General features: G+C 34.7%; 8 protein-coding genes, 3 long non-coding RNA genes and 1 pseudogene across 19 annotated transcripts; 5 read left to right on the forward strand and 7 right to left on the reverse strand.

Annotated features, from left to right (window-relative positions):
* The first annotated feature begins 15,762 nt into the window (after positions 1 to 15,762).
* LOC148783431 (uncharacterized) lies at positions 15,763 to 17,493 on the forward strand. The gene is made up of 2 exons (XR_016050218.1): positions 15,763 to 16,114; positions 16,877 to 17,493. It is a non-coding gene; the product is annotated as an uncharacterized LOC148783431 (long non-coding RNA).
* Positions 16,545 to 22,681, reverse strand: LOC148783432 (uncharacterized). The gene is made up of 2 exons (XR_016050217.1): positions 22,393 to 22,681; positions 16,545 to 18,155 (listed from the first exon to the last, which is right to left on the reverse strand). It is a non-coding gene; the product is annotated as an uncharacterized LOC148783432 (long non-coding RNA).
* Positions 22,682 to 34,961: 12,280 nt separating this feature from the next.
* On the forward strand, positions 34,962 to 36,525 carry LOC148783433 (protein WHAT'S THIS FACTOR 9, mitochondrial-like). Its single transcript, XM_088859550.1, has one exon. It carries the CDS (start codon positions 35,234 to 35,236, stop codon positions 36,467 to 36,469), a length of 1,236 nt encoding a protein of 411 aa, XP_088715676.1. The 5' UTR covers positions 34,962 to 35,233; the 3' UTR covers positions 36,470 to 36,525.
* A 333-nt stretch (positions 36,526 to 36,858) lies between these two features.
* LOC18430274 (uncharacterized) lies at positions 36,859 to 42,098 on the forward strand. Its single transcript, XM_088859879.1, is given in 6 exon segments — positions 36,859 to 37,314; positions 37,552 to 37,836; positions 38,207 to 38,288; positions 38,372 to 38,451; positions 38,564 to 38,635; positions 41,523 to 42,098. Coding segments are annotated over 6 exon segments (1,293 nt in total). The 5' UTR covers positions 36,859 to 37,009; the 3' UTR covers positions 41,992 to 42,098.
* A 6,572-nt stretch (positions 42,099 to 48,670) lies between these two features.
* LOC148783434 (uncharacterized) lies at positions 48,671 to 49,849 on the reverse strand. The gene is made up of 2 exons (XR_016050403.1): positions 49,074 to 49,849; positions 48,671 to 48,953 (listed from the first exon to the last, which is right to left on the reverse strand). It is a non-coding gene; the product is annotated as an uncharacterized LOC148783434 (long non-coding RNA).
* A 2,581-nt stretch (positions 49,850 to 52,430) lies between these two features.
* Positions 52,431 to 58,091, reverse strand: LOC18430272 (Dynein light chain type 1 family protein). Its single transcript, XM_020664947.2, has 3 exons — positions 57,871 to 58,091; positions 57,388 to 57,493; positions 52,431 to 52,723 (listed from the first exon to the last, which is right to left on the reverse strand). The coding sequence occupies exons 1-3, from the start codon at positions 58,072 to 58,074 to the stop codon at positions 52,641 to 52,643; spliced, it is 393 nt and encodes a 130-aa protein (XP_020520606.2). The 5' UTR covers positions 58,075 to 58,091; the 3' UTR covers positions 52,431 to 52,640.
* A 5,974-nt stretch (positions 58,092 to 64,065) lies between these two features.
* Positions 64,066 to 78,997, forward strand: BCE2 (2-oxoacid dehydrogenases acyltransferase family protein). 7 transcript variants are annotated; one of them, XM_011623603.3, is made up of 9 exons: positions 64,066 to 64,403; positions 64,542 to 64,714; positions 70,957 to 71,103; positions 73,310 to 73,435; positions 74,367 to 74,761; positions 75,737 to 75,984; positions 76,871 to 76,959; positions 77,300 to 77,527; positions 78,623 to 78,997. In XM_011623603.3, exons 2-9 carry the CDS (start codon positions 64,550 to 64,552, stop codon positions 78,734 to 78,736), a joined length of 1,512 nt encoding a protein of 503 aa, XP_011621905.1. In that variant the 5' UTR covers positions 64,066 to 64,403; positions 64,542 to 64,549; the 3' UTR covers positions 78,737 to 78,997. The 7 variants fall into 7 exon arrangements, 5 of the variants coding, with proteins under 5 accessions (XP_011621905.1, XP_020520539.1, XP_088715678.1 ...); XR_016050222.1 differs by having other exon boundaries at positions 64,071 to 64,403; positions 75,657 to 75,984; XR_016050220.1 differs by lacking the exon at positions 76,871 to 76,959 and having other exon boundaries at positions 64,071 to 64,403.
* Positions 78,998 to 79,527: 530 nt separating this feature from the next.
* LOC18430270 (putative glutathione S-transferase) lies at positions 79,528 to 81,808 on the reverse strand. Its single transcript, XM_020664929.2, is given in 3 exon segments — positions 79,528 to 80,140; positions 81,461 to 81,607; positions 81,610 to 81,808. Coding segments are annotated over 3 exon segments (690 nt in total). The 5' UTR covers positions 81,781 to 81,808; the 3' UTR covers positions 79,528 to 79,768.
* A 4,884-nt stretch (positions 81,809 to 86,692) lies between these two features.
* LOC148783435 (glucan endo-1,3-beta-glucosidase 6 pseudogene) lies at positions 86,693 to 87,322 on the forward strand (annotated as a pseudogene).
* A 539-nt stretch (positions 87,323 to 87,861) lies between these two features.
* Positions 87,862 to 89,649, reverse strand: LOC18430269 (glutathione transferase GST 23). The gene is given in 3 exon segments (XM_088859880.1): positions 87,862 to 88,357; positions 88,848 to 88,927; positions 89,276 to 89,649. Coding segments are annotated over 3 exon segments (843 nt in total). The 5' UTR covers positions 89,623 to 89,649; the 3' UTR covers positions 87,862 to 87,941.
* Positions 89,650 to 95,073: 5,424 nt separating this feature from the next.
* Positions 95,074 to 102,116, reverse strand: LOC18430268 (B3 domain-containing protein Os11g0197600). Of its 3 annotated transcripts, none has more exons than XR_016050224.1 (5): positions 102,014 to 102,116; positions 97,850 to 98,771; positions 97,545 to 97,720; positions 97,137 to 97,321; positions 95,074 to 95,568 (listed from the first exon to the last, which is right to left on the reverse strand). XR_016050224.1 is itself a non-coding variant. In XM_088859554.1 (5 exons), the coding sequence occupies exons 1-5, from the start codon at positions 102,092 to 102,094 to the stop codon at positions 95,311 to 95,313; spliced, it is 1,590 nt and encodes a 529-aa protein (XP_088715680.1). In that variant the 5' UTR covers positions 102,095 to 102,116; the 3' UTR covers positions 95,074 to 95,310. The 3 variants fall into 3 exon arrangements, 2 of the variants coding, with proteins under 2 accessions (XP_088715680.1, XP_020520526.2); XM_088859554.1 differs by having other exon boundaries at positions 97,574 to 97,720; positions 97,850 to 98,768; XM_020664867.2 differs by having other exon boundaries at positions 97,574 to 97,720.
* A 7,342-nt stretch (positions 102,117 to 109,458) lies between these two features.
* LOC148783436 (B3 domain-containing transcription factor VRN1-like) lies at positions 109,459 to 113,898 on the reverse strand. The gene is made up of 4 exons (XM_088859555.1): positions 113,761 to 113,898; positions 110,824 to 111,394; positions 110,507 to 110,721; positions 109,459 to 109,952 (listed from the first exon to the last, which is right to left on the reverse strand). Exons 1-4 carry the CDS (start codon positions 113,824 to 113,826, stop codon positions 109,713 to 109,715), a joined length of 1,092 nt encoding a protein of 363 aa, XP_088715681.1. The 5' UTR covers positions 113,827 to 113,898; the 3' UTR covers positions 109,459 to 109,712.
* Positions 113,899 to 116,912: the final 3,014 nt, after the last annotated feature.

Raw genomic sequence — 116,912 nt, forward strand, 5'->3', positions numbered from 1 at the left:
AGTATCAGAGCGAAGGTAATGTTGTGTTCTCTCTTCTTCTATCTCTATGTATGCTCTTACGAATTCTAACATGGTATCAGAGCGAAGGTTCACCTTCTAAAAAGACTAATTCCATTGTGCACTCACCTTGATCAAAAAGCTGCTTGAGCTTTTGTAGAACCACCATTTTCTGACACGCGTTTGCTTTTGCAGAGACCGCCATTTTCGACCTAAGTTGATCTCTTCTCTCGATCGCTTCATCTCTCTTACTTTCATTATATTTGGGGTTCAGAATGAGACGCCATATCAATCAAGTCACTTTTTTTGGGCGATTTGGTGAGGTGACGGCATATAACATGCTGTCATGATGGCGTGGCATTTATCGGAACAAAGGACTTGGGTTCGATTCCCCAACCCTCAAAAAAAAAAAATGGACGCATGTTTGATTCTGTTATTTTTATGCACGCACCAATTGATGCAAAATAAAAAAGATTCTCACACTCTGGGATAATTTTGGTATGCTTCAACTGGTGATGAATTGCACTTCTTCGAACACAAGCACATTGTTCGTGCATGTGCCTTCTCTGAGGATACAAAGCTTCTTCTCACTGAAGGGATGGACGGAGAAAGTACTTCGTATTTTTTATTTGAATCGCCCTAGGGCACCCCCAAGAGAAGTTGATAATTCACCTGGTTGGATTCCCCCTCTCAAAGGCAGGAACGCTCTCTCTCTAAACTAAAAGCCGTCAGCCCAGGTTGGAGAGAAGCTTCCTCATCGATGTAATTTTATGAGATTCTTCATATAAGCAATGGGTAGGGGCATGCAGCATCATAAGATGGCTTCAAAAAAAAAAAAAAGAGAAAAAAATAGGCCTATAAAGGAGAAAAAAAAGGGACGGAAGTTTGCACATTTTGTTATTTTGAGATATTATTTTCATGTTGTGAAGATTGTGTTTTTTTTTAATTGGTGGGACAGCATACGGATTTGGGTTGAAATTTAGCAGAGAGATTTACTTTCTCACAATAGAATTGGTTTTTGCCTCCGATGATTTTCGGATTTTCTCTTGGTTTCTGTTGGCTCTTCCATGTGCCTCTTGTTTAATGATCGAATTTCTCGATCCTGGTTGATGATCAAGTTTTTTGTTACTTGATCCCGTTTAATGCTGGAGTTTTTTGTTACTCCATCCTGTATAACGATCGAATTTCTCGATCCTGGTTGATGATCAAGTTTTCTTTTACTTGATTCTGTTTGATGATGAAATTTTTCATTATTCCATCCTATATGAAGATCAAGTTTACTTGATCATGTCTGATTCAGATGTCTATGTTTAATGATTGAGTCTTCAATCATGTTCGATGATGGAGCTTTCCGTTGTTCCATCTTATGAGATGATCGAATTTCTTTCCGTTATTCGATCATGTTTATTGATCGAATTTTTCGTTACTCTATCCCGGATGTTTCTGAAGCTATCTGTTGTTCCTGAAGCCGTTTGTTGCTACTGAGGCCCTCTGTTCCTGAGGCTTATTGATTCGCCATTGCAATATGTACTTGCTGTTCAAGCAATCCGATCAATCTGAAGATCACTACTTACTTTTGGTGTTCAAGCAATCTGAAGATCACTATTCATTTTTAACAACTTATTATTGTTCAAACTCCAGCTGCATTGTGTCATAACATCTTGAGTTTGAAGGGGAGTGTTAGGATATGGATATCTCAAGTTCATATTGATATACATCATTATGGATGTATGTGTATATATCTTGGTCATCAAGATAGTTTGGTGATAAGGCCTACTACTATTTACCTATATCTCCAAGAATCAAACCATATTTATCTCTTCTAATTGTATGATTGTCCTCTATATATAAAGGTACTTATTGATATAAATATTTATCCAAAATAGTGAAGATGTAGCCGGTTGGGGCTTTGGATCCGTCGACGTAAAGTTTCGGCCTGAACCACATAAATGTTGCGTTTTCTCTTCTTTTAAGGTACTTATTGATATAAACATTCATCCAAATAGTAAAGATGTAGCCGGTTTGGGCTTTGGATCCGTGGACGTAAAGCTTCGGCCTGAACCACATAAATATTGTGTTTTGTCTTCTTCTATCTCCTTGTATGCTCCCACGAATTATAACATATGGGTCCCACTTTTGAACCCGACAGGTCGAGTCCGGGTCCAAAACCTAGACCCAAATACATTCGGGTTTGGGTCTAGGTCCGGGTCCAACCATAATTGGAATGACATATTATTCCATCATTTGCACTCCTTAGTCGGTTTTAATACAGCAATAAGCAAATATTGCTTTTTTGTTTTGTCATCAATTTACTTATCATTCTCTTTCTTTTATATATAGATTATGTGAGAAATGGGTTTGGGTAAAAAAGGGGCAAAAATAAGATGAATTCTTTGATGTTTTTCGGTATGCAAGAGTAATTTCTCAAGATAATATTTGCCCTCATTTAATAGTATAAGAAGTGTTCACAAGAAATGTAATTTGTCATGGGGATATAAAAAAACATAAGTTTTTTTTTTCTTAATTTTTTATGCTTCAGCACTCTATGTACATGAACCTAAAGCTTACTATAGAGCACTAGAGTCTTATTCTGTTAATGAGAGAAAAAAAAACGAGTAGAGAGAAAGGGAGGGATGAGTGGCAAAGCTCTTTGAAAATTAGTATAAAAATGGTGTACACCGTGTTGTTTTACAAAATGGGAAATAAACCTATTATATAGAGCTCTAAGAGCCTGTATTTACTATTAAAGTAGTTACATATACCGCCCATAATCTCGTTGGCTGTGATATGTTATAAGTTTCTATATCTTCAATGGCTAGTGATCGTTAGTTGTTCCACACGTGCTACACTATAGTCACGACTCCTAAGACGTTATCAAGCCTTGAGCCCAAGCTTTTATATCTTCAATGGCTAGTGATAGTTAGATGTTCCACACTGGTTACACTTGTCACGACTCGTAAGACGTTATCAAGCCTTGAGCTCGACCCACACACATGCTCGGGAGAGAGGTGCCTCATGTGCTGGTGTGAGCATCTGAAGTGCGTTATCAAGTGCTATGGCACATGCGTGTACCCCAAATGCTCATCACTTCGCACATGCACCATCACTCTCACCATTGTGTTAAGAACTTGAAGAATGAAAACGGCCACATATAAATACCATTCAATCCATACTCTCATTTTCAATATGGGGCTAAAATACCATAACTCTCTCTATAAATTAAAAACTTAGAAAAACAACGCAAAACATAATGTCATTTTGAAATACACAAATATTTTATAAAAGAAAAAATATTTACAGACTTATGGTCTCACTAAGAGTATGGTCCTTAATAAAGTAGAATGACGGATTATGATTTATATAGGCAACTCCAATTAGTTTGAAAAAAGTTCTGACGATGATGACTATTAGATTTATCATCTAACTTGAGTTTATGTAAACCATGCCATACTTGGTATTGTGCATACATTCATCCTTAAAGGTAAGTAAAACATTTTCCTTTTCATTTATTTTTTAATAGTTATTTATACAATTTAAGAGATAAAATATGAGGGTTTAGACTAGCTTAGGATTCATAGGAGACAAAATACAATATAAGAAAAATGGTTCTCCTCACATTGTGATATTCAAATGAACAATTCTTCTTCTGTCTTTACTATGCTAAATAATCATTGCATTTGATCTCCAAAAATACACTTATGTTTGAAGATTTTGGATTGAGAATAACTGAAAGCCTTCACCTGGCTGTTTATGCGTGTTTTTGGGTTGAGGGCCCCTTTATGTTTTTACCCTTGATGCATGATGCTCATAAAATTCACGGTAAGAATGCCTTTCAAGTGGGGACTTTCTAATAAGAGGTTTGTGTTTCCAGTGAACCCCACTGGACAGTTGATTGAATATTTGATGTTGTTTTTCTTATTATGTCATTCTTCTAACATCCTTTGAAATAGTTACTGTTTTATTAGAGTCTTTCTTAGAACAAGTGCTATGATGTTTTCTTGTTTTAGGGTAAATCAGCGAAGATTAGGGGCCCTACCCAGGTTTCATTAATAGGATAAAAAAAATTACAAACTTAATCATCTTACAATCCTTTTGTACGCAACTCTCGCTATATCGTATGAAAGAGGCAAAGAGAAAAAGTCCGATGGCCGGGTCCTCCATATAGTACTTTCTGAAAACGTTACATCCCTCTTTGCTAGGAAGTAAGCAACCATCGGCTTCAAGAGGCAATTAATTGCGACGGTGTATAGCAGTAGTTTAAAAAATGGATTCGTGCCTTGGATCGGGTACTCGAAGAATCCATCTCGATTAGTGAATCGACAATCTGGATCAAGAATCTGCCCAATCGGTCGGATTAAGCCTTACAAAAAATCTAAAAAAATTATTAAAATTCATTATAAATATTGTTTTCTAGGAATTCAATAAGAAACCGAAGTACTACATTATTAACTTTTATTTTTTTCATCAATATACAAATATTGAGATGTTTTTTCCCTGTATGAACTTATTTTAACCATTAAATTTATATCACACAATAGAAAAATCATGGAATTATCATGGATAAATTATATAATCATACATTGACTACAATAAATAATGGTTTAAATTTATGAAAAAATGGCCACCAAAAATATTACAACCTAACTAACTATAATCCAAAACTTTTCTTTCTTTTTTTATTGACAAAAATATTTTATACCCTTTATTTTTTTTAATAAAAAAAAGAATTTGACAAAAACAAAGTTGCAAAAGCGAGCTCAAGCCACCAACCTCCATGCATATGAGGTTCACGCTAACCAATAGACCACATGCCACAGTGTGATATAAATAGCCCAAATAAATTACTATAATACATTGTTGTTTTATGTTATTACTTGTTCTCCACAATATCCCACATCAAAAAGTTGGGACTAAACTCATGTGAATAAATACTTCTTTACACATCTAACATGCACGAACCAATGTTGTAACACATGCGAATCAAGCCGAAGTCCTTTGGTCATCGCCCACGTGGCGAGTTTGGTGTACCGAAGGATCATTGGTCCATTTTAACGCACGAATTACTGTAGCAGAACCGCCCGCCCATACACGTCAGAATTACGGAGTACTGTAGCAGAACCGCCCATACATGTCAGAATTATGGATTACTGTAGCAGAACTGCCCATACACATCGGAATTACGAAGTACACGAAGTACTGTAACAGAACTGCCCATACACGTCAGAATTACGGATTACTGTAGCAGAACCGCCCATACACGTCAGAATTACGGAGAACTGTAGCAGAACCGCCCATACACGTCAGAATTACGGAGAACTGTAGCAGAACCGCCCATACACAGAATTACGGATTACTGTAGCAGAACCACCCATACATGTCAGAATTACGGATTACTATAGCAGAACCGCCCATACACGTCAGAATCACGGAGTACTGTAGCAGAACCGCCCATACACATCAGAATTACGGATTACTGTAGCAGAACCGCCCATACACGTCAGAATTATGGAGTACACGGAGTACTGTAGCAAAACCACCCATACACGTCAGAAATACATATTACTGTAGCAGAACCGCCCATACACGTCAAAATTACGGAGTACTGTAGCAGAACCGCCCATACACGTTAGAATTACGGAGTATTGTAGCAGAACCGCCCATACACGTCAGAATTACGAAGTACTGTAGCAGAACCGCCCATACACGTCAGAATTACAGATTACTGTAGCAGAACGGCCCATACACGCCGCCCATGCACGTCAGAATCGGGCGCTTACGGATTACTGTAGCAGAACTGCCCATACGCGCCGCCCATACACGTCAGAATTGGACGATTATGGATTTCACTGATTGGGCGATTATGGATTTTACTATAGCAGAACAACATTACATGATGTCATATAGCGAGTCTACTGTGCTGAATCGCCGGTTCTTCTCTCTAAGCCTACTTTGCTGAATAGTCGGTTCTTTGGTGTGTTTTAGCAGAATCGACACTGGCATACCGATTTTCTTGCTGACTCGGGCGAGTCCGTTGCGACTCCCCGACTTTTAAATCACTGGTGTGTAGTCTCTAATGGGATTACTGTAGCAGAACCGCCCATACATGCCGCCCATACACGTCGGTGTGTAGTCTCTAATGGGATTACTGTAGCAGATCTGCCCATACATGTCAAAATCGGGCGATTATGGATTTTACTGTAGCATAACCGTCCATACATGACACGTTAGAATTGGGAAATTACGAATTACTGTAGCAGAACCGCCCATGCACGTCAGAATCAGGCAATTAATAACGTCATATAACGAGTCTACTGTGCTGAATCGTCGGTTATTCTCTCTAGCTGGGTGATCCAATGTATTTTAGCGGAATCGACAAGAGTATACCCATTTTCGTGCTGACTCAGGCGAGTCCATTGCGACTCGCCGACTTTTAAATCATTGGTATGTAGTCTCCAATGGGGATCTGTATGGGCAATGCATGGTTTCTACAAGAACTTGGAAAGTCGCTTTCGATTAGCAAGGGGAAGCAATTCATTCTGATGGCAAGGTCAACTCCGATTTCGAGGGCTTTGAATTCTGCCATATTGTTTGAAATGGAGCCAAGTGGTGCTATATTGTTTGAAACGGAGCCAAGTGGTGATGCAAATGAAGCTATGACTCCCCATCACTATCTTTGAGGATACTTCTACTACCAACAGCCCCCGGGTTCTGAAAAGAGGAGCCATCAGCTTGAATGAGCCATCCATGTGCTTTGATGTAACAGTGGCTTTTACTTCCCCGTGATGATTGAGCTGGCTCCCACTTTTCGAAAATAGGTCCTGCTATTTTAAAGGTATTCGATAAACGCTAGCATCGTGCTCTCAGCCCGATTGGTATATAATAAAATGGAAGTCCCTAGCTCATAGTTCCATAAGACGGCCCTTTGTATGCTGCAAGACTTCAACTTAGCTGGTAAGATTCGCACTTCGGGTTGAACAAACAATGAGCTCATAGAGATTTCTTTTGATTTATCAGAAGCAAAGGTCGAAACCTTTTGCAAAATTATTAAAGGGATTAAAGATTCTCAATTAACATTGGAGGGTTCACTTTTTAATTCTCACTTATTTCTTATTGGGAACTCTGAACAAATAGAGACATTGCAATAGTTTGATCCATCCTGAAAGGGATACACCAATCATTTGGTTGGGGTCTTTTAGGTGGGCCCAATTACTGTAACAGCCTCTTAATCAATTCCTAACATTAAACAAGGGTAATTTAGGTATTTTTTAAGTAATTTTTGAGTAAATACCTAAGTAAAATAAAAATTACAAAATAAACATTCTAATCTTAATTGGGACCCCTAAATGATTTTAATGGTTTTGAGAATGATATTTTCCCCTATTGGAAGAGCTCCAATAAGAGCAGCATTCACATTCATTTTATACACTTAGGTTCCTACAAACTATGAAATGTGGAATATGTAAAATAAGTTCTATGATTCTCAAAATATTTTAGAGAATGTAGAGAAAAAGGAATGTGCCCCAACCGTATAGAGCTTTGAAATGAAAAATTACTTCGTTTTCTCATGTTTTAAAGGGGAAGCTCCAACCATATGGAAAATTATTTTGATGTATTATGGGACTTCTTAGAGGATCAAGAGCATTATTACACTCTAGTAATGTAAAATAGGCAAGCTTTATATGATTCCTCTATTATAAAACTTATATATTTCTTCCTATCCAACCGTTCATTTTAAAGGGAGGTTGAGATAGGTTTCAATCACAATGTCACGCCTCTACACTACTTTATTTTTAGTTTTTTTCTACAAAATATTTTGATACCAAAATTTAGACGTCTACTCCTCTCTTAAACTCGTACCTGCAAAAAAAAGATAAAATAGATACTCCTAATAAAATATAATACCAAAAATACCCTTAAAAGTTTCAAAGGTATTTTGATCATTTTGTTTTATCAAAAACATTTTTTAGGTGCGTCCCATTGAGATGAAGGTACGTACCGAATTTAATATTCACATAATTTATAAAAAAATTAAACATCAAATAGTTAGTGGCTCACTTGATCTATATTGGACGACTAGATAGGGGGATTATCTATCTACTATACAGCAGGGAAAGTATATATATATTTGTATAAAGTAAGGGAGAAGAATAAAAACCTATCCCATATAAAAATCCAATTTTTATCAGTGGAATCGCATCATCAACTATTCTAAAAGTGGACAATTATTATCCAGCCAAAACATATAGTGGACTTCTCAATCTTTTTAAGCCATAAAGAATGTGTTGATGATATTTTGTTGTGTGGCTCAAGAAATTCATCATGGTATCACATCATAAACTTTTCGAGAAATCTTTTGAAAATTTCATCAAAAGCCCTTAAATCCACATCAAATATTTTTAGAAAAACATACGACAGGAATTGACAGGAAAGCAATATTCCAAAATTTGTGGCAAAATGAAAGGTTTTAACTTCTTAAGGAGCAAAGAACTCCCAAAAACTTTTCTCACTTAGTGAAATTATTTCAAATATATATATATATATATATATATATAGAAAAAATGGGATTAGCCCACTATTTCATATTAACAAATATGAATCCAACGGTCCAGATTGAATCTGGGCTGATTTGACAATCACGGATGTCCGATAGTGCTTGAATTTTATTTATTTTTCTACATATCCAAATCACTTGAAATTTAGGTGTGTGTTCTTCTCATCAATGTGAACCTAATAAAAATATAAAAAAAATTATTCGAAAAAATAAAATGGCCAAAATACCCATATAAGCTTTTTGGGGGTATTTTGGTCAATTTATTTCATATAAAATATTTTTTTAATATTTTTCAAAGATTCACCTATTTTTTATGAACATCCGTCTAAAATTTCAAATGATTTGGATTTATACAAAAAAAAAACTAAAATTCAGACACTACCAGACATCCGTGATCGTCAGATCAGCCCATATTCAATCTGAATCGTTGGGCTCATATGTTCATATGAGCTATATATATATATATATATATAGGTTATGACTGTCAAATTGACCCAGATTCAATCTTGGCCATTGCGCTGATTTATAGATATAAGCTAATCGGAACATTTTCTTATATATATATATATATATATATATAGACACCATAAGCTTGAAAAAAGTAGAATTGTTTGATTAAAAAAAGACAGTTTCAATTTATGATTTAACTTATTAAAAACTCAAAATCCAATATTTTCATTTTTCAAAATGCTCATCTGGTGATTCTCGAGTGGATAGAAAAATTTCAAATCTGTAAGTACTCGATAAGCATCCTCTAAGTGGGTCTACTACCTAACTGACTATGTATACAGTCTCTTCGTGCAGGAACAGGATATACATGATCTTAAAGAAACTTCTTTCACAAGGAATGAGCCTCCCTTTTGGGAAAGGGCCAAGGGGTCGTGGTGTTAGCATGTCCCACGCCTTAATCGCATATCGTGCTCTCTGATTCACTGACAGCTTAAAAAATCTAACCACTTAAAAAAAAAAAAAAAAATTACATAAGGTTGCAACCTTCATACGTAGAATTACATATGCACCTCAAAAACCCATCAGAAAATGTTGTTTTAATGTTGAAAAACCTTCTCATTGATCATCTTGATATCGAGTTATATGAATATGAAGAAAAAATGATTTTGAGTCCCATAAATAGTGTATCTTACAACATGATACTAAATCGTCCATTTTCAAGATTTTCATATATTTATAGATCTACTTGATTTTAATCATTTTTGAATTTTAAATGTTTATAATTAGATATGAAAATAGATTTTCAGATAAACCTATGAATTTTTTACATCAAAATTACAAAATTTGGAGGTGCGCTTTTAATTGGATTGTTTATAGAAACCACACCCTTTAAAAAAGATAGGAACCTGTATTCCCCATTAAATTACCCGAAAAAAAAATTTTGAGGCTCTCTTTTTCTTTTCACTTGCCCAATCACTCTCACTTGTGACAAACTTGATGCGGTTATGAAAGCTTGTGGGCCTTCTAACTAACCATATTTATCTACCAAAGTTAAGTTATTCTTTGGTAGTGCTCCTTAGCACCATTCCACTTCCAAGATTACATACCTATTGTTGCTTAATGTTCGCCATACTTTTGAAGTACCTACTCTAATCAAACCATTTTTCAAAGAAAAGAAGAGAATTTTGTGGTGACCAACATCAGTGCCGTCCTGTGGTTGGTTTAGACACATTCCCAGACAATGGTGTTTGATGAAAAAAGATTTGCTGGTCCAAGTTGTCCAACATTAATTGGTTGAGAGTTGAATTTGTTGATGTTGGTCTTTGTTATGGGAAGCCTAATCATTGAGCATTTAGATTTTTTCTTTTTTTTTCTTTTTTTTTTTCTCACATTCATCTTATTTTTGAAGAAATCAGAATCAATAGTTCAATACCTTTTTCTTAAGAGTTTGCTTTATTTTCATGACAATTTTTTTTTTTGGTATCTTTTGACATTTTACAAGCGATAAAAGCCAAGTAGAGGGTGACTTTATTTTTACCTGATTTGATCTTCCATTATAGAGGTGAATTGCAATAAATATCTTATGAACTATGCTGAACATATATTTCGAAAATAGTGATTCGATTTGGAATTTGCAGGCTCGGATTGCAACGAGGAGGGGAGTCACCGAGATCTCCTAGTTTTTTTATTTTTACTTTGATTTTTTTGTTTATGATTGCATGGTCCGACCTGGGGATTGATTGGGTTGGACCTAGGGAATTAAGTAATATCCCTACCGAGTAAGAGCTCAATTCATCCAATTTTGATTTTTGAAACACTACTAAAAACTATGTAACGGAACCCGTGTTTTTTTTAAAAAAAAGGGATTGGTGAGGCAGATCATCCACCCTGATCCTCATCTAGATCAGTTGGATTGACGATCCAAATTGTCCTTGAGATGTCTGGATCGGTGATTCAAAGAAAATTTACAATAAATAAAGTAAAATAAAAGACATTTATAGGGTGGGATTTAAGAGGAGGGGGAGGGAGACCAAGGACAACATTCGATAATCTTAAAGACAAAAAATAAATGAAAAGAAGGGTTTTAGGGAGAATTGGGGTGAGAATCCCTACCATTATGAAACTAGTTCAGTCCCGACCAATTCTACATCCAGATCAGCGATCCATACAGGACATGGGCATGTTTTAAAACACCGAATGGAACAATGGACATTGATGACTCCATGCAGGGTATTGTTTTCATTTGAGATCTTTCCCCTGAAGCTCTTTTTATAGGTAAGATCACCTTTTTCAGGGAACTTTAGACAAACCCATATGGGGCTTTCCCATGCCAATTTTGGTGGAGTCTGATAAGAACTAGCGGGAATTTGTTGGAAGTTATGACCGATTGCTGGCCAATTTAGATCAAATAAATTGTAACTTGCAAGCCAAGTTGGATAGCTTTGGCGGTTAACACGCTCTTTGGGCCACTTCATTAGAGGTATTACTTTTTGGAAAAAGTTTATATAAGGGATCAACATTATACTGTAGAGCTACAGTGCACTTTAAAAACCTATCGAAAAATTTTGTTTCGTCACCAGAGATTTCTCCAATTGATCATCTTGACTTCCATATGTATGGATATGAAATAAAAAATGAATTTTAAATCTTATAAATAGTACATCTTGTAACACATTATTTGAACAACCTATTTTTAAATTTTTTTAGTATTTATCGATTTGTTAGATCTGCATCATTTTTTAAACTTTCAATTTCATTATAGAGGTAAAAATAGACTCTTATGTCATAATGAGAGTTTCGGCATAAAAAATACATCTCTTAATAAGATTTTGAGGTACACTTTACCGTGATGGTTTAAAATTGACACCTTCTACAAAGCCTCCCCTTACGTTTTTTTTTTTTCCTAGTCATCAAAGAATATGTTAATACAAAAGACAAGGGGTAACTTTATTCATGTCTACACTCCACGGTAGAAGCACATCAGTTTCTATCAATTCTAATTTTATTTGTTTAAAATGGGTAATTTGTTTTCTATGTACCAATTTATTTTGCAATTTGCTATTAGTGAATAAAAAAACCAATCTTTTTAAAAGACATAAAGGATACACTTTATTAGTGGAAACAAAGAAAAATATTTGTTTTCCTAAATTCCTTGCAGACCTTGTGCCTAGATGGCTAAGGTTGCATCTCTATAGATTCCTTAAAGAAGACTTCTAATAAATTTTACCTTTTTATTTTTTTATATTGTTTTACTAGAGGTGAAGTAAATGGTTGAAACCATCATCATTTCCTTTGACCAATGAACAGTTGGGTTTTGGGAGCAAATAGGCGAGAAATGGGGAGACGAATTCAGTGTGGGCCCCAGCCACTACATTTTTCTCACAATGCCGATAATACCCTTATGGTCTTTCTATTTTTTCAAAAGAGTACAGTTGGCATGCACAGGGTGTAGAGGTAAAGTGCCATTCAAATTTTATTATGGTATATAATTTTGATATAAGATGTTATTATGATTATTTTAAAATCGATTTTTATATTTAATTATAAAATTTAAAATTTTAAAAATGATTAAAATCAAGTAAATCTATAAAAATTTCAAAATCTAGAAAATGGACGATGTAAATAATATATTGTAAAATGCACTATTTTTGAGACTTAAAATCTTTTTATTTTCCATAGTCATACATCTCGATGTCGAGATGATCAATCAAAAGGTTTTTCAACATTAAAACTACCTTTTCCGATGGATTTTTTAGGCATCCGTAGTTCTACATTATAGGTTGCATCCTTATATAATCTTTTTCCTTCTCAAAAATAAGATTTTGAGGTTATCTTTCTTTCAAAACATTTTTTTTTTTTTGAGGAAATCTAATGAAAGGTTGAGAAAACTCTCCTTTATAATTCTACAAATAGTATAATATAATATGATTATCTATTAAGAGATCATTTATCTTTCGTACATGAAAGTCACAATCATATTTGTTGCTTAAATTTCAAAACGGGTGGTTGTAAAAGTGTCATTGATTAGACATAGTTCCAAAAAAAAAACAAAATCTTAAACTCTATGACGCACCCCAAGTCGTTCAATTTGACATCTAATGAGTGAGAATGATGATGACCTCCATGCACAAAAGATAATTTATAAATCCTTACTACAACACTATTCACTTTTTGTACAAAAAGGTCACAATTAGTCGTAGCAATTGAATGTTGTATTTTATGTATTGTCATGCATCATAACTTTTGAAAAAAACTATTTTGGACTTTATGTTAATTAACAACACATCTCTAACTGCTCAGTTTCACATTCAATGGTAAATAATAACGGTGACTTTCTTCTATAAAAAATAAATAACCTCATTATATACATTTCCAATTCTAAAATAAATTATAGGCCCTATTTCTTAGAACAATAAAATCACTGATTGTTCTTTGTGATGTTTCAAGACTTAGAATCGTCTCTCGAATTGCCCACCGCCCGTATCGATCCATATATCCAATTTGAATAACTTGAGTTGGCAAAATTTTAGTAAAAAAATAATATTATGGGGGGAACTAGACTTGGCTCAACGACTCACCAAATTCATTCCGGAGTGAATCCCAATCCAGGTCGCCGAGTTTTAAAACAGTAGTTCTTTGATAAGGTGGAATTACATCTCATTTCAATTTCAGTTTGATTGAAGTGACATGGTAATTTGACTTGGAAATAATCGATTGGGATATTAGTTCCCCAAAAAAATAAAATTTTAGATAAAAATTAAGATGCTTTTTTGGGAAATTTAAAGTCTTTCTACGTACCTAGGGCACATGGCCATTTTTCAAATTTAGAAGACTAAGTTGATTAGTTGTGTAGTAAAAAACTAGTAATTTTGGGAGATTAGGGATGAAAGGAATGCTTGCGTAAGCAAGAGAGAGAAAGAAGAGAGAGAGAGGCAATCGTCCCATTATCTCCGCCAAATCCGTGGATTTTAAATTCTCACTCTAATCTCTGCCACCCAAACGTGGGGGTGAAGACGGCAGAGATCCCTCGACCTGCTCTTTAAGTTTCTCCATGTTCTCACGCAACTTTCCTTTTCTCATTCATTGCTGAAATTACCTCTGCCCACTGCACACAATTTCATCAATGACCTTCCGACAAGAGCTCTATGTTGCATATTATTTTATTTATGGCTTATGTGCTTATTTATTTCTACCTTTGCTCTACCTCATAATGCTTCCCCTTATCTTCTCATTAAAAAATGGGTGTCCTTTGTATATGGTTGTAATTTTAATTAATCAAAGTAAGGTGCACTTGCAAACTTTGTAGTGAGATGTAATTTTGGTCTCAATCCTTCTTAATATGTTACAATGACATATTTTATCTCTAATTATAAAATTTTAAATTTCAAAAAATATTGAAAACAAAAAGATCTATAAACAAATAAAAATCTTGAAAGTGAACAGTTCAAATAATGTATTGCAAGATGTACTATTTTTAAAATTCGAAATTTATTTTCATATATCTATCTCTATGTTGATATTATGAGTTGGTTGTTTTTTTAACATCAAAGCAAAACCTTGCTCAAAAGATTTTAGAGGTACATCTCAATTCTACAGTTTAAGCTGTCAATCTTATATTAAGTTTTTCATTTAAATTGGGGTGCGGTTTGTATAGAGCCTAGGCTTTAAACAATCAAATTAGAGTATACCTTCAAATAGTTTCGAGAAATATGGTTTCAATATTCAAAATCTTTGTGATAGCATTAAAATATATTTTCATATTTATTTATAAAGTTTAAAGCTTCAAAAATAGTGTAGATCGATAGACATATGAAAACTTGAAAATAGATGGTCCAAAAATGCATTACAAAAATACACTATTTTCAAAACTTGAAATCTCTATCTTTTTTTTTTTTTTTTCTCACGCCCATGCTTCATGATGTCAAGATGATCAATTTGAATATATTTGGATGTCAAAAACACCTTCTTCTAGATAGCCTCAAATTTGATTGATTAGAGCTTATGCTCCGTATAAACTTTTCCCTTTAAATATTGCCCATCTAATTCGAAACCAAGTCAATCCATCTAACTTGATAGATCGGGATAGCAAGGTGGGTGATTTATGGATTGAGACGCACCAGAATAATCGTGATTCTTTCAATTTTGAATTTTTTTTTTGTGTATTGTATCTCTGCAACGATTCAAATCAGGTGTCTGGCGATTCAGAGGCCGATTTCTGTACCAAATCACTGTTTCGCTCTTTTGATTTTTGACCTTTTTGCTTATGATTTTTAGAACTCACTGAACTTGCCTTCTTAAGCAGTTCATATGTAAGTTTGAGTTAACAAATTCATTCCAAAAGCTGAGAAAGAGGAAAATGTGTGAGCATTATGGATATTTTGAATGGAATGGGGGGTTTTCGGGTAGTCATGAGGTGTTTTAAAATGGTTTTTATGGGAAAGAAAAGCCATTTTGATGGGATCTGATTCTTTTGCTGTTATTGAGACAAACAAAGGGGTTGAGGGTTTGCAGAGCCGACAGCTCTGAACCCCACAGGCCTCCCTCCCATTCTTTAATTGAAAAATTAAATAATCCCAACACCCAATTACTCCTTTCCATTAAAGAAAGCCCCTCTTCTACACTCCCAACACACTCTCTCTCTCTAAAAAAAACATCATCCACTCCACTTCTCGTCAAATCCTTCACGCTCTCTCTCTCTCTCTCTAAACACCCATGCTTCATTACTCTCTTTCTCTCTCTATAAAGACCCATGCTTCATTATTCTCTTTCTCTCTCTGTAAAAACCGTGTCCATTACTCTCTTATTACACTAGCACCATCTACTTCATTGCTCTCTCTCTCATGTCGACTTTATGAGTCCATTTTCTCTCTCATCACTCTTTTTTCTCACTATATATACATGGCTTTAGCCAAGAGTTGGAGGAGTGGCTTCCAAGAGCCTACGGTGAGTGCAAGAGCCCGTGCGGGTGGATGAACCCCTGTTGGAGAAGCAGGGCACGTGCAAACACACGTGCTGTCCTCTTTGCACGTGCTCCCCTTCTCCAACATGGGTTTCACACCTCTCTCTCTCTCTCTAACCTTGAAGCGTTCGTTGTTGGTGCGGCTCCAAGAGACAAGGGTACTTTCTCCCTGAGCTTTTAATACATTGATGTTTAATGCTTTTATCGTTTTATTTGCCTTAGCTAAATGAAACATGCTCAAACTTCGATTATCTCATTCCTCTTCTTTTCTAGCCTCCAAATAAAAAAAACAATTCCTCTTATCCAAACATGGACTTTGAATTGCCCCATCTTTATCCATAAACTCCTCTCTCTCTCTCTCTCTCTCTCTCTCTCTCTCTCTCTCTCTCTCTCTGTGAAAATTCCTTTAGACTGGTTTGAACTTGTTGCTGGTAAGTTCCAATGAGTGTTACCTTTCAAAAAAAAATGGAAAAGGAAAAGAAAAGCTACATTCCAGTACAAGCTGCACATATATTTTCTTAATTTGGAAAGAAACCATGGTCTTATCTCCCCAAAAGAAATTGCATAGCTTCATTATAGAAGAGTCAGTTTGATTAATAATCTATTTGGTATTATCAACCCAAGTTTTGTCTGCACAAAATGTCAATCTCTCTCTAAAATTTGTGCAAATGAAAAGAAAAAGGTGATGGCTTTCTCTCCTGAGAAAAGCAAGCTGCATGATTTTCTTCTTTGAAAACTTAATTATGTTAACAACCATCAAATGCTTGTGGAGATTATCACAAAAAATGAAGAAGAACATTCATGAGCAAATATATTTTTCTACTGTTTTGCCCAAGTATAATTATTACATAGAGAGAAACCTGACCTCTGAGACGTGTGTCTGTCATGTTTTTTAATCCATTCTATGCTTCTTTGAGAAGCGTCATGATGATGAGGACCTCGAGCTTCAATAGATTGCATCCTACGCAAGAGAGAGAGGGTGGCAGGGGTCGTGGAGTTGATTCAAAGAGTTGAACACGGAATGCACGTCGATCGAGGTGTTATGGTTGTCCCATGCGGGTCCACCTGAGGAAATGATAGGATTGGCTCTCCCTAGAAATGATGAGGGTCGAAAATTCTCTCTCTCAAGGAATGATGAAGGTGGTGAAACAACAAACTATTCTATCTCTCTCTCTTACTTAATGCATGAAAATCCCATCAATTTTTTTGTCTCCCTTTGACCCCATTCCTCTCAAGTGGCCCCTTCTTTACGCTACAATACTCGTAAAGCACCCATGTAATCTAGGTCTGATTTTGATCTCAAATCACATTAACACCCTTTTTTTTTTTATTTAATGAGACTTTTTAACCTTGGTACACGGTTATTACGATTAATCTTGACTATTAGATGTAAAATTAGATGTCTGTTTATTTTATTGACCATGTTTAAAGTTCAAATTTCTTTTTTTTTGAACTTTATGATGTATCCATGAGATCAGATTTCACATCAAATATTTTTTTAATAATTGTGACGCTCTATACCAAAAATTTCACATCGGATAATTATAAGCCGTTGTTGTCCCCCGGTACTAAAGGTAAATAATATCTACAATCGCCTTTTTTTTATTTATAATATTATATAAGAATAGAACTCGAAATGTTGTGCGATGAAAACTCGGTGTCTGCCGTCTTGAGTTAAGACGGATTCCTATTTTATCTCGGTTAAATGGAATGATTCTATCTCTCTCTTTCTGGAGAAATCAAAGATCATCCAAGAAATCAAAATCTGCTTCTGTCTTCTCTCTCTTATGTTCTTTGTAAGCACCCAAAGGGACAACGCCCAATGAACACGGCAGTCCCATCAAATCTAGTTTAATAATACCAAATTGTGCTCACCTCACTCCCCGTATTGTGCCTCCTATTTTTGCACCGTACTGCACTACTGACTGCTTTACTTAGAGAGAGAGAGAGATACTAGTTTACTTAGAGAGAGAGATGATGAATACCAAAGTTAGCTGAGGCTCGCAAGTCATGCATTAATGCATGCTTGTGCATGTGTTATTGACTTCTTGACTATGAAACTAATGAGATATAGATGGGCATCAAAAATAACATTAAAATCTACTATGCATGACGTAACGAAGTGTAACAACTCTTTATTTATGTAATTGAAACCAAATTAAGGCCCCACAAACTGATATGTATCCGGTGACTTTCAACCTGAAAAAGCCAAGTATTTATATTTCATTCCACAAGATTAATTATAGAAAAATTATCACAAATATAGGTTAATTTTTATCTATTTAAAAAAAAATTTCAGACTTTCATAAACGTCATTTATTTCTTTTTATTTAATTTTGAGCTGATCAAAATTACCTTCACAACCCTTATATAACTTTAATAACTTGAATTAATATTACGATATTTAACACCATCAAACCTAAACTACGTTATAAGACATTTTAACTAACGAGTAAAATGAGAAGAGTTTTTTGTTGACAAAGTTAACTCAGAGGCAATGACGCCAGCACAGTAGTCAGTACGACGTGTGCCTTCCTTCGCTAGTGAGAGAGAAGAGCGGGTATCTTAGACGGGGAAGAAATTCAGGGTTGTAAATCCTTGTAAGAGGGGGTGGGAAATTGGGGTTTTTGTACAGCGGGAGATCCTTTAGCGAGAGAGAGAGAGAGAGAGAGAGAGAGGTTTGATTTGTGGAAAATCGTTCTTCTTGATTTTACAGCAGACAGTGAACGACTTTAGCAGTTTCTCAGAGCTGTGAAAGTTTGGATTTAGAAAATTTTGAATAGATCCCTCTGGCTTCTCTTATCTTTTTAAAGGCCTTGTTGTTTCTCTGAGAGCGGGTGGTATTCAATGGTTTGAGCCTTTTGCATATTTTGAGAGAGAGAAAATTAGTGCATGGTGGACCGATTAAGGCTTGGATTTATGTGGCAATTGAGTCCCAAACTGTCTGAATTTAGTTGAAAAAGCCCATATGGATAGAAGAAGACAGTGATTTCGAGTTTTGCAGTGCTCTCTATATGCGAAAAATTGATCATTTGAGATGGATAGGAGGAAGATTTTAGGTAGGCCTAGGAGGTGTAGCAGGCATAGGGGGTTTTGGATGGGAAGGATGACACCTCTCTCGCAGTCCCATGTTGCCGCCCTCAAACGCCTCTCTCTTCTCTGGCCCATGTTCCTACTCTCAAATCCCTCTATGTTCTCTTGCCCATGTTCCTGCCCTCAAACGCCTCTCTCTTCTCTTCTTAACAAGAATCTCTCCTTTTTTTTTTGGCAAATGCCGGCTGATGTTTTACGGCACCCAAATATTAATTCAAGTTATTAGGGCATTTTAAATACCATATAAGATGCGATGGTTTTTATGGTAGTACGACTATTTCGAAATTTATTTTAAAAAGAAAAAAAAAAAAAAATGTGTGGACGAGATTTATGATAGTTAGAGTTTTTTTTTTTCTAAACGAAAATTAAGATATATTTGTGATAATTTTTTATTATTTTAAATTAAATTTTTTTATATAATCTTGATTGTACTTATTAATTAATGTATCGCATCATGCAGATGAAATATATGGCAGCTCGGATAACATAACTAACTTCTTGTGAAATAGCTCATCATATGGCAGCTCGGATAACATAACTAACTTCTTGTGAAATAGCTCATCAACCGAATATCTTGAGCCATCTCCAATTTTGTTTTCATTTGAGTTTTAAAACGCAAATGGGTAGGGATTTAAATCAGATTAACATGAAATATCTCCAATTTGTTTTCATTTGAGTTTTAAAACCTAAATGGATAGGGATTTAAATCATATTAACCTGAAAATTAGAGAGAGAGGGAAAAGATGGGATTAGCCCACTAGCTCATATGAACATATGAGCCCAATAGCCCATATTGAATCTAGGCCGATATGACGATTACAGATATCTAATAGTAAATTTTATTTATTTTTTTACAAATCTAAATTACTTGAAATTTTAAGTGTGTGTTCTTCTCATCAATGCGCATCTAATTAAAATATAAAAAAAATTATTCATGAAACATAAAATGATCAAAATACCTCCTAAATCTTTTCAGGGGTATTTTGATCAATTTATTTCATGTAAAATATTTTCTTGACATTTTTTGAAGATTCATCTATTTTTTATGAACACATGCCTAAAATTTCAAGTGATTTGGATTTATAGAAAGAAAATTAAAATTCAAATACTACCGAATATATGTGATTGTCAGATCGGCCCATATTCAATCTGTGACGTTGGGCTTATATGTTCAAATAAGTTAATGGGCTAATCTCATTTTTTCCCATATATATATATATATATATATATATATATATATATATATATATATATATATATATATATATATATATATATATGTTGATGTCCCCCAAATTTGTGATCCAAACTTACTCCTTAGATGGAGCATAGAATCTTTTAACAAGAAAGTAAAAAAGAGAACCAATATGTGTGTTCACTATTTCATAGATTGTTTTTCTTTATATATTTTTAGTTACATAAATTTTTGGAATAATTTCATTAAGTGAGAAAAGTTTTCGGAGTTCTTTGCTTCATAAAAAGTTAAAAACATGTCATTTTGCCACAAATTTTGGAAGATTTCTTTCCTGTCAATTCCCGTCTTTTGTTTTCTAAAACTCTTTGATGTGGATTTAAAAGGGGCTTTTGATGAAGTTTTCAAAAGATCAGGAGCTTGCTTTCTCGAAAAGTTTGTGATGGGATACCATGATATTTTTTTGAGTCCCACAACAAAATGGCATCATCACATTCTTTATGGTTTGAAAGATTGATGAGAAGTCCACTTTCTTTTTTGGCTGGATAATAATTATCCACTTTTAGAATAGTTGATGATGTGATTACATTGATAAAAATTGGATTTTATTACTGGATCATAATAATGCTCTTGATATTAGTGTTCGAAAAATCAAACAGGCATCGGAAACCGGACAAGTGCCACTTCCGAGTACTCAGTAAACCGGCCAATTCAATTGGCCTAACTGACAAGTCCAGACGAGTAAAACAAATTTTAAAATAAAAATATAAGAAATATGGAAAGCATATCTAAAACATGATTAAACAAAGCACAGCCAAGCTCAAAATGAATGAAAATAATGGATTTTAAAAAATTGATTTTTGCACAAGGGTAGTTTTTGAAACTTTATGGGAAAATATAAAAATAAGTATTCATACCTAAAACACTTTCCTATATTTGTCTAAATGATAAAAAAATTCAAAAAATGCATTATAAACCAATCCTTTTTTTTTCTTTTGAGATTTTATATAAATTTTTTTGGGTTATATTTAAAATACTCAGACGAACCACCAAAACCAAAAATTCAAAAAACGCATTATAAACAAATCCATTTTTTCTTTTTAGATTTTATATAAATTCTTTTAAATTATATTTAAAATATCCAGGTGAACCACCAAAACCGGATTGACTAGTGCCGATTCCAATTTGACTGGCATTTTCTGCTGGATACTTTAAGAACTCCCATAATGCAAGGAAATATTTCTTCATAGGGTTGCAGCTTTCTCTTTAAGACGAAAGAAAAAAGAACTTGATTTTTCATTCAACTCTCTATACGGTTGGGGCACATTCCTTTGTCTCTACCATCTCTAAAATATTTTTAGAATCATCGATCTTATTTTACATATTCCACATTTCATAGTTCGTAAGAACCTAATTATATAAAGTGAATGCTTCACTTATAGGAGCTCTTCCAATATGGAAAAATATAAGAAAAAATTCTAAAAACCATAAAAATCATTGAGGGTCTACTTGAAAATTATTTTTAAAAATACTTAAATTACCCTTATTCAGTGTTAAGAATTTATAAAGAGCCTGTTTCAATAATTGGCCCCCACCTAAGAAACCCCAATAAAATGATTGGTGTACCCCTTTCAGGATGGATCAAAATATTGAAATGTCTCTATTTGTTCAGAGTTACCAATTATAAATAAAGACAATTTAAATATTCATAAAGATTTTTGGTTCCGGAGTAAAAGTTAAAAAGTGAGTCCTTTAATATTATTAATTAAGATTTTTGAACCCTCTTGACTATGCAAAGGGGTTCTCGATCCTTTAAAGGATATTTTGCGTATGATAAATCAAAAGGTACCTCTACGAGCGCGTCATTTATTTTTACAAAAAATTCAACCCGAATTTGAGAAAAGATTATTAGACACCTTGTTGGTAAAGCTTTGTTTGGCTTCTTTCTTTGAATGAATGTGCCATCCAAAGAGCACATTATTCATAAATAAGCCCAAGTGTCTACCAAGGTGTCGACTCATCAAGTCATTAATGGCATTATTGCAACTGAAAGTCCTACCTTCAAAAGCCATAAGGTATAAAGAACTTATTGGAAGCTAGGAGGTTAAGAAATTGTAACAAAAACTCAAAAAAAAAGTAGGAAAAACATACCGCCCCTCCATCACCCTTCCAAAATTAGGGCTGGCAATGGACCGAACTCCGGGAACCGCTGGGTATGAGTCCACACATTGGACCCACCGGTAGGGTTCAAAACTCTCATAATGAATCCGAAGATTCTTAAGTAGGGCTGGCAATGGACCGAACCCCGGGAACGGCTGGGTATGAGTCCACACATTGGACCTGCAGGTAGGGTTCAAAACTCTCATAATGAATCCGAAGATTCTTAAGTAGGGGTTCAGGTACCAGTGGACCCATCCCATAACAGACTCGAGACTCGAATTTGTTTAATCTTTTAAATACCTACCCTTCATTTTATAACAAATGCCCTTGCATTACCTCTCTACATCATTTAGATGTGGGACTAAATATTTTCCCCACAAACCAACAATTTTCTCTCTCTCTAACCCCTCCCATTGGAGTTTAATTGAGGAGGCACTTGGCAGAGATTTCTTGGCGTGGTTTCTTAAATTCCATTGCAGGGCTTGGTGTCTGTCTCTTTCCATTGCATAAAAATGCATGCAGCAAAATTGCACATAAATACATGGAGCGAAATAGGGGCCAGCTGGCCAATCTCTGAATTTCCGTATTTGTCTCTCTCTAACTCCACCCTCTTTTATTTTTTGTGGAAATAGAGTTATACCCTCTTGTATATTTTGTGGAAATAGAGTAACGCGGGTGTAAGCACTATAAAAAAAAGCAAGAGAGTTTATGTTCAAACCAGTGTTTTAAAAAACGCCGAGTCGTCCGGTTCGATTCGGAAATCGTAAAAGTGGATCGAATCGGCTGAGAACCGGACGATTCTGTATAGTGACTCGCCGATTCACTGTACGGAATCGGCGAGTCCGTACGGTTTTTTTTTTTTTTTTTTTTTTTTTTTTTTTGTAATCCATGATAGATTTTTTTGTAATACTTGATCGATTTTTTTGTAATCCATGATTGAATTGTTTTTGTTTTTTTGTAATCCATGATCGAATTTTTTGTTTTTTTGTAACCCATGATAGAATTTTTTGTAATCCATGATCGAATTTTTTGTAATCCATGATCGAAATGTTTGTTTTTTTTCTTGTAATCCATGATAGAATTTTTTGTTTTTTTTTTTTTTTTGTAACCCATGATAGAATTTTTTGTAATCATGATCGAATGTTTTGTAATACATGATCGAAATGCTTGTTTTTTTTTTGTAATCCATGATCGAAATGTTTGTTTTTTTTTTTTGTAATCCATGATTGAATTTTTTGTTTTTTGCTTTTTTTGTAACCCATGATAGAGTTTTTTGTAATCCATGATTGAATTTTTTGTAATCCATGATCGAATTGTTTTTTTCTTTTTTTGTAATCCACGATTAAATTTTTTGTATTTTTATGTTTGTTTTTTTTGTAATCCATGATCGAATTTTATGTAATCTATGATCGAATTTTATGTAATCCATGATCGAATTTTTATGTAATCCATGATCGAATTTTTTGTAATCCATGATCGAATTTTATGTAATCTATGATCGAATTTTATGTAATCCATGATCGAATTTTTATGTAATCCATGATCGAATTTTTGTAATCCATGATTGAATTTTTTGAAAATTTGTGATTTCTTTTTTTTAATCCATGATCGAATTTGTTTTTGTAATCCATGATAGAATTTTTTGAAAATTTGTGATTTTTTTTTTTAATCCATGATCGATTTTTCTGAAAATTTGTTTTTTTTTTTTTTTAATCCATATTATTCAAAGGGAAAATGAGAGAGATGATGATTCTGAGGCCACCCTATCCCAGCCATATTATTCACATATCGAGTCCCAACAGCAACAGTGTAGGGATGAGCACGACCATGCAGGTGAGCATAAAGGATGGACAATCTTCGGGGATTTTAGATTGGGAACACAACAAAACACTAACACTCAAGGATTTGGGAATAGTCAGACGCCTGCTAATATCGATGATTCGTTTTTAGATCGAATCAATGAATTGTTAAACGAATTCAATCAATGGCACCAGCGTGATCAAGAAGAACAATAACGTCGTCAATCATTTTATTTTTAGATCATATGTTACTAATTTTATGCTTTATTATAGTCTATGTATGTTGATATACTGATTCCATGATAATTATATGTTTATTCTTTTGTGTGATGTAAATTAAATGCTGAATGGCGGTTCATGCAGGGAAAGAACATATCAATATTCGCATATTCATTTAAAAACATGAAAATTCTTAATGGAATACCTTCATTTCTTATTGAATTCCTAAAAAACAATATTTATAATGAATTTTAATAATTTTTTCGAATTTTTTTGAAGCTTTATTCTGACCGATTCACCCGATTCTCGATCCGGATCGCCGATTCGTCGATCCGAATCGGTTTTTTGGAAGCCCGATCCGGGTCACCGATCCGTTTTTTAAACCATTGGTTCAAACACATAAAAAAAGCCAAGAAAACCCGAGTCCTGGTCTTCATTATCCTCTTGAGTATGGGTATGGGTAGTATTTTTTTGGACCCGTCAGATATGGTTCTACATAAATATTTTGGGTCCAGACTGCGCTGCCTTCAAGTGCTCCAAATACTCTACTGAATATCTGACGAAATAGAACCATCTTTATCGAGACGTTATGTCCATTCTATGTACTATCAACATGATCAATTATAACAAGTCACACACTCATGTTTTGGAATTTTTTTATAAAAATCGTAATACAAAAATCATATTATGGATTTTTTTATAAAAATTGTAATTGCTCTCTATTGCTGCGATGAATTAGTTAGGGTTCTGACTTCTGTAATACTATCCCAAGTTTTAATCCTACCACTCAAGTCTAACTCTCGCAGAGTACCGAGGGCCTCTTGGTAGTCCCCAACAAACCTATAGATCCTATCAAACTGTGAGTTAGGGGTGAAAATTTGTAGTCTATTTTATTGTAGGATTGTGTAATACGCGACTATTTATTTTTGATGCCATGAGGTCGCAATTGCTATCAGCTATTAGACGGCTTAGGATGTATCATAAAGTTTGAAAAACTGTTTTTTTTTTCTAAACTTCAAATTTATTCAATGACATTAGCATGAACTATAATTAAAAAGTGAGAGCCAACTTGATCATTATGAGGAAGTAAAAACTATTGTTAAATGATGGCAGACAACATCAAAAGACATGGCTTATTCAAGCTCAACAATGATGAATAAGCCAACATTAATGGCACCTCTTTTCAAAACTCTGTAGCTGCTAGTTGTGGAAGTATCCTCAAAGATAGTGATGGGGAATTGTAGCATCATTTGCATCACCACTTGGCCATGTTTCAAACAATGTAGCAGAATTCAAAGTGTTAGTGATCGGGATTGACCTTGCAAATGGTTTCCCCTTGCTAATTGAAAGCGACTCCCAGGCTCTTGTAGAAACTGTGCATTGCCGATACAGATCCCCATGGAGACAACACGCCCTCCCAGCTAATTGGCTCTTCACAATATCAACCCATGCTGGTCAACAACCGCAAATTTCCCATGTCGTTCTTGAGGCCAACATGGTTGCTGACTTCCTAACAAAGAGGATTGTAATGCTTTTATAAAGTACTATACAGAGGTACCACCCCTTGGACTTCTTCTCTTTCCCACTTTCATACGATACAACAAAAGTCACCCACGGACGGAAGGAACGTAACACGATTGAGGTTGTATATTTTTTTATCCTATTAATGAAAAATGGGTAGGTCCCAATCCCCACTAATTCACCCAGAAAAACAAAAAACAAAAAAATCATAGCAATTGTTCTAAAAAAGACTCTAATGATACAGTAACTATTTCAACATCGGTATTTCTGCCACTTCAAGGATGTTAAAAGTACCACATAATAAGCAAAAAAACATCAAATATTCACTCAACTGTCCAGTGAGGTCCTCTGAAACACGAACAAAAAAAAAAAAATGGTCCCCACTTCAAAGGCACTCTCATACTGTGACTTAAAAACATTTACTTAACCGTTACAACCTGAGTTTCTAAGCATTATGCATCAAGAGTAAAAACATATAGGGACCTTCAACCCAAAAGTAAATAAAGCAGCCTAAACATAAGTGTATTTTTTAAGATCAAATACGATGGTCATTTACCATAGTAAAGACAAAAGAGAATTGATCATCTGAAATATCACAATTTGAGATGAACCTTTTTTCTTGTACTGTATTTTGTCTCCTATGAATCCTAAGCTAATTCAAAACCTCATAATTATTTCTCTTAAATTGTATAAATAACTAGTAAATAATTAGTAAAAAGGAAAGTGTTTCACTCACCTTTAAGGATGAATATAAACATACACAATACTAGAATAAAATAATTGAAAAGGACGATTACTAGGTATGGCGGTGTTTATATAAACCTAAGTTAAGAGATAAATCGGTTAATCATCGTTGTCATAGCCTTTTCTCAACTAATTGGGGTTGGTTATACAAATTCTGCATTTTACTCTCTTGAAAGCCATATCCCTTAATGAAGCCATAAGTGTATCAATATTTCTAATTTTGTAAATTAGTTGTGTATATTTCAAAATAACAATATGTTTTGTATGGTTTTTCTAAGTTTTTAATTTGTAGAGAGAAAAACATGTGGTATTTCAGTTTCACATTGAAGAAGGGAGTATGGATTGAGTGGTACTTATGTGTGGGTATTCTCATGGTTCATGTTCTTAACACAAAGGTTAGAGCGATGATGAATGTACAAAGCTACAAGCATGTGGCGCGCGCGTTTGCAAGAGTACTTGATGCCACACTTTGCATGCTCTCATCAACGCATGCCTCACCGAAGCATATGTATGCGGGTCGGGCTCGAGGCTTGATAACATTTTACAAGTCCTCACTAGCCATTAAAGATTTGGAAGGTTATAACATATCACAGCCATACAAGTCTGACTAGCCATCGAAGATATAGAAGCTTATAACATATCACAACCATCGAGAAAGGGCGGTCCCACCAGTTCAATAGTAAATATAACCTCTTAGATTTTTATACAATAATCTTTTACCATTTTGTAAACCAACACGGTGTACACCATACTCTTGAACTATTTTTCTAAGAATTTTGGCACTCATCCCTCCCTCTCTCTCTCTTTTTTTTTTTTTTTTTCTTTTCTCTCCCTCTCTCCCTAATATAGTAGGCTTTATGTTCAGGTACATAGTGCCTTGAAGCATAAAAAAAATACAAATAAAAATAAAAAAGTAAATGTGTTTTCTATATCCCGAAACGAGCACCTCTCGCAGTATCGAATGGACGCAACTATATCCTTAAAGGCCTAAACAAAGACTAATGCGTGCCACAAAACAGCAAAGAATTCCTTATATTTTGCTCCTTTTTCGATCAAACCGTTTTTTAACAAAATCTATACCTAAAAGAAAGAGAACGATAGGTAAATTGATGGCAAAGCAAAAAAGCAATATTTGCTTATTACTGTATTAAAACGCACGAAGAGAAATCTATACCTACAAGAAAGAGAATGATAGGTAAATTTTTTCAAAAATAATTGAAAATTTATGTATTTGCCTTGTTGAGTTTATGAAGTTATGGCTTTTCAATTTTGGAATGTGTTTTGGATTTTTTAGTGCGGTTTTAGGTTATTTTGAAGGGCTTTTATATTTTGTATGAGCCCCTCTCATAATTTGTAAAAGCCCCCCAAATGATTACCTGAAAATGTGAAAAACAGAAGAACCTTTAACATTTTTTGGTTTATTATTATTATTATTATTATTTTTACACATATGGCTTTACTTTTCACATTTAATATTGTAACTTGTAAGGGATTTTGCAATTGAAATTTGTAAAAGTCCTTAATAGGTAAATCTGAAAACCTGAAAAAGAAAAGAAATAAATTTTTTTTTGGTACTTTTGATATTTAGATTGCAACTGGCAAGGGCTTTTACATTTTGTTGAAGCCGTTAAGACAAAGTAAAAAATAGAACAAAAAATGCAAAAAACGAAATAAAAGATATATGTTTGGGGGCGCTTTTTGGTTTTTTACTCCTCTCTTCAAATTTGGTATAAAAAATGCAACAAAGAAAATAGAAGAATGCAAAAAACGGATAAATAAAAAAAAAAAAAAAAAACACAGAATAAATTTCTGTTTTTTGAAGTATTTGTTTCTCTCTTTTTTTGAATTTTCTGCTTTTCATTCTTTGCTATTTTGGACTTTATAAAAACGAGATAACCCCAACAATTATTTTGGTAAATGAAAAAAAAACAGAAAAATAAAACATACAAAAAAAATAATAAAGAAAAAAAGGAAGAGAAAAGAAACGAAGTATGTTAGGCGCATTGTATTGTTATTTGACTTATTGTATTGTATGTTAACGAGTTATTTGTTTTGTGTCTTTGATAGTTATCTGAGTTATTGTACCGTTAATGAGTATTCATTTATTAATTGATGAGTTATATTTATTTAGAATATTTTTTTAGTTTTCTTTTTCCAGATTTTTCCTGCTTTTTCATAATTATCTCTATTTTCCCATTTTTATGGCTTTAGTATTATTTTTATTAATTATTAAATTTCTTCCCACTCCCGTTTTGGCCGTTCCAACTATGACAACATTGGTTTGAGATTTTATGGTGATTGAACGGTAATCCATGTTCATTTCTGGATAACATGCTTAGAGAGCCCATGGTAAGATGAGTTCTGCTCTGAACTCTTTAATATGCTTTGTCATTTGAAAATCGTGTGGCTTCTGTTATTTGTTGACTTTGGAAATATGGATGATTCGAGAATGCCCTAGGCCTTGACAGTAGTATTGTCGAGCCCATGGTCTCCGACTGCATTCTCACCAACCAATGGGTAGAGGCTCAAATCCCTACTAGTCGGTAAAAAATTGAAAAAACAACAAAAATATAAATGAATTCGTACTAATTGGATGGGATCATTATGATAAAATTTGAATGGGTTCCCTAAGATAAATCAAGACTATCGATTTTGATCCTATTCACATTTGTATGTCGTATACCTTGAAGCTACTAAGTACAACCCAGAACTAACTGCTTGTGAGGTATAGAAGGAGATCATATTCGAATTCGAAACAATGGATGTTTTGTAATCCAATGATTCATGTTCGTTCCTCCATTAACTTACGACTTTTGATAATAGCCTGGGCCTTGATGGTACTATTGTCAAGTCTCATGGTGAGGTCTCGGACTCCATTCTCATCAAATAATAAGGGCTCAAATTCCCACTGACTTACCATGTTCATTTCTGGATAACATGCTTAGAGAGCCCATGGTAAGATGAGTTCTGCTCTGAACTCTTTAATATGCTTTGTCATTTGAAAATCGTGTGGCTTCTGTTATTTGTTGACTTTGAAAATATGAATGGTTCGAGAATGCCCTAGGCCTTGACAGTAGTATTGTCGAGCCCCATGGTCTTCGACTTCATTCTCACCAACCAATGGGTAGAGGCCCAAATCCCTACTAGTCGGTAAAAAATTGAAAAAACAACAAAAATATAAATGAATTCGTACTAATTGGATGGGATCACTATGATAAAATTTGAATGGGTTCCCTAAGATAAATCAAGACTATCGATTTTGATCCTATTCACATTTGTATGTCGTATACCTTGAAGCTACCAAGTACAGCCCAGAACTAACTGCTGGTTGTGAGGTATAGAAGGAGATCATATTGGAATTCGAAGCAATGGATGTTTTGTAATCCAGTGATTCATGTTCGTTCCTCCATTAACTGACGACTTTTGATAATAGCTTGGGCCTTGATGTTACTACTGTCAAGTCTCATGGTGAGGTCTCGGACTCTATTCTCATCAAAGAATAAGGGCTCAAATCCCCACTGACTTACCATGTTCATTTATGGATAACATGTTTAGAGAGCCCATGGTAAAATGAGTTCTGCTCTGAACTCTTTAATATGCTTTGTCATTTGAAAATCGTGTGGCTTCTGTTATTTGTTGACTTTGAAAATATGGATGGTTCGAGAATGCCCTGGGCCTTGACAGTAGTATTGTCGAGCCCCATGGTCTCCAACTGCATTCTCACCAACCAATGGGTAGAGGCTCAAATCCCTACTAGTCGGTAAAAAATTGAAAAAACAACAAAAATATAAATGAATTCGTACTAATTGGATGGGATCACTATGATAAAATTTGAATGGGTTCCCTAAGATAAATCAAGACTATCGATTTTGATCCTATTCACATTTGTATGTCGTATACCTTGAAGCTACCAAGTACAGCCCAGAGCTAACTGCTGGTTGTGAGGTATAGAAGGAGATCATATTCGAATTCGAAGCAATGGATGTTTTGTAATCCAGTGATTCATGTTCGTTCCTCCATTAACTTACCACTTTTGATAATAGCCTGGGCCTTGATGTTACTATTGTCAAGTCTTATGGTGAGGTCTCGGGCTCCATTCTCATCAACGAATAATGGCTCAAATCCCCACTGACTTACCACAATTTTTTTTAGAAAAAAAGCCTAGACTTAATTGTTTAGCACTTGACCATGTACAACGCTACATCCTAGGCTCAATTTCTACCCACGGTAGGGGGTTCTCTCCCCATTGCCCAAAAAAACAAAAAACAAAAAAAGAAAAGAAAAGAAAATATGAATGGTTCACAACCCAAGTGTGAGTCCAGTTCTCTTGAGGATTGGTAATTATTAAAACTGCAAACCCGTTATCATATAGATTACCCACGGTAAGAGTGCTTTGTTATGTCCTCATACATGCTTTCTTATTATGAAAATCTTACTGTTTTAGGGTTTTTTTGTTTCAATAATTGGATTCACTGCCCAACTGTGAATCCTTTGAGAAAACAAATGCTAGCATAATAACTCAGCACAGATTGTAAGTACAGGGGTGTGCGTTACATTGCCTAACCATGGGGCCACAGCAATGGTTTCTTTTCTTGAGAAGATTTTTAATGGAGGAAATCATCTCTGTTTTAGTATTTCTTTTTCCACGAAATGGAAGAAGATGTTCAGTTACCAGTTCCGAAACCACACTTTTAAAGGATGGCTAAAATAACAAGCATATGTTCTAGCACTTCTGCTCCATAGTTGCATTGTCGACATCCATTAGGAGTCTTAATGGATTCTAGATATTTCAAAATAAAGTGCAATTACTCACTTTTGTGCGGTTTTATGTCAGAGGTTAGGAGCATGCTTAACGTTTATCTGATCTTTTTCTTTTTTGAAATTATTGAAATATGAATATCTTTCGTCTCTGGTTAAGTTGAAAGCTGCATAAATTTGGTAACGGTTTCGAGGATGGGGATTATTCTCCAATTTATGAAGTGTATTTTTCCAGGGTTCCAATATGGGTTTCAATCCCTGAATAACTTGAGTTGCTTGCTATGGTTTCACATGACTTTCATTTCCAAGTTAATTTCTTCGTAAATGGTAAATAAAAATAAAAATCTTCTATATTTTCAGAGGCTCAATGATCCGACCATGCAAGAATCATTCGAATCCATATTCCTAAGGATAATCCCAAGAACACTAAATTCGTGATAAATTTCTTTATTTCTTATCGGTCTTGGTGGCATCACAGAGAGCTTACGGAGTATTTGAAGAACATGGATCGCCTTATAATGCAGCACCACAAACCAGTATCAGAATTCGACACGACTGGCTCTTCTGATGATGGGTCTGAGAGTTCAAGTTCAATAGATTATTCAGACTCCGAGTCGAGTTCTAAAAGTGACAGAGATCAGAGATATCGAAAGCGGAGCAAGCACCGATAAAAGCCTCGAGTGAAGTTCATTTGTTTTTTCTGATGAGCTCCCATCGAAATATTTACGAGTTGAGATTTTGAGACGTGTTCATTTGCCTAACGAATTTGATTTTTGGAGAGAAAATTTTGATTTCCCCGGACTAATATCTGCAAGATTAAAATAGAAAAAAATTTATCCTCGAAAAAGTTTAGTTCCTAGAAATCACCCAAGCTATATCCTTCAAAACAACATTAATGAGTGGAGATAAGCTTTGACAAATTTTCAACATCCAAAAATTGAAAAGGCTTTGTCTTTAAGAGGTACTGGAATTTTGCACAGTACTTAAGAAATTACTCAAAAGGGAGGGATATGGTTTTCGTGAGTCACACACCTATTACCATGTGGTCCCTTGTCTATCAAACGTCCATCTTTAACATGGATGTCTAAAAGTATTACATCCAGTAAAAGTTAAAGGGTGCGGTTTGTATAGAGCCGATATCTAAACAATCAAATTAGAGCCCACCTTTAAAATATATTTTTAATATTATAAATCTTTGTGATAGTCTTAAATTATAGTTTCATCTTTAATTATAAAATGTGAAGCTTAAAAATAGTATATAACGAGCAGATCTATGAGAACTTGAAAATCTTGAAAATTTACGGTCCAAAAATGCATTACAATGTGTACCATTTACCAAACTTGAAATGCATTTTTTTCTCATATTTATGCATCTTGATGTCGAGATAATCAATTTGAGGATATTTTGGCATCAAAACAACCTCTTCTAGCAAACGTTTTTAGGTAGGCTCTAATTTGATTGTTTAGAGCCTAGGCTCTATAAAAACTTTTTCCAAAGTTAAAATGGACCGGTGGTGAAAGGAATTCAAAAAAACAATATTTATAAATTTTAAAAGAGAAAAATTCTAAATTTAGATCATTGTAATAGTTGAGATGATCGAACTTCAGAATTTTAGATTGAAAATATATATTTGAGATATATTTTGGAGGGAGACCGTATAATAATAGGTGAATGGGCTGACTCACCAAATACTTTTCCCTCGAGGGAAAAGTAATTTGTGAGGCTCCTCAGCCTAAAATTCGTGGCTTTTGCCGTATATCCATATTTTGGATAAATGAGGATCCATACTACAAATTCATCCTTGTCGCCCCTAAGATCAATTTTTCAAAACAATGCATCTCGAGTCCTAAAAAGTTTTCTTGAATGTCATATCAAATTCAACAGGGATTGCCCATTTCAATGCCCACTAGATCAACCAGATTTGTACTATCATGGGAGCTCCATATCCAATTTTTTTTGGAGCAGAAATGGATATACATAGATTTTTACAACTTTTGGGGTCCTCAATTAATAAATTGATGAATTGTTGGGACAAATTTAAAAGCTATTTTGCATACATAAATTAAGGATTGTATATTATAAGATCATTTACTTATGATACAAGGAGTCACAATTATTACTGACAGTTGGATGTGAAATCGGTTGGTTGAGAATATGTCATTGATTGGTACAACGTTCAAAATAAAATTTTTTAAATGTTGTGACACACTTCAATCTATTGGTTTATGCATCCAATGGCTAAAAATAATTGTGACCTTATATCAAAAGTAAATGGCCTCAATATATATTTTCCTATACGAACAAGTTTATATAAACCCTAGGCTCTAAACAATCAAATTAGAGCCAACCTCAAAACTTTCACTAGAAGAGGTTGTTTTGATGCTAAATATCATCAAATTGATCATTTCGACATCAAGATGCATGGACATGAGAAAAAAAAAAAAAAGATTTAAAGTTTTAGAACTGGTACATCTTGTAACACATTTTTGGACCGTTAATTTTCAAGATTTTCTAAGTTTTTATAGATCTGCTCTATCTACACTATTTTTGAAGCTTGAAATTTTATAACAAAACATAATTTAAGGTTATCACAAAATTTTCTAGAATTAAAACCATATTTCTTGACACTATTTGAAGGTGGACTCTAATTTGATTGTTTAGAGCATCGGCTCTATACAAACCGCACCCCTATATATATATATGTATATATATATATATATATATATATATATATATGAAAAAGTTTATATAAGGTATCAAACTTATACGGTTTGAGTAAGCTACACCTAAAACCCTATTGAAGAAGGTTGTTCATATGCAAAAAAAAACCATCAAATCAATCATCTCCACCTCAAGATTCATAGACATGAGAAAAAGGGATTTCAGCCCTAAAAATAGTTCATCATCTACCACATTGTTTGGACTATCCGTTTTCACGATTTTCAAGTTTTTATAGACCTATTTGATTATCACAATTTCTAGAACTTTAAATTTCATAATTGGAGGCAACAATAGATTTTCACATCACCGCAACGCTTTAGGCACTGAAACTACATAATTAACATAGTTTTGAGTTGCAACCTACTTTAATAGTATAAGGTTGACACCTTATATAAACCTCACCCATATATGCATAGAGATTGTCGATCATTTATCTTTGGTAATAGTTTATATAGAGCTGAGATTCTAAACAATCAAATTAGAGCCCACCTCAAAAATTTCACTAGAGGTTGTTTTGATGCTCAAATATCTTCAAAGTGATCATCTCCACATCAAGATGCATGGACTTATGAAAAAATTGGATTTCAAGTTTTGAAAATAGTGCATTTAGTAAAGTATTTTTAGAACGTCAATTTTCAAGATTTGTAAGTTTTCATAGATATGCTCGAGCTACATTATTTGTTGGGCTTTAAATTTTATAATGAAAGATGAAAATATGTTTTAAGGCTATCTATTTGATGGTAGGCTCTAATTTGATTGTCTATATGAACTGTTTCCACACACTCTTATTATGAGGTCAAAGCCATGACTTTTGGAGGGAAAGAAAGAAAATTTGTTCTATTTCCTTCGATCTCTCCCCTTACATAGATCATCAAAGAGAAGTAACCGTCCGCCCCGCCCCATTCTTCTATATGTGGTGCACTTGCTTTTAAATCATTCTCACTCGAGAACAAAACCCAAACCCAACAATCCTTATACCTCAATTCATAAGTTTTTTCTGGTAAAATCTTTCGCATTCGAGGTACTCAAACCTCAGAACCCCTAAAACCCTGATCTCCCTCTCTGTTCAATGAGGAAAATCAAAACACTACATTTCCTGACCTGCAAATCCTCACTTTTCTCTCCCATAGAACCTCTCACAAAGCAACCCCACCATTGTTATACGCAGAGGTTCTCCTATGTCGAGGTCAAAATGAAATGGAAAAAGGACCGGTATTTAGACTCTCTTCCTGTCTTGGATAAAATCCATGATCTGAAAGCAATATTCGCTGTGAAAGACTATATCATAAAAGAACCAGATTTTTGCATCCCAATCTCCTGCATTTCAAAAAAGAACTTTGAATTAGGAATACCCATCAGAGTTGCAACCTTTCTCAGGAAATACCCAACTATTTTTAAGGAAGTTACAGGTGAAAAATACAACCTCCCATGGTTTAGGTTGACCCAAGAAGCGATAGATCTCGACAGTGAAGAACAGGCAGTGTATCAGAATCATCTGTCAGATTTCATCGACAGGCTGAAGAAGCTCCTGTTCATGACCAAAGAGAAAAGGCTTCCTTTACAAATAATCGAAGGTATGAGGTGGTATTTGGGTTTACCCAAGGAATATTTGAAGGTTTTAAAGATTAATTCCAGTGGGTCTTTCTCTCTCTATGATATGGTAGATGGGAAGCAGGGTCTAAGCTTGAATTGTGAAGCACTGGAGGTACCCATTTCTTTTATTCAGCAAAAATCTATGAGAGAAGGGAGTTACAGAGAAGGTGGGCCAATTGCTTTCTCTCTGTACCCCTCAAAAGGGCTTCGATTAAAGCGAAAAATTGAAAATTGGGTTGAAGAATTGCAGAATCTTCCCTATATATCTCCATATGAAGACCCCTCTGATTTGAATCCAAACAGTGATATTTCAGAGAAGAGAGTTGTTGGGGTTTTGCATGAATTGCTAGGCCTTTTTGTGGAAAATTTAGGAGAGAGGAAGAAATTGCTTTTTCTGAAGAAGCAGTTGGGCTTGCCCCAAAAGTTTCATAAGGCATTTGAACGCCATCCTCATATATTCTACTTGTCTCTGAGAAACAAGACTTGCCATGTGATTTTGAAGGAGGCATACAATAAGGATTCTATGATAGAGAAACACCCAATTTTAGGAGTGAGAAAGAAGTTCATGAAGTTGATGGACGAGTCTAAGACTGTGATAGTAAGCAAGCGGCACAAAAAACCAGCAGAATCTGATGATGAGAAAGATGAGAGGTGTAATGGAGATTTACCTGCTGAGTGGGAGAGTGGAGAAGAGGAAGAAAATCTCATCTGACTGTTGTTGCCCATTATAATACCTACCCATATATACATTTCCATATACTCATGAAACCAATTTCTGTGACTACAGTGTGTTTGTGTGTGTATGAGAGAGAGATACAAATATCGTTGAATGTTTGTGTTGCGTCAGAGCGAGAGAACCTTGTCACTTCGGTGCTTGACTCCTGTCTATATCGAGTTGCTTTGAGTGGCAACATTCTATGTTTTGACTGGTAATATCAGGATTGGACTAGCCACCTGGAAGTAAAGGAATTGGTCCAGTCAAAATTGATCAAACTATCGAACTAACTCATCACCCGGCGTTTGATTCACCCGGTGTTTGTTGGGTTTGTTTCCATAATCTGATTAATTCTTGTTCCATTCTCTGTCACTATCTCTCGTATTTCTATCTCTTGAAGTTCTGTTATCCTCATTTTGTTTGGTTCTTTGAATTGTATTATTGTGTATCTGAGATTGGCTCATCTGTTCTCTCCATATATTTTTTCATATTCCTTTTTTCTTTTATGTTTTTTCTTTTTATTTATTTATCCTTATTATGGTGTCTATATCTTTTATTAAATGCCTGTCACTCCCACTCATGTTTCAGATTTTACTAAATTCTCTTAATTTATTGCTTTTTCTAATTAATTTCATGTTTCCTGGCTTTAATTCTATTTTTGCAGTCTGTGGCTTTTCCACTGCTCCCCTGTTTATGATCGCTGGAATTTGGTTCGTGGTATTTGGGGTGGTCCTCTCTCACTTGTTGCTGCGACTGTTGCTGCCCCTAAGAATTCCAAACTACTCAAGAGTTGCCTATGCATTATCTCCCATTTTTCTCATACTTTTCACCTGTGCTGCCATGTAATCTCTCTCTCTCTCTCTCTCTCTCTCTCTCTCTCTCTCTCTCTCTCTCTCTCTCATTGTCTTCAAAGAATTTGCTTTGGGTTGTTGAGTTTTTTATTTTTTATTTTTTCATACTGGTTTTGGTTCAACTTCATTGGGTTTTTTCTCTATCTTATATGTTATTTCTGTATTTATTTTGCTTGTTTCACACAGATTTTCTGATGACCCACTTGACTTTTGTTGCTTTTGTTGCAGATTTGGATGTGTTGTTTTGTATACTGGTCAGGGGTAGTTCCATGGAAGCACAAAATGCACCTGAGATTATGTAGTGGGCCAGGCTTATTCGACAGTTGACAATCTTAAGAACTTCTTGCTGAGTTTATCAGCTGCTAAGAGCATTGGGGTTTATCGCATCTTCCTTCTTGCTGATGATCAGGCTAAGATCGATAATCTTGTCACAAAGCTAAATGCGTCCGCTAATACTCTCCAGAATAGGACGGGGTGCAATTCTCAGAAAATTCAGAATTGGCTTGATACTGTGTAAGAAGGCCCGATACATCTACTGTGCATCTCGGATTCGACACACACATTTCAGATTCAACACCTGCGCAAAACGAATTGCAATAGTAGGAGAATAGCAATAGCCGCCTTTTGACATTTGCCTGCGCATTTTCTGTTTTCTGTGTACTTTAGTTTATGTTATTTGAAATATTTTACTGGTAAAACCATCAAATTATATTCCAATTGAAGTGTGTTTTTTTCTTATTTGAGGAATATAGATTCAATAGGTTATGAACTAAAATAGGTTTCCTACAATCTTTAATAGGATGTTCTATGCTTACCTAATTAAATTATTGTTGAATCCTGTGTTGGATTGACTCATTTTGTTTATTGTGAATTTGTGATGCAGGAGATACTTTCTGATTGTCGTGATTGTCGTGATTGTCATGGCTGAAGTTATGCTATTTTTAGCATTTATTGGATTTCGTAAGCATTTAAATCCTTAGCCTTAGGAACCTTGTGTTCAGACACTATTCTTTCAATTTCTTTAGCACTTTTGCTTGTTTATTTTTAGTTCTACTTGTCTATTATTACTTCCATTGTTGGCTATTTTGTCGTGTTATCTATTCTTGGGATTCAAGTTATTGTATACATGTAAGTATCTTGATTGAGCATCATTTTTCTTGTTTTCACATTATTATCTTCAGACTGACACTGTTTTAAGTAAGTTATCATTGAATAATCATATGTTGAATGATATGTGCAGATTGGTTATCATTGGTTGGATTCTAGTTGCTGGGACATTCATTTTATGTGGTGTATTTCTTCTTCTCAACAAGTAAGTAATGACTTCAATTATGTGGTTAGGGCATACCTGAAAGAAAGTGCCATATACCAGAGTTGTTAACTTATTATGTATCATTTTATTAAATTATTTCTACTAGCTTAATCATTTCCTTTGTTTTTTTTTTCAGTGTGATAGTTCATACATAGATTCATAAGCTTTGAGACGTATAACTTGTACAAATCTTGATTTTTTAAGTAGCAAGTTAACTTCAATGCTGTTCATTATAGTTTGATTCAGTATTGTGTTTATGTTTGATTTTTTTTCTCGGGGCTTGAGTTTTTAACTAGTTTGGTTGCTTATGTAGTTATGTTATAATTTATGGCTTCTCTTTACTGTTGTTCATGAAAATTTTGGATATATTAGGCAGATTTGTATCACAGAGAACACTCTGAGCACTTCTATAAGAGCAAGAAACTCTGGATGTGCACTGTAATCAGTTTCATATAATGTTGTACCCTTTAGTGAGGCTGAGAAAATGTAGTTCTAAAGCAGAATACATACTTGAGCACTTTAATAACAGCCAGAAACCTTGCATTGACTCAGTTTCCATAATGTTGATCCTTTCACTCGAGGCTGAGAAACTGTATATCTAAGTAGAACGCGTGGGACTTTGGGTTTTCCACTGGATAGGTTCCTTGTTCTTTGAGTTTTAGATGCTTGTATGTGTTTAGGTTGTAAATCATATCAAGACATTTGTTAAATCCTCTGACAACTGTCTGAAATCCCAATTTGTAGTAGTCTTTTGCTCACATTTAACTCTTGATGGCTGTACGACAGGCAGCAATGAGAGACTTTAGGATCTTCTTAGGTTCTCTTCAAGTTGGTTGCTATTAGGGCAGAAGAGTAGTTGTTGATTACATTTTGATTCATGCTTGATTTAAGACTTTTAAGTTTATTTTTGATAGTTCTCACATTTGTCATTATTTCTAGAGCTGGAAGAGTCTTTGGAAAAATAAAGAAGTCTAAAAGGTTTTTGATGTTCCAATCCTTTTGGGGACGGATCAAGTAAGTGATGGATTCATGAGTTGTAATTCATGGTAGTAGCAAGGATGGAAAAAATGGTTTTTGTTTCTTGGGGGTACTTGAGGAGTGATTTCGCAACCAAGCTATTCAATTGCGTCAAAAATAAGCTGAGCAACTGATGTAATTTATGATGCATCCAGAAGAATTGAAGAATAATGCTCTGAATGCCTCTTAGTCTTAAGACTCTTAGTCAGGGCAATCTGTGTTCATGCTCCGGAGGAACTCGAAAATATGGGAGCCATGGGCCTATTTAGGCAATTGATGGAAGAAAACATTGTGGCACACATGAAGAGCCTCCAGACTTTTATGGGAATTTGAGGATTTGTTTGGACTTATTATGTTTTCTTGAGAAATTCTTCTTCTGGACGCTGTTGTTCAATGTGCAGAGAGTCATGGTTGCATGTGTCAAGCTAAAGGGACATTCTCTTTTGTGGGTTCCTTTTCTTTTCATTTTTTGCTAGATAATCTTGTGGGATCAATTATCAGCATCCTTTGAAAAGAAATGAAATGCTGCTAGGGTGTTATTCTATGCTAGAAATTTGTCCCATTTGAGGGGAAGAAGTTGTTTGATATAGGGTAAGGAGAAACTATCAGGTTCCTCACTAGGAAGTATTTTATTGTAAGAACTCTTCGCATTATCCAGCTGGGCTTATAGAATGGGACTGTGTTGACTCCATTCCACAGCTTTTCACCTAATGCTTTGAGATCAACTCAGAAATAACATTAACCTAAGGTTGAAATTTTTGATATGCGAAGTGTAATAAATGCATTGCATCTATACGGATGATTTGGTGGGCCTGATATGCAGAGGTAGGACTAATATTTGCACGTATCAATTGAAAATTGAAGGATTTGCTTTTGTTATTTAATATTTGGTTGACACAACTTTAGCAACAAGAGGCATGCACACTGTCCTTGCTTTTATATGGATTCTACTGAAATACTGGGTCTCTCTCACGTCTCAATTTTAGGAAATGATTGTGTTTCTGTCTCTTTATGATTCTCTTCTTGATGAATTTTGTCTAATTCTGAGTTGACAAACATTATGCTGGATTGAGTCTCACTTATTGAAATATGAAAAGGAAACAGGACTAGCAAATTGAGTTATAATATCTATTGAGTAGCACTGAAATCTTGGAATGAAAAATGTGATTAAGAATATAGATATGAAAGTCTTTGGTATAACAAACATAGATATGAAAAATTTTGGTGTTATTGTGAGTTGAAGAACGTTTGTTGGTGAACTGAGACACACTTGTCGAATATGAAAAGAAAATGGGATTAGCAATTCCATCATAACGTCTATGTGACTCTCACCAAAATCTTGGAATGGAAATAGGTCTAACAACATACATAGGAAAAATCTTTGCTGTAACATACAAATGAAACTTGCACCATAGTTGTAAAATCTTTAGAACAACCTTGAAGTCTTCGAGTCTTACTCTCTTTATGACGAAAGAAATATTGTATGTTGACTGGATGACTTTTACAGATTTTGATTACCAAAAAAAGAAAAAAGAAAAAAGAAAAAAGAAAAAGAATCTGAACTAGGACTAAAATTTAATCTTAAATTTTTTCTACAGGCATAGGAGGCATTAGTCTTCATTGTCTTATCCAACATGCTGAAGTAACAGAAAAAATTGCCTATAGTGACAATCTTGAAGGTTGTATTCATAATCGGTTGTGAAATAGTTGTTACATCTCACCACCACATCCACCTTCATCATCCTGAAACTCTCTTTCTCTCAATTTTAATTTTTTTTATTTTTTACTTTATTTTTTTATGGGGTGGGGGGAGGATGAGTCCATAGATTTCTGTTTCCTGACTGATATTTTGGTGCTTCTTGATGAGCAGTGTTGTTTCAGATACTTCTGTTGCCATGCAAGAATGGGTAGATCACCCTCATGCAAGGACAGCACTGGATGATATACTCCCATGTGTGGATGTATACACTGCTAATGAATCCTTGTTTCGAAGCAAGGAGGTCTCCTACCAAATGGTTAATGTTGTTAATCAGATTATCAACAATGTCTCCAATGTAAATTATCCTACCATTGCTGCCCCTTTATACTACAACCAATCTGGACCCTTGGTGCCTGTTCCATGCAACCGGTTTAACTCCGTCATCACTGATTGAAGTTGTCAAGCTGGAGAAGTCTCCTTCAAAAATGCTTCACAGGTAAAAGTCTTGAAGTTGTCAAGCTGGAGAAGTCTCCTTCAAAAATGCGTCTACATGTCCTTGGAACACCATGAGATTATTCTCTCCCACTCTCCCACTACTGTATATATGTATGCATATATGTACATATGCACGTATATATAGACATAGGTTTGAATAAGTGTGGGGTATTTGGAAAGAAGAACGTCTACATTACATATCAGAAGGCTTATACATTTTTTTCGAGGTTGGGAGCATGATTTTATGCAACATTAATGTTTTCCTTGCACAGGAATTGGATAGCTTTTTATGTCATGATCTTTCCAAGTTAGTTTATGGTATTTGCAACTGAAAAAACTAGTTCTGTATTGGTTTATCTGCCATGTTGGTGATTTGTTTGTATGGTACCTTCTATTCCTAGTGGGTTAGTGTTTAGGTCAGTCGGGTGCTTTTCATTATGCGTTTCGATTCCCATGGTGGTAAAATTTGTCAGTATATCTCATATTAGGAATTCTGTCTCTGAATAACACTTCTTAGAAATAATAATTTTTTTCCTACATAGTCTGAATCAGCGTTTTAAAATTTGCGAAAAGGGACCGGATCGGTTGAAAAATCAGAAATCATCCGGTTCTAGAGAGAACGGACGATTCCGTACAGTGACTCGCCGATTCACTGTACGGAATCGGCGAGTTCGAACAGTGAATCGGCGAGTCCGTACGGATTTTTTTTTTTTTTTTTTTTTTTTATTCCATGATAGATTTTTTTGTAATACTTGATCGATTTTTTTGTAATCCATGATGGAATTGTTTTTGTTTTTTTGTAATCCATGATCGATTTTTTTGGTTTTTTGTAACCCATAATAGAATTTTTTGTAATCCATGATCGAAATGTTTGTTTTCTTTTCTTGTAATCCATGATGGCTTTTTTTGTTTTTTATTTTTTTTTTGTAACCCATGATAGAATTTTTTGTAATCCATGATCGAATGTTTTGTAATACATGATCGAAATGTTTGTTTTTTTTTTGTAATCCATGATCGAAATGTTTGGTTTTTTTTTTGTAATCCATGATTGAATTTTTTGTTTTTTGCTTTTTTTGTAACCCATGATAGAGTTTTTTGTAATCCATGATTGAATTTTTTGTAATCCATGATCGAATTGTTTTTTTCTTTTTTTGTAATCCACGATTGAATTTTTGTTTTTTTTTGTTTGTTTTTTTTTTGTAATCCATGATCGAATTTTATGTAATCCATGATCAAATTTTATGTAATCCATGATCGAATTTTATGTAATCCATAATTGAATTTTTTGAAAATTTGTGATTTTTTTTTTTAATCCATGATCGATTTTTTTGAAAATTTGTTTTTTTTTTTTTTTTAATCCATATTATTCAAATAGAAAATGAGAGAGATGATGATTCTGAAGCCACCTTATCCCAGCCATATTATTCACATATCGAGTCCCAACAGCAACAGTGTAGGGATAAGCACGAAATACTGTAAATTAAATGCTGAATGGCGGTTCATGTAGGGAAAGAACATATCAATATTCGCATATTCATTCAAAAACATGAAAATTCTTAGTGGAGTACTATCATTTTTTATTGAATTCCTAAAAAATAATATTTATAATTAATTTTAATAATTTTTTCGAATTTTTTTTTAACTTTATTCTGACCGATTCACCCAATTTCCGATCCGGATCGCCGATTCGTCGATCCGGATAGGTTTTTTGGAAGCCCGATCCGGATCACCGATCCGTTTTTTAAACCATTGGTCTGAATATAACCTAGTCTTTTGACTTCTCGTATCGAAGAATTCCTCTGATCAGTTCTATTTGAGCCCTGCTGCTACTTTTCTGATTGTCAGATATAATAAAAACTCGTCAAATTGTTTGAAAATGATCCTAGTCTTTCTACGTCGCAGATTCTGAAAATTTAAAGTCAACCCAGGTTTCTCTAAAAAGGTCTAATACTTTATGTTATTTTTCTTGTAATAAAAAAATCATTTAATCTTCAACTTAAAATTGCATAAATACCTCTAAAACATTGGTGGAATAAGGAGAATAGCTGGATGAAAGGAAAAGACAAATCCTCTCGCTCTGACTCACTGCAACAAGGTGATTGGGGTGACTGGGAGCTACAAGCTTCAACATCCTAACGTAAAATAGAGAGAAAAGGGAGAGAAATAACTCACAATGGGGAAGAAGTTAAGAAATTCCAATTGTGATTCAGAGACAATGGGCTAAAGCTAACAAAACCTAGCTTCAATGATTTGTGTGAGGTACAAAGACAACCCAAAAGGGGAACTAAGTTCCTGATTTTTGGAATTTTACATAAAAAATATTGATTCCAACAGGCTAAAGTCTTCATCTTTGAGAGACCTGGCTTGACTTCTAAACCAAAGCTCTCTTAACTTTCTCAAGAGTATTAATGGACTCTACCCCTTCATAAGTGATGCAAAATACCTTTTCCATGCCATGCACAATTAGACTCTCTAAAGAGTATTAATGAATACTGTCCCAAATGAACAATTCCTTTTTCCAAGAGAAATTTACATTCAAATCCTAACCTTTTTTTTTAATTTTTTTTAGGCTCAAAATTTAAATGGGACGTCTTGGCTTTCTGTAAATTTCAGAAATTACAAAAAATATCCCAAATACCCCTGCGTACCAAAAAACTATATGAGAAAATGCAGTCCACAAAATGTTAATTTTTTTTTTTGTTTTGTTCTTCATCAATGTCTGTAGGTTAAAGAGAAATCGTCCTCGAGTTCAAGCTGACAATAAACCCCTCAACAGCTTCTGGGTCAAATCTTCATCAATTTTTCATTAAAAATCCATTAACTTTCTGAGTCAGGCTGGCCCTTTCACTGTACCAAATACCAACTGTAATCCCCACGGGTAGAGATGATGTGGCTATCCAATATCCTCTCTACCTTGTCCCCTTTTTGCTCAACAAATGTGTTCCCACCTAGTATCACCTTCCACAACAACCTCCCCATTATACTCATATTGGTTGAAGATGTTGCAAATAGGAGATAACTTACTTCTTTCCCATTGAGGGCTAGGAGAAAAGGATACATTAAGGGAAAAAAAAATGCACAAATTATGTTATGGTGATGGACAACCTTCCACATGGTCATGGTGATTCTCAGTTCATCGTCCAAGTCAATCCAAACAAATGGGCTGTGATGACCTCCCGTGACCATTTTTCTGGTGGTCATCTGGATCAATATTTCCTGCGCATTACTATATAATGTCAATTTAAAAACTAAACAAATTAGGGCAAGTTTCAGCAGGCCAAATTTCAGTAATGCGGCCATATTGTCCCCTCCACAAATTTAAGAGTGACAATTGGCCCATTCACTCCCACCCACCAATTTAAGAGTGAAAATCGGTCCATTTGGAAAGAAAGGAATAGAGGGCTAAGACCTGCAGCAGGGAAGAGGTGAAACCATGGGCTACAATGTTAATGGTTACCGGGATTCAAGCTGTGCTATATTTTGAACGATTTGCATATACCAGCCTTGTCCCACCGCAAATGTCAAAGAAAAGCTTTTAATTGGTTGAAGCTAAATTTTAGTCATAGCTCAAGAAGTGATGGTGGTGTATCTGTGGCAAGAGTTTTGCATAGAAATGATCTGGGCATTATTGTTTTCTCTTATACAAGCTCCTCTCACCCTTGTTCTGTTCTCTCATACAAGCTCCTCTCACCCTTGTTCCGCTAATGAGGTTTAACTATGGGCACTTAAGTATGGTATTGCTAAGTTCCCTTATGAAAGTGTTTATAGAGGGGGATTCTGGAAATGTGATAGCATGGTGTTCTAACCCAAAACAGCATGGAGTTGGCAAAGTTCTTCATCTGCTATCCGCTAAGGAATATGTATTTCAACATGTCGACAAAGAAAGGAATAGTGCGGCATATCAATTAGCAAAAGGGGGCTTGCTGATCTCCAATCGATAAGATGTTGGGTTGAATCCTCATGAGAATGAGGAAGAACGTGGAATCCTGGAAGTTTCTTTCATGGTACACAGTTTTTGTCAGATGATGGAAATTCTTTTCATGATGAACCAGTAATTGTATGGAATGAAAGGAAGTTCCTAGCCATCCACCTTGTAGCCCTGTGTATAGTCTTCCTCTTCCATTTTTATGATAATTGTTCATCAAGCTCATTGTACATTTTACCATTCCTTGAATGAAAAATGTAACATTTTCGAAAGAAAGTTTTTCAATTCATGTCTGCCCCACCAATTTAAGAGCGAAAATCTGCCCATATTGGTCAGCTCCCATATTGTTGGGCGATCGACTTTCAGAGCGCAGTGAATGCTGCAAAAAATGATTAAAAGACGTATTTTTCTCTTATTAATGAATAAATAAACATCTTTAATTGACTTCTTGGGGCATACAAACAGGGTCCTAATTCTTTTGCTAATGAAATTCATAATCATGGCAATTAAAATAAAATTGAAAACGCAAACATGAATGAAATTGGAAATAACTGCCTTTTAACACATTTGGTTTAAATTCCCAGTCTTATTTCTCCTAACCAAAAAAAGAAGCAAAATGCAAGAAGTATTAAGATAGTACAACTCACAAAAAATATTATCCTAAAGGATTTAGTCCTGTCAAAATCGATCTAGTCCTCAGTGAATTCAATTCTACTAAATTTTAATAAAATAAAATAATAAAATAATAGTTTCAAAATATGAAATATATAAAAAAAATAGAAAAAAATTAACGGTATACTCCAATTTGACATGTGATTTCTTATAGACCATGAAATTTGAAACATTTGTAAGGGGATGAACTTTATCATTTTATCTTCTAACCCCTTAAATAGTTTTGGGAAAGGTTTCCATACTTCCCCGACAACATAGAAGATCTATATTTCTCCTACCATCCAGCCGTTCAATTTTGATCAAGAGAGCCACTCACCATTTGATCTTAGCTTTTGTTAAACAAATTGTATGAATAAAAAATTAGTATGAGCCATCTTCTCATTGGGGCGCACCTATAAAAAATATTAAAAATAATTTTTCAATAAAATATAATGACCAAAATACCCCTTGAAGTTTTCAGGAGTATTTTGGTCATTTTTTTATTGGAAATATTTTTTTAATACTTTTCGCTAGTGCAAGTTTAATAGAGGATTGAACGTTTAAAATTTGGTATCATAATAGTGTATAGAAAAAAAAAAAAATTGTGTAGAGACTTGACATTGTGCTTGAGACAATTTTAGCTCTCCATTCAGAATGGGCGGTTGGATAAAGAGAAGTATATAAATTTTATGCTGTGGGGAAAGTATAAAAAAAAAATTGTACAATAGTTTTAGCCCACGGAAGTCATTTGGAGCAACTTATTTTCCCTAAATAAATCCTACAAGGATACTCTCTCTACCCCATACCTACCCTCATCCACTCTCTCTATGTTCTCCCTCAATCTGACTCTCTCTATGTTCTCCCTCAATCTGAGCTATGCGCCTTAGCCCCCCTCTTTCTCTCTCTCTACCCCAAACCCCCTCTCTCTCACACACACAATTTGAGCCCTGTGCCAGCCCATTTGAGCACTACCCTAAACAAATCAGGCTTTGTTGAGCAACGTCGTTTTGAGCCCCAAACCTTTTGAATCTAGAAGGAGAATCATCCATACTCATTGGGTTCAAGCATTCAGGCTCAAGCTCTTAAGCTATTATTTCAAGGTCTCAAACAGTCAAATTCTCACGAGAGGAGGTTCCGGGATTTTCATGTTCTCTAGTGAATCTCGAGAGAAAGTGACGTAAAATATGTTTGTGACCAGATGAGCTCAACACTCATAGCGATTCAGCTGAATTCATGTCAAAGTTTGAAGGCCTGATACAACACATCACACTGCAACCACAGCGCGAGAGATACACTACTACTAGCTAAATTCCTTTTAAAGAGAGGAAAGGATGGGGCTGCAGCCCTATTTATTTATTTTTGAATGGTGGAGATGAGGCATGCATTTCATAAGGAAATGGAAGCTTCTAGTAACCCACGGATAACATAGCTAATTGTTGGGTTTATGTGGCTATTAAAAGCTTAATGAGTGTGTATTGAAATACTTTTATTATAGTGAAACATAAATTCAGTGGGAGTGTGGTCTCTCAAGGATTATACTAAACGAATGATGTTGCTTATACTGGACTGTGTTTATCGATCTAGGCCAGTCGGTTGGAAAACTGAAGGTCCCTCGGCATAAAGAATTAACCGAGGAGGGTTTTGGGTTAATCCTTAATGAGGTCAGAGCTTATGCCTAGATGAAAGAGCCAAGATATTGTGTGACCCTTGTGTGTGATGGTAGGCCTACGAAACGGCAGCCAAAACCTCATCCATATTCCGTCACACGGCATGCAAATTGATAGATCGTTCGGGAAAGCCAGATATCCACCTTTAGGTGAAGCGTATGCATGTGTGAGAGATACCCTATGCACCATAGAGTTGTGGTTGCATCAGGTCGTGGTGACCTTGACTTGTCTCTAGGGGAGGACTTGTAATCTACACACTGAAATTTGCGACCCTTTGATTCATCGACCTAACTTTGGTGACCCATTAATGAGCCCCTGCTTGGACTGTGAGTCATAGGAAACACTAGATCGATTCGATAAAGCTAGTGTGGTTTGTAGTCCACAGTTGAAGGTAGAGTACCCCATTATTTACATATTGAATTCCTAAAAACCATGTGGATCCCATCATATTAATTTGATTATATTCATTTTATTATTGAAATTATTTTAGTTTTATTATGCATCCCACTAATAACAATGCATTTTTTCTCTCTAAATAGAAGCAGCTCAAATTCGTATCATTATATCATGACTCTCGTGAATTTCATATGTGAGTTCATCAATTAAAGAAAACGAAGGGCGAGCGGTCCATCTAAGATGGACGGTATCGAAGAAGACTACACCGCTTCAATTGCTCAGCTCATGCACCATTGGATCTTCCTTGGCCAAACCCATACCATTACCCTCTCTCTACAACAAACGATAGGACTCCTCTGCTCTCAAGGTCCCAAATGGGGATTCCTAAGAAATTCTGGGCAGCCACTTGATTCCCCTAAACAAAGCAATTCAACCGCTCTTGTTGATAAGCTCTCATGGCTGATTCCCCTACAAATGTGCACACAATGCAGAGCTTACATGGCTGAATCCACTGTAAGTGAGCAAAAGGTAGAAGGGGACTAATAAGAAAAACCCACATCCAATAGGTAAGAGAGGTCATTGTAGTACCTTAAGAAAATAGGGAAGAGAGGATGGAAAATGAGTGATAAAGAGTGAAAGTGAAGCAAATGGAGATGGGTTTTTGCCAGGGTCAAAGAATAAAAGGAGGGTTGTCTGTTATCATGGGTAGAACCAGGCAAGCAGAGGGCCTCTCCTTCAATAGCTGACCCACTCAAGGGTTAGAGAGAGAGAGAAAGAGAATCCTCTCTCTCAATCTCTACGCCTTCCTATCAATCTCCACGAGAACATGGAACCTTCCTCTCAAATCGCACTTGAAGAGAGAAAAGTCCTATGCGTAGTAGAAAGAAAACCAGAGGTTACCGGGTCTTCTTGTGCCCTCGTCACTCTTGTTGTGTACCAGTAACGTCTGCACCGTCCAAAACAAATAGACTGAGTACAAGGCTGTGGCCTTATTTATTACCACAGGGCCGCAGCCTGATAGAAATATTTTCCGAGAAAACACTTCCACATGAAAGCATTTCAAGGGTTATGTCCTGGAAGATGATTGTCACTATTCTTAACTGCAACAAATGTGCACCACATTTGTGTTTAGAGAGAGTTCAGAAGAGCAATGTCAATCCATTTAACAAACATAGATGAGAAATATTGAGAAAGAAATACTGGTAGAGAGGGGGAGAATTGAGGTAGAGAGAGAGAGAGGGGTATAGAGCAGAGCTCAAATTGAGGAAGAGAGGAGAGAGAGAGGGCTTGGGATAGAGCGAGGGGTATGGTCATAGTTAGCAAGTGGGACTATCAATAAATAGGTTTATTATAAAATTGGAAACAAATCGTTTTTTTTTTTTAAAGTCATGATGAAAAAATCGGATAAAAAATATAGATCGCCAAAAATACTTCATAGAAAGATATCGTTAATATATCGGATTAGCCTCAAAAAATTGGATAAATTTATAATATTAGAAAATTTGAAATTCTAAAAAATAAAAATGATGTCAAAGCCAGCAATAACTAATTCATCTATAAAAACTTTACTAAACTAATATAATTAAGTCAATTAATTTAGATGTCTTTGATGTAATTCTCCGATATTAAATACATAATTAACTAATATATACCAACAAAAAATTGTACCATATAAATCTACCCATTACATACCAAAAACAAATATACTATATAAATTTATTCATTAAATACTTTAACTATAGTATGGTGACAAATATACTATATAAATTTATTCATTAAATACTTAAACATCACACCTACTTGGTAGGTACAAAAAAAATGGCACGATTTTTGTTTTCTCGTTATGGAGACTATGGTCACATCATAACTAGGGTTAAAGTTTTACGAATTTCCTTAATTGAAAAGAGGCCCGTCTACGGTTTAGAGAGGAGGAAGAAAGAAGAGACGAAAATAGGGCTGAGGTCATAGCCAGGGTTTTTATAGAGAGATAAGAAGGAAGAAGGAAGAAGTCATGGGCTTCAGAAACTCTTTAATAGAAGAGGCCCTAACTGATTTTTAGAAAGAGAAAAAAAAGATGGAATGTTGATTTGGGATAGTTTGAAGAGGTATGATTTGGGATAGTTTGAAGAGGTATGATTTGGGATGTTGTTTGAGAGAAAGCCTTAACTATATTGATTTGTTAAGAAGCTTTAACTGATTTTTAGAGAGAGAAAAAGAAGAGGGTTTTCTATTTTTTTGGAGAAACAGCAAGCAGAGGGGAAGGATTAAGTTTGGGGATTAATCTTACATATATACAATTGCTTGCTCCTGTAAGTTTACAATTTACGCTATATGGTTTATCTTTGTTATCACATAATCAAAAGCAAAATATTGATTACTTTATCTAGTAGTCACACTCCCTGCTTCTCATTCATCAATAAAAGACTGTGTTTTGAGTTCTAATTTGTGCCATAAACAGTATTTCAATAAAAACAATTATCACAAATAATCACAAAAATCTGAATGTATATGATGATTTACTTTACAAAATGATTTGCTATAAACAGTATTTCATTTACACAACAATCTTCTATAATGACATTGAAATCTGCCTCTACTAGTTTAAGTTTAAAAAAAAAAGGGAAAAAAAATTCATACCTTCAATCTACAATTGTGGCTTTGAAGAACATAGTGGAGATAAAAATTTCTATTTTAGGTTTTTTTTTTAAATAATATTTTTTTTTCAAAAGCATGAAAGTAGCAATGGCTAATACACAAAACAGGAAAAAATATATATATCTTTTAAAAAAAAATTTATAGGTAAAAAAAGATGAGATTTTTTGACCGGATTTAAAACATATTATTAAAAAAGCGCGTTTTAAACGTTTTTAGGGAAACTACACGACTTTTCCCACCCTTTTCAAAAAGTCACCTTTTAAAACTATTTCCATAAAAACATTGATTTTTTAAAAAAATCAATGATTAAACGTCGATTTGCTAATTTGCTAACTATGGATATGGCACAAAACTCAAATTGCAGGAGAAGAGAGAGGGGGGTTGCAATAGATGGTGCATGAGAGAGATGGATGTGTGTGTCCATATAAGATTTGTTTAGGGCAAATAAGTTCTTCAAAATGACTTCCGTGCGGGTTCAAGGGGTTAGATGATAAGATATTAACAAAGTTAATGGCACCATAAATATTTCAAATTTCAAGATCCATAAAAAATCATACACCAAATTAGAGTGTAGAGTAAAATCTAACCGGCCAAAACAAATGAATTAGTTTTGACGACAACTCAATTTTCGCTTCAAACTAAACTAGTTAAGATGCCATTCAACAATCCAATCAGTCAAACCAACCGTTCCAATCTAGTCTCGATAACCATGTGAATAACAAACAGAAAGGAAACATGCTCTCAAGAGTGTTTTTGGGCCCCAAACCTGTATCTACTCCGGGCAAAACATATTTTGTAGCGACGTACGTTTGGTTTGTATGAAAATATTTCCCATGCTAAAAAAATTTAAATTCCTCAATAGTTACCAACGAACGAGTGCGAAAAGATGTGAAAAAGTTCTCTTACCTACCCATATGAGAAAAAAATTTCGAATGTTTTTACACGAACAAAATGTGCTTATTTAAAAAGCTAGGGTTGTACATTTGCGGGGCCGAAAAGAGGGCATGGACCACGCACCAAGCACCGCCTTAAAGAGCTACGCCATCCATGACTCATGCACACCACAACTTTTAAAAGTTTAGCACCAATATTTTTCACGTAAATCAAGATACACTTCCTCCACTTTGGTTTTCTGCCCTGCTCTTGTATATTCTCACCCAAACCTAGGTTTCCAAGCCTCCATTATGCAATCATTTTAGGGGGGAGTGAAGGAGAGATTGCCACAGGAGTACAAGCCTAAGCTTTACGAAAATCTAAAAAACTGTATGGAGAGACGGAGAGAGAGCAAAATTGCCACACACAACTACACTATGAAGCTTAAGAGTGTCTAAAAATCTGAAGCACGCACCATGTCTAGCTACATTGCTTATGATGAATATACAGAAGAAGATTTAAGGTAAGCAAATCCATCTCTATATGTAATCTTTCACTCTTCGCATGGTGAAAGACTCCAGAAAGAAAAAAAATATCAAAGAGCAAGTCAGCCATCCTTGATCACGATCATCCTGACTTAAATAACAAGATTGCCTTCTGATCCAAATAGAAGTACATGAAATGGTTTGTTTCATGAGTCACATAGGAACCTACAAGAGCAAGAAGATTCATCTCAGTAAATTAAAAGATATAAAATAGATTCCTCGAAGTTTTCAATTGAGCAAGCTGCCATTTTCCAGCCACTCTCTCTCTCTCTCTCTCTCAATAACCTCACTGAATAAGAAAAAAAGAAGACTCGTCAATAATTTCAGTTGCATGAGGTACCATTTTCCAGCCACGGTAACAGTTCCTTCTCACTTTCACTCTCACTCTCACTCTCACAAATAACAGGGAACTGTTCCAATGTCATGTAATATGTAATCAGGCTTGCTTTACCGTTTTCTTATTTTTTATAATTTTAGGGCTGCATTTGAGATGAAGTCACAAGGATATTGCCGTCTGTTAATTCATCATAATCATTAGAGTTTTATCTAAATTATTTGAGGTCGGCTACACAAATCATGTTCCACTATTTTGCTCTAACAAAGGCCACACCTTTAGTAAGACCATAAGTCCCCATATTTTTTTTTCGCTACCTCCATCCATGTTCTTTGGGCCTTCCCTAAGCGCTTTCAGAATCTTCACTTGAACCCAGTCACACTTCCTAACTGGTGTTGTATTAGGTCTGGGCTGCTATTTTCATATGTTAATTATGCCATTGAAATTGCACCACAAAAAGCCTAAACTTCGTTATAGCCAACATTGTTTAGATGGAAAAAGGCTATTTCCAGATCAAGGATTCAAATCAAGTTGCTAATGGCCCTCATTGAGGCCAAAGTTACAAATTGGATTTGCGCCATGCATCTAAGTCATTCTAGAAGTTTTTTGAATTGTTAGAAGAGCCTAGAAAAATCTAATTGCCTGCTAGAAAGTTCTAGGTATGTATGCATGCTTCTAGAATCTTTTAGCATGAAAGCATCTGGATGGTTGTAGAAGGGAGGAGCCTAGAAGGCCCTAGTGTTTACAAGGTTGTCCTTACAATCACCTCTCACGCATAAACTTTGTTTGGGTACCACCAATTTACTACCAAGTCCTTATAACTATGGTAATCAAGAAACATCAATTACGGTAAGAAAAATCAAACTTGTCATCATCCACTCAACCTGGCTATTACACAATGTGAAACGAGACAAACGCCTCGAAGTCAAGAAGCAGCAACCCACACCTATCGGCAGGCTGCTCTCCAAAATCCCAAGATTCATACGAGGTGTAAAGAAATGAAAATGAGGCAACAAGCTCCACTGCTAAAGCATCAACCTCCATGTCTCTAGACACACAAGGACAGAGAAGAGATGCACAGAATTGCCACCTCAGGAGGCCCATATTATCGCACTGTCATCTAGGTATCCTTTCCACCTCGAGCAGATCATTGAAAACTAGGTGTATAGTATCTTCACAGGACACATGGAGATTATTGCATTCCTTGTCTCTGGGAAACTTCTTCTACAAACTGACACTAGTAAAATGTGATTCTTCATATGTTTGCATGCTTCAAGTTGCAGTGGCAAATGGTTTAAACCACGACCGAAAAAGTTCTAATCGTAAACACAGAGAGAAAATTCCATCATGACATAAATAGTTTTAGAGGTCATGTTGAAGGCCGTATTAGCACATTCTAAGGATCAACTGCTTAAATCCTAAGGCTAGATAGGTAGAAACACAATTTTTTCCTTATCTCCACATCTTGCTACTACTCATTCCACTTGTACAACTTCTTAATATGCATTACTACATTAACAAATAAATTTGGTGCATAAGCATGATATGATAGCAGCATTATCCACAAGCGCATATACAAGATAAGGGTAAGAGCAAGTAGAGTAGAAAATCCTTAGTGACCTCTGACTAGAGAGCTATAGCTAAAACCATACCATTTACACAGCTAGACAAGGAAAAGAGAAGAGAAAGTAAATTGGAAAATCCATAGGATCTATCTTTGATTAGAAAGGCTTAGCTAAAAGCATACTACTTTTACAGATACTTATATGAGTTTAGAAAATGAATCCATAGGACCTATCTTTGATTAGAAAGGTTTATAGCTAAAAGCATACCGCTTTTACAGCTACTTATATGAGTTTAGAAAGTCATGGCACAAATATACGTGCACACATGAGATTCATGTAGGTGCATATGAAACACAGGCTATATAACACATAACAAGGTGGTCTAGAATGCTAGATCTTGCCCTTTAAAATTCCCCTACTTGAAAGGAAAATATTTTGCACTTGAATTTAGTACTTCTATGCATCAAAGCTGACCATGGCTCATATCTAATAAAATGATCTGTGAGACCTCAGATGGCATACATATAGAGTTTAAATTCTCCAGATGAAGCCAAATATCGGACAACTCTTGCATGTCATTGCTTCAAACTAGGCTCAGCAAATTGCTAAAAAGATGTCAAGCAATCAGAATCTTGACATCTTCATGAGCTATGTAACTAGAATCAGTTACTACTAAGATCTTCATAACAGTCACCAATCCCAATGAACATCTAGCTGGTCCCTTCTAGTTCTGAAATAAGTGCACAATAACTATAGCGTACAAAGCATCAATATCCACATCAAGAAACCCAAGAAAAAAGAAAAAGAAGGCATAAAAGAAAAGCAGAAGTCCCAGCACAACAATTGAGAGCTCAACAAATCCCATTAGGGGATTCTCTATGATCCTATAACTCTATAAGCACCCCTTATAGGACATACTAAAATATGTGCTCAGTTACTATAACTCCAATAACATCAACATCATCTCAAGAGATAAGTGGCTGCCACCAAGAAACAGCAGAAACAAATCCTTGCATGATAAAATGATAGTCCAACATGTTCCAAGACAAAATTGTCATCCTATCAATGATTACTGAAGGCTAAAAACAAGAGTGAATTTTCACTCTGGCCCTAATAGAGGAAAAATAGACAAGAAATATCCAACAAATTATCATGATGAAATTTTAACATCCAACGCATGAAAGACATTCTCATATTTTCATTTCCTCGAGAAAGTTTCGTAATTTACCATTGTAGGGTTATTCCCATCAATGAGTATTCTAATAGTTGTTAATCGAAGGTCATTTTGCAAATTAAAGGGCAAAAAAGGGCACGGCACCAAGAGACATCTTGGTTGCTTCATATAAGGGTAATTAGGTAAGTTCTCTCTGATGGGGCATTCTGAAAATATGCATAAATTTAATTCCAGATGCTTAAATGGAACTGTGCAGCACATAAATAACATAAGAGTTCTACTAGACTGTGGACTTACTGTTCCAGAAATATCTAACCCTTTTTGGGATTGCATTGTGCAAAGGAAAAACACGAGAAACTCGTGGCAAAGGCATATCATATGTTTACATCAATTATTCAATTGCAAACAATCCCCAGCCCCTTATACAGCGCTCCAGAAAAATATTTGAGGACGATTCAAACAGCTTGAATCCAAACACAATCCAAGAAGACTTGCTCCAAATTATTGCATTGAGCAAATATACAAGAGCCACAACAAGTTTTTCATAAAACCCTCTATAGTACTTTTTGTATCATGAACTCAAAACTATTTTAAGAAGCCTATCTAGAATAAAATATCAAAAAACAACTAGACATCAATATGCCGACCGAGCTACAATCCTATGACATCAAGCCAAAATTGTTCCAATCATCAAATATACAGAAGACAGAACAATATTGATATGAATTTATCCAATTAATATTTAAATCATGAATAGAAAACAGTTTTGATAGCAACTGGAGGTCGCTTTACGTGTAGGAATGTTTGGCAACAGTATACCTTCATCTTCAACTCTGAACATAGACATGTTACCAAATGGATACCCCAAGCAGTAGAAGAACATACACAAAGGAACTTATGGAACCAAAATGACACAAACATCTAGTGCTTATGTGACATACGAAAGTGCATAAACAACGTGATTACAGAAATGACTTTTACTAGAATTTATCAAAAAGAAAAGGACTTTAGCTGATACTATTCCAATAGAATTAACGGCTGCTCTCCAAAAACATAACCATGACTGCAAACTCCATTAAAACACAGTTGAAAATTAGCTTCAAACCTTTGGCCACAATGTGTACTGGAAGAAACATCAATAGAGTGGAAGTTACACCTCAAATTATGGTCAATGAGAGCAATTATCATAATAACAATATCTTTAGGCTGCATATGGAATCATCGGTTAATTTTAACGACCCAAAATTTTCAGAAATTTGGCCTTAGTTGTTCCGAAATGGAAGTTCTCATTTAAGAAAATGAATTTTGGAAGAAACATCAATAGAGTGGAAGTTACACCTCAAATTATGGTCAATGAGAGCAATTATCATAATAACAATATGGAATCATCGGTTAATTTTAACAACCCAAAATTTTCAGAAATTTGGCCTTAGTTGTTCCGAAATGGAAGTTCTCATTAAGAAAATGAATTTTGGAAATGAAATCCAAACCTTCCAAAACCATTCTAGATTCCAAGATCAAGCCTTAGATACTAACACTAGATGTAAATTCTTACAACAGGAAATTAATGAACAGAAGAATGTGCATCATATTCAAAAGAGAAAATATGGAATAAAATAAAAATAATGGCCTGCACTAATTTTCAGATTCACAAACTAAATTAAGCAATGACATAAAAAAGAGGGATTTGGGCATTCTCACTAATCAAGAAAAAAATATCAAGAAAAAAGATCAGAATGCAATAGTGTTTGATTACCAAAATTGCGGCCAACAATGCAATGCCATGTAGGGCCATACTTGTTGTCAAATCCCTTCTTTATGTACGCTGCAATATCCTTCTCCACACTGTGTTTCTCAAAAGCCTATGAAAACACAGATCAGAAAAGAACCAGTCAAATGAAAATTAAAAAAGCAAAAAAACCCAAAAAATGGCATAGATGAAAGAAACAAATCAGAATTCTCAAGTTAAAAATGGTATACCGTGGCAAATGGCAAAAACCAAAGTTCATTGGAAAAATAACCCATTAAAATAAAAGGAATTTGACAAACCCCATAAAATAAGAAATTCAAAAAGTACAGAACATAAAAAGAATTAACACCAATTTGAAAGAATATGTTCAAAAAAGAAAAGAAAAAAGAAAAAAAGGAGAAAAAGAGAAAGTGGGGAAGGATGAAATGGAGGTTCTTTTTATGATAAACCAAGTAAATTAAAAATGTGATGGATGGTGCTTCAATTTACCGCAATAGCACAATCAATGGCTTCCTTTTGCACTTCCTCCTTCATGTCTGCGCTTTTAATGGTGACCTGGTTCTTTCTAGGGCTTATCATTGCTGAACTTGGCTTCTTCCCTTCATCTTTTGTGGGTACTATTAGGCTTCCCCCTCTCTTCTCCCTCTTCTCCTCTGGCATTCTCCCCCTCTCTCTCTCTCTCTCTACTTCCATTACTCTGTCTCTGATACTTTCAGTTTATCTTTCCCTCTCTCTCTCTCTATGATACTTTCTCGGTTTCTCTTTCACTCTCTCTCTCTCTCTGTCCTGCCAGCTTAGGCTTAGCTTATTTTTATAGGAGTACATTGACCTCTAACACTCCAACCTTTTATATAATTACCAAACAAAACCCAGACGGTCTTAAATTACTCCAATGCCCCTCACTTAGTTTCTCTACTAGGGTTATCTCTTGTAAGCGCAAAAAATACCGCTGTACGGACTTGTAATGTTTTTAGAAAATTATAAAAAATACACATAATCTATGATGCGGATTTGTATAAGGCCGAGATTCTGAACAACAAAAAAAAACACGCCTTCAAATAGTGTCGATAAATATGGTTTCAATAATGAAAATATTTGTGATGCTTTTAAAATAAGTTTTCATCTTTAATTATAAAATTTTAAGTTTAAAAAATAGTGTAAATTGAGAAGATATATAAAAACTTGAAAATCTCGAAAATTGACGGTCCAAATATACATTACAAGATGCACTTTTTTCAAAAATTTAAGCTTAAAAAGTAGTGTGCTCTAATTTGATTCTTTAGAGCCTAAGCACTGCATAAACTTTTTCCTTATAAAAATTGCACATAATATATCAATTATTGAATAATTTATCTATATTTGTTACTTCATTTCAAAATACCAATCAGTTATACATGAACATGCGTTAGGATAGTTAAAAATAGGTAAAATGTTAAATTGTTGATCACTCATGTCTCTTTTGATTAAATTTTTTTCTTTTTGAATGTTAACTTGTGACCTAAAATGATGTGTGTTGCTTGCCAGCTTGACCACCTCATCCTAAAGGGTAACCCATTAACTTTTTTTTTTTTTTTTTTCATTTTTTAGAGAAGGGAAAAGTTTAAATGTGCCCATCCAAAAAGTGAACTCAGACCTTAAATACAATATGAGTTACTCTAGGTGGATTTTAATTTTATATCCATGATTTTGTGTTTACGAAATAGTGTGGTTAGAATGGATCTGACAGTCTGCATAGAATTAACATGAGCGATCCAAAACTACAGTAAAATTATATATTTTTTTATTCTATACAAAATTCCTTTTTTTTAACACTTAAAATCTTTTTTTTTCTAGATTGTTGACTGTGATAATTGAGATTTTTGCCTTAAAAAAATTTAAATACAAAATCCATCAAATTTTTAGAGTCACAAGTTTAGAGGATAACACGTTCTCGACTAGCAAAACACGGCCCCTAAAAAAAGATATATTTTTTTTATTTATTTTTTACTAATATTTGGTTGTAATTTGGCGGCAAAATTTAGAAGCACTATAGTGATTTGTACCGGACTTGTACAGCTACAAGTGGACCCGGCATATTGGGTGTACTGGTACTGTGTACTACGAGAGAGGGGGTATTATTGTTATTATTATAAAGGTCATGAGAAGACTACCTTGTTTTGTGATGACTAAAATACCCCTCGAGTCTTTTGGCTTTATCGTTGAGCAAAAGTATCCGTTAGGTATGTCTTTTGTGCATTATGATTCCAAATTTAAATCTAAAATGAGTTTCATGATATTGAAGAACAAAGCAGGAGAGGGATGGATAGTTTGATGCTTTATGCCACTTATACATTGCAAATTTAGAGAGAGAGAAAGAGGGGGGATAAATGAGTTTGAACCTTTGAATTGAAATGAGCTCAAAACAATTATTCATAGATGGTAGTTCTCACCAATTATGATTTACCAAAAAAAAAAGTCGTCACCAATTATTTATTCCCTCTACCCTCCCCCATCTTCACAGCCTTTCCTCTTTCTCCATCTTGGGGCCAAATAAATATATTTGAAAATTCAGCTTGGGAACCGGGTTCCAGTCGAGTTTGATCCGCGTGTTGGCTAGCATTTAAGAACCAAAAACAAAACCTTAAATCTAGTATTTGAAACCAACAAATTGAAACACAAATAAAAATAATATAAAAATACATATTGAAAAAATAAATGGCAGAAAAATTGTCAAAAAATAGTAAAAGTCAGAATTCCAGATTTTTTATTTTGATCCAAAAAAATTGTTAGGGCTTTTATATATCATTATGATTGGAACATTCTGGGATAAATTTGAATGAATTTGGTGAAAAAAATGGGAAAGAAATCGAAGATTACTAATTTTGGATTAAAAAAACTCTAAAATTTGAAAAATCCATTTATTTTATTGTTACCTTTTTGTACTACAAATAAATGGTCTCTTAATATACAATCCCTTTGGTTATTGCTTTTGACTCAAAAAAGAGGGGTGTCAATAATGATTTATTAAATCACCTAGCGTATGTGAAATGGATAATTGAAAAGTGTGAATAATCCTATGTAGTCCATTTATGATTAAAATTAGTTGTAAATTGAATTTTAATTTATATATTAATGAGGGTAATTATCAAAAGGGTGCGGTTTGTATAGAGCCTAGGCTCTAAACAATCAAATTAGAGCCTACCTTCAAATAGTATCGAGAAATGCAGTTTCAATATTGGAAATCTTTATGATAGCCTTCAAATATATTTTTATCTTTATTTATAAAGTTTAAAGCTTAAAAAATAATGTAGATCGACATATCTATGAAAACTTAAAAATCTTGAAAATTGGCGGTCAAAAAACTCATTACAAAATACACTATTTTCAAAACTTGAAATCCATTTTTTTCTCATGTCCATGCATCTTGATGTCGAGATGAACAATTTGAGGATATTTGTGCATCAAAACATCTTCTAGTGAAAGTTTTGAGGTAGGTTCAAATTTGTTTGTTTAGAGCCTCCGCTCTATATATAAACTTTTCCCTTATCAAAATATCTCCTTTTTTAAAAGAAAAAATAGAAAAAAAACCCTTTCTAAAAATTACATACATACCCATTTGTCCATATTTATCTTTTTTTTGCCCAAAATGACAGTTTTAATGGAACCGTGATAGACTCTACTTCACCTACTAGACAGTGTGTTGCTCTCTCACTCTCTCTCTCTCTCTCTCACAGAGGATACGAAATCAATCTCAATCTCTCTCTAAAAAGGGCCGTAACTCTGTTATGGTCCACTTTTGTGCAGGTTCGGAGAACGGTTGACTGGATACAGTCTTAACTTTTGGCATTTTTGCATAAAGGGACCGACCTCAGAGTTCGAACCCATATATTCAAGCTGACAACCAGAGCCTTCTACATCACACCAAGCGACGGCCCCCAATCTCATTCTTTCTCGATCAACCCTAAAAAAATCTTGCTCCATAACTGTTGAAACTATTAGCCAACTTCTAGATACTTGAAATCGCTGGTAGCCTCCTAATCCTCTACAAATCCAAGCTTTGTAAAACCCAACAAATCTATCCAGGAAGCGCCACGGTTCCTTGAGGTACATCATAGCTTTTTGGACAGTTTCTATGAGTTCATGTAGAAATGAGCCATCTCTTAAACTTCTATTTTGGAGATGGATATTTGGACCTAATTTTTAAAGCCATGTAATCTCTAATATGGAGATCATGAATATGAATATGAATAAATAAATAAAATTCGAAAATTAAAATAATAATTCTATAAAGGAAACATTTGGACAGTTAGTTTTAGTAAGTCAGTGTTCAAAAAGACTCTGTCAAGGTATTCGGCACCTAACCGAGCCGATTTACTCAGGCGAGTCCGAGTAACTCGCCCGAGTCCAGCTCAATTTTTTTGGTAAAGAAAATGAGTAAAAAACGTAATATCTATAATTAGTGGGCAACTTTTTACAACTTCGATAAAATGAAGAAAAAAAATTTGCTCAATTTTTTTGGTAAAGAAAATGAAAAAAAAACGTAATATCTATAATTAGCGGGAATCTTTTTATAACTTCTATAATATGAAAAAAAAAGACGATGTTGAAAAAATACACATTCTCACAAGCCGTATTTGAACCCACAGGTCAGTTAGGTTTACACGCCCCTACTAACCATGAAGCCTCTCATACATGAATGAATTAACTCTGACGTAGTAATATACATACGTTTACTAACATGTTGTATACTCTACTCACCCAAAACCCGCCTAGCCCATAGGGCAAGGCCAAGTGGCATCGGCCGAATTTTAAAACACACGTTTCAATTGTTTTTAGACGGACCACGTATTTGCATCAAACTTTAACATAAATGTTTTATATCATGAGGACCGCAAATGTAGAAATGCGATCCCCACCACATAAGACAATTTTCCTAACTGTATTAAGCCGGATTAGGCATGGGATGAGGCATCACGGCTTTAGGATGAAGCATTACAGCTCTAAAGCCGTGATGCCCGAAGCTGTTATTCTCGGCAACCACGGTGCTTTTAGGTGCATCACTTTATTGATGAGATATCACAGCGCTAACATAATCCCGTTTGATTGCCAAATTGGTGATCTCATTGAATTTGGAAACGTACAAATTGGTTATCCAAAATAATATTAAAAATAAATAAAATAAATGAGAAACTAAAATAAAGGTTTATAGGGCGGTGATTTAGAGGATCTAAAAAAATCAGATTGGCCTAAAAAATAAAAAAAGGTAAAATATATGAGATTGTCGGCAAAGAGATCATTTACTTTTTGTACAAAGACATCACAATTATTCTCGTTTTTCAAATTTCAAAATAAGTGGTTGCAAGTGTTATGAAATAGACACAAAAAATTCTTGGACTTTGTGACTCACCCCAAACCATCCACTTTGATACTGAATGAGCGGGAATAGTCGTGACCTCCTTGTAATAAAGAGTATATTTGTAGATAATCCTAATTTATATTTTCATATGATGTTTAATAGTTTTGATCACATGTGCAAAGCATGTGCTCTTTACTAGTATTATTTTATTTCTTCATTATAAGAAATCACAACTATTTTCACTCATTAGACGTCAAATTGAATGTCTTGGGGAAGTCAATAAGTTCAAAGTGAGTCAGCCGACTCACTTATTACAGTGCGGTCTCTTGTGTATCTAATATCTATCTCTAAGATGGATGTCAAAAAATGGTACATCCACTAAACTTTAAAATGGACGGTGAATAAAGGAATTAAAAAAATAGCGTTTATATTGTTTGAAATAAAAAAATTTCAAATTTAGATCATTGTCATGGTTGATATTATCGGACTTTAACATTTTGGATAAAAATTCATCTTTGAGATATACTTTGTAGGGAGACCGCACAATAATAGTGTGCGTCTGTTGAGGTACCAAAAACTTATCCTTATGTCTATTCAATAATACTCTTACAACTAACCATTTTAAAATTTAAAAGATAAGAATGATGGGCCTCTTGTATAAAAAGTAAAAGAAAATTGTTTCATGAGTTAGCGGGCATAAGAGCCATAAATAAGATATGGGCGGTGCATAAAAAAATACTAAAAAAATTATTTTTTTATTTTTTTATTTAAGGTCATCTTGGGCTGATGAATCTCCAAAAAAAAAAAAAAAAAATCATCTAAAATGAATTTTAGTGAGAGGCTGCATACGTACATATGTGTTGGCCGACTCATGAAAACCCCACCCAAAAGTAAATAGAGCAAGGTTCTTATGCTTCCCCTATAGCATAAAACTTGTATACTTCCCCCTATCCAACCATTCATTCTGAATAGACGGCTGAGATGATCCCAATCAAAATATCATGTTGCTACACTATTTTATTTTTAATTTTTTTCTACAAAATATTTTGACACCAAATTTTAGGCGTCCACTATTCTCTTAAACTCACCCTTGTAAAAAATATAATAAATATTCTTAATAAAATAAAAATGATGAAAATATACCTGGAAGTTTCCAAGGATATTTTAGTTATTGTATTTTATTAAAAAAATATTTTTAATATTTTTTAGGTCCACCGTATTGAGAACATGATATAAACTAAATTTTATATTCATACAACTTACAAAAAAAATTAAAAATAAAATACCTTGAGACATTAGATCTAAATCAAAAGGTTAGTGGCCGACTTGATCTAAATTGATCGGCTGGATGGAGGGGGAAGTATACAAGTTGTATGCTCTTGGGGAAGTAAAAAGAAGTATATAAGCCTTTCCCAGACCATCCCGAGGAGGGAGAGACCAGAAAGACGCCATTACACGTCAGTTTATCTATACATGGGATAAACGTGTATCTTATTCTTAGCAGGCTTCCTCCCTCCAAAGTCTTTTTAACTTTGAAGAATAAATGCTAAGAGCGAGTGCCATTAATCTTAATCCTTCGCCTGCAACTTTTCTGAATTCTTAAATCTTAACCCCCATCTCTCTCTCTTGATGCTGCAACTCTGATTACGAAGTATTGGTCAGAAACAAAGAGCTAAAAGAGAATACTGTAATTTTTATGCGCACTCTTTTCTTCCCCCCTCCTTTCTGGAATTTCTTTCCGTGTTTATATTATCAGACATAAAAAATTGCGATTGCCTTACTGTTTTGAATCACTGGTTCATTTTTCTCCTTTGGTTTTTAGCAGTATATGTGATGATGCTTTTGAGGCGCATTTGGAGAGGAAGGGCTGTGGTTTTGGGGGCATGCAATAGGATGAACAGGGTTAACGGAAGGGACTCTGCGTTGGCGTTTGAATCAAAGGATCTTACTTTTCCTTCAAGTGTTTCTTCCCATACTGTATTAACATCATTTAGCAATGTAAGTTTGGATTTCTGTGCAATTTTTCTCTTTCTCTTGGTGGGTTTTCTTTCTCTTCAATTGCAGCTTATTTCATCTGTTTTGGATTTCTCAGCAATTTTTCTCTTTCTACTGGCGTTTCAAAAAGCGAGCCGGGTCCTAGGCGGCCTGGGTCAGGCCGTTCATGGAAATCCATGCCATAACTAGTGTTGTTGGGTTTTCTTGCTCTCAGTGTTTCAAAAAGTCTTAAGCAGGTCCTAAGTGGCCCCAGGCCGCCCATTGGCTAGGCAGTTCCTAAGCGACCCAGGCCGCCCCAGTGGCTAGGCAGATCCTTAGCAGTTTGGGTCCAGCCGCACCGCCCTGCCTAGGTAGGGCCAGAAACTGGGATTCTACATTTATATATCTTATAAAATATAAGAATTAGGTATTTAGGCACATCAGAATTCAAACTATACTACATTAGCACACAATCCATACCATAAATCGGTATATATTGAATTAAAACTTAAAATTTACCAACCAAATGCCAAACCAGTGGAACTATAAATCCACTATCCACAATACACAACCAAGAAGAGAAAAAAAAAATGAAAAGGAATATTTGAAGACTCAAAAGAATCTTCAATAGTTTAATCAATGTTCAAAGTTTAATCATTATTCAACATTCATCATTCATCATCATAAAAAGTAGGGTTGGCTGCATTTGCATCATATTTATCGGAGTTGTCACGTTCCTCGACATATTGGTCGTCCTCCGTCGTCTCTTCTGAATCTGCCTCTTCTTCCTCCTCTTCCTCCACCATCGTCCCCTGTGCAGAAGATCTAGTGGCCCTAAGAGGGTCAGCTATGTCCCTGAAGAATCCATGATCATGTCCCATGTCAATCCTTCATGTCCCTCGACCGCATCATCATCAACTAACTACCCCATAACATTATCCATATTTTTTGATTTGATGGGTTCTTTCTTATCTCTTTTAGCAAACCTGTCGTTCAAGAATCAATTATACTTGACGTAGACTAGGTCATTCAGCCTCTTTGATTCAAGCATGTTCATGTATTATTAATACAATTATACAAATTACTCTTATGGCCTTACCTCTTCAAAAGTACTCCAATTGCACTTCAGATGAGGAAGTGGTTAGGTTTAAGATCCGAATGGCCAACTTTTATAAATTTGGAGAACTACATCCATGTTGGCACCAATTGGCTGCAAAGAATTATAATAGAATTATAAAAATGAAACTTGATTACTTGAACTTGATGAACTTAAGAATATTATTACTACCTAGATCAATTTTAGTCCTTTGCCTCATCGCCATTGGACTCCCAAAAGACTTTAATGAGCACTTGTAATTTATCAGCTCATCAACACATATAATATCATGGATATTAGGATCAGGGACTAGCACATCTACATACTTATTAAATCTAGTCATAATTGTGTCATTTGTGTGTATATCCTTGTCAACATAAAAAAAAGCTGGGTTCAAATGATAACTAGCTGCATGCAATGACCGATGTAGCTGCCTATCCCACTTCTCATCTCAAATAGGCTTCTAACGGTTCTCATCATCATCAAAATTTTGGGCTATCTCTTTTTTGTATTTCTCCATAGCCTCATATATGTAGCCCATAGAAGCCTTGTCACTATCAACCATGCAAAGAACTTTGACAAGAAGAAAAAATACCTTAAGAGCACTCTCCACCCCTCGCCAAAAACCCTTAGAAAGGATAGTATCTCCCACCTTTTTTCTAACCTGATCCTTGCACTACTTGCATGCTCTCTAGTCATCCGAGGTGAACATCTGTCTCCACTGCACTCTCCTCGAATGTATGCTATCTAAGCACAAGTACCAGGTCGTAAATCTCGTGACCTCAGGCCTCACAATCTCCTTTTCCTTTGTAAATCTACGCATCATGCTGAGGGTGAGATGGTGACTATAAATGAAATTTGTAATTGACTTTGCCTTCTTCACTGTACCTGATATCTCGGTTAAACCGTCAAGAACCTCAAGCATGAGGTCTATACAATGTGCTGTACATGGTGTCCAAAAGATTCTAGGATAAGCTATGCGTAACAAATTAGCTGCAGCAACATTAGGAGCAGCATTGTCTGTGACAACCTGTACAGCAAGATGCTCCTCAACCTCCTTGACTCCCTTCTCTATAATTTGGAATACGCAATGAGCATCATGGATATGATCAGAAGCATCAATATACCTCAAAAAATTAGTCCCTAAAGGACAATTCACAAGGAAATTCATTTGACTTCTTTTCTTCTTATCACTTCAAGCATCAATCATAATAGAGACCCCATACTGAGCCCATGTATCCTTCTTAACTTCTACAACTTCCTTCATGACACTCACTGTTTTTTTCAAAAGAGGCTCTAAAAGCTTATATGGGGTTGAGGGTTTCATCCCAAGTCCAAATTGGCCAATTGCCTCTATCATGGCATAGAAGCTGCTTAGGCGAGCGGTATTGAAAGGAATGCTCGCCTTATAAAACCATATAGCAACATAATAAACAACTCTATCTCTCTCTTCCTTCTTCATTCTATTTTCAGTGGTGGTTTGCTTCTTTGTTTTCTCTCCTGCAACCTCACGGTCAAGTCGAGGCAAAAAACTATACATAGGGCCTCTAACCCGAGGCTTCTTATTCCAAGAACCATAAGCAATTACAACTCCCTTTCCCTTTCCCCTAATAATGGATTGTTCTACCTCTTGACATCCCTCCCTAATCCCATCCTCATCACTATCATCATCATCATTATTGGCAAGAACCCTAGACCTAATCTGTGCTATGGAGGCAAATCTCTCATCTTTTTTCATTTTTACCATACTAAAAAAATCGGTTATTTTCTCTTTAACAACATCAGGAGTCTTTTTACATGGGGCAACATCCCCCCTAATACCGGCAAGATGTTTATTGAAGCGATTTATACCCCTTTTTGTATTCTTCTCACAAAACTTGCATCTTATGCAATTTTTATCATTAGGATCTAGGTTGTAGCCATATTTTCTGCTGGGATCACCACTCCTATTAGATCCCGAAGAAGATATCTCAAAATAATACAACTTATACAAGCAATAACAAAAATTACTTAATTTGATTGCTCAATCTTCAGACTTCCTCTGTAAAGATGCTTCTAAGGACTCAAAATCTTCTAAAAAACCCCCAATAGATTTATAAAATATCAAAAATTAAATCTAATATCAATGAGTGATGTTTTGATAAATTTCTCATAACTTTGAGAAACCCTTTGATCTTAAAGAAATCACCAAAAATTAGTTTTTGGGGGTTTTCTCTCTCTAAAATGGGGTCTAATGAGTTTTAGGTTTCAAATGAACCTAAAACCCACATTTTTGGGCCCCTAGTATAAAAAGAATGGCAAAAAATATCCCCACTGAGTGCTTTGTCCGCCTCTGAGTGGGGTGCTGTCTCTAGGTGGCCCCCCAGGTGTAGGTGTTGGGCGGCCTCCGAGGCGGTTTCTATGCTGCTTTTTTTGGGCGCCTAGGCGTGCTCCGCTTTTTGAAACACTGCTTTTAGTTGCAACTTATTTCACTGTTCATGGAAATCATGTAAAATCTAGTTTTGTTTGATTCTCTCTCTCTCGTCAATTATGCTTTTTTATCTGTTCACGCAAACCCATACCACATCTAGGTTTGTGAGTTTTTGTCTCACTTAAATTGCATCTTATTTCCTCTGTTCATGGATAGTTGGAAGCCCTTTATCATGTCTGGCTATATTGGTTTTCAGTTTTCTTCCATTGTAGATTATTTCACCTGTTCATGGGAATGCACTTTATGTCTACTTTTGTTGATTTTTATCTCTATTCAGTTACAGCCTATTTCACCTGTCATCGAAACCCATATCATATCTGGCGCTGTTGATTTTTCTTTCTTCAGTTGCAGATTATTTCACCTGTTTATGTAAACCCGCCTCATATCTTGATCTTTTGGGTTTTCTCGCTCTTCGACTGTTGCTTTTTCAACTTTTCATGTAAACACATAACATATTTACCCTTCTTGGTCTTTTTCTCTCGTGAAATGCAGATTATTTCATGAATTCATGGAAACCAATGTAATTTTTGGGTAGTTCACCTGTAGGAATTGAAGTTGAGATGTGGTATTGCAATCATCAACTAGTAACCAATCATGCCCAAGCCCAATTATTTCGCATGTCCATGGAAACCCATTTAGCAGCTGGCTTTGTAGAATTTTGTCTCACCTCAATTGCAGCTTATTTCAACTCTTTATTGAAACCCATATCATATCTAGCTTTGTCAGTTTTTCTCTCCATTCAGTTGCCACTTCTTTCACCTGTTAAGGGAAACCCATTCATGTCTTCCTTTGATGGTACCTATAGTAGTTATAGTTTGCAGCTCGTGTTAGAGCAACATAGATATATGTCTACTCTTGAGACACTCCCAAATTAGGACTGATCGTTAGATTGATTGACACCAGTGCATAAGCAAGTGATTATGTAATTAGTCTCTTTTCAGAATCCGTAGTCTCAATTCTTGTTTTCTGGTTGATTATCTTATTGAGACTATAAGCATTTGTATTTGGTGGCCATCTCTTTCTCTCTCTCTGGGGATTTTAATTCACTATATAAATTGTCTAGTTGCTTTTCTTGGATATGGAGAATCATTAGATTGAAAGTTTATAGCTTTTTAACCTAGTTGAGTTTTCTTAAGGACAGAACCGCACTCCCCTTTCTCTCTCTCTATCTTAGTGAGATTTTGAGTATTTATATTTATTGGCTATCTCTCTCTCTATGGATTTGAATTGGCTATAGAAATGGTGTAATTGCTTTTCTCTTTAGATACGGAGAATCATTTGATTTGTAGTGTATAACATTTTAACCTAGTTGAGTTTTCTTAAGGATCCCTTCCCTCCTTATTATGTGTCTGTGTGTGCATGTGCATATGCATGCGTGTGCGTGTGCGTGTGCGTGTGCGTGTAGTTATCTTGCCATCAAAGCTGTGATTTCAGCATTCTTGCTGTCAACGCCTTGATTTCACTATCCTTTTGGGCAATCATCAGTCTTGTTTCGGGATCCTTTCATGAAAGGAGCCGATTTATTCATTCACGCGTTCCTCCCCTAGGGCTTCATCTACCACAGTGACTATTACATTGGGTACAGATCAAAGGGATATTGGAGCTATCAAAGCTCCAGGAAGGTGAACCATCTTGAACCTTGCCAGAAGAATGCATTCAGCGTGGATATATATATATATATATATATAAAATAGAGAGAGAGAGAGAGAGAGAGAGAGAGAGAGAGAGAGAGAGAGAGAGAGAGATCATATGAGCCTATGGGCCTCTGGAACAGTATAGGCGCAACTGCCCAGATAGAATTTTAGACACTGGTCATAGAAATCGATGACCAGTGTCACATTTTAGAATTTTTTTTTTTTTGGAAAAAAGTATAATACTGACGGACTTCAAGTTTTGTACACATGTACGCCTCTTCTTGGAATACTAAATAATAAAAAAAAAAGGGTACTCAAAAAATGTGGGCTAAAATGTGTCTGGCATGTTTGGTAAATGTAGACCATCTGGATCTCCTCCTGTCCTTCAATTTGGGTTGGCTGGCCCATACTGTGTAATAGGATGGTAGGCTTACACATCTTTTACGCACATACACACATAACACGCATACACACACACACACAGAATTTTTATCTTCTAGAGTTCCATAGTGCAAATAATTTGTTTAGACTGCACGAGGTTGATTCACTGTTGACTTCTATTGCAAGCTATTTGTAATTTGTGAAAAGAATCAGCAGAGAAACACAAATTACTTAGCGAAGATTATTTGAGCTCTGTGAAAAAAATAACACCAGTCTGCAGTTTCTTCTAAGGTTTGTGGGCATGCATCTGTGATGCTTGCTTATGTTTCCTCAAGTGATTGGCTTTACTAGATACTAGGAAGGAATCACTAGAGAAATAAATGGGCACATTAAGTAAGCTCATGAATTGTAATTTCATAATAGATTCATGCCTTAGTGTTAGGAAAATATCATTTGCTAGATCACATCAACTAGAAAGCTAATGATGGATTACTTACTGGAAAGAAAAAATGAAAGCTAATGACGATATTTAGCTTTTTGTCCCCCATTTTCAAAAATCTTTGGAGCCATGTTATGGAAGCACTTGTCATGTACTTCTTGTGAAGTAACTGATGGCACATGCTATTGCCAGTTATTTTTTCAAAATGGTTTTTTGCTTACCAACTTTTATCCTTCCCTGTTGCAGGTTATACAGTTAATGAGGCCAAATGCGATTTGCTTTTCAAACCTAGCTTGTGTAGATCTTCCAGTAGGAGGAATAGTTGAAGTACCACTGGCACAAACTGGTGAAGGTATTGCAGAATGTGAGCTCCTCCGTTGGTTTGTGCATGAGGCAAGTTCTATACCATAGGGATTTACTTTGTTGATGTATGATATTGTGAACTCTCTTTTGATAATTTGAGTCACCATATGTATTCCTTTAGAACCTCTAATCAGTATGGTTGCATACTTCAAATACTTTATCTGGTCTTATGCAAGTATCCCCATAAAACTTGGACTGGTAGCATGATAGCATTGATTAGAAGAATGCTTTTCATGCTATGATATTTGGGTTTAAACTTGCAATGTCATGTCCTAATTCACTTGCATTATCATGTTGGCCACATCACTACAAGTTTCCAACTTTCAACCAGTTAGTAGTTGAAAGTTTGGCAACTCACCTGTATTGTGATTGTTGGATAAGGAAGTGCTAGCATTCAGTTGATAAGTGCACCGAAGGGCCTGCATTTGGAGTTCCCTTACAGGAATGGTATGTCCTATAAATTGGAGTCGTTCTGGGGATATTTGGTCAGATTCTGATATGGGGTTTTTCAGGTTAAGTGGAGGTTTTGTGCGAGTTAGTAAGAGATGGATTTTGTAATCATTTGAAGAGCACTAGATTTCAAATGCTGACTATATGGCAGTTTTGTGGAGACCAGGGAGAATTATTTCATAATTTCTCTGCCATTTAGGTTTGTTGCCATGTATTTGGATTAATAGGTTGGGTTGACCCTCGCATTGGAGTCAATTGGAAGGTTGGGAAGGCCTATTAATATTGGTGGGCATTAGAAAGGTGTTTTGGGTTATTTGATTTTGTAATATCATTAATGAAGTATTAACAACTTCCACGCGTTCACAAAATTTGTATGATGTGTTGTGGGCTTTAGCAAATTTAATTTTGATGGAAGGAGCAACAACTGTCTGGGTTGGCTAAGGTCTGAGATGTTTCAAGAGGTCTTCTTTTTCTTTCTCTCATTGAGGTAATTTTCAAATATTATAATGGTATTGGAGACCCATCTAATTTCTTTCGACTATTAAACACCTCTGAAAAATGGTTAATGTATTCACCACTTATTATGGCAGATGGAGGGAAATTGGCTTTTGAGTTGGACAAAGGACACCCCGGAACCAACTGCTTTATCCCACTAATATTACTGTATTGATTTTTCTGCCCCGTGCTAATAACCCATTAACAGTTCCACATGGGAAGGGTGAACTTGATTTCTAAGTTTGCTGAAGGTTGTGCCTTTTTTCTTTCCTTTTTCCGCTTTCACTGCTTGACAATCTCTATATCGAAAGATAAAATTAGCTTTCCATGAGCCTTGCAATGATTTTGTTGGTGGCATGCTGCTTGGGTTGAGCACTATTCTTGGCTGCATGGCTTGAACTTGGAAAACTGTATTGGTCTGTTCTGTTTCTAATTCACTTCTTCTTTGAGAAGGTTGGGCCGAGACCAGGTCTAACTTCGATCGTAGTTGAGCCAACATGTTGCAAAATATTGATGCATGAGTATATGAAAGTTTTCACTAAGGAAATTCCTTATCATTATAATATTGATAAAACATATTAAGTATTTTGAATAATTGCTCAAGGAAAATCCTAAATGCTATGTAATTATTTATCCTTGAACAGACTTCTAAAAGGAAGTCTTTCCTGCTTCGTTATCAAGCGAGTTTCATAGGACCACAGTTCTCATTTTGTGCTGCTTCTGCTCTTTTTGTCATTCTGAAAATATGCATATCTTATTCCTTTTTCTTACCTGATGTACTCTCCTAAACCTTGTTTTGCTAATGGAACGTATCCAAATCTAATTAAATCCCCCTTACTGGATTACTCTTTTACAGGAAATATTGTCCTGAAAGCGAATATGTTCGGAGGATCCGAAAAGTGAAACCGTGCATCTTCACAGATTGTTCAAAAGAGTTATAAATAAAGAAATCCTTTGGTTGATGAGAATATATTAATATAGAAAATTACACGTCTGTAACACTGTTTCTCAATCCCCTCAAGCTTTTCATTCTCAATTTGTTCAATGGTCATTCATTTTCTTTTCTCCATTTTTGCCTTTTTGAAACTGAGAAAATCTCAATTTATACCAATTAAGTCCTTGATTAGAAATAGGATCCTTTCGTTTCTTTTTTACTTCTACAAGTTGCTCATAGGAGTTATTATTCAATATTAATTTGTCTGTTTATGTCCTCATATATTTTTTAATTGGTCAGCACTCTATTTATAACTTGTTCTTGTTAAAAGCATTAAACGTTTTTGTTTTCTATTAGGGTGATCAAGTTGAGGAGTTTCAGCCTCTATGTGAAGTTCAGAGTGACAAAGCTACCATAGAGATCACAAGTCGATACAAGGGAAAAGTTTCCCAAATCCGATTCCTTCCTGGTGATATTGTTAAGGTATTACAACGGAACTATAGAACTTCCCCGATCATCCATGTATAAGAATCAACCACATATTCAACAACTGATTGGAGTTCGAGTGTTGTAATGATAGTTTGCCGCCTAGAGAATAAAGGATGGCTTGATGAATGGTGGGTATGGTTAACTCATCTTGTCAAGTATGGATGTGCCAAAGAAATGAAATATATTTTAATATAATTAAATAGCCTAGAAGTACCAAAATAGAAAGAATAAGGAAATCTAGGGAACATAGTTATAAAATATTGAAACATTAGGGAAAATTGTTAAATCAATTTTTTATGTACTTTGCTATTTAATTCATAGATAACATGCAAATTGAAATTTTCATAGAGTGAGTTTGGGATTGGTTCCTATCCTACTATTGCTTTGGGTGGGAACTTCTTATTTGGCCTAAATATTTTTTGGTTCACAAAAACAGAAATTACAAGCTCTGCTCCCCCCCCCCCTACCCCCCCCCACCACCCCCCACCAAAGAAAAAAAAAAAAAAAATCCCCCCCCGAAAAAAAAAAAGGAAAAGAAAGAAAGCCCTGGCTGGTGGAATCTGTCTCTAGGTTTGCTTTCCATAACACACAAAGCAAGAAAGAACTAACATGCTAAACTTAACTGCTCTAGTTCTTTCACATTTGTCATTCTGAAAATATGGGGTTGCTTTTTTTTGATAAATACTCTTCCAGTATGACAGTTTTAACTCTCTCTCTCTCTTTCTGTCAGTGTGTTTTTGTGTGTGTGTAAACTGTACATAGTTATAACATGAACATGTCATTTTTACTTTTTGTGTATAAGCTGTAGCAAAATAGTGAAGGGAAAGTACTCTATGAAATTGGTTCTTCCCTCCCTCCCATCGGTTACTTGTTTGCTTTTCAGGCCATTTGATAATATATTCATCTCATTTGAATACCACCGCAGGTTGGTGAGACCCTTCTGAACATAATTCTGAATGAAACCCAGAATGGGCCTCTGAGTTCAGCTGGATCCAGTTCTACTGAGACTGAGGCATTACTTGGGTCAACTTATTCTGATACATTGGGGAACAAAGAGATGGCTGACAGAGTCCCTTCTACTCCTTCTGTTCGCCATCTTGCAAAGCAGTATGGTCTTAATATCAAGGATATTACAGGTACTGGTCCAGGTGGCAGGGTGCTAAAAGAAGATGTCCTTCGGTGTTGTCCTACCAAGGTGATGCCTGAGGATTCAATGACTTCCTCAGAAGTATCTTGTATAGAAAAGCATGATACTATGGAAAAGGAACAAGCAATGGAACTGACTGGAGAACCTTATCGGGATAAGACCTTTTCCCTCAGGTATAGCACATTAACCTTTAATCTCAAATAAAAAACTGATGCACAGATTGCATTTTGAAAATGATTCAGCAGTAGTTTGTGGGAGATTGCATGAGAACCATTCTTCTCCTCCTATGAGTCTTGTCATTCATGTTTATGTCTTTACTGATATGACTAATTTACTTTATAAATTTTCATTTTTTAATGGGAGAAGGTCTTCATGAACACGAGTTCCTGCATGTTGTTTAACTGTTGCAAGTTTGATAAATAATTTCCTCGTGCGTTCAGTCTGCAGATAGATGGCTTTATGCCCCATTTGGGTGCTCCTTTTTTCACAGTAGAAATATGTTTCTGTTATTCTTATTAAAGAATGTGAGGCATTCCAGCTTGGCATACCACAATTCATGGGCTAGCTTATGGTTTCATACCCCACTTGTGTCGGAAACGCGCCCCCCAATATGTCATTGCCTCTATAATAAAAAAATCCTATTTACTCTATCCCAAAAAATGAAAAAGGAGGGGTGGGGAACAGGAGGAGTCCTTTGAAATGACTATGACCTTTTAAGACCACATTTTTTAGGAATGGCCATAAGTGCAATTAAAGATATCCTTTGGTATGACTACCAAGACGTCCGTAGAGGGCCTTATAGTTTGCATGCCTTATATGTCAATTGCATTTTCCCAGATGAACTCAATTGGCCCCTTGCCAAGTTGGAATCACACGTATGAATAACCCTTCACCTGATGTACCTTATGGATCAATGCACATGCTTGCCTTGTGATTATAAATACCAGGTCTTCAAAGTCTCTTATCTGAGCTTGGAGCTATTCCATCATATTGTAGCTGAAGATGCCGATGAGATGGCCCACATATCTTTATATGATACCATTTTCTTTTGTGATTCTTTTTATGTAGGCTTTTGGTTGTTTTCATCTCCTGTTGCAATGGACTTTCTTTTCCAAAAATGAATGCATGACTACTTTGCTTCATTATAGGGGATTCCAACGAGCAATGGTTAGAACAATGACCATGGCAGCAAAGGTTCCACATTTTCATTATATGGAAGAGATAAACTGTGATGCATTGATAGAACTTAAAGTTGCTTTTCAGAATGCAAGTAGTGATAATAATGTCAAGCACACTTACTTGCCATTCCTGGTGAAGTCCCTTTCGATGGCACTGGAAAAGTATCCCATATTGAATAGCATGTTTGATGAGGTGTCCAATGAGGTCACTTACAAAGGTACTCGATCTTCGACCATCGCTGTTGTAAATTTGCATGCCATCATTAATATGCTCAGTTGTCAAGATTTTATTTTTTTGATAGAGTGACGCTCAAAATTGGATATACTGGATAGATGTTGGGCTCATGTATGTGAAAACTAACTCCATTTCATTGTTGAAGGAATTAATCTTTTGAATACATTGTATAAATCTTCCCAGGTGTTTATATGCATTTTGTATCACTCTTTAAGTCCTACTATTGGTGCTTGTTATATGATTCTCATGGACTTCATAGATCCTCCGGTTTTTTATGAAGTTAACTGTATTGTATTAATAGTAGACAAGTTAAGTAAAACTGGTAAACCAGTAAGTAGGCTACCCATGACAACAGGGATCCCTATACAGAAGACCTCATGGGGCCCAAAAAATCCCAATGAAAATTTACTAAAAGCCACCAGTGGGAGTCGGATAAAAAAGGGTTCAGTAGCTCAAAAAGGTGCCTAGAAACCCCTCTGGAGGGTTACTGGAAGCTCCCTCCCTAGCTAGGAGGTCCGCTTCAGCATTTGGTTCCCTCCATACGTGCCTCCACGAGGCACTAAGTGGGCTAGTTATATGCACGATTTCATCGAAGAGATGGGCTAGACGCCGTGGGCAGGGGGCTGAGGCTGAGGCCCAGGCAATGGTATTCTTGGAGTCTCTTTTTTTGCTGCATCAATACAATTATTGCAACTGCTAGTTCTGTACGAGTCTTCTTCTTTTTTCCCCCCTCTTTTAAAAAACAAACTGATGCCTTTTAAAATCGTCCACATGTGATTCTCTTGGTACACTTAACAAAGCATTTAAAGCTCACTTGAGGCATTTCTCACTTTTCTGTTTATGTTGATCACTCTTTGCATCAAATCTAGGATATCACAATGTGGGGATCGCAATGGCGACGCCCTTGGGTCTTGTTGTTCCAAATGTAAAGAAGGTCCAATTGCTTTCCATTTTCGAGGTATGCTTCAGTCATTCTTTTTGGGCAATTAAGCATAGGATGTGAATGACATTAAATAACACCCAGCTTCTGTGCAAGAACTCTTCCATTGCCATGCCATTGAAGCATTTATATTGTATCAATTTGGTTTCCAACATTTTCTTAGCACTCCACTTACCATAGGATGTGAAAAAAAGTGGTTATTTGACTTGTAATTCCTCCTCTCAAAGTAACACTGAATGGTTGGAGTAATGCTAGGAAACTTTAGGAAACTCAAGTGATATTATAGCATGACAAATCCCAATATGTATTGCTCACTGATGCCCATCTTATAAACTTATGCATTTGATCTGTATTTCAGATAACCAAGGAATTGTCCAGATTGCAACAACTGGCATCAAGCAACAAGTTGAGCTCAGATGATGTTAGTGGTGGAACAATATCCTTAAGTAACATTGGTGCAGTTGGAGGCAAGTTTGGAAATCCACTCCTCAATTTGCCAGAGGTTGCTATAATTGCTATTGGTCGAATCCAAAAGCTCCCCCGTTTTGCGGATGATGGGACAATATACCCTGCATCCGTAGCTCTTGTAAGTTACACCTCCAAATTAAGCATCAGCCTTGCATTTGATGGGTTCCTGTATTCATGGATGGTAAATATAACTACTGAAGAATAATAATAATTGGTAATTCTTCAAATCATGCATAAGATGAAGATATCCACGACCTATATATGCACTTGGGCATACTTAGGTGCAATCACAAATGCATAGAGTTCCATAGTTGACACCTACATGTTTTTGGATTTGATGTGTGAATGTATATCTTGGGTCAAGAATTCTAGAAATGGAGAGATTGATGAAGATGTCGTACATAGAATTAGAGCTAGGTGGGCGAGGTGGAAATGTACAATTGGAATTTTATGTGATCGTCATAGACTAATGAAGCTGAAGGGTAAGTTCTATAGGACAACTGTAAGACCAGCTTTGCTTTATGGGGAGGAATGCTGGGTGGACAAAAAACAATATACCCATAGAATGAGTGTAGCAGAGATGAGGATGTTGAGATGGATGAGTGGCAAGACAAGAAGGGATTATATTCAAAATGAATCAATCTGGAAAAATTTAGGTATGGCACCAATAGATAATAAAATGAGAGAGTAGTCATAGGTGGTCTGTCCATGTGTGGCGCCGATTCAGTACAACACCTGTTAGAAGGTGTGAGTTAGTTCAAGTAGAAAGATTGAAAATGACAAGGGGTAGATTCAAAACGAGTTGGAAGGAGTTCGAAAAGATATGGGGACTTTTGGCCTCACTGAGAGTATGGTCTTTAATAGAGCAGAATGGCAGACCAGGATTCATGTAGCTGTCCCCAATTAATTGGGAGAAAGCTATGATGATGACGATGATATCATTGATGTGTGAATGTATATATCCATCTATGCACGTCTCTGTAAACCATGTTCATGTAGAATATCTACATACCTGGATGAGTATGTGCATCTATGCATGTATATGTAAAACCAAACCCATTGTAAATTGGTACACGTGCAAATCATTTGCTGAATAGTAAAACCAACTACACAACCTCAAAATGCAACTGAACATACAAGTGCATGTGTTTATGCATGTCTGCATTTATGAGTCTTTGCTTGTTTCTATTTATAATTTATTGCTGTGTATCAGGTGACAATTGGAGCTGATCACAGAGTGGTTGATGGAGCAACGGTAGCAAGATTTTGCAATGAGTGGAAGCTCTTGATCGAAAACCCAGAGGTTCTTCTGCTTCATATGCGATGAGGCCTTCTCTTACCAGCATACATACTCGGTAACGAGTAGCACAAAATGCATGATTCTCATTCTTGACATATGTTCTATGTGAAGAAATATGTTGTACGGGGAACGAATATTGTAATGGAGTAGGGGGGGTTAAGACTTGTCTCTTGTTGTATATATGAGACAAAGCTATTGTTATCTCACAGCTTTTCTTCAATGTAGACCAACTGATCTTCTATTTTAAGAAGAGGCTGTAGCTCTAAATGGAATGTGTAATTTTGAACATTTTCTCCTGATCTGGTATGAAGACTTTAGTCTTTAGACGAGGAGTAAGGGTTAAAATTGGTGAATTAAATATGGAAAATGGTTATGTAAAAACACAAGAAAAATTTAGGAATATCTTCATTTTAAAATATAACTGTTTTGAGTTACTATCAATTGCAAAAGGAAAACGAGTTACAAGGTTCTATTCATTTAGTTACTAGCAATTCATCTTGGGAAGCACGAGCATGGAGAGAGAGAGAGAGAGAGAGAGAGAGAGAGAGGGATTTAGTTGAACACACCTGGGGCCTCGGGTTGAGTACTATACATGATGCAAATATCTAAACATTAGTAAATAGTTTCGAAATTTGTGACATAAGTTATCAAATTTCACATTGAACGGTTATAAAGAATTGTGATTTCATTATATCAAAGGTAAATGGTTCCATTGTGTACAATCCCTTAATAAATACCATTATGGTGACTATTATTGTTACTCTTTGTACAAGTAAATCTGATGGGACCATAATGATTAAAAAGACATCCAAAGAAAATTTTCATTCAATAATCGGAAGAAAATTTTCATTCAATAATCGGACAGCCAAGGTAATCATATTTATTACATGATAATTCATAGTTTCTCTCTCAAGTTTGGATTGCTTAGGCAGCTGAAACCAAATCCAAAGGTCTGTTATTTTGAGAATAGACTACACATTCAACCCATAACAAGAGAAACACCGAAATACCATCATTTTCTACCTCTATTCTTTTTATTTTTAAAATCTCTCTCTCTCTCTATTGGTGTGGAGCTAATTCGAGGAACATCTCTCTCCTCTTCTTGGCAAAGGCGACCAGCTTAGCTTGATTAGGCAGAGCTTCCTTCACCACCCCAAATTCACAAAAATCAGAGAGCCATGAAAATAAGAATGGGGTGTTTTCTTGGTCTATCAACTTTGCTCCTGATATCTCTTCCAGGAATTTGATCCAGCCAAACGCCGAACCAATGACCACCTCGAGATAACCAGGGTTTTCACCATTAAAGAAGAGCTTCTTGTTGCCAAAATATTTTTTAAGGCCATTTTCAAGTATGTTGAGGTTCTCCTTAAACTCTGCAACTCCCTCCTCTTGTTCTCCACCCTGGGTGATGAAAATCGTTCTACCTGATAACTGTGGACGGACACTCAGGATTAGGTGACACGCATGATAGAGAGAGGGAGAGAGATTGCGTTTATGAAAGAGAAATTATGTGGCCCTTATGTTTTTTTAGGAAATGTTATTTAAGCAATCAAATTATCTTACAAAATTATTAAAACAGTTAGATCCCAATTTGCATTAAAGGTTGATTTTTAAATTTTCATTTAACTCAAGTACTTTATCAAAAAAATATATTTGAAAAAATACTCAAATTATCTTTGTTTGGAAATGGAACCCTAAGTAAGCATGGCATTTCACCAATTTAAAAGCATTTTTGACACTTCCCATCATTTGGTTGGGCTCTCTTAGGTAAGGTGAATTACTAAAATACCCTGTTTGTTCAAAATTTTTAACCCTAAATATTGGCAATTTGGGTATTTTTTAAAATATTTTTTGAAAAAGTACTATGTAAAATGAAAATAAAAAATGAACCCTCTATTTGTTAGATGAGAGCTTTTTAACACTTTAATGCTTTTGTAAATCTTTTGAACCCTAATTATTTTGCAAAACCCTCAAATGATATCTTCCCTTTCTTTAAGGGGTGGCAATGGACCTGGAACCCACCCAGGACCCGAGGGTTAGACCCGATCAAGGTCCAGGTATGGGTTTAAAATTTGGATGGTGAGTCAGGTCCGGATCTAAATCTTGGACCTGAATACTATTTGGGTGTTAGGTTAAGGTTTGGTAATATTTTTTAAGTCCCAATATATAAACTATATTTATATAACATTAAATATTTTAATTTTTTGGGTTGGGTCTGGTAGGGTCTGGGTCCCGCTCTAGATGGACATGGACCCGACCCGACCTGATGCCACCCCTTGCAATTCATAATCACGGCAAGAAAATATACAACAAAAAGAAAAACAACAAATAAGCCAAGCCTGGGTGCTTCAATGTGCTACCCAAAAACAGAAGCACGTGGTTTTTATGAGTCGGCTGACTCATATGCAGGAATGCGCCTTCTCTCTATAATCTAGTTTTGAGATGGATTTTAAACTTAATGTTCTTGGAATGTATAATCTCTAGCATCGGGAGCAATAATATGTAAAAATAAATAAATCTTAAAATTTAAAAGCAAATTTTCTTGTAGAAAATTAGACCGTTGGTTTTGCTTTTATATTTGACTACCATGTTTTTGCATGTGGGGAATGCAAATGTAGAATTGCATCTCTTGACGCACAAGTTTCGAAACAAAATGAGAAAAAAGATTGAACGGTGTTAGTGGAGTGGTCACAGCAGAAATGAAAACCGCTAGGTGATTGGGATGTAGGGGTGCTACCACCATTGTCTTACCTTTGTATCGAAGAAATTCGCCCAAAATCGAAGCAGAGCTCTCTCATAAGGATCTTTCGGCATGAACGGCAAATTCGGCCATATTTCATCAATGTATTCAAGAATAATAAGTGAGTCAACTATAGGCTTTCCATTATGCAAAAACACACAGGTACCTTCTTGTGGATTGGGTTCATTTGTAAGAGAAGAGGGCTCTTATTGATCAGGTCTTCCTCAATGTATTCATAGGCTATGTCTTTGAGCTTTAGGGCAACCTCAATTCTTACACAATAGAAGCTTGCCCACAAACCAATTAACTTCACTTCATCAGAGGTGGCCATGGCTTCTTGCCCAAGCAAACGAAAGAAGGTGGTTGTATTTTTTGTTGGTGGGTAAGTGAGTGGTGTGCATATTTATAGTTAAGAGTGTTGAATTTGGTCAAATTTTAGGCTGATTTTTATAATTGAACCATGAGGTGAACAATTGCGTATGTGATAGTTGATAATTGATAAATGTTGAATGCTTTCTTGGTCCCCAATCCTTCATGTATTCCATGTGGTTCCCTCCTCATCTCCTAGGGTTTGTTGCTAGACAACTGTTTTTGTAATGTGAATAAATGTCAATAAACTCGTTAGACCACCTTAAAAAAACAGGCAATCAGGTAGTTAAATCAACTAATTTATTAACAAGATAGTCCCTTAAGTTTGTAATAATTTTTTCCTTAAGTTTCTTATCAACTATTTTGTTGAAAATGTTTCAACTGCCTATAATTGGATTTGGAAATAAGAATAAGTGAGGCTCATTGATAAATTAGTTTATATAAGCCACAAATAACCTAAATACTCCTTGTTTGTTCTAGGTTTGAAATCCAAAGCAAATATATTTTTAAAATATATTCTTTTGAGTTTAGAACCTGGAACTGGGGGCTATATTGGCCTTACTTTTTTCTTTGAATGTGTTTTTTTTGGCCGTTCCAAAGTCGCAACAAGAATTTTAGTTTAAAAAATATGCTTAGGGTAAGGAGCTTGCAACAAACAAGTATTTTTAGGCCATTTAGCTTGAACAACAAAGATAACTAAATTTATAGAAGTCCCCTTACTTGTTCAGAGTTCCACAACTTGGAACCTTGGTAATTTAGGTTTTTCTTAACAAAATTTCGAGGAGGCACTCAAATAAAAGACTTTAAAAAGGGGTGACATTTGTATAAGGTTGGCGTGTTAAACAATCAAAGTAAGGCGACCCCCCCTCCCAAATTGATGCCCAAATATATGGTCCAAGTGCCAAAAATCTCTATGAAGGTCCTCAAATCTATTTTTATATCTAATTATGAAATTTATAGTTTAAAAAATAATGTAGATCAAACAGATTTATGAACACTCTAAAATCTAAAAATGGATGGTCCAGATAATTCATTACAAGATGCATTGTTTCAAAGACTTGAAATCCTTCTATTTATAATTCATTTAAAGGGTGCAGTTTGCATACGGATGCATCCGTAGGTGTACAGATAAGGTGCACCTTTATCATGGTATATAATTTTGATGTAAAATATTCTTAGGATTATCTCAAAATCTATTTTTACATCTAATTATAAAATTTTAAATTTTAAAAATGGTTAAAATCAAATAGATCGATAAACATATGAAAATCTTGAAAATTGACGGTGTAGATAATATGTTGTAAAATGCAGTATTTTTTTGACTTAAAATCTTTTTATTTTTCATATTCATATATTTCGATGTCGAGATGATCAATCAAAGGGTTTTTCAACATTAAAACCACCTTTTCCGATGGATTTTTGAGGGGCATCCATAATTTTCCTTTATAAGGTAGCATCTTTATATAAACTTTTTCCTTCATTAAAAGGTTACAATTTTTAAAAAGAAAAACATGATTGCATGCAAGCAGCCATCAAGTAATCCTTATATTTTAAAATACTTTAATACATAAGAATAGTCTATTAACTTTATAACTTTTATTTTAAAATTGAGCAAAAATTACAAAAAATATGTAATTCCCACCCATAAATTTATATTTTATTAAATCACTTAATTAACCACTTAAAACTAATCTAGACAATAAAATAGACCATTCCAACACAGAAAAACATTATAAAAGAGAATAATACGTTCATTATACTATCAATAAATAAACAAAGAGTAATGGAAGTTTAAGGCTAAGAGAAAAATACCTACCTCTCATTAGTACATGAACCTGGTTTGTTATAAATCTTGGGGGAAAAGAAAAGAGATTTAAGGATAGAGATATCCACTTTTGATACGTCAGAATCTCTTATTCCTATGTCTTTCTTTCTAACCTTTTCAAAAGAATAAAGAAAAAATTAGATGGGAAGTATTTTCACACCATGTTTCTCTCTTAAAGTTTCTCCCATGTAACTCCCATGTAGATAACCCAAATAACTAAGATATAGATCTACCCCATCCAACTTAGCAAATTATATATGGCCACAATAATATTCTATTTAAAGAATATCTCTTTTTTAAAAGAGTCCCTCTATTTCTAAGATACATGCCCTACCCTCTCTCTAAATAAAGGATCTCATTTTATTCTTGTGATATGTATCTGCCTTTAAGTATAGCTATATAAGGGCAGTAACCTGGTGCAATATTTACATATAAGGGCAGTAACCAGGTGTTGGTCCCTCATAAGGAGGGACCTGAGAGGGGTGGGCCGGAAATAGTCATAACTTTTGGCTGATGCATAAAGTGGCTGCTGCAATATTTATATATAAGGGCAGTAACCCGGTGTTGGTCCCTCTTAAGGAGGGACTTGAGAGGGGTGGGCCAGTAGGAGGGACCTGAGAGGGGTGGGCCGGAAATGGTCATAACTTTTGGCTGATGCACAAAGTGGCCACTTTCAAGACTCAAACTCACGTTCTTGCGCTGACTACCTGAGTTTTTTACCATCACACCAAATGACGGCCCCTATAATATTTATATATAAAAAAAGATTATATATGGCACACAAAGATACCTGACCAGTCCAAGCTAGAGATTAGCTATATGGCACTGGATATGGTTGCCCTCATCACCAAAATTTGAGGACACGGGAATTCTAGGGTTGAGCCCATAGTATCTTCTTTCCGTGTGTACAAACTCCATTGTATGTTTGAATTTATGATTTTACTTTGTATAAATCTTTTTCTTTTTTCCTATAAATTTATTGTCAATGTACTCCCCAAATAAGAGTCAATATGGCCTTATTTTACTATAATTTACTTTGTAAATCTGTTTTTTTTCTCTGACTTACTATGTAAATCTCTGAGTTTGCTTTGATTTTACAGGCTATTTTTACTTTGATTTAATCTTTAAGTATTATGATTTTGTAAGCCATTTTTATTTTGATTTACATGCCTTCTTTTACTCTAAATCTGCATGTCATTCTTTAAACTAATTTTACTACGTAAATAACATATTTTATAGTGTAAAATCAGATATTTTAGGGAGATTTCACGGATTAAAATCTGTAAAATCTCTATAGAACTCTGTATTGATAGAAATCTAATGTATACTTTGCTATTAGGCAATGTAAAACAGAAAGTAAAACTTTGAATTTTACATTGTATTTTATATTCCACTATGAAGCCGAACCCACATAGTTGGGATAATACTCAGATGATGATGATTTTTATTGTATACAAAATATTTTTATTACAATAATTTTTCGAGTTGTGCTGATATTATGTAAATATCTGTAAAATATTTAAAACTACCTTGTAAAATCACATATTTTATAGAGATTCTATAGTGTAGAAGTTTACACCCTTCTCATTTCACATTTCCAGGTATGTTACCAATTAAATTGTATTTTTTACTTTATCTTTACCAAGTAAAATGCATTATTTTGGTAACGCATTATGTGACAACAAAAAAAAAACGTTTTTACAAAGTAAATCGAGTTTTTTTGGTAACTACCAGCCATTCTTCTTTTCTTAGGATTTGATTTACGTTTTGAGTATAAAACTTGACCAAATGTGGCTTTGTATCACCGAGAATTGAGGTCAAAGTTTTTGGGGGTGAATTAGGTTTATATGTATGGTTGCTCAATAGAATGAATGATGTGAAATTACTTTACAAAATAGATTGTATGTATAGTTCGTAAAATATTTGGTTGGGTATTTTTATGAAAGGTGGGATCAAGTCCTACATCACGCTACATTGATTTAAAAAACGGATCGATGGCCCAGATCATGCATCCTAAAAATTGGTATGGATCAGTGAATCAGCGGTCCAAATTGCAACTTTATTGTGAGGAAATACAGTGAACCGGCCAAAAAACGGTCCGGATCAATGCATCTTGCACCACATTATCTAGACCGTCAATTTTCATATGTTTATAGATCTACTTAGTTTTAACCATTTTTGGAGTTTAAAATTTTATAATTAGAGATGCAAATAGATTTTGAAATAATCCTAAGAAGTTTTTATACCAAAATTACATATTATAATAAATTTGGAGGTGCACTTTAATTTGATTGTTTAATGTTGTAATCTTACACAAACCACACCCTTTATATAGAGTTGGTAAAATAGAATTTTATATTGGGAAAATATCCCCTTACCCCCTAGTTTTAACTTATATATCTCATTATATCCAAGAATTAAAAATATTACCTGTAACCAAAAGCAAGTTGTACATCTTTTCTATCTTTTAACCCCCTGAATCCCTTTGATCACAAATTTTTGACTCAAAGAATTGAAAAAATGACAACATATCTTTCTTCCACTCTTTCTCATCACCCTCTCTCTCAAAATTCCATTTATTTCTCTACTAAAGAGAGTTGCAGAGGTTCCCTCTCTACATCCTCTCTTTCTCTAAAAACCCCACAGATTTGAAGCCCCTACTGTCCTATTTTATCTTGGTCTAAGAGGTAAAAGTATGAATGGTCTTACAGTTGCAGAGCATAACTAAAAAGAGATTTTATTGATAAAACAAGGGAGTTTTGAGTCCTTGTTGATGCTCTTGTATTTGGATTTTTACTGAAGTTCTGTTCATGGTTTCTGTTCCACTTCACACTGTGCTCAACTCTCAATCCATGTCTCCATCAATAATCATGGAGCTTTATTGGGGATCTTTATAGAATACAACTCATTTCTCTGCTTCTTTTTTATTCCATAGATAAAGAGCAGAAAAGAACAGTTATTTTCTAAGAGTCATTGGGCCCTTTCACCATTCATAGATAAGGGGAAAGGGTCCTTTTTGCAAATGTTGCTGAATCCTCAAAGAGAAGATATGGGGTTTTTTCCGGTGATTATTAGGATTTGTTTCGTACGTTTTTTGGTGGGTTTTGCTCATGGGCTTGGAGCTAATTGGGGCATACAGTCAACCCACCCATTAAACCCATCGATAGTTGTGAATTTGTTGAAAGAAAATAGGTTTCAGAAGGTGAAGCTTTTTAATGCAGATGCAGAGACAATGAATGCCCTTGGGAAATCAGGGTTACAGGTGATGGTGGGGATTCCAAATGACGTGTTGGCTAAGTTAGCTACTAGTGTCAAAGCTGCTGAAGATTGGGTCTTAAAGAATGTGTCTTCGTATGTCCAAAGATGGTGTAGACATCAAGTGGGTTGCTCTCTTTCTCTCTCCTCAGCTGAGTTGGTCTGTTTCATTTACTATCATCATTCTCTCTCTTAAGTTCTCCCTCTTTCTCTCTCTAGATTTTAGATTAGTTTCTGATTGTTGTACTTTAGGATTGATTTGGCTATTCAATACTACGAGTCTCAGATTTTACTTGATTTAATTGTGCATCTTATAATCTTGTGTAATAGTTTACAACCTCGTATTCATAGATTCTATCTGGTTTCAGGAATTTTACTAGCTTTGATGAATTCTATTTGTTGCAATTATCCTTTGAATTCATGATTTGTTGTGAGAGAGGAAGAAAAATGATGTAGAGAGGGTCTCTGCACTTTGGATATCAGAGAGAGAGAAATGGAGGTTTGAGAGAGAGAAAGACGGTGATTCCAGATATTGGGTATCAACGAGAGAGATGGAGGTTTGAGATAGAGAGATGGTGATTCCAAACTTTGGGTATCAAAGAGAGAGATGGAGGTTTGAGAGAAAGAGACGGTGATTTAAGAAAGATATTTGCTTTGGGTTTTTTAAAGGGTTTGTAGTTTTATTTTGAAAGATAGAGGATACAGTGACGATGTAAAGTAGGTTAACTTTGGGTTCAAGAGAGAAAGATGGAGGGTCTGAAAGTGCTTTGAGAGATAGATGTTATTTTAGTATTTGCATGGGTTAAAAATTAACTGTAAAAAGGATACAGGGGTTGTAAGATAGAAAAAATAAAGATTTTATGATACAAATAACACTTTCAAACTTTCGGTTTGATAAAAAAAAAAAAAAAGTGGGGGAATAAAGAGATATTTTCCCTTTTATATATAGATGCTAAATCACTATGCCGAAATCAGAATAGATTGATTGTATAGTCGGTAAAATATTGGTATTTTTATGGCAAATGGGATTATTACATGACTCTCTACTGATGTTTGGTGGATTCAAATAACATCTCAAAAACCATCTCTCTCTTCTTCTTGGATACTGCGACCAGCCTTGCTTGATCAGGCAGAGCTTCTTTCACCACCCCAAATTCACAAAAATCAGAAAGCCATGAAAACAGGAATGGGGTGTTTTCTTGGTCTATCAGCTTTGCTCCTGATATCTCTTCCAGGAATTTGATCCAGCCTAAGTTCGAGCCCACGACCACTCCGAGATAACCAGGGGTTTGGCCATTAAAGAAGGGTTTCATGCTGCTAAAATCATTTTTAAGGCCATTTTCAAGTGTTTTGAGGCCCTCCTTAAACACTGCAACTGCCTTCTCTTGTTCTTCACCTTGGGTGAGGAAAATGGTTCCGCCTGATAGCTGTGGAAAGGCGCCAAAGGTCAGGTGACATGCTCATAAGAGAGAGATTATCTGCCGCTTGTGTGAGAGAGGAAGACTAGGGGAAATTCATTTGTAAGGCGCACCTTCAATCCTTGTCAGAAAATGCAGTTTCGTTGTCGAAAATTTACACTGGTCTCATAATCTGTTTCCATTCCGAAATATGTAATTTAAAGCTTGAAAAATGGTGCAGGTCGAACAAATTTATAAACAATTGAAAATATTGAAAGGGAAGGTCTAAATAATGTGCTACGAGATACTATTACTACGACTCGAATTTTTTCTTTCTTGTGCCATATGCAACACCTCTGGGTCCACATGATCGATTGCAAAAAATTTCAGCTTCAGAACAACCCTTTCCGATGGGTTTATGAGATGTTGCTCACTTCTACAGTTGACACCTTATATTATTTTTTTCCTTTACCAAAAATACACCTAATTTTTGAAATATTTAGCATTTTACCCTTTTTTTTTCCTGCCATTCCAACTGAAAATCATGTGTACTTTGAAAAATATTTAGAACATATGAGTAAAATATTAAATAGCTAATATCTTTGGTGCATTTCGACATATTCCTCAAATATCTACATAAATACAAAATTAACATTAGAACGTTTACTTTTTATTTTTCATTTAGTATCTCATAAAAAAATATCTTTAAAGTTGCCCAAATTTCCCCTCTTAAAGGTTGGAACCTTGAATAAGCAGGGCTTCACTAATTTGAAAAGAAAGATTCTTGTTATTTGGTTGGGCCTCTTAAATGGATCATATTACTAAAGTTTCCTTGTTCAAGGTCCAAACTCCTAACCCTGAAAATTTGCAAGTTTGGGTTTTACTAAAGAGATATCAGTGTGAAATGAAAATTAAAAAGTTTTAACCATCGATTGTTAATTGAGATCATTTCACTCCATTAGCTGGAATCTTTAGTTTACAAGAAAGAGAAAAACAAGTAATGTTTTACCTTGCTATCAAAGAAATTGGCCCAAAATCGAAGCAGAGCTCTCTCATAAGGATCTCTTGGCATCAATGGCAAATCCGGTCATGTCTCATCAATATATTCAAGAATAATGGGTGACTCAGCTATGGGCTTCCCATTATGCAGAAGCACAGGTACCTTCTTGTGAACTGGGTTCACTTGTAAGAGCAGTGGGCTCTTACTGATTAAGTTTTCTTCTATGTATTCATAGCTTATTCCTTTGAGTTTCAGAGCCACCTCAATTCTTGTACAGTAGATGCTTCCCCACGAACCAATTATCTTCACTTCCTCAGAGGTGGCCATGGCTTCTTGCCCAAGACCACAAGATTGTTGTATTTTCTCTCTATTTTTCCTCAGCAGAGATGCATATTTATAATTGTGTGGTGTTGAATTTGTTCAAATTTGGCTGCTTTTTATCTATTGGTAGATTGAATAACGTGGTGAGGGATTGTGTGTGTGATAAGCAGCGTTTTAAAAAACGCCGAGTCGAACCGGACTCGTCCGGTTCGACTCGGAAAATCATGAAAAGGGACCGGATCGCCCAAAAAATCGGAAATCGTCCGGTTCTAGAGAGAACCAGACGATTCTGTACAGTGAATCGCCGATTCACTGTACGGAATCGGCGAGTCCGAACAGTGAATCGGCGATTCCGTACGGAATTTTTTTTTTTTTTGTAATCCATGATAGATTTTTTTGTAATACTTGATCGATTTTTTTGTAATCCATGATCGAATTGTTTTTGTTTTTTTGTAATCCATGATCGAATTTTTTGGTTTTTTGTAACCCATAATAGAATTTTTTGTAATCCATGATCGAAATGTTTGTTTTCTTTTCCTCTAATCCATGATCGAATTTTTTTGTTTTTTTTTTTTTTGTAACCCATGATAGAATTTTTTGTAATCCATGATCGAAATGTTTGTTTTCTTTTCCTCTAATCCATGATCGAATTTTTTTGTTTTTTTTTTTTTTTTTTTTTGTAACCCATGATAGAATTTTTTGTAATCCATGATCGAATGTTTTGTAATACATGATCGAAATGTTTGTTTTTTTTTTGTAATCCATGATCGAAATGTTTGTTTTTTTTTTTGTAATCCATGATTGAATTTTTTGTTTTTTGCTTTTTTTGTAACCCATGATAGAGTTTTTTGTAATTCGTGATTGAATTTTTTGTAATCCATGATCGAACTATTTTTTTCTTTTTTTGTAATCCACGATTGAATTTTTTGTTTTTTTTTGTTTGTTTTTTTTATTTGTTTTTTTTTGTAATCCATGATCGAATTTTATGTAATCCATGATCGAATTTTATGTAATCCATGATTGAATTTTTTGAAAATTTGTGATTTTTTTTGTTTAATCCATGATCGAATTTTTTTTTGTAATCCATGATAGAATTTTTTGAAAATTTGTGATTTTTTTTTTAATCCATGATCGATTTTTTTGAAAATTTATTTTTTATTTTTTAATCCATATTATTCAAAGAGAAAACGAGAGAGATGATGATTCTGAGGCCACCCTATCCTAGCCATATTATTCACATATCGAGTCCCAACAGCAACAGTGTAGGGATGAGCACGAAATACTGTAAATTAAATGCTGAATGGCGGTTCATGCAGGGAAAGAACATATCAATATTCGCATATTCATTAAAAAACATGAAAATTCTTAATGGAGTACCCTCATTTTTTATTGAATTCCTAAAAAACAATATTTATAATGAATTTTAATAATTTTTTCGAATTTTTTTTAAGCTTTATTCTGACCGATTCACCCGATTCCCGATCCGGATCGCCGATTCGCCGATCCAGGTCGGTTTTTTGGAAGCCCGATCCGGATCACCGATCCATTTTTTAAACCATTGGTAATAAGTAATAAATGTTGAATCTTTCTTGGTCCTCAGTCCTTCATGTTCCTCATAGCTCCCACATTGTTCACTTATACATCTTTTTGTAATTTTAAATTGAAGAAAAAAAAAAAATCAATAAATTGGTCAAACTGTATTAAAAAACCAATCAGGTGCTTAAATCTACTAATTAATAACATAAGTAGTAATTTTTTAAAAAAGCTTTCACTTTAAGTCTCTTATTGATTATTTTGTTAAAAATAATCCAACTGCTCATGTTTTGAATTTGAAACCTAGAACAAGTCGGGGGATTTTAGTACTTCTGTTGACATATGCCACTTGTGCTAAAGGATCTAAATAGCCATCCTTTTTATGGGTTTCAAATTTAAAACAAGCATTTTTCATGAAGATGGAGTTTTTATGAGTCAACCGACTCATATTTACACATGCAGCCCCTTTCTAAAATTCACCTTAAAAATGGGGTTTTTGGTCCAAAATTTTAGGGATTCATCATCTAATCCAAGATGATTTAAAATGGATTTTTTATCCAAAATTTTAGGGATTTATCATCTAAGCCAAGACAATCATAAATACTAAAAATAAAAATAAAAAATAAAATAATAAACCTTGGCTTCTTCTTGTTTGGGATGGTTTTGGCACTGTCCATACCTGATTTGGTGCTTTATACAACATCCATCTTAAAGATGGACATTGAAGAGTCAGCGGGCTCTTGCACCCGCTGACTCAAAGAATAGTTTTCTTTGTATTGGTGGTTTAGCTTGAGCAACTACGATGGCCACGTTTACAAAAATTCCATTACTTGTTTAGGGTTCCAAACTTCGGAATAAGTATCTTTAGTTATTTTAAATAAAAGTTTGATTAAGTTCGCAAGTGAAAATTTTAAAAAGTGACTACTTTATTAATATGGTAGTTGATTTGAACACCTCATTAACATTTTGATGTTACTTATTTTTCTCAAAAAGAACAAAAACAAGGAAAAATGTCTCAAAGCAGAAAAAGAAGGAGAAGAAGGAAACATTGAGAATAGTGTAGAAAATAAGTGTTTAATTCTTGGTGACATATCTTGAAATTTAACCACAATGCCAAAGGGTCACAAACACCCTAAACCATAAAGTACTTAAACAAACATTTGAAGTATCATTTCTCCAAACAAAAATTCGAAGACAATTCTCTTGATCTTTGCCTACTATAGTGGCACACCCCCAATTACTTGATTTCATATTCGACAGCAAAAAGTGATTGTAACCTAATTTGTGCAAAAAGTGAACAAGTGATTGTAACCTAATTTGTGCAAAAAGTGAACAACCTTGCCATGTACTTTACTTCATAAATTTGTTCAATTTTAATCAATTATCACTACTTTTGACCATGCATGGAATAGATTCCTATACCCCTGTGGTTTATACAAGTCATTTATCATACACGGTATAGCAAGAGAGGATTTATTGAACGGTGTGGTTTGTATAAGGCTAGGCCCTAAACAATGCGCACCTTTAAATAGTGTCGAAAGGCATTGTTTCAATATTGAAAATTTTTGTGATGGCCTGAAAATTTGTTTTCATCTTTAATTATAAAATATATAATAGTGTTCATCGAGCATATTTATGAACACTTGAAAATTGACGGTCCAAAAAATGTGAGGAAGGGGTTCACATGTAAAGAAGAGAGAGGGGAAGTCTTTGAGGGTTTGGATGATGGAACCAATGGAAAAAATAAAAAGAATGAGTGCTGTAATTTGTACAACAAAAAAAGCATAAAAGGGGTTAAACATTTTTTTTCTTTTAACTTAGAGGGGGGTCTATGAGTTCTCATAGATATAAGGGTTTATTTGGGATTATTATATTATAGATGGGGATATATGTCTTTTTCTGCAATTATAATAAGTAATTATATTTTAACTAATTTAATGCATCCTACTAATTCAAACATTTTTTTTTTTACCAATATTCTGTAATTTTATTGACTGTAAATCATTACAAAGTAATCAAGCAATAAGATTATCCGATACAATCAACGATTGAAAGGAAACACCTCTCTTTGCTAAAGAATCTACCACATTGTTACCCTGTCGAAGGATATGTCTAAACGAGATAGACAGTCCAAGCGTAAGTCCATGATCTCCACCCAAATTGATCTTAATTTCGACAGTGTTTTTGAAGTAACATTATACCAATTGATTGCATTCAAAGAATCGCCTTCAACAACACATGGTACATGGATATTCTGATCCTTTATAATTTTAAGGCCTTGTAAAATTGCTAAAATTAAAATAGTTTTAATTTTAACTAATTAAAACTATTAAGCTAACATAAAAATATAAATTATAGAAGATTCTAGAGAAACGGATTTTGAGTTGTATGAGCACGCTTCGACATGGAAGGATCAAATGGAAAAGCAAACCAAATTTAAATTGGATTTGAGGACAGGTATGGTGTCAGTGCCTTGAGAGCTGCAAGAGAACACCCAAGGTTCGATTGGTGCTGAAAGAAATTGAGGTCCAGTGGATGTTAAAATTGCACTTATATACATGAACTGCTGGTTCAACTTATCATTAATGTAAGAAGAATAAATTAATGCTAAATGAATGCACTAGTAATTTAAGTGTAATTTTAACATCCACTAATGAAAGATGGGGTCATCTGTGAAAATGGGTACAGTGAAATGTAAAAAAGTGGAGATCAAACTTTAAACTAAATGTCTTCTCAGCTCCTCAATATCTGCTATAATGACAAAGGAAAGCTTTCTACGTGATCCGCCCATATAAAATTATATGCGATGCTCCTCTGCCATTCGATCTGAATGTACAACTAGAATTGCTCATTTCATAATATCACACCAAAACACTATTTTTTTTTTCTACAAAACCTTTGACTGAAATTTGGGGAGTCCCACCTTATTGGGGAGCATCTTCAAAAAATGTTATCGTGAAAATAAATGGCTTATATGGCCCGAAAAGTTTCAGGGGTATTCTGATAATTTTCCATCAAATGAAATATTTTGTTAATATTTTTATATGTGTGCTCGTCTAAGATATATGTATGCCTCAAATTTTGATGCAAAATAATTTATATAATAAATATCTAAAATAAAAAACTTTGAGCCGTCGGATCAAAATCTGACGCTCGAAGAGCCAACTTGTGACATTGTGACTCAAGTGATCCTAACTATCTACTCAAATCTGAGTAGATTGAGAGCAGGGGTATGGGGTCACATATGAAGCTTTCCCTTATGACAAATTCCAATTTGAATAAATCCTTGAAGATATATTGTTGTAGAGATTGTTAAATATTTGTTTTTTTAAATGGAAGATACAAATATATGAATAAATATATAGAATGAAAATCATTGAGAGAATGGTTCGCACAGATTCCACCTTTCTATTTGAGTGTGGCTTGTATAGGGCCAAGGCTCTAAACAGTCAAAGTAAGGCACACCTTCAAATAGTATCAAAAGATGCGGTTTTAATACTGAAAATCTTTGTGATGGCCTGAAATTTTATTTTTATCTCTAATTATAAAATTCAATACTCCAAAAGTAGTGCAGATCTGAACACTTGAAAATTGACAGTCCGAAAATTTATTACAAGATGCATGATTTCTAAGACTTGAAATCTATTTTTTCTCATGTCCATATATCTTGAGGTCGAGATGATCAATTTGAGAATTTTCGAGCTTCGAAACAACCTCTTTAAGTGATTTTTGAGGTGCACCCTAAATTGATTGTTTAGAGCCTCGGCTTTATATAAACTTTTTCCTTCTAATTTTTTTTTTCGTGCATGGATATAGTTAGCAAGCAACACTGGCACAAAAATCATGGTTATATTTCCAGATGCTAAACTGTCACAAACCAAAATTACTTTGCAATATAAGTTAGTCACCATACCAACCAGAAACTGTCACAAAAATGGTTTTTTCTTCGTAACATATTGTAGTAGATACATCAGTCATTTTCACTCTTCAATTCTTCCAACCTCTCAGATGAGCAAGCAAAGATCATTGGATCCAAATCTATGGAACCTTGTAAAAATTTCACATAATGAAGTTCATCCCAACCAATCTTGACAAAATGCCTCCAACCGACAAAATTCAAATCCATCAGTTTAACTTTCTCTGGTTAAGTCTTTTGGCTTTCTACTTACCGACAAAAATTAAATCTTTGACCACAGGGTAAATGTGTATAGAGAACTCACGATCATTTACAAGCTCAAAAACACAGACATCTCCTCCTTTCAGGGTATTACCTAATGCAAACTCGGACCATCCTGATGTGAGTCCACCCAAGGTATCCCAATTTTCATAAAAAACAGGCCAATCTTTTTGTTTTGGATCCCATAGAGTCATATTCCTTGACGTAGAAAGATGTTTAACCCTGAACTCCTTTGGTATATCCTGGAAGCACAACAAAAATGGTGTCATGGATATTAAATAGAACTGTACAAATGCAGAAATAATTCGATCATGGTACCAATCTATAAAAAATGGAGATTTTTTTATTTGTCTTTTCTTTTTTGGGATAAGAACGTTATTTTCTTTGATCGAAGGGCCAACTGGAGCCATTTTCTTTGTGCACCCTACTGCTTGTTTTCTTGATCTTTTGGTAATCATTTTCTTTTTTGGAAATGACTACTGTCACTTCCATTACCCATCTCTCAAAAGAGTCCAGGAGTAAAATGAAATGGGTTAGCAAAGTCCATCTCCCCCACTACTTCTTCTAATAGAGGACACACTCATTGAGATAAGAAAATGATTAGTCTGTATTTTGGTTCGTTTGCGAATAAGAAAGTGATTTAAAGATTCAGACCTTTTAAAAAGGGTACTTCTGTTTAAAGGCTTAAGGAGTACCAAATTGAGCCGACTCAGATCAGGCCTGAGTCTAGAAACTGATTCGTGTTAGTTGAGGGTGACAGTAAGTGTGGTCTTGTCTAATGTGGTAGAATTGTGATATAGTTGACGGGATTGGTTCGACTCCCATTACAGACATTTTGTTTTACTTATTGAAAAAAAGAGAGCTGAGGATGACAATTACCAAAATCCTATCTGGCTGGACTAAAACTCCAAAGAAATAAATAAACTAGACAGGAGGGTTCACCTAGAACAGCGGAGGACTGGTCCTCTAAAGAAAAAATGGGCTTCTTAAGCAGTCGGGTTAACCTTGATGGAACATTGAGAACAAATAAGCTGGCATATCTCAGTGAACTTCCTGGTCTTGTGCAGTTCTTGGAAAGCAATGATCAGTAGGGTATCATTTCATACTTTCTCTCTGACATTTCAGGGAAGAAAAATAAATAATACCAAAAGCAAAAAAAATAATCCCATGCCCCTCATTCCTCACACAACAAGGCAGGTCATAGTGGAGTGGCCTAAATGCCAAATGTGCTACTTTGGGAGAAAGTTAGGGTTTTGGGATATTAGGTTTTCAGGGTTTTGTAGCACCAAAACCTCCAAAACCCTTAGAATGGATCATTTAAAGACCTTATCCGGATGTGGGAATGCTTGAAGTCATTTTAAAGCAATAGGAGGAGAACTGAACATATGAAGTTCCTAAATTCTTGTACGTTCATATTGTAGTCTTGTCTGCATATAAATGGTAGTTGGTGAAATACAGTTTTTAAGTACAGTCTCTCGTATAAAAGTCTCATTGACCTTAGTTTCTAAAGATTCAGAATTCCATAACCTCATAAGACAGGTTTAGACTCCCATAATCTCTCAGTTCTCAAGGAGGTGAAGATGATGTGGACATATTGGCAATGATGTAAGCTCCTCTTAGAGAAGATCACTGATGATAAGGACTCCTGATATGATTGCAGCAGTTAAAGGTTTGGTCAATGAAAAATGCCTCTAATTTGAACTTTACTTCAACCTCTATTTAATATAGTATTTCTCATAGGATATCTTCAAGGAGAGGTGCAGGCAATACACATGACAACTGAAAAGGTCGTAGGACTGACAAAGCTTACCAGTTCAACTTTTGATGGATATGTGTAAAATGGTTCAACTACTGTGAAAAAAGGATTATCTGACTTGAAGGACTTGGCTGCTTCAATAGCAAATCTCTTTTCTTCTTCATGTATGTGTCGCCTTTTTACCAAAAAAACTGATTCCCGTCCATCAGTCACAATCTGATTGGGCATGAAATGTTGACCTGCAGATAAAATATTACATAAAAGACGAGCTTAATAACCACACTAATTAGTTAATCTTTCCTCAAAAAGAAAAAAATCACCCTAATTTCAATAACATACAAAGAAACCATCCAGTGCAATTCTTGCTTAATACTGCTCACACGAGTTTAAAGCAGTAGCAGTAATTGGCTAAGCAGTTGATCAACACATAATAAAAGAGAAAAATGAGCTAGAGTAACGTACTAAGAGAAACATGCACAGGTGGAACTCACGCTGATCATGGTAGGCAATATATAGAGCAGCAGGAGTAATTGGTAGAACAGTTGATCTTGGATGAGAAAACTCTTTTTCTTTTTCTGTCAAATCCACACTAAAAGGCACTTCTCTAAGTTGCATATCCTCAATCCTAGTTTTCGAATCTGAACCATAATGAAGTGACCATGTTCTAAGATTGTTAAAAAAGCTTACAGCATCAGAAGTAATCGACTCAGTAGGGAAGTAATAGATAATAAACGAGAAAATTAATCAATTTAGTTATAGGAACTCACACTGATCATCGTAGGCAATAGCTAGAGGAGCAGGGGTTGATCTTGGAAAATTAAAGTTTTTCTCTTCTTTAAATGCATGCAAGATATAAGGTTGTTCTCTAATGCTTTTCTGCCCCTCAATCCCAGCTCTTAAATCTGAACCAGATTGAAGAGATGGTTTTCTACGATGTCTCCTTGGCTTCTCATTCTTATCACTGACAGAAAGCTTAAGAGTAGCAGAAGCGCTTGGACCAGCAGTTGATTTTGGAGAATAAGCATTATCTTCTTCTTTGATTGAAATTACAATATGATCTTCTTTTGCAATGATCTGTTTAGATCCATTCCTCGTCATGAAATCTGAACAAATATCAAGAGATGGCCTTGCAACCCTTTGATCAACAGCAACCCTGTCATTTTTAAGGGATTTTTCCTTTGCGAAACTCTGATCAACACATAACCTGTCATTTCTAAATGACTGTTGCTCAGAAAACCTTTGATCAACAGAGGCCCTGTCATTTTTAAGGTATTTTTTCTGTGCAAATACAATTTGCATCTCATGCTTATCTTTGACAATACTTTTATGATTGCCTATCTTTGGATATTCTAAGCACAAAGTGTGCTCATTCTCCATTGCCATCTTCCATTTTTTAATCGAAGAGTTGACTCCTTCAGAGGGTTTGGCAAAATAGGCATTTTCCTTTTGACATGCATATCTATCGTAAATTGAAACAGAAAATTGCAAATCACCATCATGTTTGAATACTAGGAATTCACCCAGTTGTAAAGAGTGATCTGTTACAAACTGTGGCCAACCTTCTTGGAAAGCCACTGAATCATTAGTTATATTTACTTCAACATGCCATAAGTTTCCGCTTGGTCCTCTCAATATGGCAAGTCCAGCTGCTGCTTTCTTAATATGCTTGAGGAACGCATGAGGGATCTGCTGTAAGACATAGATACTCATCTCAAACAGATTATTTGATGAAAGGAACAATCACAAATAACTAAATAAATAAAAAGGTATTGACTGAAATGCAATACATCCAACCATAAAACTTTCAGATTATTTAGTGTCATAGGAAAATGCAAACATAAAAAAATATGGTGCATGCTGCATGCCATGGCTTGTGCAAATTCAATATATTTTGGTTTACTAATGAAGAGGAACCAATAATACCAGCATGATCCTAGAAAAACTAAGTTTTTGCATAACAAAAATATCATTGGAGTTAATATTCCACAAAACGGATGGTCTCTTTAATATTACTGAGATGCACAAGTCTATAACTCAATATTTCCACAAGTTTGTCTCCTATTCATGAACAGAGAACATGGCTGAAAGGCCCTAAGTAGAGATATAAATCCAGTTTTACCAAAACACCTCACAAAAAGTCAACTAAGATCCCTAGAGCCTTGGCAACATTACAAGATAATTAGTCTAATCACCAGAACTCCCTCACTCATTCAATAGATTCAAACAGAAAAAAATCATTTAAACAAACAATAGTCCCAGAGATCCATCAGAAACCTGACTGGCCTTATTATATATAGATATCCCCAACAAAAATAAAAATAAAAACTGTTTATTGGGATTCAGATATGTGTGAATTTGAGAAATGGCACAAGTGAAACAGATGCTCTTGATCGGTGGTAAAGCTCTTTTAGAAAATACATAAGGATTCTACATCAACAGCATTTCATATATCCTGATAAACATTAGCCATTAGAAATCAATTGTGCCTGCAGGCAAATGATAATGGTATAGATCATCTACTCAAACATATGTCTATTCATTTAAATGGAACAATCTTGCGATAAGAAAAGGCAATAAAGTGTTCATCAACTAGCTTATATCACAGTGTGGTGGGAGTAAATATTAAAATTATGTGTTGAATCAAGCCTCAGCTCTAACAAATGAAAGTCCATGTGAATAAAAGCAAGCAACAAACAAGATAAGAAACCTGAAAAGTAAGTCCAACCTATGTTCACCGTTATCTACTTTGCAATAGAATGTCATAATCACCAGTTAATGGCATAGGAAGGAAATGGGACTTTCCTTCAAACAAGGATGAGATTTCCATAAAAGAAAACTCTTTAGGAGCGATTAATGCTTTAATTCAACCAATTTCTTTGTTTTTTCTTTTCCTTTGATAGTTATGCTTCAATTTAACCAAATTGTTAGGAAATCATCAGATCAAACTAGGGATATTACTACTTAACCTCTATTTGTACACCAGACTCGCAAAGATTACATGTAAGTTATAATTAGAACAAGTACAAGTAAAACCAGATATTGATCCTCAAACACATTTATTATTTTTTGTTGAATTTCAACCACAATTGATCAAATAATTTCCTTTTAAACATGCAAAATGAATTACAAGACTTACGAGTCTTAATACATTGACAAAATGCAGAAATAGCATCAACCTCATCATGAAAGCTTGCAAGGACTCTAAGCAATGAAATAGACATATCTAAACTAGTGAGAATTCATATGTGAAGCAGCAAACTGAACTCATATATATATATATATATTGTGTGATTTGTATAAGATGTCAACCTTAAACAATCAAAGGAAGGTGCACCTCTAAATCTTGCTTCAAGATGCAGTTCTAGTGTCAAAAATCCCTATGATGTCCCAAAAAAAATAAATTTCACCAGCAATTATAAAATTTAAAATTCTAAAACTAATATAGATTGAGCAAATCTATAAACCCTTAGAAATTAAAAAAAATAGACGGCCTAGATAATAATAAGAGAGACTATTTTTAGGACTTAAAATCCATTTTTTCATATCATAGATCTCAAGGTCGAGATGATCAATTGTAGGGTTTTTCGACATCAGAACAACTTTTATGGGTGGATTTTGAGGTGCACCTTACCTCTATTGTATAAGGTTAGCACCTTACGAAAATACAACGATGATCATTGGATCGGTCTAGATTCAATCTAGGCGTTGGGCACAGGAGCTTTTTCCTATATATATATATATATATATATATATATATATATATATATATATATATATATATATATATATAGATGGGTGTGTACTATGCCACCTCAGGAGCATACCATGTATCTTTTCCCTAAGTCAAAAGTCCCACTTGGGAGGACTTTTTTAGTCTGAAATTCACTAGATGATATTTTTAAAAGAAAATTTTCAAATTTTTGAGCTTTTTGACACTTAGATTTTTGTCCTCCAAGAATTGCACGGCCTCTGTTCAATCTTGAGCTTTTTTATTTTGGTACATAGAGAGTTCAATTCACAACGTTTTTTTTATCTTACAAATGTCAAGTCTATGGTACATAGCGAGTTCAATTCACAACTTTTTTTTTATCTTACAAACGTTAAGTCTATGGGTTGAAGAGATTACTACTCGAAAATTTGGGTCCTAAAATTATTCCTATTTTGGGTTTTACCTGAGGGTGTAAATGAACAGTATATTCTCAAGGGGGTATAAAATGTAAAGTATATATATATATATATGAAAGGTTCTGTGTGAGGGTACAGCCCTTCAATATTCAATGTCTCTTTTTTTTTCTTTTTATCTTTTTTTAACAAGGGGATTTTCATTGATTAGCGAAAAGAAATCACAACAAAAGGGAAAGAAAAGAAAGACAAGATATAAAAGAGAACAGGAGAAAAAGGAAACAAAAAAGAAAAGAGAAGGAAACAACCCTAAGGCACCTCCCTTTACTAGCACGTCAGCTTCGTTCCTTTCGGGATGAACATCAGAATATTCAATGTCCATCTTTAAGATGGAGGTAAAAAAAAATAAAAAAATAAAAAAATAAAAAAAAATAATGGTCACCATCTTCTAAAATGAGTGTAGAAAATATCAAAAAATCACTCTCAAATTTGGACTTATTAATTCTTTTTAATATTTATGATCACTGTGGCGGAGGTTATGCATTCCTAAATTTTTGGATCCAAAATCCATGTTTTAAATAGATTTTGGAGGGGGGTGCACATCAACAGATGAGTCTGTCTCATAAAAAACCCCACCCTTATATGCATATGCTCCTTGAGTATATAATAAAAAAATAGAATAAGCCCTTCAAATCAGGTAAAACCACAGAGATGGTGCAATAAGGAGAGAAAAAAGAAGCCATATTTTGCTAGAAACAAATGTAATGTAATATAAAAGTGAATAAGTATTTACGGAGTGAAGGGCTTACGAGGTTTTTGTTGAAGTCCCGAAGGAGCACTTTGAAGAACCAGTATTTTCTCCTCCGACACCACGCACCACATCGCGCCATTTTCTTCAAAAGAAACAACGTTACTCTTCAAAACAATAAAAGAGAGAGAGTTGCAGAGAGAGAGAGAGAGAGATGGCGAGTATGAGTCTCACGGAGAGAGAGAGAGAGAGAGAGAGAGAGGAGGGGGAAGAACACCCGAGGAAGAGAGAGAGAAGAAAAAGGTCCATCTCAGTCTCCATCTCAACTGTCAAAACTCTGGAATGAAGTACCCGACATACAAATATTCGAGAGGAAGAGAGAGAGAAGAAAAAGGTCCATCTCAGTCTCCATCTCAACTGTCAAAACTCTGGAATGAAGTACCCGACATACAAATATTCGAGTCTTACAGTATCCACCTGACGCACTGAAATAGTAGAGGCTGCCAATAAATTGCTGCCCATTCGTTGCTCGACATGTTGCAGAGAGAGAGTGGTATATGCGTACAAGAGAGACTGGGAAATGCGAATTAGAGTTATCCAGATTGGACTCCACACCAAATCCTTTCACTCGAATTTTTTTTTTTTTTTTTAATTTCGAAATTAAGATTTTTTTGGATAAATTAAGATCACGGGGATAGGGAGATCACAATCAGTCTAAACTTTCGATGTGAAATACTAAAACTTAAGATATGTTGTAAAGATAGAGAAATTTTATTTTAAATTTAAAACTTGGTCCCTCCAACCATATCATTTAAATCCAACGATCATTAGTAATTGTGATATTCTTATATCAAATATATATAGCCTTAGTTTATACATTTTAAAAATAAATTAACCAATCTATTAAGAAAAATGTTGTTCACTTTATTCGACCAGATTGAAACTGAACCAATTTGACGGGTCAAAATCGGTCAACCACCAATAATAATGACTACATTTTTCTTATCAAATGAAACACTGATATTATCTAATTCTTTACCAAGTCCTATTATTACTCTTGAGACTATTTACTCAAGACACCAGCCAACAATCCAGTTTGGACAACTATAGATGTTTTAAAAGCACTACAAATAAGCCTCTAAAACCGTTACACGTCGAACTAAAGAAAAGTTGCTTTACTTTGAATCGTATTTAATTGTAGTCTTACTCCTAATACACCTCTCAACCAATCAAAAGTTCCAAACTCACTCTGCCATTGGGTTTTAAAAAACGGATGGATCGGTCAGGTACTACACCATTTGGAATCAGATGATCCAAATGGGTGATTCAAAAAAAACTTAAAAAAAAAAGAGAGTAAAAATTAACCAAAGTAAAGGAAATCTATCGCCTTCGATGATTTTAAATCATCAAATAAGACAAATAAAATTTAGGAATAGAGCCAATTCCCAATTTTAGGAGGGCATATGGCATAGAAGATACTAAAAAGCGACAATTTGCTAGCCCTGATCCTTATAACTTTTTGGACGCGTTTGAAAATTGGAAGTTTGGGGAGGAAGAAAGAACTTCCCCATTAATGTACAACTCCCGTGCAACCCCTTCATCCTAAACCTCCCAAGTGAGAAGGGAGTGGGAGTTGTTAGTATAAAAGGAATTTTTAAGGATGCTTCGTAATATATCGTTTAGGCTTTCTTATTATGGAGTTGTATCAGTGAGAAGGGACCGGGAGTTGTATCAGTGAGGGTTTTATTGGGATATTAGGGAGAGATTTTAATGCATTTATCTTCACAATTGAATATTTTATTAGTTAATAACAAATGTAATAGTAAAAATTATTTTTAATATATTATTAATTAGCACATATCTATTTAACATATAAAATAATGAAGATGACTTAAATAAATAATTTAAATAAATACTTTAAAATAAATAAATAAAACCAATAAATAAATTTATGCAAGCTCTTACTAATGCTAATATCCAATATATTAGTTTAAGACATTAGATCCTATTAATATCTATATCTAATATATTAGTCCCTTAAGGCATAATAAAAAAGCATTAACCTTAATTATAAATAAAAGAGTGCTAAGAATTTATATATATTGATCAAGAATACTAGAGGGGAGAGAGATTTAAAGAAAAAGATAGAAAGATTAGGAACAAAGAGTGAGTGAAAGATTTAAGGGTGACAAGTGAGATTAACACATATTTCTTTTCTTAACCCACATGTTTCCCATTAACAACAGACGGAAAATAATAACTTGAGTGAGATGGATTAAATATTATAAATAAAAATATCTACGTTTTTTTATTGGGTTGGGGATTTTTTTGTGCATGGGAAATAATGACTTGTATGTGAGAGAGATAAATTATGCTTAATAAAAAATGCATGCTTATTAACAAGGGATCGCCATTTTCAATAGGTTGTGTTTTTTCTATTGCATTAACTTAAGAAGTATAAAATTTATTTAGAAAGCATGAACAGAGGAAATAATTCAGATATAATATTTGTTATAAAAAAAGACTAAATGCGATCAAAAGATTTTTAATATTATTTTAAATAGATGAATCAAGAGGGACATAGTACAAATGCAAAATACTAAGAAAACGTTAGAGGAGATGGGGATCACAATATACCAGTTTTAAATAAATTTTAATAATTCAAAAATTAGAATTAAAAAATAAAAAGTATTTAAGTATCCCAAAAATATCCCAAAAAACAAAGAATTAAATTTCATATACGTTGAATCACATTAAAAAAAAGAAAATTATCGTTAATATACCTATATTTTACTATAATCGGAAAAAAAAATCTCAATTTTTCAGAACCTCACCGACACCCTTTTTTACAATTTTCGTAATGATAAAAAATTACAAAAATTAATGTAGATATTCTACAATAGTTGCTATTGATTTTGGGTTTTGATTCTTTTATGCATGACAAAATTAGTGATTTTTGTGCATATTTTTGGAGTCCTAAAGGAATTTACAATAAGCTATTTGTATTATTTTTTTTATAGAGCAAGTGAAGGTTGGATGTCATATTTGATGATATTTCCAATTGAGTTCAAAACCCACTTTGCATGACAATGTAACTTTTGAAAACTAAAAAGATTCACTGTTTTTTAGCCAACAATGTAGATATTCTAGAATATATCATACTAATAGTGAACTTACAATTTCTACTCTAAAATTTTTTACAACAAAATACCTTTACAATTATAAAAATTACATTTATAATAGATTGTTTGAAAATTCTGTGACAAGCATATTTGTAATTTTAAGTTGCTTTAAAGATCTACTTATCATTCAATGTTCAAATAATCTTTTTAAATTTGAAACTGAATTTTAGAGTGATTTTAAAAGGACAAAGATATCATTTATAAAAAGATGTGGTTTGTATAAGATTACAACCTTAAACAATCAAATTAAGGCGTACTTCTGAAATTTATCATAAATATAAGTTATGTGTAAAAAATTATTAGGATGAATATAAGTTATGTGTAAAAAATTGTTAGGATGGTTTGAGAATCTATTTTTATCTCTAATTATGAAATCTTAAACTTCAAAAATGGTTCAAATCAAGTAGATCTATAAACACTTGAAAATCTTGTAAATGGACAGTTCAAATAATGTGTTACAAGATACACTATTTTTTGGACTCAAAAGTTTTTTTTTTCCTTTTCATACTCTTACATATCGATGTTGAGACGATCAATTAGAGGTTTTCCAACATCAAAATAACTTTTTATGATGGATTTTAGAGGTGCACCCTAATTCTACATTTTAAAATGGCAACATTACATAAAACTATTTCCGTATAAAATACATAAATTATTTATAGTCAAAAGTCAATACATAAAAGCATTTTAGGGTTGAATGTTTTGTAGTTCACCATTAGTGTAGTGTATTTTAAAATAGAAAAAAAATAATATGCATCATGGGACACACTTCTACATGTGCGTCCCCTACTGTAGCTAGCATCCATCTTAAAGATGGATCTTAAAAGTTGGTGATCCCACCAAAATTTACAAATCAATGGTATAAAAACATACAACCAAAACTATTTCTTTTTATTTTTAAGCTTTTTATTTATTTATTCATATTCACCATTAATCAACCCTTAAAATTTTTGGATCCAAAATATTTCTCTAAAATAGATTTGAGAGGGATTTGAGAGGGAGGACTCACATGAATAGATGAGCCACATGACTCATGGAAACCTTTTTGTTCTAAAATAACCCATATATCATCATCGAGCTTTAGCCCAACTATATCGGCTACATAAATCATTTTCTGCCTCGATTAAGTATAATATCCTCATATAGATTAGGAAAAGGTTGATATAAAGCCAAGGCTCTAAACAATCAATTTAGGGCGTACCTCAAAAAAATCGCTAAAAGAGGTTGTTTTGAAGCCCAAAAATCCTCAAATTGATCATCTCGACCTCAAGATGTATGGACATGAGAAAAAATTGATTTCAAGTCTTAAAAATAGTGCATCTTGTAAAACATTTTTGGATCAATAATTTCCAAAAATTTTAAATGTTCATAGATCTACTCAATCTATATTACTTTTGTTTTAAATGTTATAATTTAAGATAAACATAAATTTTCAAGCCATCATAAAGATTTTCAAAATTGAAATGTCTTTTGCTTTACTTTGATTGTTTAGAGTGTTGGCACTATACAAACCACACCCTTCAGATGATAAGTCGACATATTTATTATCATTGCTTCCATCAATATCCTTTTGGAGCTTTCCCTTGGCCTTTAGAGCCTTTCATTTGAACCAAATCGCCCTCCTAACTAGTTTTGTTCTAGATGGAACCAAATCGTCCTCCTGACTGGTGTTGTTCTAGGTAGACGTTGTGCATATCTAGGCCACCTAAATCTACTCCAGTCATCTTATCGCCTATTTGAAGCTACCCCTAAGTTCTTTCAAATGTATTTCTTCGGATTTTATCCTTTCTTGTTTTTCCACTCTTCCATTTTAACATCCTTATCCAAGCTATACCCATTCTATAAATATATTGTTTCTTAACCGCTTAACGTTCATCCTCTAAAGCATGAAGCTATGCTTACAAGCGCGCACACATGGATTGTATACTATGAGACTATTTATCTTCATTACAAGGAAGTACACCCTTATTAAACGGGCTCAAGGGCAGTAGCCATGCCGCGGGGATTGTGGCCAATAAAAAGGTGATGGGTGGGCCACATTGCCACCCTATTCAAATAAAAGTAAAAATAAAAAATATGAATTTTTAAAGAAATAGAAAGCATGGGTTGTCAAGTTCTGTGGGGCTGGGGTAGATGGATCACCGCTTCTACGACATAACTGGCCATTTTTTAGTTGAGGGCACCGGTCGCTTCCCAATATTTTTTAGGGACCGGTTCCATCGATTAGTGACCCAGCTCGAGCGGATCCAATCCAATCCGGATTGCTGATTTTTAAAAGTTTATGTTATATTTATACCTCGAGGATGCATAATCGATAAATAACAAATCAATTAACGAATGTGTTTCAATCAAGGTTTCTGCATATACCTGTGTCTGAAATAATGGGGACCCTCTCCTCATAAGACGCAGACAAATGAGAAAAATATATTTTAAGACCTAAAAAAAATGCATCTTGTAATGTTTTTTTTAAACCGTTAATTTTTAAAATTTTCAAGTGTTCCCTGCTCGAGCTACACTGTTTTTGAAGCTTTAAATTTTATAATTAGATATAAAAATAATATTTCAAACTATCATAAATATTTCTAGTAACGAAAAAACGACATTATTGTATGTGAGCCTTATTTTGATTGTTTAGGACCTAGGCCCTATACAAACCACATCATTAATAAATAGCATGTGATTATTGCAATTCGTATTCCGGCGGGGAAATATTATGGAAAAAGATGCTTGTAAGTAGTGCTGTTAATGGTCCGGGCCGGGCCTGATTTCGAGCCGCTACAGGACAATGATGTTCAAGAATGTTTCAGGCTTTGGGCCGGGTGGGCCACCATCCACAGTACCATTTAACAGGCTGGGCAAAAATGACACGGAAAAGCCCGAAAATGTGCCCAACGGCCCGGGCTGGCCTGGCAAGCCCAAAACATAGTGCAACCCAGCCTAGTTCATTTAGATTTTTTTTTTTATTTAAAAAATATTCACTCTTCAAACTTTTTTTTATTTGTAATAAGCCAAAAATAAATAAACAAATAGATGCTAAACTATTTTTTAGAAATTTTAAAACCCATTTTCTCTTGCTTGAAAGCCAATCTTTTTCTCTCTCTAAAAACCCAATGTCTCTCTTTTTAAAAACCCATTATCTCTAAAAACCCTATCTCACTCTCTCCCTATCTATCTTTAAAAACCCATTCTCTCTCTAAAAACCCAATCTTCCTCTCTAAACACCCATTCTCTATTTAGAAACCCAATCTCTCTTGCTCTCTCTAAAAACCCAATTTCTCTCTCTAAATCCATTCTCTTCATCTACAAACCCAATCTCTCTCTCTAAAAACATACTCTCTCCAAACACCCCATATCTCTCTCTATATAAAAATCCACTCATTCTCTCTAGAAACCCTCTCTCTCTAAAAACCTATTCACTTTAGAAGCCCAATCTCTTTTTAAAACCCGTTCTCCCTCTAAGAACCCAATCTCTCTATCTGAAATTTCCACTCTAGAAACCCAATCTCTCTCTCTGAAATTCCCTATCTAGAAACCCAATATCTCTTTTTTCTTCTTTTTTTTGACAAATAAGAGCCAACAAAAGACTTACTCAAAACCCATTCTTTTACTATCTCTAAAATTCTCTTTAAAAACCCAATCTCTCTCTAAAAACTTATGTTCTCTTTAGAAACCCAATATCTCTTTCTCTTTAAAAACCTAATCTCTCATTCTCTCTCTAAAAACCCAATATATCTTTTTCTCTCTAAGAACCAAATCTCTCTTGAAACCCATTCTCTTTCTTTCCTTCCCTCTAAAAAGGGCACATGTTTTTTTTTTTTTTTGGCTTACTACCAACAAACGTTTGAAGGGTGAAAAAAAAAAAAAAACCAGGAGAGGAGAAAAAAAACAAAGAGGCTTCTTAATGGGCAGGCCCAGCCCAATAGGGCCCTATGGTCCGGTCCGGGCCGGGCCAGGTCTGACTGTTACATTTCCGGGCCAGACCGTTGGCAGCCCTACTTGTAAGTATATGAAATTAAACCCAATTTATATACATGCAGGCTCCTAGAGAAAGGTAGTCTGACACAAAAGTGGTATGTGGACGTCCTAGGGCTTTGGCTTAATGATACACATATGTGATTGGATGAGGGAGGTCAAGGGTTCAAACTCGTGAAATTTGTCCCAAAGCATCAATAAATCTAACTTACCCTTTCTTGAGATTCAGGCATGAACTCGATTGGTTACGGTGTCGAATGTTATAACACTACATATCAAATTAGAATCGCATGATATACGCACCCAACGAAAGAGCGGCATGTAAGCTAAGAAGCAACCAAAGGATCCTGAGTTCATGTTCAAATATGAGAATTGAACTTCTAGTATCAACAAAGAAGTTAAAGCACATTTAATGTCAAACTACTTATCTAAACTGGTCACCACTCCAAATTACAAAGCTGCTACATTCAACAACGAAAGCATAACTTACTTGATTTGCTGCCAGTTGGGCGGATTGGGTCACCCGAAGAAATTAAAGCCCATACATATTATGCAATTATGTCCTTTTACATACAAATGCCATCCATGTCAACTGTTCTTCAGATTTCAATCATCCCTGAAAAAATGAACAATCATTTCATCCTTCTCCGGCAGCAGCTCAAAGATACAAATGTCACCTAGCTTGAGATTATTCCCCAAATAGAAGTCTTTCCACCCAGTTTGTATAGCACAAGATCCTACTTTTCTCAAATTGACAAAGACTTTCCACGACTTCCCACCCTTTACTCGGAGTTTCATTTTTCTACTTGCACAGATATGGAGTCTAGCAAAATTAGCCGGAATATACTGCACATGAAATAAATCGTTATTTAGCCAAAAATAACCTTACGAGATAAGTTTATCATTATTCCATATTTGAAATTTCATCATGCTTCAATGAGCGCCTTCATCTGGCCGTTCCAAGCTTAAGGCCTTGGCTCAAAACGAATCGGATGCATCAATTTGCACAATAAATTAACATAATTCCCAAAATAAGGAAGATCTTTTCACACCTTCAAAACACTGATGTAAAATTTTGGACCTATTTTCTTAAAAAGAACACCAGATCGAACTGTTCAAACATCTGACTATCAGGAAAATAGACTAAGCTTCCATAATCTGTTAATAACCCAGCCATGTAAATGCCACATGCTCTGCAAATATGAAGTGGAAGGCTTTAGAGTTGACAGCAAATCAGGAAATCCCAAATGAGTCTCATTTTAGGTGATATAGCTAAAAAGTAGTATTGTTTCTTCATTTCGCAATATTCAACATCAGATGTAAAACAATAATATCTAATAATTAGCAGCAAATTGTCACCCTCTTTCAATGTAAATTGAATTTATCAATGGAAATCTTACCGCAAATCTGGAGCTAGAAGGTTTCATTTGTACTTTGAAAAAGGGATTGCTCGAGGAAAAAGATCTGGCTGCATCAGAAGCCATTGAAGTATTTTGATTACTCAATGATTGTCTCTTTGGTTTCGCTGATCCCGAACGCAATGAATTTCTGATATTTCGTTTGCCACTCCATTTTACATCAGGACACATAATTTCGACATCTGAGATAATAATACCTGTATCATATTCACACAGTTTCTATAAGAATGATTCCTAAGACAGGCAATAACCAGAAAGACCTTGGGAAGACAAAAGGAGCTCATTATACAAAGACTTACAATCATCAGATTCTTCATCGTCTTTAGCAAGAATGTTGGGTAAACTAGTCGGATTGGCATTAGGCTGGACTGAGTTATCAGTAAATCCATCAACATGATTAAGGGCAGATGATCCACCAAAACACTTTCCACCATCACCACTGGAGTCACCGTAAGGAGGTTCTACTTTTGCTTGCATGTCATCCCCCCTGTCTTTGTCATCCAAGAGATTCTCCTTTGCATTATTGGAAGTTTCTTTTTCTCCATCAAGAGTTTCTTTAGTTTCTTTTTCTTCATCAAGAGTTTCTTTCTCTTCATCGGTTTTAATCACAGATGCATATATTCTTTCACATCCACTTATACCAAATACTTGAACACTAAAATGCAAATCACCATCGTATCTGAAAACTAAGAATTCTCCTGTTTGTAAAGAGTTATCGCTGACAAATTCATTCCAACCATCTTGAAAAAACAGGCCCTTAGAAGTACTTTTCATTTTAACATAACACAACTTGCCAATAGGACCTTTTAGGACGGCATTTTCTGCTGATATCTCTCTTCTATTACGCCGCACGAATTCCGGTGGTATCCTCTGCTAACGCACAAATAACAGGAGTTACAACTTCACAAATCCAAGACCCCAAAAAAAAAAAAACAAATCAACCAATGTATCTAACAAAACCTGAGTACTATTACTGAAGTGGATCTCACATGCATTATTTTATCTTTTCTATCACAAGAAAAAAATTGAAATACATCAAAATAAGGTTTTGATGCAATTGGGTATAGAATATATATGCCTTTTGTCCATCTACCAAGAGACTATCTTTGAATGTCAAAATAAGGTTTTGATGCAATTGGGTATAGAATATATATGCCTTTTGTCCATCTGCCAAGTGACTATCTTTAAATGACCTACATTATAGACCACAGTTTCCACGAGACCTCATGTGTATGTAACACTTTTTGCATAACATGTCATGAACTTTTTTTTTTTCTTTGAATAAACTCAAGGGTCGCAACCTTCTAATAGTATTTGCAATGTTTTGCATGAATTCCACAAGTAGGATGTATAACTGGCACCTACAAAATATTACTGCATGCACATCATTTTTAAAAATTTCTTTATACGCTGGAAAGACAGCGGCGGCAAGGTACATAGGTCCATTGTTTAGCATGTTTTGATGAGAATGATTAAAAAAAAAATTCCTGCATGTTTTCCAGCATGTGTGATCATGATTTCATTTTATAAAGTAGGTGATATAGAATTCAACTTTGCTAGAGTCGTATCACATAATGTAATGTACTGTTTGCTTAATCAATGCTATGCTTAGATTCCATAGATGAATGTAGAAACTATAGAAGATACTCATTGCAGTGAGTATCATTTTGCCCTTCGTAGCAGGACTCTATTTAAAACCTATTCCCAAAATAATCCTGTTATTAATATTTTAAAAACAGATTTTCGAAATAATATTTAGAAAGGTTTTTTGAAGAAACTGAAATAATGTTGCATTATATTGTTTTCATTTAATAATTTAAAGACACTCCATTTTTCAGGCCAGTTGTTTGAACTCACTTTTTAGGAACAAAAACTGATTAATCCGATTGTTTTCTTCCCAAGCTATCGCCACCACATGTAGTGCTAGCCATGATGGTAAGTAGAGGAGTGGGCCCGGCATTTGTTTTTGTGGTAACTGTTTACTACTAATACCGATCATAAATTTCATAGAATGTATGGTTGGCCGTTCTTTTATTAGAAACTGTTTATTAGTTGGGCCATCTCATGAAGCTATATCAGTGTAGAGTATTCCAATACAAGATACATGCGGTTTACCATTCTCGGCCAACATCATCAGCTTCCCAGGTGATGTAAGAGAAAGGAAGCCAAGAAAAGCTCAGACACCCCGGGCCAACAGGATTCGCATAAATTTTCTTCAAAAGAAAATATGGTTTACAAAATAATGAATAAACCTTTGTACCAATGAATCAGGAACCAATAAAAAGTCTAAAAGAGGGGTTTACCATTTAGCATCTAAAGAGGCTTCCACAAAATCCACGTATCTCAAGAAAACCGAATTACAGAACTAGCTTCAATTAATGTTGAGTTTCGCCATTTACAACATTGTTAGGGAAAGTCTCCCATCAACATGATGTGGATGGTGGAAGGGTACTGAAGTTACCTTCCAATGGTTTGGATTGAACAAGCCCTCATTTAACAGCTACAAACTAACTTTGTATTTCATTTTGAAATTTTATTTAAAAATTATCTTTCTCTCAGATTTGGGGGTGTAGAGATATTTTATATAGCTAAATAAATAAAAATAACAAAAAATTGTTTTGAACAAAAAGAACCGACTAGAATGCAGGTCAATCTTTTTGTTCAAGAGATTTTTATTAGTTCTATTCAGCATGCCATATAAAAATATATCTACACCCCCAAATTCTAAAAAAAAAAAAATTTAAATAAAAATAAAAAACAAAATACGAAACTATTTTATAACCATTGAATGAGGCTAGGTTAAACCATTGTGCACCCTTCAAGCATCCACATGATGTGGACGCTGTCCCATTCCTTTCTGGTATCACATTACATATATAGTTCAATTGATCACAGTGAGCCATTTGCTACACAAAGAACTCATCAAATTTAAACAATGAATCCTGCAAATCATCCCCTTAATTCATAACAAGCAGTAGAAAAGGTACCTACAACACACAAATCAACAGCATTGAAAATCAATATCTAATCTTACTTTTTCAGAGAAAAATTGGAAATTTTCCCGAAATCATCATGAAATTACAAGCAAATAGCTAATCTTACTTATTCAGCAGGCATGGAACCAAAAAGAAAAAAAGAAAAAGGAAAAAAAAGAAGACACAAAGCTTGCAGTGGAATTCAGCAAACCAGAAAAAGATGAGAAAAAAGAGAATCACTAGAAGCTGTGAAAAACATACAAGTTTCTCAGTGAAGTCACCCAAAAGGATCTTGAAGAAGCAGGGCTTATGCTCATCCGAAGCCATTACTGTAAAAACCTTAGAAGCCTGAACAGTAAAACTGCATGCAAAACCCTAGAAGATTGGACCCTGATCTTTATGGGGCGGACGGAGAGCATTTACTTAAGAAGCTATTTTTGTTATTTCCAAAAAAAAACAAAAAGCTACTACTTTTACTGGTACACTTGGCGCCAGATGTTTAGTCACACAGCTTTGGGTTTAATTTTAGGAGTTTAGAGGACGAGAGGCCTTGAGCCTTCCGTACAAAGGAGTAAGAGCCGTCTTAAGGATTCCGTACAAAATGCAATTTAACAGTGATGTGTACGTGACCACCAACGATTGGCCAGTTGAGAAGATATGAGAAGTGCAAATCTATCACCATGTTTTTGTAAAGCATGTGCTATGCACGTGTCATCAAAACTACTGCAAATCATAGGAAAATATAAATCAGATATAAAAATATCAAAAGAAATTACAGATCGGGCACAATTATCTCAAAGCAAATTTTTTATTATTATATAATATCTTAAAACAATTAATAGTCATGAACAATTTAAAGCATAAAATCTTGTAATTTAAAATATGAGCTCTCTAAATAAAAATATGGCACTTGAGTCTAGTAAGGAGCACGTGCGCGAGACCTTAGGCAATCTCATCTAATATGATAACATATAAAAGTAAGTTCCCACAAATCATATATATATATATATATAAACGTAAACAAAGTAATTTACTAGAATATTTTTAACCATAATTACAGTAAAAATTTTAACTATAGTTATAGTTGTGACCATATATATAATACTAAACAAATATAAATAAAGTAATTTACTATATAAATAATTTATTTGTTGCATTGGTAGCAATGGTTCAGAAGTGAAAAAAACAATATTGGAAAAAAGTTTTGAGTGCGTATACTATGCTTAAGTGGGATCAGTCTACATCTACTCCCTGGGTTAGAAGATTTTCTTTGGGAGTGTTTCTTCAATCGAAATTTTGAGAACCCCAAAAAGTTACTAGGTTGTTATTCACTGAAGAAAAAAATTGAATTTTGAGTTTCTTAATACTTAATCTCACTTTTTAAAAATTGAACGGTCTCTTTTCAATCTTGATACATTATTTTTTTAAGTGCATAGAAAGTGCAATTAGGATTTTTTTTTTGTGAGTTAATTTAAGAGTCGGAGAAGTTACATCCGCAAATATAGGGTCTCAAAATTAATTCCAGATGAGGATTAAAATCAGTATCTTGGATGTTGGACTCGGTCCTGGGCTGAGTGGACTCAGCTACATGTCAATTTTTTTGTTGAAAAGTAAAAGAAAAACACGAAAATGGTTAAAGTAATTTAGAATAGTAAAAAATAAAATAAATAATAGAAATCATTAAAAGTTTATAAAAGTGCCAAAATGCATACGAAAGATGGATTATGGAAAATTTGGATTTACAACTTAAAATGTTTTAAAAAATTCAAAAAAGGAAAAATAAAAATGAAGCGTGTAATAATAAAAGTTTCCAAATCATCACATAAAAATATATTTCTAAATAATATAGCATGTGAAGTTTTTTAACAAATTTAATGGCTTTTTAATAGGGGGGAATTGTCCCTTGGACCTCGCCTCGATCAATAACAAATTTAATGACTTTGTGCAGGTCATTTTTATTGGATGACATGAAGAAGCTATGGCCGTGCCAAAACACACCCTTTGTTGTGAACTTATAAAACTTTTAACTTTCTCCCTTCCATAAAATAGCGCATGTAGCGTGCTTCCACAGCCAAACATCATAAGACATCAAAGGTGATAATCAATGGCAACAATGCTCATTGTGTCCAAATTCTTGCATGTACATGTTGCAAGTGCTTGCACATATGGAGTATCATTTGAATTTACATTATTTACATCCACAGGCATGTAAATACAAATAACAAGGCCTAGTTTGACTGGGCATAAATAACAAGGCGTAGTTTGACTGGGCAGCAATTTATGCTCAGGTGCCATTTAACAAGTAGAATAAAAATGCCCCAGCTCAGCATTGGCTAATATAAGATAGAAAAGAGATTTTATATTATAAAACCATTCACCTTTGGGAGTGGTATATTCATAGTTATTAGATGTAAAATCGGACAAATTGAAATGTGTTGAGAAATTTTATTTTAAACTTTGTATCTAATTAATGAAACATCTCCAACTACGGGATTTCACATTTAATGGCAAATAATGATCTTGACCTCTTTATACCAGAAGTAAATGGCCTTATTGCATGTATTTCCATTAAAAAAATACTTAATACACTAGCAAAAGTACGTTTTTTACGATATAATTCCATTTTTCTTATGTGGTATTACGATATAATTCCATTTTTCTTCTGATATTACGATATAATTCCATTTTTCTTCTGATACTACGTGGAGGTCTTACTCCATCTATTTTATTTTTTTTTTAGTTTTCCCCTTGATCCCACATTAGCAACATCGTAATTCTTTTTTTTTCTTTTTTCTTTTTTATTTTTTTTATTTGCTTCAACGGAGTTATCATGCTGTGAAAAAATCAGTCAATGTTTGAAACATCGGACTGCCTAAAATTGGGTTGTTTGAAATATATTAGAGTGACCTATACTCTATGGTTTCCATTTTATAATGTGATGCAATGTTTTTAACATCGGAACATGGCACCTCCTACTCTTTAGTTTCCATTTATAATGTTGTGTGATGCTTGAAACATCAGTATGCATTATAAACAGAAACTAAGGAGTAAAGGTCGATTTGATGAAAATATTGAACCGACCCAAAACAACGGCAGAAAAAAAAAATCGTGTTGGTCCAAAGCTTCAAAGATCGAACTGACCAAAAGACAAACTTAATGACACCCAATTCACCCTTTCAATCTCACCCAATTCACCAAAAGACGGACTTAATGACCCAAAGACAAACTTCAGAGAAGTCCGATGTTTCGAACATCAGAGCAACATCCAATCCCCCCCCTACCCTTGACAACCCTACATTTTGGGAGAAAAAAGGAGAAGACACGGTCAAATGTCCCTAATATCAGATCGAGAAGCAAAACTAGAGAAAAAGAAAACAAAAAGTCAAGACATCACTATAAATTTCAGAAAAAAT

The sequence above is a fragment of the Amborella trichopoda genome, chromosome 2, assembly GCF_054954075.1.
Source record: "Amborella trichopoda isolate Santa Cruz 75 chromosome 2, AtrichopodaSantaCruz75HAP2 v2.0, whole genome shotgun sequence".
Taxonomy (NCBI): domain Eukaryota; kingdom Viridiplantae; phylum Streptophyta; class Magnoliopsida; order Amborellales; family Amborellaceae; genus Amborella; species Amborella trichopoda.

Coding starts and splice junctions, on each gene's coding strand:
- LOC148783433 (XM_088859550.1), top strand. CDS start 35,234: ATGAGGAAAATCAAAACACTACATTTCCTGACCTGCAAATCCTCACTT.
- LOC18430268 (XM_020664867.2), bottom strand. CDS start 102,094: ATGGCGCGATGTGGTGCGTGGTGTCGGAGGAGAAAATACTGGTTCTTC. Junction 97,721..97,849: donor TATTGCCTACGATGATCAGT/GTGAGTTCCTAT, acceptor ATTATGGTTCAG/ATTCGAAAACTAGGATTGAG. Junction 97,322..97,573: donor TATTGCCTACCATGATCAGC/GTGAGTTCCACC, acceptor TTTTATCTGCAG/GTCAACATTTCATGCCCAAT.
- BCE2 (XM_011623603.3), top strand. CDS start 64,550: ATGATGCTTTTGAGGCGCATTTGGAGAGGAAGGGCTGTGGTTTTGGGG. Junction 73,436..74,366: donor TTCCTGGTGATATTGTTAAG/GTATTACAACGG, acceptor ATACCACCGCAG/GTTGGTGAGACCCTTCTGAA. Junction 74,762..75,736: donor GATAAGACCTTTTCCCTCAG/GTATAGCACATT, acceptor GCTTCATTATAG/GGGATTCCAACGAGCAATGG.
- LOC18430272 (XM_020664947.2), bottom strand. CDS start 58,074: ATGGAAGTAGAGAGAGAGAGAGAGAGGGGGAGAATGCCAGAGGAGAAG. Junction 57,494..57,870: donor CCATTGATTGTGCTATTGCG/GTAAATTGAAGC, acceptor GTGTTTTCATAG/GCTTTTGAGAAACACAGTGT. Junction 52,724..57,387: donor CATTGTTGGCCGCAATTTTG/GTAATCAAACAC, acceptor TTGCTCTTGTAG/GTTCCTATGTGACTCATGAA.
- LOC148783436 (XM_088859555.1), bottom strand. CDS start 113,826: ATGGCTTCGGATGAGCATAAGCCCTGCTTCTTCAAGATCCTTTTGGGT. Junction 111,395..113,760: donor GTGACTTCACTGAGAAACTT/GTATGTTTTTCA, acceptor GTGCGTTAGCAG/AGGATACCACCGGAATTCGT. Junction 110,722..110,823: donor CGATGAAGAATCTGATGATT/GTAAGTCTTTGT, acceptor AATATGATACAG/GTATTATTATCTCAGATGTC.